The sequence below is a fragment of the Thunnus thynnus genome, chromosome 3 (genome assembly GCF_963924715.1).
Source record: "Thunnus thynnus chromosome 3, fThuThy2.1, whole genome shotgun sequence".
Lineage (NCBI taxonomy): Eukaryota > Metazoa > Chordata > Actinopteri > Scombriformes > Scombridae > Thunnus > Thunnus thynnus.
In genome coordinates this window covers 30,867,683-30,989,401 of record NC_089519.1, presented here as the reverse complement: position 1 = coordinate 30,989,401, position 121,719 = coordinate 30,867,683, and the positions used below count along the sequence as shown (strand labels likewise).

The following is a 121,719-nucleotide window of genomic DNA, read 5'->3' as shown; positions in this document are numbered from 1 at the left end:
TTAGACTGTATGTTTCTAATGCGAGACATATCAACAACTAATACAGGGATACAATATTTGGTGCAGTTAGAGCCCATAAAAAAGTCAGAGGCTGGAAATATAACCGACAAACGGTAGAATAAACAGATCTGAACGTTTCTTCCTCCTGTTAAAGTTAGTTGGGAAAGTTCCACACAGTGTAAAAAAGTGTTTTAATAAAGACTTAATCATAATGCTGCTATAAACGACCCAAAATGATGAGTTTAAGATCATCGCGCCATCGACAACATGCTTAAAAGAGGTACATAGTTATAAAAAAAACTATTTTAAACGGGGCACTGGATGCAAGATCATTATCAGTAACACGTGAATACGAGCTTAATCAATTGGTTTTAATTATATTTATTTTAAGATACGCCTAAATACACGGACTGTGGGACTTATTTAATGATAGTCTCATAAAACGTTTACAGTTGGGTGGGTGAAATTAAGGACAGAGGAGTTGAGGTGGGTGTGGTCAGAGTGGGCGTGAACTCCAGTACATTACATTCACTTCGACCGACAGTGAAACACGTGAAAGTCAAAACTCATTCACTCCTCCATAGCTGCCTGCAGCTTGTGTTTCATGTTTTAAAAGGATTACAAGTCATATATATTCCAGAAATAACTACATATTGTTTCCAAAGCAGCGATAGTAATTTTTTTACCTCAGAAAGTCACTATATAAGCTCAATAATACCTCACTGGAAACAAATCTAGTATTCCTGAATTCAGTTAACTCACGATGTTTATCATTTATATTGAAACAACTGAGCCAATGACTCAAAAGGGTGGCTTAATATTAAATATCAGAAGGATTGAAATGGACAGAATAATGTAGAGTAACATCAGGGTCTAATTCTGATCATTTGTTATTAATATTATGAAGATCAGTTCGTACAGATGGATAAAATAGAGAGATAGATTGGTCAGATTGGCTCTGAGGGTGATATGAAGCGCAGTGTCCTGGCTGTCTTTACAAGATGCATGAACCATTACGCACAGGTTACAGGTATGTTACAGTCATTTTAAACGTCTTTTTAGCAGCTGAGATTGCCATTAAGCTGTAGGAGTTTACGAACACTTTTTTTTTTTTTTTTTTTTTTTTTACTTATTCTTATCACAAATTCCTCCCACAGTGGACTGCACTCTCGATCATCTGCTTTAAAACACGTCGAATGACATCAACAATCCGTTATTTATGATAGCCTAATCAATGCAAGTGAAAACACATAAATAATACTCTTACATATTTCACAAAAACGATTTTTAATAACTAAAAGCAATAATTATAGGGATTTGATCAGAACATTTTCACGGTTTCAGGGAGTAAAAAAAGAGAAAAAAAAACCAAGCTACTATTCATGTAGACTAGCCTAATTGATAATTTAATGAAAGGCTTCTCTCATTTAAATGTAGAGTCTTCTACGTCTTATTCAGGGGAAAGCAGCAGCTTGTTGCGTGTATCTCCGTTATGTTATTAATTATTCATGACAATTTGGCAGAGCTCTGAAAGACACAATATATTCAGTGAAGCATTTTAGCTTTTAAGTTTCAAGTCAAGTCGAGTCTCGCAGCATACAGACAGCTCTCGTTTTTATCTTGTTCACATTACCTATTATTGTTATTGTCTTAACGGTTAATTTTCGGAACAAACGAGACAGGATTCGCGATTCGGGACAACTGCTCGTAATTCGGGACTGTCAAGACTTTTTCGGGATGTGTGGTCACCCTAAAGTTATAATATTTTTTTTTAACAAATGACAAAACATCTTGAAGTATGTATTACGTAATTTATGTTGTGGCCTATGCTGGTAATCATGTATTTTACTTTATCAGTCGTTGACATTTGTAAAAGACCCACAAATGCGTTTCCTTCTTCAATGTTTACGTTTTGCATTTGACCTACATTTGACGCACAGCGGAAGGCTTCATATGGATCTATTCTGTCAGCTGTATAGATAAACGCATGTAACCAATCACAAACAAGACGCGAGCGGAGTAATCAAGGCGGTACGCGTGTTTGTGTTATTATCACGCCCCGTTGGAAGGTTATTGCTTGTAAATCCACTCCCTGAAGGAGAGACTCCGCTCATCCGCGCTGCCAATGAGAATGATTCAAACGCCCTCGGGGAGTGACACAGCGGAGGAGCACAGTCAGCGGTGCCTCGGCTCTTTATATACTACGGTGACGGTACACACCGCGTTCTTCGCCCCCATAACAAGCAAACACAATATTGATACCTCGGTGAAAGCTCTCCCGCGCTAAAATGGCAGTTTGAAGGCGTGCGGCGGCTATCTTGCAGCGGCAACAACTCGGCAGTGCAACGGCTAAGTGCACTGGCTATTTCTGGCAAAATGGCGTAAGTATTCTTTTATGTACATTTTCCCCATCTCTTGATTGTCTCTAGCTTGGGGCGTCACAAAGACAACTCTAACGTTACCGATGTTGATAAAGTTAACAGACCTGTTGAGTTGATTACGGCTACACGCACTGAAAAACATTTATTACTAAAAAAAAAAATAAGTAAAAATTTACCTAAAGATTTAACGTTACATTTCCTGGTTGGAAGTTGTCAGTGTCAAATAACAGACTGTCAGTTGGGGTAATTTAGTTCCAGCTGGCGACAGCTTGTGTTACATTGAGGCGTGTTAACGGTTGTTTCGGTGGCCGGCGAAGACTTTTTAAACTCCTTATCGAAATGTCTCATTAATTTAACAGCGGCTCTTAAGTGTACCTCAACGTGGGCAGTGTTTGTGTATATTGGATACTGACAACGTGGCGTGTCCAAAATGGCGCGCACTATCTTTTTGCACTCAGCCTTCACTCAGATGTCTCTGTTGTGAAAATGGCGGTTGCCCTCCTCCCACATCTCCGCGCGGTGACTCACAGGGGGAGGGCGGGACTACTGGCCAAAGCATGACCAAATTAGGAAATGTTATCCCCCGGTTGAAGGCGGGGTGTTTACCCATCAATGCCGCTTTGACACTTCAATGGAACGGATTAGCCGAAATTAGCCTCCCCTCCCCCATCTGACAGACACTAGCGGTCTGAGCGACCGAGTGCAAACCAATACGAAAGTTGTGAAGTTGTAATGCTTGCTTCAAGATTGTTTTGATCGGGAAATGTGAAGTTGTTTCCAGGAAGTGCAGACACTATGGGTAATTTTTCAGATATGGTTATAAGGTTCACCCAAGCCTTGTCAGCCACGTGGCATAATATTTTAATAGAGTACTTGATTAATCCCAAAGAGAAATTAAAGTGTTACAGAAAAAAAAAAAATCAAAATACAGAAAACAATGAGGTAGGTAAAAGAAACAAATACATTCTAAGGGTAAATGATATACAATAACTAAATAGACTAATTCAAATATAAAAAAATATATAGAATAACTAAAAATAGAGTCAAGAGATAAAACTTCAATATAATACACTCAAGCACATGTTCATATGATTTGAATGCATTCGTCCCCCAACCCCTTCGCGCCCTTTTCTTACAAATAAACATGGCTCTTTCCTTTGGTCTTTTTAATGTTTTATGGTCTGGTGGTCTTGCCCATAATCACCATAATAAACCAAAACTTAAGACTATGTTTGCATCTCCTTTTTTCTCAGGTCTCTCTCGGCAATCACCCTCAGCTTTGCTGCCGTCGACAGCAGTACGGAACCCCTCGACTTGTTAACGTCACCAGACTCCCCTGTGTTTTCATTCACCCGTTCACGGCTACCACTGATCAGCAGCAGCCATGACACTCTCCCTTGCCTTGGAGGACGTGGAGGCCCTGTACTTAGGTTGGTATTGTAACAACAAACGATCCCAAAGCACAACCACAAACATTACTATCACTACAGCACACACTATTTGAATAGGGAGGTGATAAGGGTGGCATATTACAGAGTTATGTTTCCTGGGCGTTTACCTGACTTCCAGAATAAAAGAACATTTTGAGTATGGGTTCATGTAGTTCATTTAAAATAGATATTTATGTTTGTTTATTTTTGTGGTGTCACCCCAGAGTTCACCTAATAAATGCCTGATTGAGGCTTTTTATGTGTCTGGATTGTTTGATTGTGGTTTCAGTTGGCTAGTTTTTTGCTTATCAGTTGCTTATCAATTAATAATATTAATAAAAATAATAAAAATAAGTTACTTATTAGTGCAGAAAATGATACTCGATACTAATTGAGGAAGTCCTTGTTCACAGGGCCCTCGTTTCTGATGGCTGACCCGATGGGGCCCCTTCTGGACCAAGATGAAGAAGAAGCTCTTTCTCCCTCCTCCTCTCTAGAGGGGAAGGCGCCAGCTTCGCCCCCCCTCTCTTTCTCCTCCTATGCATCCTCTCTGTCTCCCTATCAGACTATGTCGTCCTCCCCGCTCTCCTCTACCTCCCCTCCTCCCTCTCCTTCTCCTCCAAACTATCCCTCCTCGTTCCTGGGAACCAAGACCGGAGCGGACTCGCTGTCCCTCCCCTGGCTGGCTGCCACCGACCTGCTCGAAGCCCACGTGAGAGCAGAAGATGGCAAAGGTGAGAGTGACTTAAAATTCCCATATGTTAAGAGTTTCAATACGTAATTCTTTAAAACGGTCTAAATGAGGAACAAGAGATTGGAAGCTCAGTTGGGTGTGATCACAAAAGCCCCGTGAAAATGTAAGGCCAGAAAATCAAGAACTAAAAATAAGCTGATGAACACAAGAAAATTACAGGCTTGAACAGTGAAAAGAACATTTCTTGAGTCACGCAATGTCACCGAGGGAAAAAATTAACAGCTGAAAATGTTTCCACCGCTATTGTTAGATGTGACTATGGGCAAGCTGTTTATTTTGTGTAGGTGGTTTTGGTGGAGTAAAAAACCCTGCAGGCAACGTGTTAAGTGACATTTTCCTTTCAAAGACACATTAATACCATAATCCTACAGTCTAACATGAAAACAATGTGGAAGTTAACTCAAAGTTGTTGAAACATGTAGGACTTAATGTGTTGATCAGTACTGGATGTAGTGTGAATGTGCTTTGCATGACACTGTACACCAAAATTAAAGGCAGAAAGCGTAATGAGTAGGTGTTGTAGGCAACAATATTCATTCATTCACTGGCAGGTGTGGCTTTAAGTGTGTAGTTGAGACCGGCTCAAACCAGTTTTGTTATTTCACAATGATGTGTATCCCTTTGTTGCAGGATCCTCATTTACTGGTATCAGGCCATTGTACTCTTGGCATCATTTTAGAAGTGAGAGTTTCCTGGTGTTTAGTCATAAAATGATAAAACAGGGCGGGAGCTGGAAAGATTATTTTGAGAATGAGGTCAAATACAATCACTAAAGAGCAGTGACTGAAGTAATTATTTGCTTGTGTCCTAGTTTCTATTCAGCCAATATTATTTAAGTACTAATAAATAAATCCTCTGTCAGCAGATGATGCTTTTGCGGGCATGGACTGGATGTCAGAGAAAATCGACCTGAGTGAATTTGATTTGGATTCCCTCATTGGCTCCTGCTCATCCGATGAGTCTCCCAGCTCCCCCGAGGATCTCCTGGCATCTCTCGACTCCCACATGGATCTGGATCTCGACTCATTCGACGCAGCCGTCCCCGCCCAGCATGACAGCCTGGACCTGAGTCTGTCGCTGCCCAGCATGCCCTTTGTCCCTCTGGAGCTCCCTCTTCCCGCGGCAGCTGAGACCAAGACAGAGGTGGCTCCCGATCAGGATGTCGTTCTGAAGTCTGAGCCTCCATCCCCAGCTCCCTCTCAGTCTCCCCCCTCTCCAGCTTACACATTGGAGCTGGGGAGTGAAGTTGATGTCCTGGATGCTGAGAAAACCGCCACATCCCTCACTGCCACCATCATCCCAGATCCCACTGGAAGCATTCAGACCACCAACCCCATTCTGCTCTCCCTTCCCACCTCTGCCCACTTCGTGGTGGTCCTCACCAACAAAGATGAGTCCTCAGTTGTATCTCTCCCTGACCAGTCCATTAAAGCCTCTACATCAAGCGATAGTGACAGCGACTCCGGCATTGAGTCCGTTGCCGATTCACCGCCTCACCTCCCTTCTCCTCCTGCCACCCCCTCTCCTGCAGCTGGTTCCTCCAGGACCAAACCCTACTCCAAATCGGAGCCCACTTCCGCTTCCTCCCCCTCAGCCAAGGCCCCCAGGGTCAAATCAGTGTCTGGCGCTCCCAAAGTGGTGGAGAAGAAACTAAAGAAGATGGAGCAGAACAAGACAGCAGCCACTCGCTACCGACAGAAGAAGAGGGTCGAACAGGAGCTCCTGAACGACGAGTGCACAGAGCTGGAGAAGAGGAACCGGGAGTTGGTGGAGAAGGCGGAGTCCATCAGCAGAGAGATCCAGTACCTTAAAGATCTGATGGAGGAAGTTCGTAAGCACCGCCGCAGCAAGACGAGCTCAGTGGCTTAGAAACCAGAGTGATGCGGCACAGTCCGCTGTTGCAGTGTAGGGACAGGGTCGTTTCTACTCCAACACTCACATGCCATCACAGAGAGATTAATTTTGGCATAAAGAAATATGTTTTGAAGAGATTAAAAACGAATGGCATGTGAGGGTGGATGTATGAAACTTGCCACTGAACAGAAAAGAGGGAATGGCTGGATGCGAAGTGGAAAGCCTCTGTAAGTTGATGAGATTAGTGTAGAGCAGGGGGCTGGGAGGTAGTCAGGTGAAGCATCTGTACATGCTTGTCTCTCAGTCCCCTGTTAGATCCCCATGTGTACTCTCTGCCTTACTAGTAGATGTGCAAACAGGCAGGGTGTATATTTGTCTTTGTAGACTAGGCATGCAAAACATGAGTCACCGTAGCTCCCGGTAGTGTTGTAGACTTGTTAACCCTCGATGAGATATTCCCTCAGAGTATGACCACACTCCCAGCATCATCAGTCATTAGCCAGACCTCAGCTCCGCGTCAATAAAATCACTCCCATGTCAGTAAAGTGAGACACCACTTCTACCTTGTTACCCACTCCTTTTTAACCCAGTGTCACCCCCATTCAGACCTTCCTCTAAACAGCTTCAAGTCCAGAAAGGGGCCTCAATCTATTTATCAATTCCTGGATGTAACACTGTCAACATGTTTCTTTTTCGTGTGTGTATATAGTTTTGTCTTTTTGCTTGCAGATCGTGGCTTTTATTTAATGCTGGATTTAAAAACCTGACCATGTCTTGACTAGATCAGAGTCTCTTAGCGCAGCTGTTTTGGCCTGTACAAATGCTTTGTTTCTCTTTTTCTAATAAATATGTCAGTACTCCAAGTGACGTGTGTGATGTGCTTTTTCTAATTTTAATAGGACTTCTTTAGAAAAACACCAGAAGAGCAGTGATTAGAGCCACAAGTAAAAGTAATTATATTCAATTAATCTGCTAATAATTGTCAGTAGGAAAAGCACAGGTGTAAATAATGAGATTGATAATGGCTTAATCATTTTTCTAGTGTTGGTACAGGCTCACTCATACAACACAACCTTTGTCAAACACTTTTTCTTTTCCTACTTTGACAAGTGATAAACTTTTTTTTAATGAGTCAAAGGTGACTTCAAATGTCCAAAACCCAGAAGTATTCAGTTTACAATATAAACCAGAAGAGAGGCTGCAGATCCTCACATTTAAACACTAGAACCAGTGAAAAATCACTATGACTAAATATCTAAACAGTTACAGATTAATATCCTGTTTATATTAAAATAAATTGTTTCAGCTCCCAACAAATAATGTTAATACTAAAAGGCAATAAAAAGTTAATTTCAACAAAGTTGCCCGCTCACCTGTTAAACAGGTCTATATTGTCAAATGTAATTCAAGATTCAAGAACCTTTATTGTCAGTCACATAATAACAATTTACATTTTGACACGGCTCAGTCAAAGACAAAAGTAGATAAACAAAACAATAACAAAGGAATACAAAAAGCAGCTCACATCTAATCTGAAAGTCAATCTGTTAATCTATGACTCAGCTATGGAAAAAGATTGCACCTTTAAAAAATGACATGTTAATGAGCTAAATGTGGGAAAATCATGCCGTGCTGTTTCCATGTACCTTACAAATATTAACATGTTCCATGTGTGAGTCATAAAGTTCCTGTTGCTAGGGCGTCATCTGGTATTTCAAAGTAATAAATAAAATATAATTTGCTGGCGGCAGGAGAGGCGTGTGAACGCTGAGGATTACACTCAGAAGAAAAAACAAAACAAAGCTGGTAAATGCAAAATATTTGAAATGGTGCAGCATTAAAACAGGATAAACAGGTCAGGCAGCAGCCACCAGTATAGGCAAATTTTCAGACAAATGATTCATGAGTATTCTTAAACGTCAGTCTTAAGCAGGGTTAAAAATTCACTAATAAAATGACTGATGGTGCGTGTGTACAAGTTCCCTAACCTGACCTGGCAAACAAGTTTGAGCTGGTCAACTTGCAGCTGCAAAAAGCTGAAGTAAATGTCACCGCCTGGAGCTAAAAGGGCAAGAGTCTATCAGGAAGTGAGCGACGAGGAGGAAGAAGAAAGCGAGAAACAGCTGGACAAATGTTCTATGGGAAGGTCCTTGTAATTGTGAAACCAGACGACACTGTTGTGCTTCACAGGTGGGTGTTCAAGAGAGAGGAGGGGGGGTGGAAGGAAATGAAGCCACAGACGTCCCTGTACAGTTATAGGTCCAGAACATGAGTGACACAGATGTGTATATCAAACCACCCTGTCTGTGTGTGTGGTGGCGTGTAGGCCAGATTTGGAGACGTATTTTAGACATCAAAGCGGTTATTTTTGAAGACGGCATGTCTAAGTGATGCCAGAAGTGTCTCCAATTTGGTTTCACTTATGTTAAAGTAGCTAAAATAATGTTTGGGTGAGTATTTCTTATGATTAACGATCACATGTCAGTGTTGTGTCCCAGAAAGTGATCCTAACGTGTGTGTGGTATAGAATTGACTCAATGTGCTGACTTCAGTCAAGCAGCTGTGTAAATTTAGTCTTGGCAGTAAAACCCCTTAAGCACACACACACACACACATACACACACACACACATATCAGATCATGGTTACATTTGGGGACATTACATAAACTAACATTAATTTCCTGGAGATTTACCCTAATCCTAACCCTTACCTTAACCTTATTCTAACCCTAACCTGGACAAGCTGTCCCCAATTAACTGGTCCTAAGTCTGAAATTTGTCCCCAAAAGTAGCCTATGACAGACCACACAAACACACACACACACACACGCACACACACACACACAGATGCACTCCTCCCTGACAGATTCCTGAGTAGTGAGGCCTTGCCCTCCTGAGAGGACACAGATAAGAAGAGACCAAGCTGTAAGCAGAGACAGAGAGAGAGAAAGTAAAGGCTGTTTTATTATGACGTTGATATGTTGGCAATAAATGAGAAGTTAATAAATCATTTGTGATCAATAGCATGCACAAATTGCTTTAATGACCATGTCGTGCGTAGCTTTTTTCATAAAGTACATCCTCGTCACATCTGTTTTCATCGAATTAAAAGATCTTCTGTCTTCTATCTTCTGTCATTGTGGGCATAAATAGGGCGTCGTGTGAAAGGGTAGACGTCTCAAAACTGCTGCTATATATATACATACATATATATATATATATATATATATATATTTATATATATTTGTATTTATATTTATACATATATTTATATTTATACATATATGCATATATGTATGTGTGTATGTATATATATAAAAGACAAACATTAAATCGTTTAATGTATCATGCTGCATATCTTTGTTTATTTTGTTGTCTTGGGTACTTTGCTGGAACAGGATGCTACACAGATGTTTGGATAAGAGTCTTATGTAAGTGTCAGTGGTGAAGTGCCACAGACTCCTCAATGTTGGATTTACTTTCAGAAGTCAAACTTCATTATTTTCATTACTTGTGTTGTTCCACAGCAGACCATTTTCACTTCGCAGGAAAATCTCAGTAACTAATCGAATTAACATTTAACATCATTTCATTTAAATGTCCCAGGAAGCCTGTATCCCAAATCCATACTACACACTGAGTCTTTATGTATAGTGTATTACATAATAATGTCGTAGTATACTGTTTTAGCAGTTAGTATACAAAAAATCCATTAACTGTTTTATACTACTAATACACTATAACCTCAAAACCAGCTCAGAATCAGTGTGGAATTGGGACACACCTAGTGTCTATTCATGCACATAAGCAGTGTTATAATGGTGCAACTACACGGGATGCAGCCATTATTAATGTTATTGTTTACATTTGTACATTTGACGATGTCTACCATGAAAAAGGTCTATTGGGATCAAAATACTTTGCAACCTGTAACAACGTCTTCACCTTTAAGTGTTTTTCACTAGTTGTAAAAGTGAAGTTAAGCAGATTTTCCTCCAGTTAACAAAGCAGTATATTGATTTATTTTTACTAGGATGATATGAAACACACTTATCTGTCATCATGGTTAAAATATCACAAAATGTTGTCTTCTCCGCTTCTTAAAGTATGAACTTTGTGACTCTTATAACAGATTCCTCTACCTGCTTGGCCAAAGATATGTAGTTGTGTGTGATTTATGTGTCTAACATGTAGGGAGAACATGCTTTAGAAATAAATTCTCACATGAGACATGACCTTAAGAATCCAGAGGTTAACATGCACGTGGAGTTTGGTTACTGTAAGAAAAGCCCCGAACATGCTTCACATTTAGACCTTACAGAGGCCGAAGTTAAAATGTAAAGCATAAAACATTCATTGAAAAGTCATCCAGCGTTTCTGAAGTACAGAGTATCCGTAAGTGTTCTGCTCTTCAGAAAGGTGACTGTTTGAAAGAGGGAATATTTTTCTCTCCGTACCTCATGAGCAGATCATGGGTGTGTTATAGCTCCAAGCAAAGAAGCGCAGATTATTCTGGTCTTGTCACATTCCTCTGCGGTCAATAGTAATCAGGATCACGACATTTTCATTCAGTCCTTTATTCACAACATAGTGACAATTATACAGAAACAGTGTCGGGCCGGAATCTGTGCATGCGTGTGTTTGTGTGCAATCATGTGTCTTAGTTCATGAGGTTTTCATGACTGAGTTGGTTTGAACTAAAGCCTTGTTTCACACGAAAACACACAACAGGCAGCTTTGTTGTCAGGAAACTTAAAAGCTTTGCTTTCTTGCCGAGAGTTAGATGAGAAGTTCAGCGCCACTCACGTGTTTGTACGGTAAATATGAAGCTACAACCAGCAGCTGGTTAGCTTATCTCAGCGGAAAGACAAACAAAATCTGCCTACCAGAATCTTTAAATCTCTCTTATTAAAGGTGAGGGTCACAATTTTTCAAATGTGTCTATGAGGCTTCAGCAGTCTGAGTTAGTCATATCAAGAGGATATCTGACACATTTATAGTCTTTTTAGCATCTAATTCCCTCTTTGTGTTTCCCTGTTGAGCTGTAGTGGAAGTATAGTGACAAAAAGGGGAACTTTGGCACTAAAAAGACTGTAGAGGTGAAAGATATCTACTTGATTTGACTAATCTGGACAGCTGAAGTTTCACATTAGCTTCAGATAAACTTTTAAATACATTTTTCAACAGGAGGACTGTGGATTTTGTCCCTCATCACTTACATTGTAAGTGCATTATGAAGGGATCTTCTAATGTCCAGTATGAACAGCAGGAATCATCACAGCATGAACAACCTGTTTCACTGTTCATTTGGGCTCCTGACTATTGATTTAAGACAGACTTGAAAAACTGTGAACCTGTCCTTTAACACATTATATCTCCTCGTGAGTCCACACAAAAGCTGAAGTGTAAAAACGAAACGGTAGTAACCCGCTACGAGTTCTCAGTCTGTTTCTTATAAAGTTGCACAGTAGTAGTGGATTTTTATATATATTTAGCCACAAGTCCTCATTGGGACTCATTGTAAAACCAGATCAGTTTAGACTCCGTGAAACCGGTTTAATGGGTGCACTAAATGCGGGGCGCCGTGAGAATCCTCAGCTTTATTTCAATTTACATTACATGACTTGATGGCATCTGCTGGAGCAAAATTGTGAAACCTAGTAAGGCTGTAAGGCTATTCATAGTTTGTCTACTGTAAGCCAGTGATAGATGAGCAACACATACTAATATTCAAATATACTTCAGGCTGTTCACACATCTATTCCTGGCTGGTAGTAACACGTGTACACCACGTGATGGACAGATTCTTGTATGAACCCCACCCGAGGATAGCGTCAAATTGGAAAAGAGAGCGAGATGACACTTCATGGTTATAATTTTGAGGTGTTCAAGTGTTTTTATTTATGAATGGAAAGTGAACCACTAACTAAATGGACTGCAGGATTTATCTTGCTGCTGGTTGTAAGATTATTTAACCTCTATTGTATATTTACATTTAGAAGTTTACTTTTATTGATAACCTTGATATTACTCATCGCAGATACACGGGACAGTCCATGATGTTTTAACCATTAATGCTCATTGTTTACATTATCTCAGATTTTCAGAAGAATGAATGAAGCGACTGATCAGTTGTAACGGGGATTTGATCTGCCCAAACATCAAAAGCATTTACTGCCCTGCAGCAAGAAGATACAGTTCATTACAATTTAAAGTCAATAAAGTCCTTTCTGGTGGTGAAGACAGTTCACAATATGCTTTGAGTGACTTTTGTAGATGACTGACCAAACGTATTCAAGACTAAAACAGCAAATCCAGCTGCCTTTAATGTGGAATTTGAAGATACTGTTTACACACCATTATCCATATGGTTTTGCTGTTACAGGTGAGTTTTAGCTAATAACTCATGAATGGTTTAGCAAAAACTGATACTGAATCAGAATAAAATAGGCAAATAGGTGAATACATTTCAGTATAAGAAAAAAAATAATAAAAAGACTGTTCCAGTAAAAGGAAGTAAAAAAACTTGTGAGAAATCAGAATAGTCTGATTAAAGAAAGTTTTAAGAAGACATTTAAAAGATGATACAGACTCAGTCAGCCTTGTTTCCATTGTTTTCCTCCTTTCCTCTGAATAGAAATACAGGAAAAATGCTGAATGCTCTTCATTTTTTCTCAGACTATTGTGTATTTGACCTTTTGAACCATTGTTCCTTGAAAAAAGTTTTGCACAGTTCCTTTAGATTTTCAACATTTCAGCATCTGCAACACAAATATGAGAAAGTGTTTGATTTGACTGTGATACTAACAAGAACTGAGGTAGAAATGTTATACTTTCACACCTTACAGAAATGTTTGGGATGGTCAACAAACGGTTTCTTAGCTCCTTTCTTTTTACTGTAAAGTTGGTTAAAAAGTATCCATACAGCTGACTCAGACTCCATCAAGGGTATAATTTGTCTGGTATGTAGTGGATGTTAGATCCTTTTGATGATCTAAATGATGACTCAGAGGCTTTCCAACTCATGACATCAGTAAAATCCTGGAGAAATCACTGAGTTCATGTTTGTTTTTTTCCCAGAAAATGGGCAGAGTTAAAGGAATATTGGCAGGAAACTATCATATAAAATATCAGCATCACTATGGGTATCAACCACATCAGCGCCACCAATTCGCATCAGCCAACAAGTTAAGATTTAACTGAAATTTTGCCTGTGAAATCAGGTGGCATCATAGAGTTCAGGTAGGGAAATGAAGGGATATAAAAACGGTGTGTGGGAAAGTTCCATCAGTTCTTGTTTGTGCTGTCTGTGACGGAGAATGGGTGAAGGAAAAACCAAGCCACGTCAGCAGGCTTGTACACATGACTCTTTATGACAGCTCCTGCCATTTGTCAACAGGACCCAGAACAGCTGCCAGACACTCTCATAAACCACATGTGTTGAATGCATTAAATCAAGTAAATATGCAAGTTTTATAACAAGTAAAGAGTTATGGTCAAACAGAGAGAGAGGGAGAGGAAAAGGCCACTTCTTCCTCATTTTTGACCGCTACATGACACCAGGAGCGGTCACGGGACATGACTAGTTTCAGTTTGATTCATATTAAAGACTCCTGTTTTGATGATTCTTTAATGAGTTATTGTGGGTTTCTTTATCAGTCTTTAGACATCTGCGAAATTTAGATTATGGCACAAGAGTTTCTTACACCACATCCTGTTCCAGTAAATGTTTTACCACTAGACACTAATGTGTTTCCTACTTCACACTTCTGTTCTTCACCAGTAAAATATACCAAAATTAAAAAAACCCTTTGACATCTATGCAACTGCTACTGAGTAGCTTTTTTTGTAACAGGGCTTTTTCGAAACATTTGCATAAGCAGACAGTTTCCTTTTCAGTTTCCTCTAATTTGTGAATCATGATCGACTCATGTTGCATCATAAACATACTTGTCTTTCATCCTTCCATCTCTATAATGCAGTTTGAAATCTCTCTATCTCTATAATTTTCTGATTCCTACTTTTATTCAGCTTTACATGAATGTAAAACTGAGTGTAGTCAGACAGCCTTCAACCATATGCACTTGTATTATTGGCAATTTCTCTGTTTACAGGGTTTTTGTTGCAATTTAAATTAGTTACTTGTTGCTCCCAAGCATATTTTTGCTGCAGAAACTTTACTTGTGCTTCAGTACAACCAAAGATATTTTGGTTCTGTTTGGTGCTCTTCTCCTGAATTTCACCCAGCGTGACCCTCTACCCCCTCTGTCGGAGTGAATCATTGTGCTGGTCTTTAGCTGATATCCTCCATGGAGGATCTCTGAGCAGCTGAGCTCATTACTGAGGTCATGGACCGCAGATTAGGAAGACAGATTTACTCCCAGAAAGTGGGACGACACGTTTGTTCACTGTACTTTACTGTGTTTCTTGTAAGATTACTTGTAAACCTTGTGATTTATTACACAAATACCGGAAATTATGCAAATTCCTAAAAAAAACACAACATATCTTCATCTGTCCTTCACCTTTTACAGTATATGCCAATGTACGATCATTTCTGTAAGAATGCCTCATAAATGCTGTGACCATACATCACATTTCTTTATATACTGTTTAAATGGTAACTAGACGGAAAATATACAGCTAACCAGCAGTTCTACAAAGTATGAGGACTTAGACTCTACTAAGGAAGTGAGACATGTTCCTTTTTTTCCTCTTCCTTTTATTTACCTCAAACCTATCCAAATAATTTTATCTGGACAAGTTCAAGTGTGCAAGGGCAGTGACAGCTTTTTGGCAACTTGGCACACATAGTAGTATCAGTGTATGTGCGTGATCCTGTATGTCTATCTTTGTGAGGACTCAAGTTTTAAACCTTAAACGTGACAACATTTTTGTCTGTCCCCACTTCTTCAAAAGGTCTGTTTGAGGGTTAAAACCCGGTTTTAGGATAAAGGTCAGAATTATGTTGAGGTTAAGGTTAGTAAGAGTTGGGGTTATGCAGTAGTTGTGATGGTTAAGGATAGGTAGGTTAGGGGCTAGTGAATGTATTATGTCAGTGAGGGTCCTGACAAGTATAGAAGAACGAGTTTATGTGTGTGTGTGTAGGGAGTCTTTTCAGGGCGCTGTAACTGGAGAAATGGGCGGAGGAGGCAGAGAAGCGTGTTTGCAAAAGTACTGTGTTGGGTTTTCATGTTGACATTCCACAGAAACAGGAAGTAAGTATATTAAGAGGAATTCACACTCCTGACGCATACATTTGATAAATAGGCGCAAATGTCTAACACATGATCATATATCAGACAAATATGTAAATAAATAAGTAATAAATAAATGAGTGAAAAGGTTTTACTGCGGCAATTTGTTTCTCAGACATTTGGATGCAGTTTTCTCCCATCGTCTGCAGCTCCTGGGCGCCCCCTGGTGTCATGAAGTCAAACTGCAATCAAAGATTTTCTTTTCCATGACTGATGATTTACTATAGATTTTTTGTAATAACACAGACTATGTTAAAAAAAAACCCACAAAAACCCCCCAAACAAACAGACAATTATTGCATGACTCATATTAAGAGGTCAGGGGGATCCCAAGCCAGATTCTCAGTTGGATGTCACTATTATCAACATTTGTTGCTGGACAGTCAAAGGAATCGGCCAAAAGTCGACATGAAAAACATATTGATTTTCACTGACTGATGTCATGACCTTGTGTCATAATGTTATGGCACATTTTGGGGAACCAGTATCAGTAGCAGGTCATATGACCACAAGCTGTGTTTACACATGTCAACATGACCCTGCATAAAGGGTTGGGCAGACCAAGTCTTGTTGATTCATTCAAAATGGGTCAGTCCCTCCACATCACTTATACTTTTCAGGTTAGCAGATTTTGCACATTTTAGTTCACTTTTTACAAATAATATATATTTTTTTAAAGCAAACCACATAATTTACATTGACACCCTCCACTAGTGGTTACCATTCATTTAACTGTGATGTGTGATGGACCACCTAAATCAAGCAGGTTTTAACACACTGGAGAGATATTATATCCCATCTGGACTGGGAATTCCTCTGGATCTCCCAAGAGGGGCTGGAACCAGCATGGTTGGATTAACATGCTAATGGGTCCCTGGGCAGAATGAGCTGATAGGCTCCCATGAACCCCTCTTTCTTCCCCTTCTCTTGTGCATTGTGAATTATCCTGGTATCGTGGTAATTTGACTAAACACAAATTTATTTAGGAGTATGTAAAATAACTGAGGTCATAAAGCTAGACTTTGACACAGGGCCCCCTTTACAAGAAACGGTCTCGAGATCAGGTCACTATCATACCATTTTGCTTTAGTCGTGCATATTCCCAAAGTTACAATTCATTAAATTACCAAAGATTTATTGTGAAAAAGGGAACTCAGCAGATAAATGTGATTATTATAATTTATGTCATGATATTTTTAGTTGCTGAGTAAGTTGTTGCGATTTCCTTTAAATGTTCTGTCGCATTTTATAGTTTGAGATGAGCTGTAATGACAAATAGCTAGACTGGAGAGTAAAAGTATTACTCAGATCCAAAACCATAACAATCAAACCTAAGCTGCAGCCATATGTCTCGTCATACTTGCAAAATTTACATATGTAGGTTTCGATTCTTTTTACCGCTCACACAAAAAGCTGCACAGCACACCACCACCCACCACATCCTCAATAATAAAGTAGAAGTATCACCTCTCTGACTGAAACTGAAAATGTATAAGTAGTTCTTATAAGTAGAAACTTACGGCAGAGGTGTTGTTTTGGATTGCATTAGATTGTGCAGGTTCCTAATAAAGTGCTCATATGGATTATGCACACTGTATCAGGATCCACTGAACATGTGCTGCCTGAATGTAGTTGTTATGGTGAACAAAGTGAACCAGTATTAGCACTAAAACAAAAACAAACAACACTACATTAGGAAATCTCATTGGGATGACATCATGAGAAATATAAGCCTGTGGTAGGCAAATAGCGGCCCGTGGGCCAAATCTGGCCCTCTGACAAAAATATTTGGCCCTCTAAAAAAAAGCTGAAGTTTCCCTTTCACATGACTCTTCATAAATAGTAATACAGTAGATAACAATATAAACACAAGACTCATGTAAATCCCAATAGATTTGACCTCATAACATCTTACATATTTACCAGATGAATAACAAAGCCTACATAACATAATTTGGCTGATCTGAGCAGAACAGATTTATGTCAATACCCGTGTTTTTGCTTCAACCACAAATGAAACAGGTCACTATTTATTGTGTTTGGATAAGTTATCAGTTACATTTCTAGTCTTGTAGTGTAACACAAAGGATATGTTCATGTTTATGGGTCAGTTTTTGAGTATTAACATAAGCTGCTATCACTCTATGAGCCCTCACTCACTGATAGGAATTATAAAATCTGCCCTCAGATGCAACCCTAAAACTTTTATGTGAATCAGTTTATTCTTGAATGAATTAAAGGAAATGAATGGAACATATTGGGCTTTGTTTTTACCGTAAGTGCTGATCCCTGCTATAGGCCATTAAAATACATTAGATCAGTCTAGACTCACATTCAGTCCAGCAGGTGGAGGTAAAGTATTCTTGAGTTGGTTTGCCAACCGCCCATAAATGCACAGAGGAGTTCCTGTTGTTGAATGACTAAAGACTATTGAGCCAATGGTTTATTTAATACAATGTTAGGTTAGCTTCGTTTCTGTCCGCATTGGCTGATGTGGAGAAGCGGAACCGCTGTCACCGTCTTTATCGCTGTTTCTGTTTATTACACGACTTTTCTCTACGAAGAAACAGAAACAGAAGACAGGTCGGTTTGAGTCCAACTTTCTACTTTATGCTGTTTACAAGGTCTTTTATCAGAAGGTAAGCTAGGACGGGTAAATTTATATGAATTACTAACTATGTAAAGTAAGGTCTGCTCCCGGCCAGGCTGTTATGCTGAACTCCATTCAAAAAGTAGATGTTTATGGCAGAGAGACACTCTATAAACTATAAAACCTGAAGATAAACCGTCAGTCTAACCTTTCTCTGAATCATCTGGATCCACATGTGCAATCGGCATGCATGTGATTAACTTAGCTGCTTGTATTTCTGTGCAACTTGACATTTGTTGAAGTTGATATCAGTAAAATTAACGAACATAAACGGCCATGATATTATCTTACTTTCGTTTTTACTCAGATTTATCTGAGCTGATAAAAAAGCGAGTGGCATGTAAATGTCCGGTTTAGATAAGGTCAGAAATAAAACGTGAAAGATAAATTCAATAGAAAACTTTTTGCGGCTTTAGCTCTCGCGCTCCAGCTGTTAACCAACAGTCACATGATAGTTGAGTCACACGTGATCAGTATTCTTACGTCAGCGACGATTGATTCAAAATCCATAATAAGATCACGATTCTCATCAGATGTACCTGAACAGTAGCATCGTAGGATGTTGCACAGGTGTCACTGCCGAACTACTGACAGATAGCTGGAGACCGTCTCAGAAGTGCAAGACGATGCAATTTTGATTTTATTTATTATCACATCTTTATTTTCTTTAACATCAACACGCAGCGTTAACATGAAATTAACTTAAATAAAACTATCTTATCATTTAGACTCAGTATTTCCTCTTTCTATCAAGGCAGAGTATTATTTCCCTCCTTCATTTAACCAAGCAAATGTTAAAAACGTGTAAACCTGAAGACTAAAAAAAAAAATGCAACCCTGGATGTTATTTATTTAAAAAAAACAAAAATGTTGGATTTTATGAGTTAAAGATTTAAAAAAAAGTTTTTCTCACACATTGAAAGTGAAAAAATAGTGAACCTTTTTGTTTTAGAGTACAACACAAGAAATTCCTTTTTTTATTTTGCATTTTATTCTCACTATAAACCTCTGCCACCAACACTGAGTGAATGGTTGTTCTTTAAAATATATGATAAGCTGTTTGAATGTACTGAAGGAGGGTTTTAGAACTATTAACATTGATTAAACTTAATAGTCAGACATTATAAAGATTATAAAAACAAACCCTTGTTTAAACTTGAAATAGTCACAGTGTTTTTGCTTTCTGGGCACTGCCAATCAGCTTTAAAAACTGAAATAACCATCTTTATTTTGTCCTTTTTGTTACATTCTTTTCGGCTGCTCATACAAAAAACAGTTTTGTAAAAACAGGTGTTTACACAGATACCAAAGCAAGCAAATTGTAACACTACCACATAACTTAATCTTAAATATTACAAAAAAAATACTCAGACCAATAGAACACAAAAATAACCTTACTTTAAAATTCTTCTCATTTGAGATTTTATGGGGATATTCAAAACGATATGGTTATTATTTGCCAAAATACTTATCTACTATATGACTGCTTCCCCCTTTTCTATCATTTTATTTAATTATATTGTCTTTTCAGTGGGTTAATAATTCCTTATAGACATTCAGAGTATAACTTAATGGAAATACCCTCAAATCTGTACCTTCTTTTTTTTTTTTTAATGGAAAAAAACTCATCTATGTCTCATCCATATCCTCCATCCTGTCCTCTTCCCTCGTGGCTCCTGGCTCTGCAGAATGTCCTCCACGCTTCCCCGTCATGTCATCTGGGAGTCAGAGGGGCTGGTGGCCTACCTTCATCCCCGGCCCTGGACCCCAGGCTCTGTTATCCTGGAGCGCAGCACTCCTGGCAGGCCGGGAGGCAGCATCTTCCACCTGGAGGAGCCCGAATACCTATCATGGCTGCTGGGGGCGAGAACCGTCGCAGAGCTGCTGTGCGACAGGCTCGGGGTTCGGAGGTGTGCTCTGGTCGCCAGACCTCACAGAGACAGACCTGCCCAGGTGAGTAATTCTATGACTGGTAGACTCGTTTACTGTACAGTGCAGCCAGTGGAAGGTTTTGGGGGGTTGAAAGTGATATTTTAGGATTTAAGCTATTTCTTGACAATTTAGCTTTGCTGGCATTGGAGTCTATACGTTTCTGATGCAGAGTGATCAAATATTACCCTAAAATTCTGCTCCTGTCATGGTGGAAAAACCTCTGAAACAACATTTTCTTGGTGGTACAAACAATGATCTCATCACCATTAGCAGTTACAGCTCTCATGGGGTAGAAGTGTAGTTGTTGATAATACTATTAGCCTAATCTTAAAGTATCAAATGAATTGTCTTGGGCCGACGATTAATTTCATAATCGATTATTCTATTTATTATTTTCTCGATTAACCTTTTTGTCAATAAAATGTCCTGTTATAATTTCCCAGAGTCAAAAGTGATGTCTTCAAATGTCTTGTTATATCCGACCAACAGCCCCAAACCCAAAGATAATCAGTTTATTATCATGTATGTCACAGGAAAGCATTAAATCTTCATATTTGAGAAATGTAAGCCTGCAAATGTTCAGCATCTTTACTTAGAAAATGATTAAAACAATAATTTGAGTATCTGAATAGTTGCAGAATAGTTCTCTGTTGATAGACTAATCAACTATTCGTTGTAGAACTATAATTATCCATTAATGAATGTTGATACAAAATTCATTTGAAGAGGAATTTTGTGAAAAATTACTTATTTTGTATGATCATTTTGCAGACTGATAAATATCAGTGTAATGCTTACGACTTCAATTTTCAAACTTTCTTTTAAATAGCAAAGTAGTAAATCAGAAACAGAAAACTTTTTACCATTTTCTAAGGGAAGTCAAAAATTAAATTTGCACAATGAAGTCAGCAAGCAGCTGATTGTTAAATTCCTGAAGGTACCAGCATAACTGAACCACTTTGTGTAAAGAAAAGCAAGTGTAATAACTTTCATTAACTGGTTGTAGTTGAATCACTTCTGTGTTCATATCAGTCTGTGTCACAGTTACTTTACGTACATTTACTTTGATCCTGGTTACCACAGATCAGTGTCCTCCCTCTGCATGGCCTGGATGCAGAGTGGCGCCCTCACCTGGCAGGAGATGAGGAGCACAACGCCCACGACCCAGGATTCTGCACCTCCAAGACCGCTCCCCGATGGAGTGACTCCAGCCTGACTGAAATCCAAACCAAGATTCGGGCCAAGCTCCCAGTCCCTGATGCCCCACACAATCTGACGTTCCTCGGGGACGATCCGACTCACCCTGGCCTGTTCTCACGCATTGTTCGCGGGGAGGAGCAACAGTGGCGGGTGTGGGACGACGAGGGTCACGTGGCCTTTCTCACTCCTTTCCCAAACTCCCCTGGCTTTACTGTGCTGGTCCCACGCCGACCATTGACCTCGGATATATTCAGACTAGAAAAGAAGGATTATGAGGGGTTGGTGCTGGCGACCCGGAAGGTGTCGCGGCTTCTGGAGGAGGGGTTGAGTGCCTGGGGGGTCGGGCTTATTTTTGAGGGTTTTGAGATTGACTACGCTCATGCCAAGTTGATCCCACTGCTCTCACCCTCATCTTCAGGGGGAGGAGATGACAAAACTAAACCACGACCTCCCCAATTCCACCCCACTTACCCTGGATATGTGACCTCAGAAGACGGGCCTGAAGCCAGCCTGGACAGTCTGAAGGAGGTACACACCAAAATTACTGTGTAAAACTGTTACTTATAGTTTGATTCCTACTCATGTGCTAAACTCACTCAAGTGTTAACATGATCAGTATAACAGCTTGAGTCCTTCTCAACCTTTAGGAATTAACAAGGGGTGTCAGAAATAACAGAAACACCTTGAAAATGTCCTGATGCAAACAGGAAGTCATGGTTCAGGGGTGTTGATTGGGCAGAAAATGACAAAAATAGCATATTCTTGCCAATTATGTATAATTAAATTATTTTGCTTTATTAATAGGCTGCAGGTGCATCCAAGATTGAGACAATGTTTACAAAACTCACATGAAAATGTCCCCCCAATTTAACATTAAATCACATTCCTCTAAGACTATTTTTATTTTGTCACTACACCATCATTTCTGTCAGAATCATTACTGCCCTGTAAACCTGTCTTATCTTTGGTTAATCATCACAGCACAAGGATGTGGCTTATACCCATCATACACTAGACGACTTGAAAAGACTTTGAAAACACTAGGGTATGACACCCTCTCACATCTTAAGACAGTTCTTAGTCACAGACTAATATTTCTTGATCTCTGTGGCTCCTACCAGCTTCAACATCTACCACAGACATCTCTCTTATAGATATTACAGCTGTTGCTCCGTCTCCGTTTGTTTAACTGCGGTTAATCTGGGTTTAAACCTAAAGTAACTAACCTGAGTGAACACAAACAAATGCTATTATGTTCTTTCTCTCGCTGTTCACTGTTAGTACATTTCTACAGATCTCTCAGCATTTAATTGTTAATGTTAATATTGATGTTGTTAATGTTAATTTGTTTAACTGTGTTTATAATCAAGGTTGAAATGTTATTATCATGGAGTCTGTTCTCTTCTCTCTATGTATTCCACACTATCAGGCTTTACACAAAATATAGAGAAACCTGCATTTATACACCATTCATTTACTGATCCAATATGTGCCTAATTTTATATTTTGCATATTTGTGTAACACATCACTTCACTGTAAAATAGTTATTTTCATTTTTTGGCTGCCGGTCCAGTGGAAATATACAAGGGACCAGTAAAACTGATCTACTGGTCAACTGAGCCAGTGGGGAAAAATTTTTACATTGAACCCTGAATAGTGCCCAACAAAGTGACTTGTTTCCACTAGAGATGTGAGATCTGATTAAATCGTGCGTGACTTACACTTCAGACCAGCTCTAATGAGCCTCTGTCAGTTACGAGGCTGCAAGATGCAAGTTGAGAAGTTATAAGAGGAATAAACTGATGATGTGTTACCTGTCAGGAGAACAGCTGATGTTTTGTTAGGAGACTTTTTCCTTTCTGTTTGTGAACAGAATGTATCGTCTAAAGTTATCATTTTCTAATAACACATCATCAAAAATAAGTGATTGTGTACACATTCTACATTTATTTTGACATTTAATATATACCAAATGAGACTCAATAGTTTTGTTTATTTTAAATATCAAGCAGTTTTTATTAATTGATAAAAGCGTCAATCAATCAATATGAGATGCAAAGACAAATCATTGCACATCACACTCTTTCACATACACTGTAAACTGACAATTTATAAACTTTTCAATCAATATAAACTTGTTTATATCAAATATCATTCCTCATATATGGATGTTTAAATATCAGATGTTGAAATTTAAAATGCTATAACTGTTCTGAAAAAAGAAAATGTCTTTGAGAAATATTTCTTAGAAACAGACTCAACCACAGACAAAAGTTACATTCATTTTTTGATAAAACTGGTTTCTGTCTTTTGCCATTTATTGTTTTGAGACTTTAAATCACATTTGTACAGTCATAACTCTTTGTATTGGTCTTCTTTAATAATTACAGTGGGTTATATTTAGTTTGTTAAACACTTACATAATCTGTGTGCTCACTCATTGCACTGCTGCTAATTGGTCCCACAGTGCGTTACTGATTACGAGGGTTAATTAATGACTGGCTAAGTGCTTAATCAGTGATGTGTAAACCAGCCATTGCCCCAGGCTGTCATTAAAGTGGACAAATAGTTTTACCTCTGCATCATCTACTTCTGTTGTTAATGACTTTCACTGTTTCCCACAACGCCTCGAAGAAGGTTCCATGAACCAGCTGGATTTCAGCTACTGGTTACAGGTTTTGGTGGAGAAAGCCTGCCTTGAAAGCCTCCATTCTGATGTACTGAAGCTACTTTTGGAGGAAAATCTTTTTATTTTTTAGCCTTTTCTTTTGATTGAAGAAGCTCTTTTGCTATGATTTTGATAGTTGGCACCAAAACTTCATCTTGACAGATTCTGTTAAGGTAGTTTCACTGAATTTTCTTATTTTAATGTCAGATTTTGTTACATTTGTCCTGTTATCTATTGTAAACATGTAAATATCCTTCATGAGAATATTACATGAAACAACAAAATGTGGTACATGCAGGGTTCTCTTCTAATCACACCTTGACATCATGTGGATTCTTAGCAAAACTCCGTCCGCAGCACCTGCCGTCCACGCGCTCCATCTTGGTGATGTAGAGGAGAGGCTCGATGCTGCAGCTCAGATCCATAATGGAGAACACGCTGATGCTGATCTGGCAGCGGAACTGCACAAACGTGTAGTAGGGCACAAAGGGCATGAGCGCCACGGGGGGCAGGTAGTTTGCCACGATGATGGCCAGGATGATCAGCACCATCTTGAAGGCCTTTTTCTTCACCGGGTGCATCTCCTCCTTTCCTGCCACAGAGCGGCGGAGGACCCAGATGACGGAGATGTTGCAGAAGACCATGACTGCAAAGGCAAAGAGGATAACACCGCTGAAGACCTCGTTGACGCTCATGACTCCCAGGATACTCTTGGTGAGGCCGTAAGCCAGGATGAGGCCCCAGACAACCACAGAGATGCCGATACGGATCTTGTTGTCTCGGATACCGGTGAACAGTACGGGGTGAACCACTGCTATGTACCGGTCGAGGCAGATACACACCTGCAGCAGCAGACCAGGGAGGGAAGATCAGGTTGGAGTATGCTTTGATACATTTTAGTGGTAGAAAATCTACTTGGATGTGTGTCTGGACAAAGTTTGATTGAAAATGAACCTTTTGTCATTTCAAAAACTCTCCAATGACTTGGATTAAACTTTCTCAAGACACTTGTACTCAAGAGTTTCAGCACTCTGATCTGTCTTATATGTGTTTATATAAGAAAATCGAAATGAACCAAGCTTGACTGTTATGCCTCTCCACCTGTACAACACATGGAAGTGAACTCCCTCACCCTGGCAGTGTGTTTGAACCCAGCAGGGAGCTCTTATAATGCCTTCATGGGATTTCTCTGAGTTTAAAATATGATTAGGACAACAACTAATCATTATTTCATCATTGATTAATCTACTGATTATTTTCTTGATTCATCAACTATTCATTTTGTCTGCAAAATGTCAAAAAATAGTGAAAAATGCCCATTACAGTTTCCCAGTGGCTAAAGTGACACATTTTAACTGTTCACTTTGTCTAACCAACAGCACAAAACCTAAAGACATTCAATTTACAGTGTTGCTCACATTTAAGAAGCTGATACCAGCAAACTTTTGTTATTTTAACTTGAGAAGTGGCTGAAATTATTAATCGATTATCAAAATAGTTAATTTTCTGTCAATCACATAATCGACTAGTCATTTTAGCTCTAAATATGCCAACTCATTAAAAAATGCAAACTCTAAAAATCATGGATATAAGTGAGGCTATGAGGTGATGATATATGATCTGATACTGTATATAAACCAAAGCTTATGTACTGTATATATGTAAATGGACAGGATTATGAGCAGTATTTCATCCAAAATAGAGCTGCAAAAGTTGCTGCCTTCATTTGCTTTTACCCAAGTTGAGCTGCATCTCTGACCTTTCTGCATTCACGTGCAAACCGTTATGACATTACCACAGGTAACAGGTCAAGAAAAGCCTGTTTTTACTGTCAATTTCACTCAAAGGTTCAAAGAAGTCCTCAACATGAAATACACTGTGGCAAAAACATTGTTCTATCTTTATGGAGGCAGAGAGCTATCACTCTATATCACTTTAATTAGTATAATATGAATTAAAGACACATCATTTCATACTCTGGTGTTATGTATTATGTACAAAAACTCACCAAGAAGAGTGGTGCTACATCCTTGAGACCATATGCGAACCTTTGGAAGTACCAGATGCGACTGTCACCCAGTATTAACCGGTTGACCATCTCTATGGGCGTCATCAGGCAGAAGTAGGCATCCAGGATGGCCAGATTGAAGATGAAGATGTCGGACGTGGCTGTGTCGCTCTTCTTGCTGGCGATCTGCCAGATGACCAGGACGTTGCAGGGTGTTCCCACCGCCAGGTTGAACACCTTGACCCCATAGTAGAAAATGAAGCCATAAGGGGCCACAGCGCACACTGCGAACTGGTACCACGGTGGACGTCCACTGGGGTCAGTGGGGGTGGTAGAGTTCATGTAGAGGTTGGTGGATGGGCTCAGAGTGACGTTGAACATTGTGGGGAAGAAGTGCTGATACTGGACAGAGAAAGGATGCATGAAAGGTTAAATCTGATTATCCACATTTAATTTTTGTTCATTTTGACCTCTAAAAAGTGCCTGTTATAACCAGTCACAGGGTTGTTACGTGTAAGAAATTATATCAATCAAATTATTATAAAGTCCATCATAGCAATGAAAATGTCCTTGTTCATGGTCTAAAAGTAATTTCTCAAATTTGAAGCACAAAAATGTGAACACCTCATTATTTATTCATATATATAATATTTAGTCTATACAAAAGCTCCATACTAACTACCTTACAGAGGTTATACAGTGGAACCAGACATCACATCAACCCATCTTACCTTAACGGAGTGTCCTGTAGTCCTCAGGTGTCTCCACTTACTGCAGAAACCAGAACTTTCCTGCATGTAGCAGCAGATCAATGGGACCAGAGGCATTAAAAACACCCCACCCCTCTTCCCCCCAACCCCTCCACAGGGACTAATGCCACTTTTGGATTGGGCCGGTTTGTGGGACAATGGCAGTTCAACGTCAACATAGTATCACTGATGCAAAATAGAGTTGCATAGAGGACTTCAGCAATTGGACGGTTTGGATACGTGCAAAGAGGCGTGTTTAGGTTGGGCTGGATGTGGTTGGCCATGTGTTCATGTGTTAGACGTAGAGCTAGTTGTACTGACGGTGGAACAACCTGCCTGCAGAACGTAGTGTTGCATAAATGTAGTGTGGTCAAGTTAAAGTTCCCAGTTGTTGCATTTTATTTTTTTCTCAGCCCTCTGTCTTAAAGATTCCCCAAGCTACTGGGCTGCTGTTGCTTTTTTCATGTTTCTCATTTATGGCTTTAGTTAGGGAACGAACAGTAAGCTGATCCCAGGTCTGTGCGTAAGGTTTCTTTTTTATCTCACTGATGCAACTGTACAGTGTTCAGTAAACAGGTGATGCAAGGTATGCATAAATGAGAAATCTAATGCAAGGTGTTACTAACGTGCCCAGACTGTGTAAAGTCTTTAGAAAAAATCTGTTGGGAATACAAGCTTGCAAATTCATGACAAACATCCACTTACATTAATAATGCTGCGTGTTATGTAACATTTTACATCACTCAGCCAGCTTAATGTAGAGGTTGATGTGGTTGCACTAACATGGTTACATAATGTGAACATGCATGAACAACAAAAGCAACTGGATATGTGATAAAACTTAAAATAAAAAAGCTGTTATTAACTTACAAGCTGGTGTTTTATTTGATCATGTTACCAGTTATACAAGATTTTTGTAAAAGCTGGAAAAAAGGCAAATAGAAAGGTACATTGTAGATCTGAAGCAGCAAACTGTACAAACCGCAACCTCAGCTCAAACACCGTGATGGAAATCTCCAAGGGCATCGAAACCACCAACCAGAACATCACAAGAAAGATACTTCTTACCCATAGTGGTGACGGTTCCTCCACTGGGCCTGCCGACCAACGCTCTGGTCGTACGCCACCTGCTAGGCAAATCACGAGACCTTGAAATCTTCACACTCAACATGGCGGCTGTTCTGCCTTTTGGTCCTCATTGAGTACTGCTAACTTCCTGGCTTGAGGTTTGAACCGAGCAGGAGGGCCGAGTCAAGTTGCGACTGTGGCTGTGCTTGGTGGTGAATGCTCTATAACTGCTGTTTGCTGTGGACTTGTGAAGTTCTCCCCACTGTTCAAGTGGAGTGTCATACTGGTGCTGTTGAGCACTAACATAATGATCATATTAACCTGCAACATCCTGATTCTCAGGTCCCTCCACCAGCTAGGTCGGGGCGCAGCAGGAAGGAGGTCAATCCAGTCAAAAAGTGAACATTTAAGATGCTGCTGACTACACTTGTGCTGGTCAACATCTACTACCTTCCCCTCAGTTCCTACTGAAGCAGTTTGGTCCCAATTATTTAAAGCCTTTCTCAGTTGTTGCCTGTGTGACCTACATAATTCTCTACATGGGTAGTTTCATTCAGTCTGTCTTATCTCATCCGGACCAAGCAGCTGCCTGAGATAAAATCTATCTGTGGTTCTTCTGCTGAGACAAAAACTGGCAAAAGTTTAGAGCAGTCTGTTCTTCCTGACACGGAGAGCCAAATAAGGCAAGAGCTGAATGGTGGGGTTGCAATACGTATTACATATCAAAGCTGCAACTAACGATTATTTTCATTATCGATTAATCTGTCGATTATTTTCTCCATTAATTGATTAGTTGTTTGGTCTATAGAAAATGGTTAAACATGTTTCTCATTGTTTCCTAAAGCCCAAGATAATGTCCTCAAATGTCTTGTTTTGTCCTGACCAACAATCCACAACCCGAAGATATTTAGTTTACTATCAGTGAAAAATGTAAAGGTTCAGGTTTTGTACCACATGTAAATGTTTGTATGCAAATCGACACTGATGAACCAACAAGTAACTTTAATATAAAGCATGCCACTCAAACACAGATGGGCCAATTTTATTACTTAGAAGTGTGGCTGAGCTCACAGTATATATCATCGTCATGTCTGTGAATACGCTCTGTAATTACAAAGTTATGGCCAAAAAATCATGCAATGACAAAAATATGTCACAATGTTTTGTTTATTTAATCAGACAGTGGTAGTCAAATACTCTGGAAAACGCCATGGGCAGTGGCCATGGGCGGTCATTACATTAAGTTGTCTTACAGGCAGAACGGCTGTACAGTCTGTTCAACAGCTTTCAAATATAAAAACAAGTATTTCATCTGTTTTACGTAACATGAGTGGATAAGATGGAAATATACTGTACTGCATATAGTAATACACATCCTCCTCATCTCAAAAGCATATCAGTTTGTAATCAATGCATTTATAAAAAATACTTCCACCAAGAGGAACAGATTTGTAATCAAGCTGCAAATCATAATAAATGCTTGTACATAACAAAGATGTTTAATGAATAAAGTAAAATTATAAATTAAAAATGATAAAAATGTACCAACATCATTGAATTAACTACAATCATTAGCTTAAATACAAAATGAAATGCACTCATTATAAATTCATGTAACCTGCACAAATTAGACAAAATATTTTATATCCACTTTTGGAAAAAAGTAAAAACTAAAATGAAGGATTTCATTATCACCAATGTATGTTTTATAAAGCAGATAATAAATACATTTTTTTCCCAGACTTAACTTTAATTTCATGCCAATACTCATTTTTTAAAATGCATGTAAATGATACTGTCATTTGTTTTAGATATAACAAAACTTTTGTTGAGAACTCAAACAGCAACTTTCTTTTCTCACAGAGGAGACACAAATATATTTCCTGTTGCAGTCCTCTTATTCAACAGGTCTGAAAACAAAGAAATCCTTCAGTCTCATTTGTCTCTTTTTCTACCTCTTCTTTAAAGGGGCCATATTATGAAAAACTCACTTTTTCAGTGCTTGTGCGTATGTATTTGGGTCTCTGATGTGCCTACTAACACACAATCTATGAAATAAGACCACGTGGTCAGTTTAGTGTGGGCTGATTTGCTCTGTACTCATGTGATTCAACAAGCCATTCAGATTTGATGCCCCTTCTTACATCACATGGGGCAAAGCTAGGCCAAGCTAAAATAAGCTAAGGGTGAAAAATTCGCCCTTGATGAGCCCCAGTGAACTCGGCAGGAGAGAGCCGGCAGAGAAGCAGAGCTAAAGAGTCTTACATCACTTACATTACTGTTTACCGGCGGGAGGAGTTTGTTTTTTAAACTTTTAGGATTAAGTGGATTTGTCTTAAATCTCACCTCTCAACTTAGCCGGAGCTAACACCGGAGTCACACTCTACCTCAGCTGCTGTCATCAATAATAAGCATCTTAAATGCCGGTGAGTTTATATGATTTTAATGTTACAGAGCATGTAGATATCTATGTGTATAAACAATAACGTTGCTGCCGTATGTATGCCTTTAGATTATGTTATTATGAGTGTGGATGAAGCAGCTACAATGTTAGCATAGCCCTGATTGATCTGAACTCTGAGCTCATTCAAAAAAACATGCATTTTCAAAGTTGTTTGTTTGTCGTCTTGCGGACAGACCTGGCAAGGGATGAATTCAGACTTTTTTACAATTTTACATCATGATTTGTTATTTCAGCATCCTTTTGATCTGTTTATTGCAATTAAATCGGAGCAAAATATAAGTTTATTTACACTCAAACCGGCCGTTCTGAACGAGGCTGTTTAGACAGGATGAGAAAGCTGCTGTGGTGTTTGATCCTTGTGGTATTTTGACCAAAGCATGTCAGAGACATTTTATTAAGACCCAAGGGAACTGCGTTAACTTGCGGAAAAGGTGTATAATATGGCCTCTTTAAGACTAGCATATACTATATTTAATAAAGGAAATCAGCGACAAATGATGGATTTTACCTGCATTCATCTCTAGTGCACTTCATGATAAGAAAAAAAATGTACTTAACAATAATGAATACAAACATTACACTTTCAGAGCGGCAGAGTTCTGTTTTGTGCTGTCCAAACAATAATTGTGAACTCAAAGGTCTTCTCTTAACATTAAAAGAAGAAAAGAAGACACTTATTTTTAGAAAACTTTTGAAAAAATGGAAGCAAACCAATTTTCCCGGTGTGTAACTTTAGTCCTCCAACTACCAAATATGAACACTCAAAGAGAACAAGTACTCTACATTTTAGAGATAGTAAATGGAAAACTTTGAATAATTTTGCATGTGTCTAGCATTTTGGAAAGTAATCAAAAAAATATTAGCAAGACAATCCTACAACACAGACATAACACATTAAGTCACTACATTAATATTCTCATTTTACCAAATAAATAACATCTTTCTTTCCTGACTTTGCATTTTATACAAAATTGAAGTGTTATGTACAAGGAAGTAGAAACACAAACGTCATGGAATCAACATGACGCTTTCCAAAGAGTTAGAAAAAAGAGTTTTTCAAGTATTCAAGTACCGGTCATAAACTCAAAGCTAACGACACTCTAAAAAGAAGAAACATAATACATGATACAAAGCTGCATATATTTCTTTTTATAGGAATATTAAATCAAATTTAACTTGTCATTAACAAACAACACTGATTAAAACATTCACTGCTGCCCTCTGTATAATTTCTACTTATTGTTCATAGGATTGGTACATCCTGTCCTGACTTGACAAACAAGATCTTTATATTATAAAGATATGAAATATTGGAATTCATTTTGTTGGATGTCAGAAATAAGCGTTTGAATTTTATTAATGACACTTTATATTAATGACACTCTAGATTTATATGTACAAGCTTGTAACAAATTGTCGCCACTCAAAACTCCTAAAACAATCTCGTAAATTAGGGTCGAAAAAGTGAATGAGAAACACTTTCCTTCCCTTCACTTATCAAAATACCCTCGAGTAAGGTGCCTAACATTCACCTGCTCCACCGCAGCTGCTCATTGGCAAAATGTAATGAAATGTTGTTTTACCGGGATTGTACGCCGTACAAATGTGAAGCAGGAAATACCTGATAAGTAGCAATAATAATTAACAAATAACAAAAGTTAAAAATTATTTTGTGGCACGCTCATGAAAGCATAAAGTTTCCAGAACCTTATGCTCCCAAATGATTTTAGGTATAGGTAGATTTTTGGTTTTTAGAAACAAATTCTACACTTCATTCTGTGTACACTTTAAACTGTGCACGAAAACCACTTATTAGTTTTGTCACTTCAACAATAAACAATTCAAAACACAGCAAAACCATGGAATTGATCCCATAAAAAGCTGACACACAGGAGTGACATTTGTCAACACCGAACATTTTCTTTCAGTAGCATTTGACCCTGAACTCACTAAACTGCATTTTACTTTAAAAAAAAAAACAAAAAAACAAAAAAAAAAACATTGCAAATGCACTTTCTGATATGTGGGAATGAGCTGTCACGTCACCGTCAGTGAATCTCATGTGGAGGCGATCACTCCGTGCACACGGAAGCGGTAAACACACGTATATTCCACGTGACCCCAGTTAGTGAGGACACGCAGCTCCACGAATCGATAAACCTCGTCACTGGGATTCTGCGAGAAGGAGGTAAGGAAGGAAAAGAAGAGAGAGGAAGAGAAGAACAGAAAGAGAGAGACAAACAGTTCAGAGTGCAGAGGAAAGCAGTGAAGGAGAGATCAAGATAGAAGAGACAGAAGAAATCAGACATCAGACTGTGTAAACATCATGACATTCAAGATGAAGGCAACAAGAGCAACGTTGCACTTTTTAAATAGGACAGGAAGTAATTAGTGTCACGCCCTGTTTTTTGGTTTTGTAAATATGTTTTTAAAGTTGTCAGTTTCAACTCACAGGAAGCTTAAACGTCTGTGTTGACTCTCCATCCTTATCGTAAGTGAATGTCCCCAGCAATGTTCCTTCTTCTACGTCATCTCTCATCCCCTGAGAAAGAAATTACAGTTACGTCAGAGTGGTGACTATTCAGAGTCAGAACGGGAAATATGCAGTTAGATGCACGTCAGTTTTTTGTCTGAGGTTTAATCTTACAACCAAGAAGCCTGGAGGATAACAAACAGATCTGCAGTTTCAAACCAGAATTATCATGACTGAAAGAAAAAAATTGCGAGGATTGCTTTTTAAAGCTGCTATTAGCTGATAACATCTGGCAGCTTGGATAGCAATATGTTTGTAAAATAATGCAATGTGAGAATTTTAACAGACTGTAGTTTGGGACCACTTACATAGACCTCAAAGTCCTTGGGTGCGGAGTCGATGCGGCCGGTAGGGGAGTTATAGCGCGGCAGGTGGTCCAGAGTCACATGAGTTATCCTGATGGGGTGAGACAGGGAGATTACAAGAGTCCCCTCGACACCATGAAACGCCCAACATTTCCCTGGAAGCAGCACCGGGTAACCCTGGAAGGAAGAGAGGAGAAGCTGTTGTCAGTAGAGCTAAAACTGTTAATAATCTTTACCAACAAAGTTGAAACGCAGAGAAGGAAAAGAGGAGAAGAAAGAGATGGAGGGACAGAGAGGAAAGATGACTTCAGAGAGAAGATACAAAGAAAATACAGAGAGAGGGAGATGATTATTGTACCTGAATGACAGTGCGTGGGCTTTCAGATGGGTACCACAGCGGGAATCCAAACAGGGTCACACACGCTGAACGGATACGATATGTCTCAGAACACCTGGTGCTGATCACGCTGGCACCTGCGAAACAAGATGATTATTAAGCTTTGTAAACAAAAACTATGACAAGATACGTGGCAGTCTTCATAAACAAATATGATAATTAGAAAAACAAACCAATGGACGAATAGATCAGTATCACTCTTTTTTCACAGCCACAAAAAAATGTCCAAATATTTCTGGTAAAACAGTAGACTGAGATCATAGATTTTTGCGAGGGTGGCCCCAGTGAGAATTAATTACCCAATACCGGGTAACTAAAGCCAAGTGGCGGTGACATGCAGATGTTCCCAACCTTGAGTCTCCAGGGCAAAGTCGGCCATTTTGTCAGCTATGGGGCGTCCACAGTCCGTGCAGCCTCCTCTTTCACCGAGCCTGATTATATCCTGCTCCTGATTCAAATTCACATACAGAACATACTGTGAGTACTGATGCAGGCACCAAGTCACGTGTCAACAATGAAATCAGATCATTAACCACATTTTCCAGATGTCTAATCCAAAACTAAAGGATGCTACAATATGACAGAGACTATAAACCTCACAGTAACAGACTTTTATGTGCTATGATTATGGTAATATAGGTTTTAAGGTCTTAGAGACTATCTGCAGTATCTATCTGTCTGCCTACCCTGATGTAGTCAGTGAGCCACTTCTCTATGGCCTGTTGGAGCTCTGGGGTGAGATGGTTGAGGACGGGGGCTGTGCTGGTATCAGGACAAGGGGCGGGAGGAGGCAACAGCTGGATGGACGACAACTCCTGAGACAGCTACAAAAAATAGGGAGCCACATTAAAATCATATAATGCATAGAAAACAGGTCAGGTTAGGAGATAAGACACAGGATTAATGAATGTCTCTGTCTTGCCTTAAGAAGTTGGGTACATCTGTATCAGCTCTGTTACCTTTGCATTTTGGGCCTCTAAAGCTTCTATCTTGAGAATGAGACTGCTGATAGCAGACTGGCTGTCTGTCTGGTAAGCCGCCATCTGCCTCTCCCGTCCGGCGACCTCCTCCTCCAGACGCAGCCGACTGTCCGATTCCACGGCCTCCAGCTTGGCTTTCATACCCTGCATGTCCAACTCTATTCCCTCCTTCATCTGAGAAAGGAAGAAATTGTAAGGTTAATTAGACTTATAGCGAGGTTACAGGGAAGAGTTTTGAGCAAAAAATGTATCAATATACAATTAATAACTAAATAAAACTCCATTGAGGTTACATTGTCAGTAATGTCTTTGGCTGTAACAGCAAGTTGGAGAACTGTTCATTGCTGGCAATGATTTACACTTCCTACATGCTTCTAGTTAAACCAGCCTCTGTGTTTTATCAACACCCCTCAAATGCTGTAATTGTAGAATATTTGGCAAATTATAAAGTTACACAGAACAAAATAATAAAGGAATGAAATGATGCAAACATCAGCCTGTGTTTTATTGTAGTTCACCATCACCACCACTAGGTGTTACTGTTGCACAGCTAATTTTTTGGTAGACTGTAATGTTCTTGCATCCATTCTGACTTCACTATGCAGAACCTCCCACCGCCCACAGAGGTGATTTGTTAACAAGGAATGGAAAGGACTGAGAGAAGGCAGAAACAACATCAGACAAAGAAAAATACAGAAAGTCTTTCACCTGGGAGAGAAGGTGTCCCTGCTTCAGCTGCATCTCCTCCTACAAAAAGACACATATTGTAGATAAAATATAAATGTAAAATATTTTATTTAGATCAACATGTTTTGTTCAAGCCAGTTACTTTCATCACTTCCTTCATTTTGTTATTATATTAAGCTGGTTTATTTTTGTAAAAGATAAAGTCTAAAACAACAGATGATCTGCCTCTTACCAGAATTCGCTGCGTCTTCGCTTCAACAGCAGCAAACACAAAGGCTGAATCCTGGAGGGACAAATAAGACAAAATGTTCATGTCAACAAACCCAAAGTAAATTGCTATTAGTCTGAAGGAAATGCTTCTGAGAAAATGTATTATTTTTTATTTCTGATTCAGAGCAGGCTTACATAACCTTTTGTAGAACTATCACCTATTGTAGTCTTCCATTTACAATCAGTCATTACGCTTACGGTATATATACTGTGTGGGCCTCATAATAGGGATATTAATAAATTTGTCATGTACTTGGGGCTCTCTAAAATCCTTCACATGACCTGCTGAAAGGGTGTCCACCTAGACTGAAACCTACTCCAAAATAAATGGATTCCCTGTACTTCCCTGTTCCCTGTACTGTATGCAGATTATGTGCAGTTGAGCCTTACCACCAAAGGTTTAGGAGGCACAGTGTCGGATCGAGGAGGAGGAGGAGCAGTGACGGGGGTAGCAGGTTGACTCTTTGGTTTTGTCTGTGACGCGCTCTTTGCGACAGTCATGCGAGAGATGAAAGAGTTCAACAATGGAAGGAGGAACCAAATACCTGGAGGAAAAGAGGAAGAATTGTGTTTCTGTTGTTTTGTCTGATATGAAAAAAAAGGAAAACAACAAGATTCTAACAATTTAAGGTGTAGCCTAACCATGAAATGATGAGGTCTTTCCAAAATGAAACATTTGCTAGAGGACATGCAAACTTGAATATGTTAAATGTTTATGTCACTTACAGAGAATTATGAGGAGGAGGAGGAGAAAAAGGCCACAAGCCCTCTTCACGAGCCTCCTGAATGACGCATTATTAGCTGCGGGAAAGAGAGGAAGAAAGTTGATTTGCAGGGATTTTGATAAGCCGAAGCCAAATCACATGCAACGACTGTGAAAACACAAACCAACTGGTATGTGAAAGCCAGTATGTACAGGCATGCGTGGGAGGGTGGACACATACTTAACAATGCTAGTAAAACAAGCACAAGCGTGTACGTGCTGTACATATATGTGCAAATTTTCATGCACACAAACTTAAACACATACATACCTAAAGCTGCCAGACTCATTATTTTTGACTGTGCTGCAGCGGCCATCAATGAGATTGAGCCTGCACAAAACACATGAAACATATGATTATTATATAGTCATACATAGACTCACACATATAAACACACATACCAGGGTTCCCACATCTTTCTAACATCAAATTCAAGGACTTTCCAGGCCCAATTCCCTCCTATTCAAGAACCCAACACGGCATAGTTTGAGACATGGATCAAGGTTAATTATTGTTACAACACAGACTTTTTATAATGTGAACTAGCAGCTTTATAGAAGCTCACGGACTACGTGGTCTCTTGCCTTCTCTAACACAGCACAGCAAAAAAATATTCTATTCTTGCACAAAATAGATCAATTCAAGCACTTTCAGTGATCCATGTCTATGTCTGCTTTCAAAAACTTTCAAAGTCTTGACTTTTTTTCTCAAATTAACAAACTTTAAAGGATTTCAGGGACCCGTGGGAACATACACTCCAGCACTCACCCATCAAATTAAAGAAGGCACTGCTGATTCTGCTTTTGTATCCATTACTGGGAGCCACACTGTTATTGCTGATTTTACTGGGAGTGCTGATGGGGGCTGCAGGCTTCCTGTAAGTGCCCTCAGAGGACGAGTACCCCGAGCTGTCTATGTTGCTCTGATTCAGCTCCTTGTGGTTGGGTCTGAGATGTAACCCTCCTAGCCTGCTGGAGCTGCAGAGCCCGGGACAGGAGTTTTTCTCTGGAGGTACCGACGGGCAGCGAGTGGGCGTCTGACCCCGGGTTGATGACGGGCACGATGGGGACGATGGGGATAATGGGGATGATGGGGTCAGGGCGGGCCGAGGGGTGGCCGTGGTAGCGACGTAGGGTACGGTCCTCATGGTCGGCTGCAACTGGATGGTCAAGGGAGAAGGACCCGGACCTGAGAGGCAGAAAAGTGAAGATGGATTATGGATTATTTGCATTATCAATGAATCCCTTAATATCTCTTTCCAATTGATTCTTGAGTCTCTGAAATATGAGAAAACTCCAACCCAGATATATTCAATTTACAACATAAAACAGAAAAAAACTGCAAATTCTCATATTTGAGAAGGTGGGAAAAGCATTTTTGCTTTATAAAAGACCTAAATTATTAACTGATTATAAAAAACAGTATCTTGAAATGACCCTGACGTAAGTGGCCGAGCACTGTTCCATTCATTCTATTATTATAACCTTTACACTTACAGGAAATTATGTCATGACCACTCATGCATTGACAGGATGTTGTATTGTTTTTTTTTTTTAGCATCATACCCACCTGGTGTGACAGGCGACTCGTTGCTGGGTGAACTAGCATTGCTATTGGCTCTACTGGAGGTACGGGAGCCGGCCTTACGGGTTCCCGCCTTCTTCTTGAAAACCCTAAAAAAAAAAAAAAAAAAAAAAAGAAAAAAGAAAGAGACAAACAGCGTGACAAAAAAAGGGAAAGGAGACAGAAAAAAGAGAATTAGAGTTATTGATTAAAATCCAAGTAAATGCAAATGAGACACAGACACACACAGATACATACTTGACAGGGTTTTCACGGTAGGATATGGTTGTCACAGTACTGGAGTCAGATTCTTCATCTGAGTTATAGTAGCCACCGGACACCAGGCGAGAACTCCTACGAGACATGACTGACGTAGAGAGAGAGAGAGAGAGAGAGAGAGAGAGAAAATTACACTGACATGATTTATCAGTATTCAAAGTAAAAAAGGAAACTTGCATAATCCCTCTGGCCAGTACATGTGAGCCAGAGGTGGTCAGTACACTGCAACATTAACACATTATGATTTCAGTTTTATGGGTTGAAGCCTTCAGGTCAAACTGACACATTATTTTTAAAATTGTGAAAACAATTCCTGTGGATAACATGTTGAACTGACAAAATGTGTCACACAATCCATCTTTCTAAAAATAAAAACCCAAAACAAACAGACAGAACGAAAGAACAAACCCACACAATAGGAAACTAAACACTGACTACATTTGACTAGTATTTATATCCTCAGGGCGACTGCACTGTGCAAACAAAGATTTAAACCACAAACTTTTTTTCTGATTTCTCTTGCCGTCGTTCCAGTGACTCTATTTCTGACCTAACAGTACAAGTTGTATGAACAACACACCATCACCAATAACAAGGAAGGCATACTTCAAGTTTAATAATGATCAGTAGTTGTATATTTTGTGTAGTTCAGGTTTCTTTCCCTGCACATACACACACACATGTGCACACATCTTAAAATATGCTTGTCTTTGCCTAAAAATGATGCCACTCAACCCTTCTTACTTAGTACAAGGAGCAGCTGTTTCAGCAGCCTTGCTAAAAGTAGCACAGTGGTTAGCGGTAGCAGTGGTCAGCAAGGTTGTAGCATCAGCAGCAGCAGTGGGAAGTTATGGTAATGATTAAAAGAGCAATAACCACTAGTGAATTTACTGGTTGGTCGATCGAAAGAAAGTCGGCAAGCATTTTGATAATCAATAGTCATTTTTTAAAGGAAAAATGCCAAACATTTGCTGGTTACAGCTTCTGAAATGTGTTATACATGATGGTATGTATAAATTTTGGATTTTGGAATATTGATGGGACACAACAAGACATTTGAAGGCATCACCTTGGGCTCTAAGAAATTATAACAGGCACTTTTCACTTTTTTCTGACATTTTATAGACAAAACGATTGATCAATTGATCGAGAAAATAACCAACAGGTTAATTAATAATGAAAATTATTATTAGTTAATGATAGTAATAGTAGCAGCAGGAGTAGGTAATGCAGTACCTGAGGTAGCTAGTGGTAGATAACGCTGCTAGTAGTACTATTAAAAGTTTACTTAAAGCTGCACAATCAGTTGCCAAAAAATAGCAGCAGTAACAGCTGCAGTAACAGATGAAGTAGTTAAAAGTCGTAGTATCTATAGTAGCAGTTCTTATAGTTCCAACAGGTAACAGTAGTCACAGCAGCAGTGGTAATAGGAGCAGATGCAGCAGTACTAGTAGTAATTTAGTAGATCAGCAGTAATAGCTGTGGTGGGAATTGATGTAGTGAAGGTAGTAATAATACAAGCGGTAGGCTAAATCTCTGACAGATGCTCTCTTAGTTAATCTCAGCCGTCTATAATCCAGCTAATCTGCTGAAACACTCACACGTTTACAGGGCTCGTGTGAAAAACAAAACAAAACAAACATGCAAACAGAAACGAAAGCATTAGAACAAATAAAGCTTAAAGAACTACTGTATGACAGACACTAAGTATACAGAGCAGGCACATTCATAGCATATACAGTACAACGATACTTCAGAGTGACAAAACGCTGCATACCTCAACTGACCCAGCATACGTAAAATGAAAAAAAATCTTGAGAAAGTATCAGCAAGTGATGAAGATGACAAGAACCTGAGAGAAGGACTCTTTAATGTGCACTACATTGTGGTCATTGTTCTTAGAAAGTATCCACCAAGTCCCTGCCATCACAACGATTATGTAACAGACGGTTTAAACTGAGACATCTCATTGGTTACCGATGTGTTCTTACAGTGCAGATGATTAGCATAAACCACAGCTCACGAGCTTTACTGCTTGCTGTGCCTGAACCTGTGGTGAGCAAACTTTCACCACTGAAATGAGTTAGAAGAAAATGCAGCAGACAAACATAACTAGTAAAGAGAAAAGCCAAAGATTTACTTATTATAGCTCCAAGATAACTATAAAACATGATACAGGCTATATTATTCTTTTGTTATTATTGTTGTGAGAGGTATTTTTCTTCCAATCACACATAGATTTCATATAAAGCCTGCAAAGAACTGCTGTGCCTACAATCACAGTGACTAGTGTCCTCTTGTATTGATATGACACCACTTTCAGTTCCAACAAAAATGCAGCAGATGTAAGTTTGAATTCAACAGATACTGTCAGAAAACTACACATCCTGAACTTATCCATGTTCATATTACTATTTCAAGACTGCTCTGAGCAGAGGGTGATTCATTCGACTATCTTTCCTGCTGAACGGCTCCAGAGATGCAGCTCTGAAGTTTTCCTTTATGTTTGACCTCCGTGTGGAGGAAACAGGTGAGTTTATTTTTCAGTTGAAACTGGCAGCAGTTTGATTTACGACTTAACGTTTTAGCCGGCTAGGGTGCATATCGTCACATTGAGAAATCAAGGAAAACACACACAGACTCGTCACCCCGAAGGATTAAAAACATTTTTGACATCTTTGAGTTTTTCTGCCTATGCAACATAACATGATAACACTATGATACACAAACAAGCTATTAAAAGTGAAAAAAAAAGTCTATCTGTTGCACTGGGTGTTGTTTGGCTCTATGACAACCACATCTGCTGTCTCGTCTGACTTCACGTCATCAGAAAAACCACCAACCTTTAGATTCTGCTCTGTGATCCAGTCTTCTAATTAAGTAGGTTCTGCAACCGACTGTGTGGGATCCCTCGTGAAAAGAGACTTTGGGTCTCAGAGGAACTAACCCGGCGAAAGTCAGAATAAGCCCTCTGATATCATTAGCCTGAGACGAAGCTACAGAGGAGCAGGAACTAGCTTGTGCGTCTGACAAGAGCTGCAGAAGATGACAGAAAGGGAAGCTGCTGCGGTGCGTACCCAACAGATAGAGACAGGAAGTCAGTGAGAAAACACCGCACGCACAGAAACCCCCAGTCTCAAAAAGGGCGTTGAGGCTTAATCTAACTCATCAGATCTTTTTTAAATATTATTTTTTTTAATTAGCAGACTATCACGCTCATGCACAACTCAGACGTTTTTTCCATTAAGGCCTTCCTGAGCACACATGTGAAACATTGCTAAATTAACTGTCTGATGTAAGTGAGAAAATTTGGCGACAGACTAAAATGAGAAAAAAAAGATGAAAATGTCACCGAGCTGTCTCGGTGACATAAACAAGCAATAACAGTAACATCACACATAGCTACGCCTAACAGCAGCCCATCGCTATGGTTGCCATTGAGATAGACTTTCACTGTTTGCAGTAAATAAGGAAAACACACCGTCAGACTGCAACTGATGTTTCTGCACCAGCTGCAAACCATCCATTAATGAGACACACCTCTGTAAATATTGCTGGAAACATGAAGATGCCTATTAGACCGCTTGTATCTTCAGTTTTCACAGATCAGACAGTTAATAAAGGCCGAACTGTAACACCGGGCCTGTTATAACAGAGTGTATTTATTATAACTCTTCCTCTAGTGTCTTTCCATCTGTGCTGTTTATGTAAATTAGTTCTTGCTTTTTTGTTTTGCATATTATCCTCTGACTCTCATATCCTGTGAGATTTTTAATACAGGAAACGGTAGGATTAGTTTATATTCCTCGATCACCAATATTGCTAGCAGCCAATATTAAAGAGGTAATTAACTACAGATATAACTTTTTAAAATTTTCCTTAGCTTGTTTGATTAAACAAGGATTAAAATAGGATGTGGCTACATAAATGTGGTGCATAACATATTTCCTGCTACCATCCGAGACAAACCTCACATCTCAAATATAGCATCTTAATAACTCACAACAAAATGTAGCTATTTTTGTAAAATTACAACAGTTTGCTGATCATATCATAACCATAAAACCAATAAACAGCAACAAGGGTCACAAATATTTTGACTCCACAGCAACGACGACGACAAATGCCGCTCTTTCACACGTTTCGCGCTTCTTTCGTCATCAAGTATCAAGAGGCTTTAGCTGAGAGTGCGGAGAAGTGAGCTGTTTGCACTGTAATTCCCTTGAATCCTCCCTTCCATTTTAAATGGCATCTCAGTTCAGCCTAGCTCAGCTCTTTTCCCCCCTCCTGAGCATACCAACCCCCTCCTTGACCGAGCAGAGGACACCCCTGCGCCAAGCTATTTCTCATCTTTTTTTCTTTCCTTGACAATCAATCCCACTGAAATACTGTAGAAATGTTTACTTGCATCCTACATTCTTCAGCCTACCCTCTTTGTTTCCTCCTAATCATCCTATGCACTTGCTCTCAAAGCAAATTACATTAAACCGTTGCTCATTCACACTTAGAGCCTTGTTTTTTCCTAGAACAGAATGCAAAATGAATGCAAGATTTCAATTTTAAGAGCCTTGTTCTTGCACTAAAGGGCTGCAGAGAAAGCATGTTTTACCTCAGTCCCTCCTGCATTACTCTACTCTATGTGTCCATGCGGTATGAAGCCTCCATGTGTAAATGTGTGGTCTGTAAAGCCATGAATAAGCAAATCTCAGCGAGAAGGGAACATCCCCCAGTATAAAGAGGGAAAACCTCTACATATTCCTGTGGGAATCACGTGCAGAGGGAGACAAAAGGTGCTGTTCATTCAGCGCAGGGAGCACTAACCCTCTAAAATCACATTTAAAGCATGTGACAGTACAGCTACACCTAAAATGATTCGCATGGAAGAATACACCTATCTTACCAGCCCTAATCATGAAGAGGGACAGCAGTAGAGAAGCACAGGAAGTGAATCAGAAGCAAAACTTGAGAGTGAAACTTACTCCTGAACATCAGTGAGTTGCCTCAGCTGTCCGTTTGGTATCTCACATCCCCTTACAGGATTTTTGGGTCATTTATCTACCTATAAACAGATACAAGTGATATATTTCATATCATATGAGCACCATTCAATGTAGGGTGGACCCACTCTGGTGATTGGATAAATCGGATCACTATCTAAGTGAGCGGAGATCTGGATATGATGGTGGTGTTTACCCAGGGCAGGGCGGGGCGGGGCGCTGATACCGGTCGAGTATCCTGACCACTGACTCTGGCAGGGAGTAAGGGAGGTAATGAGTGAAAAAAGGGAGAAAGAGCTAGAGCAGATTGGGACAAAAGCACCGGAAGGTTGGAGAGAAAGGTAGCCAGGGGGAGCACGACCGGGATGAAAGAAAGAATGGTGGACAAAAGGGATGAACTGACAAAAGGGGAGGACGGATGAAACAAGGGAATGTGCGTGTTTAGTCTTGTGGCTCTAAAAGCCAGAGAGGGAATTTAAGTTTCAGTTTCAGAACGCATGGAAAAACGATAAAAAAAAGAGGGAGAGAGAAAAAAGCGCAGGGGATGAATGGGCTGAGGGGGAAATAAAACATGAATGTAGTGGAAAGGAGTGGGGAAACGAAAGGAATGCAGAAAATTAGTCTTCATCAAACTAAAAATGACTGGCAAACGATACGGTGCTGCGGCTAACTTTAGGAAAGCGCCAGTGGAATGTGACTCAGTCATACAGAGCAGATGAGTCATCTGTGTGCACTGGTTTTAAACAAATAACCCTCAAGCTCTTTGTAAAGCAGGAGGGAAAACACTAACTACCATTTAGCTGAGCAGCTACCTAATAAGGTCTGTTTATATCAATGTGAACCAGATGCTTACATTGCTTTCTCTCAGTCACTCATTCTTTCCTCTACTGATGTACAGTACAGCGGTACATGTGAGGTATATCCTCAGGCAGGGAGTTTCACGGCTAAGAGGCCTGCTCTTCTGCTGCCTGGGCCCCTCAGGCTAACAAAAACTGTAAGTCACTGCCCTCTTTTATATCAGTCATCTAATCTCATTGTGCTAGTGGCATGTCTCTAGAGATCATGGCAATGTTGTTATCTTAGTCAGTCAGTCCACCACATTGGTCCAGAATGAAAAATCTCAACTATTGGATGGATTGCCATGAAATTCTTTACGGTGATTTACAGTCCCCGCAGGATGAATCCTACTGACTTTGGTGACTTTTCCTCTAGCACTGTCATCAGGTTATTAAATCATCATTGTTCAAGACTTTGTTCATGAACATGCTTGCAAAACTTATGACATTCTCATCAGCTTTTGTAACAAATGTTAGCATGCTAACATGCAGGGCTGCAACTAACTGGTCTATAAAAGGCCAATATAAAGTGAGAAATGTCAATCACTGATTCCCAAAGCCCAAGGAGACAGACTCAAATTTTGTTTTTTATTTTTACCAACCAACAGTTTACTATCATAGAGGACTAAAGAAACCAGGAAATATTCACATTTAAGAATCTAGAATCTTTAAAAATGACTTAAAACAGTGATTCAAATATAAGGCAATTAATTTTCTGTCAATCAAATAATCGATTTATGGACTTAATGTTGCAGCTCTACTAACATGCTAATCAAAGAACTGGTGAACATGGTAAAAATTACATTAGCTCAACCAATCCAAGCTAGTCATCACTACACCTGTGTACAACCTCACAGAGCTGTAGACTCAGTCTTGTTATCTCATGACCCCCCCCCCCCCCCCCACTGTAAATTTAATTAGTTTTTTTCAAGTTTTGATTATCGCTATTTTACAGATGATGATGATGATTTATAGGTATTTATTGTGCTGACTACATCCTGCATCTTTGTTGTCATTACTTCAAGGACCACAATGCAAGTCTCGGATTTTATTGTGTGATCCTTCACACACAGTTGTGTATTACTTTGACTATCACTGTTTGTTAAAGTTCTGATATCTTTTTGTTTATTTTAGTGTTTCATTCATATGATGGTTTTTACTAGTACGCTACATTGAATGTTGTCCAGTCCATCCTGTGCTCTAATCTCACCAATAAAGTTAACTCAATTCAACTCACCTCATTATATGGTTCACTTAAAAAGACAATAAACAACACTACTACACTATCACAAAGCCTTAGGCAGACTCAAACTTAAAATAACAAATTTTCATGCCACCAACTCCAAACACCCATTACATCTGACAGCTGGTACGATTTAGTCAAACATAAATACTGTTGTTGTTAAATATTAACTTTGCACAGAATGTGAGTGAAACAGAGGGGAGCCTGAAAATTTATGACTAAACAGTAAACCTCCTCCTCAGTTTAGCTTCACCCCATTTGTCAAGGAAGCCCCTCAATAACTCCAGGTGGTCCTTGGATACCATTTGGCATCCCCTAGCTGACCTAAATTGGCCTTTGTTTAGTGTAACCTATTTTAAGAAGTGACAACATATAACACGACTGCACAAGACAGTTGCATCTGATACTACAGCACGCTCCTCTTTTGAGAGACATAACTTGGTTAGCATTAGTGTTAGTGCAGTAAAAATACAGTAAAAATAAGAAATACTCCACCATAAACTTGTTGAATACTGTTCCGAATATGGATGTTCCGGTAATTCATGGCTGTTTCTTTTTCTTTTATACCTTACACACTTAAACAACTTAAGTATATCTTAATAAAATGTGTATAAAGTAGCCGTTACCTTAGCTAACCCAGCTTTGAAAATACACAAAATTATATACTTATACACTCAATACTCTGACTTTAATGCCTACATTAAGTTGATATAAGCAGTCTAACATATTTTTAGTAGAAGCACAATAACCATGTGTGTAAAATATTAATTTTAAATGTAATATAACTGTGAAATGTAGCTTCACGTTACGTTAACAGCTAGTTAAATAATTAACTTAACAGCTAACGGTGGTCCATCACCGCCCGAGACACAACTTGTTTTATATGTTTAACAGCTAAGTTACCAAACGCATACAACAAGGTGCATGAGTTGTTGTACTCTTGTGTCCTTAACTTACCTCTTTATACGTTGAGAGGTCTGTCGAAGCTGAAGAAAACAAAACAGCGCATCAACCAACAGCCAGCCGGGCGGTTAACTGTCAAATTCTGTCAGGGAATGATAGCAAATCCTCTACTCAGTCTTTACGACCACATCAAGCTTAAACAAACATCTCCGCTCTTTTCAACTCGGAACAAATTCACCTTCAAGTGACTTAATTTATATATTTCCCCACGAAGTAAAGTCTAGACGTGGGTTGCATCGCCGTGAGCTGTGAGGAAGCGAGACAGACCGACGCTTGTTGTGACAGCTCGGAGCTTTACGCCGCTACAAACGTTGACAGCAGCAGCAGCGTCAAGCTAGTGGTCAGAAAACACGTAAAGACTTCCGGTGTTGCACCGTATTTGGTGACTCATCAGATTCTGTGACCTGCAGCATTGGAATAAGTACTTACATCCTTTACTTAAGTAAAAGTATCTGATATATTAAAAAAAAAAAAAAAAACCCAAAGTACATAATTAATACTGATGAGTCAAAGCATAAGCAGCAATTTTCACTCACAACCCGATTTTCTGCACAATTAGTACTTTTACTGTAGTACTTAGTAAGTAAATTTAGCCGATAAAACTTCTGTACTTTTACTTAAGTATGATTTTGAATGCAGGATTTTTACGTGAAATTAAGTATTTTTACACTGTGGTATTAATACTTTTACTTTAGTAAAGGATGTGAGTACTTCTTCACACACTTCAGGTCATATAATCTGATGAGTCACCAAGTACGGTGTAACACCGGCAACAGTTTACAAAATAAGGTGGACATCACTGTGGACAGAAAATATCTTTATTTTATTTATTATTAATTCATTTTTATTTTTTGAAAATGGATTTAGGCAGTATTTCATTCTTATTCAATCTGACTCATCTTATTAATTCAATTTTTATTCATTGACGGTTATTCAATAAACATATTATTATGATTTTTATTTATTTTTATTTATTCCGATCTTTTTTGGCTCGAGGCTAATCTCTCAAGAGTCAATTTTAAAATCACAAGAACATTTTTAGAATGATTTTAGGTCAACAGCACACAGGCTACACACCATATACATGATTGTGATATACTGACTCACTCACAGACCCACTTTAACTTAATCACACATAAAATACAAAGCATGTGCACATACACACTTCAACTACACTAACACATCTGCATACATCTAAACTAAATAATATTGTTATTATTACCACTAGAAGACAATATAATGAGCTCTCTCACAAAGCTGATTGGTGTATGGTTTTCTTGTTCAAATGATTAAAGATTATTTATTAGGATTAACATTTTTCATTTTAACCAGGAAATAGTTTTGTTTTGGGTTTTTTTTCTATAGTACACGATCACAGAGATGATGTTGTACACTCAAACTGTTTCCGGTCTCGTTCTCTGACAATAAGAGGACACAGTGCGCCCCCGAGTGGTGAACAACTATACAGTATGCTGTTCCCCTCAGCTGCTGTTCAAGCCTGCTGACACACAGTGGAGCCACCTGGCCGTGAATAACTAGAAGCTGAACAACTGAAAAGGCCTTTTACACTGTATAAAATATCCTCAAGCACCATTTAGCCTACTGATAATTCAGTTTTTAGGGTGAAAGTAAAGTCATAAGTGTAAAAATACTACTCTATTTGCTGTGAACTTTTAAACTTAAAATTCTACTATTATTCAAATTACAGGATGAGAGGTGAATGAATGGATGACACACTTAAACCAAACTCCCAACCAAGTCAGTAAATCCTGCAGGACTGCCTTTTAAAGTAAAGCTGCTCAGACACCAAAGGATTTAAAATGATGTTACTTCCCAAAGATACAGCGGAGTTTTGTCACATCCGGAGTCTAAAACTGTCGGACATCACAGTATTGCTTCATTTCAGAAAGAAAAGCCTTCCGGGAGGGTGATGCCTGGAGATCAGAGAAATTGGGCTACTACCAGAAAAACAAACAGTTTGGCCAGGAAAAAAAACAAAGAAGAGCACAAACATAGATAAGAATAGGGGAATAGGTGATACAAACAATATGAATATAGCAGCTCAGCTCTTTCCTATTGTAGTATTGAGCATGTTAAATATCTAATGTCATAATTTCATGTGAAATAAAATATTAAGGCAGATGAGCATGAGGAGAAATAGACACATGGGTACAGGTTATTCATCATGGTCCATGACTGCCTTTTATATTAAACATCTACATTCTTACATCAGTGCACATTATTTACCTGTCTTGTCTAATATTTATAGCTATAGTCATACAGTAGCCATTATAAACTCAAGCAAGTAGCTACAAGTGTTGCTGTAAATGTCTGTGTCTGCTGGATATATGATTTTGGAAAATGTATTCTTTCAAAATTAACCAAATATACACATACATATACATACATAGGTAAAGCAACCAGTCAAGGTCAAAGCTCTCAGATAGAGAGGCCAGGTTTTCCCTCAGTCTGTTCACTGAGGGAACTGAAGGAGCCTGATGAGGGACCGGCCCCCCCAAAACACAACAAAATGCTTTTAAAGGAAACCCTCAAGACTCTTTGCAGGATTGCAAGCAGCCCAAAATAAACCCAATCTGACCTTATCACTGGGCAGACAAGGTCCAGGCAGGGAGAGGGAGGGAGAGGGATAATTCTTTATTCCAACGGGTCATTTTAGGAGAAAAAAAAGAGCTCAGAAATGCAGCTGGTATGTCCGGATTGTTCCATATTTGATAAATAATTTCAGAAGGTCTGGAGCCTATCAGCAGCACAGGCAGGACCCTTGACCCTTGAGCCTCACCGGCATAATGTGTGTGTATGTATTGTGCATGTATGTGTGTGTATTTACGCCTGTTGAACCCATTGTCTCCGAGTCTGTTATCATTATGCAGCAGTTTCCTCTGGCTGGGGTGACGGAGAAGGGGACAGAGAAATAGGAATACACTCAATCATCAGTTGCTCAACAATGAAGAGTCTATAAAGTTGACAAGCGCATCACTCCTGGGGCCAATTCCACTGACTTTCAACAGAAACATTTTTTTGCACTCTTTCATGTCTGGCATTTCCCTCTTCTCTTCATTTCAACACCCATAGCACACACACACACACACACACACACACACACACACACACACACACACACACACACACACACACACACTCACACACACACACACAAACACATACACACACACACACATGCAGACTCCCACCCTGCTTATCTACCAAGCTGGTGCCCCAGACACAACCACAGCACACAAACAAATACCTGACGTCATGGGCACACACACACACACACACACACACACACACATACAGGCTTTCCCATTTCTGGCCTGAAGTCACTGAGTTGGAATGTGATCAAAAATAGAGTGAGAGTGAAATGTGTGTACGTGGGGGGCTGTTTGTTATTCAGTCCAGCAGAGTGACAAAGGGAGGTTAGGAAAAGGGACACAGAGAAGGAGGAGGAGGAGGAGGAGGAGGAGAGGGGGAGGAAGATGGGGCAAGAGAGAGAGTGAAATCTTCAAACAGACATGGGTACCCACAGACGGTGACACACACTGCTTACACTCACAGACATACACACACAGAGACTCTCTTAGTCACCAGCTATTATCAAAGCCTAGCAGACAGCAGACAATAAATCCACCAGTAACATATCGTACGTACGCACTGTACTGCAGGTGTGTACATAGGTTTCACATTATGCAATGTCGATTTATTTACAGAACTTTTTCTTTTCTTTTTAAAAATACGAGACCAAGATTAATATGTTTTGTTCTTGAACGGAAACGTTCCTTCAACCAATTCATGTGGAACATTAAATAAAAAAGAAAAGCGAATACAGATTCAAGTTCGAGTTTGTTTGTCACTCAACCGCACATAAATTTACAGGATATATTTGAACAAAACATTGTCTCTACAGGATCCAGTGCAAGTCAAACATACATATAGGCAAAAATATGTGCAGAGCTCATTTTAGCAGCTAAGCTCTGATCTCATCATTCCCCATACCAATCTCACTACATCAGAGACTGGGGAGTGATGATTGATGATAGAACTGAAGCCCTTTCCCTATTCCATACTACATACTAATAGTATATACAATATATACTCATTGTCAAACTATATTATTTGCATACAAGAAATATTTATTTAACATTTATTTTATTATTTGTATAGGGACAAGTATATAGCATCGACTAATGCATTTATAGCCTAAACCTTGCAATGCCCACTTTGTACTACTGGGTAATGATGCAATATGTGCGCCAATGGATTTAAATGAAATCTTTTCTTTCCTTTGCTTTGATAAACCTCACAAAGAGAAAGAAAAATGCTTTTTCAGAAGTTTTAATACTTGTTTTCTGTTCCAAGACTTTCTTGGCTCTAACTTACTTTGAATGTTTTGCAGGAAGCTCCTCTGTTTCCTTTATACATTACACTGTGGGACAATCAACGGCATACTCAAAAATCAAGTGGACTTTAGTACTAACATTTTGAGTAACTTATTTGAAATGCCACTGATATTAATTTGGTGAACACACCACATACTCAAAACTTGTGTGTAGTGTAGAATGTATTGGAACAAGGACATAGTTTAAAGTTCAGAGCCTACAGGTGGACTGAAGGGTGAAGGTGGGAAATGCTTTGTGAGCACCAGCAGTGGTAGCAGTAAATATTCGCAGTAGTTTAGTAGCACAAAAGAGCAGAGCAATGACCACTTAAATTAGACAGACTTATTGCAAAAGGGTGCGTTGGATATGTTGCAGTGAATAGAGTATGTCATGTAAGTGAAGCACTCAAGCTCACTGTCTGCCTGATCTGGCTTCGCTCCATTTATTCTAGGTCACATTCACTAAATATTTTATGGTGCAAGTCTGGTGAGAAGCTTAAATTTAGATGGTTAAATCTGGGATAGGGTCCAGACATCTATGGTTACCACCTGAGTGTTTATGGTGTAACAATCATGCTGTCCTGCTTAAATGTTCTTGAACAAGAAGCTACAACTGCACCCACTCTCACTTTACAATTAATCTACCTGGGTAAGAGAGGAAGAGTGGAGAATGTGCAAACTGTAGTTTTTTTTTTGGTCATTTGACCTTTTAAAATTAAAAGAGGCAAACACAATCCCCCCCGTTACAGGATCCATCTGCAAAGTTGTGCAAAGATCAAGTCAAACAATAGTTTTCCCTTATTTCATTAATCATCAGAGATAGTTAAAAGGTTGTAAATTAATCAGTACTTTCACAAGAAAAATATAGCAAGGGTAAAAAAAGAAAAGGACATTACAATAAACTGATGTGACAGCAGTATTTTTTTCCTGTCCATCTTGTGCCTCCCTTCACATTCCCTATGTTGAGACCTCTTGTCACGCTATGATGGCCATGGAGCGTCATTGGGGTTTCCCTAATAAAGGAAATAAAGAAACTTCCAATTGATTGTTGATAAAGTTGCCATGGGATCAGAAGCCTTTGTTTTTTTCTAAAGAACAGTCCAGACTTTCATGAGAAAGCATAGGGGCATTTCCAGCCTCAAATCTGTTTTCCTGAAAGGAAGATGACAAAGTATGACCTTTGTAGTTTTTGGAATGTGCATAAACAGGATGGATTTTCCTTCCATAGCAGCCAACACGCATTTACAACAATACGGTGTATCTAAAAGGTTGGCTCACCCAAATTACAAAGACAAAACCATTTTCTCAATTATCCCCAATGACTATACATGTCACTGTTTTTAATGGAGCTACTCTCTGCTGAAGAAATAGTCCCCATTAACAGTGTTAACAACATTTTGTTCACTGTTTCTGGAAAGGGGCGCTGCTGTAACTGTATAAAAGTCTAATTTTTCAATGCAGTGTGCACCGTGAACATTTTCTTCATCCCAAATGTATTCATTGTATTCATATCAAAGATGTAAATTTTTCTGAAACATTTATTTTCACACTTTTGCTGCAAAGTAAAGGTAGGTAAAAAGCAAAGAAAGAAAGACAATACACAATATAGGTCATGAGCACAGCTCAACTTTATGACATCACCAACAGCACGGCACACATTTTAATCTGCTGAGCCACACACAGTGGCCCCGTGGGGTCAATCTTAAGCTACCCTGTGACCAGTGTGACAGCAGCATACCACAGGTTTAATCCTCTCTCAGTCCAGCAGGACACTGAGCTCACTGCGGTGATGTCATCAAGGTGAGTCAGAGATGTCTGTGACAGTCAGGGTTGAGGTTGTGAGGAGGAGTATTGTGGTACGAGATGTGCACCCGTGAGAGACTGTGTACTTGTGATATCATCCTGTGGGGTCATAAATGTGGTCAGTGACTCACCAGCTATTAGGGGTTAAAAAGATGGTCACCAAATAATCTCATAAAAAGACCAAAACCAACAATGACTTGATGGTAAATGGACTGTACTTGTGTAGCACCTTTCTAGTCTTCCGACCACTCAGCACTTTTTACACTACGAATCACATTAACATGCTGAATGGGTACAGAGGCTACCCTGCAAGGTCCCAACCTGCCCATCAGAGGAAGCTAACCATTCACACACATTCATACACTGATGGCACAGCCATCAGGAGCAATTTGGGGTTAAGTGTCTTGCCCAAGGACACATCGGCATGTGGACTGGAGGAGCCGGGAATCAAACCGCCGATCTTCCGATTAGTGGACAACCGGCTCTACCTCCTGAGCCACAGCCGCCTGATCTACTGACAAGTATTTTTCTGTGTAATCAAAGCATATAACTTATTCCTATGTGCCACTGACCAACATTATTGTCCAAAAACTATTGAAAACACGTCAGTGACCCGCACTGGTGTACTGTGTTCCTTCATTACCATGAACATAAGCACTATAGTTTATTTCAAATCAATCCCACATACATCATCCTGCTGTGGCAAATACAGGCTAGTGCAACAAATCTTGAAAATAGTCAAAAACACTTTTTATTCCTTAAGTAAGGTTCGCCAAAAACTACAATACCCAACAGTGTTAGGAAAACTTTAGTTCTTTTTTAAAAATGAAACTATAAATTTGTGGACCGTTTCTAAAGCTTAACGTCTTCGGGAGGAACCACTGGACTTGAGGCTTGTAGCCACAGACACGGTGAGAAAGTCAGAGAGTAATGACAGATAGACTTTATTGCACGTTATTGTTTTTGTCTTTTTGTGGATCTTGAATATCGAGAGCTTTATCATTTAAGTCTAGGTAAGGGTAAGGCTGCAGGGAATAGATTCAAGTGTATGTAACATTCTCCTAAGTGAGTGTATGTGTGTGCAGAGGGACAGACAGAGCCTGACATAAAATATGAGACATTACACACAGTTATGTGGTTTTATGTCTGTCTGTGTGTGAGTGTGAAACACACTGAAAGAAAGACTGATATACAAAATGAGACGGTGTGTGTATGTGCCTTTGTGTGTGGTACAGGGGTTAGTAAGTTGCTGTCACATATTGTCACTTATTAACCAAAGTCTTCCTGCAGTCTCGCCTGTGGAGAATTCCTTATCAGTGATATCACAGGTAGTGGACAGTTTCAGGCAGCAAGCGGAAAGACTCCTTAAAAGGAGATCTGTGTTGTTTTTCGTCTCGGTCCACCACCGTCAAACATCATCTCCACTTCCTCAAATTGTCTTAAGGATGAGTTGGTGGGTGTATGCAGGTTATTGCAATGTTATTCCAAAGTCATTGACTGTAAGAAGAATGAGCCACATGTAGATGAGTATTATTTTTTAATTGAGTGAGTGGGTGTCAAGGCTTTGTCCGTGTTTGACTTCTCTCACAAGCTTCCACATGCATTTATTGTCAAACTTCACTGTAGCACACCAGTATAGTACAGCTTAACCATTAAAATCATTTTTAGCATCAATGTCATATTGAATCAACATTTTACAACAATAGGTTTGAGGGCTTTTTTGGCGATCAATCTTTTTGTTACTAGATATAGTAATAGTAATAAAATCATTCATGTTTGTGTTTAAAGGATAGGTTCACAATGTTTCATGTCTGTCTTAAAACAATAGTCAGATGGCCATATGAACATTGAAACAAGGTTTGTTCACTGTAATCATTTCTCCTGTTCATACTGGCCATTAGAAGATCCCCTTCAAAGATCCCCACAAAATCCACAGTCCTTGTTTTGAGCAGAAATTTATTTAGAAGTTTATCTGAAGATAATATGAGGCGTCACCCATAAGTGGATCACTTCCACATTTACAGTTCAGCTGCAGCGGAGGTATAGTAACAAAAAGAGGGAATTTGGAACTGAAAAGACTTTGAAGGATATTGAATTGATTTCTCTAATTTGTACTGCTGAAGCCTCATATTAGCTTGAAATAAACTTTGAAATACACTTTTGTTACCCATTACTTACATTGAAAGTGCATTATGAGGGGATCTTCTAATGGCCAGTATGAACAGGACAAGTGATTACATTTGTCAATGTTTGTTTGTGCACCTGACTACTGTTTTACAATAGACTTTTGTGAACATATCCTTTAACTGACCAATAAGTCAAATTTTCTAATCTGATTTGAACTGAGGAGCTTTCTGATTATCTTGTTTTTCAACTGATGTGAACTCTAGTAGATCATTATATTAAGAAATATATGTGGGCTGTTTGAAGGTTGGATTATTATATCAATTTGGAAGGACTAATGGAATAATGGAAGAGTAACAGTGGAGTGAATGACTGGATCGCATGATGAGTGTTTACGAACGTTTGAATAATGGAGGTTTTGAGAGTGAGGACCACATGTTTCCTTTTGTTTTCCATACAAACTCCCTCGTAGCAATTAAAGCATTACAAAGCTTTTTCATGGTTATGTTTGGGCACTCAAAGCACTTGGTTAATCCTTGTAAACAGTAAAGGTGAAAGCCATATCTTACCACCTTTATACCTTTTTATCATTTCTATGGGGGAAGCTGTGTGAGTCATTGCAGATAATGACAGACTGTGTTCAGCTGTGGATGCATCATAATAAGACTATTATAGTCTATAAATAGTAAGAGGGCTGTATAGTGTGTTACGATGGATACAGACATGTCAATAGACGTACACACAGACAATGATTTAGACATATCAGGACTAGGAACAGCGAAGTTTAGACAATACGAAGGGAAAATCTGACATGATGTGTACTTCATTTAACTAGACAAGCTGACTAAGGGAAGATTCTTTTCTACAGTAATGACCTGAGGGAAAAGATAAATTACATTCTTGGAATCTGCCTGGTAAAACCACAGTCTTCTGCTGTCGGCCACTTGGCAGCTGGAGGATTTGGTGTCTTGCTAAATGGCAGCAGAGTCTTTAAGCCAGCGGAGGTCACTTTTCCCTCCACTTGTTTGAGCTTTCAAGGGATTTGACCCAGCATCCTTTCAGTTGCAAGTCTGCTTCTCAAACTATCACACGCTGTTCCTTTGTATGTGTGGGTTATTTGTGTGTAAGTATTTGTTTGTGGATGAATAGAAAATGTGCAAGTGCGTGCATGCATAAATGTGGGTGGGTGTGTTTCTTGAGCGTATGAGCACAGGTATGATGCTATAGACATTTACAAAACCGTGCATGCATTTGTATCCCCACCTGGGTACTGCAGACACCACAAATCTTCACCCCTCACCTCCTCACCACACCAAAGAGAGTCTCCCTCTGAGCTCATGTCTGGAGCTCTGCCCACCTCCTGTCTGAAACAGGATAATACAGCAACTTTGTCTTTATCTATGTGTAGACTGCCTCTCCTAAATAATAAACTCACTATAAAAAGTCATTAACTTTTAGTTTGTGAGCATTTAGCTGAGAGCAAACTTACCTATCTTTGGCTCCCAATGTCTTTTGGGAAAAAAGTATTAATAATCTCCTGATTATATAACTTAACATTATTCCAAAGAGTAATAACAGAAGTTTCTTGTACAGGTGTCAGTTTAGCCTAGCATTACGATTAACATCATCTCAGCTAAATGCCTAAAAAGGCCACATTAGGAGAGTGCAATTTATTAATTTATAATGACTGATTAATGATCACTTTTGTATCCGTGCATGATGTCATGTGCATGTGTGTATGTGGATTGTGGAAAGGGTCAGGATGTCTGAAGGAAGGCTGAACCCAGAAAGCAGGATCCACCCAGAGAGACTCACGCAAGCCTATCAATGGAGCCATTGATACATGAAAGGCCACGGATGGATGGAGGGAGTGTGTGAGAGTGAGTGTGTGTCTGAGAATATGAGAGGAAGAGATTTACGAGAACAAATCCTCCAGATGTAGAGTGTGAAGCAAGCTTCAGACATTCATGTTTGCCCGGGTCAAGACCTTTGAGAGAGTTTGATATTTCCATGACCTGCAGACATTAAACACATGTTTTCCTGCTGCTAAAACCACTCGACTGTCTTTCTTTTCTCTGATCCCTCTTTTATCTTTCATCCCTTTACTTGCAATTCATTTCTTATTCAAGTTACTCAATGGGCCAACCAACTTTTAAGTTCTTCATGTATTCATTGGCCTTCAACCAATGTCCCACTGAATACTGCGAAAACAGAGACTGACAGATTGTTGTGTTTTGATTCAGTGTTACACGCCAGAGGCTGACTGATACACACTGCAATGCATTAGAGGCTTTTTCAAAAGTTGCAAATACCTTGATTTGACAGAAATGCTAATTGTCCCTCACAGGTTTCTGGTTACAGAAAGAGTTTTATTGTCAATAGTGAGCAAGTTAGTTGATTAAGACTAGAGGTAAGCTCAAAAAAATGGCAAAGTTTCATATAACGAGGCTGAATAAAGCTATATGGTAGGATCGGCGGATTGATACCTTAAGTATTGATACTTAAGATAGGATAGGATCAATACCAAATAAATAAATAAATAAATAAATATCTCTCTCTTGTTAGATTGTGTTTTTTGATACCTGTGTGTGTGATGAAGAGCCAGTTTGGGCTCAAAACATTGTACTTTTTTTAAATCCAATTAAGTTTTTCAAAGGGAGCATTCAACAATGTTGTGAGTCCTTGGGAGGCAGAGATCATGTTTTGGGCACATGAACACTTGTTAGTGCATGTTCTCATTGTTTTCTGCTGCTTCTGTGCATATATGCTCATGCGTGATCATCTCGTGAGCTCAGAGACAACAGACAATGAACATTCATTTACTGTCTTGTGTTATAAGTACATAGAATTAAATCATTAACACAATGATTCATTAATCATTAAAAAGAAATTCTTAATGTTAACACCCGTCTTACTGCCAGCAAGATAAACACACTTCCTGTATACCAGCACAGACTACGCAGAGTCTGTGTCCGATTTTCCATCATTTTATTCAAGTGTCTGAGTTATAAATGTAAAAGCTATGCACTATATAATATCCTCAAAAATTAATAAACTGAATGACAAATGTAGTGTTCATAGCATTCATACCATGCTTTACATTTGGTAAATCTGTAAAGACAGTTACAGCATTAGTTTTAGTAATGGTGCAAAATGATGATAGCTCAGTAAAGAGTAAATAGTGATTTCAACACATAACTGTGAGTAATTACACCCACATATTCATCCGTGCAAAACATATAAAACTGGAAGGAAACTAAAAAGTTAGCCACAATATTGCTACAGGTGGCAAGTGCCTGTGTTTACCTTCTTTGTCCGACACTTATAATAACAATCTGAGTCTGTCATTGGCAAAAACAAGCTTTTAGTGGACATACTTTGATGGATTCAGTTGCCCCCAACGATAACATTGCAGCCTGTTTTGCGGATGCTGGCTGAAGCGCTCTCGCTCAATGCTGGACCGGTTTCAAAAATTGTTGTCTCCATTAGTCACTTAGACCTAAAATGATGGGAAAATAGGAGCCAGGTGGAAAAACACCAAAGCTTCCCTTCCCTTCTCTAAGTGTTTTTAAATAACATAATGATGATGGTGATTTTTGAACGTTGAGTGTTTGCAGCTAATTTACTGTACTTTTAGCGTTTATGACATGTATCAGCTGGGCTGAATGGATATGGGTTGAATCATTATCCCACCATTATATCAATCAGAGACAGACAGTAATGAGAAAGACATTTATTTTTGTGGAAACATGTTGATATATCACACTAAAGACCATTGTTGCTTTACTTCCACCACAATTATGTATATTCATAACCAAATTTGAAAATTCAGGATTAGAGTAACTATGTACTCTGTCTCTCCTTTTCACTCTCTTGCCCTGCCCTGTCTGTCACCTTTTCATATCTGCCTCATCTGTGTTCCTTTTCACTTTGTATTTGTCTGTGCTAACTCTTCCACAGTAAACTATCCAGTCTGTGTGTGGGACCAGCTGTCAGTGTTTTGATTTTCACTTGTTGCTCAGTGTTTCATTGCTACCTGAACTGTGGCTGACACTCGATTTTCATCCGGAACACCTCTGCACAAAGACACACACACACACACACACACACACACACACAAACATCACTGACATGCCACATGAAAGAAAAGACAAAATGATATGTGTCAGCTGAGATTTCTCTGCATATGTCTGAGCACGTGTGTGTGTGTTTTATCCACTCTTAATCTAGAAATACAGTTAATGGCAAAAGCACTCAAGGAAATTTCTGTATTGTGCAGATGTGTTCATGCAAACTGTGCTCATAGAAATGCAGTTATTTGCAGTTAGTTGTACTAGAGATGTTTATTTCCCCTAATTGGCTTAGAAATTTTTCAGTGTATATCATAATTTTCTGGAAAGAATTTCTAAAATCATTGTTTAACTTGAGCATATTATCTGATTATTACAGTAACTTGTTAGTAAAGGGTAGCCAGCGATGCAAAAGTTAAAAAGTTGAAAGTTAAAAGTTAAAAGTACACATTTTCCTGCTCATTTAATCCCTTGAAAAAGTGACCATTCAAGCATCTCCATCAGTTGAACAGATATGAAACTCACCTGGATGACTCGTCAGAAAAAAACACACAAACTCCTTTAAAAAAAGGGTTTTTTTTATTAAAAAGGTACAAGACAGTGTATATAAAAAATATGGGGATAGAAGTAAATTACGCCTTTCAGTGAGCAGCAGATAGTATTAAGAAACATCCAATGATTCCACTGAGCTTAAAATTCAGTTGCACCCTCTGCTAATGATGCTAAAGCTGGAGTTCAGAGTAGAACTGTCAATTTTTTAATAATTTAGTAAAACGTGTGTGATGTTTTTGTCCCTGAATGCACCAACATAGCATTTTGAATTCTGAGTTCAGCTACTGAGGCTCAAGAGCTGGAGCATGAGCCAAATAATGCACCAATTTTCCAGGAGATGCCATGTCAAACATTCAGTGAAGTAATCATTGAACAGGCCTCACCATTTTAGCATGCTTACATCTGCTAATTTGCACTAAACACGGAGTGCAGATGAAGCCGATAGGAATGTCATTAGTTTTACAGGTATTTGGTCCAAAGTATTGGACAAGTTACAATTTTGACCTGATGATGACGCTTGAGAAGAAATTAAGAGATCATCAATTCATCCTGAGGGGGACATGAATGTGTGTACCACATTTCTTGGCAAACCATCCTATAGTATTTGAGACATTTGACTCAAAACCACAAATGAGAATCACATGGTGGTGCTAGAGGAAAAGTCAAGGGGTCATCAAAGTCATTAGGATTCATCCTCTAGGCATTATGGATATCTTTGCAAATTTTAATGACACTCCATCCAATCGCTGTTGTGGTGGACTGGCCAACCAGCTGACAGACAACATTACCAACCATGAAAAACTAAGAAAAACTTTCAAATGTGACGTCACTGTTGGTAGAAATACATCACACACAGCTCCCTGCCCACTTCATCAGTTGGTAGAGACAATAAGAGAAAGAGAGAAGAACACACAAACGGCCTTGTAGGTGGGAGGAAGCAGGTGGGGAGGAAGGAGTAAAACCTTGATTTAAGGGATATGGTCCACTTCTATGTGTGTGTGTGTGTGTGTGTCACAGATCACACTGTTCCTACAGCCCCAGGAATGAATAGCATGCGGATATTACTTTTATGCCCATATCTGTGTTTGTGTGAGGAATGATAATGAGATTCTTGCCTACATCAAATAGAGTAGACTTTTGCCACCACATAAAACTACATAAACTTCTTTAAAGCCTTTACTCATGGCATTAGGAGGTAAGATGAAACTTTAATGATCCCCTCAAGGGAATTAGACTGTTGCAACAGCAAACAGAATCATACTACATCAAAGTGTATTAGAATATTATGATAAGATGTAAGACCACAGCAAGAGAAGGTAATTTCAACATATACCAGTTACACTATTACAACAGATTAAAGACGGTATCCTGATCCTCTTCTTTCGTTCTTTTTTTCTTTCTTTTTTTCTTTCTTTCCTTCCTTCCTCCCTTCTTTCTTCTCACTCTCCCCAGCACTCCCATTTCTTGTAAATTAATTATTATTAATAATGTGGATTATCCTTAAGTAACTGTGTTGTAAAGGTCAATGGTCATAATAAATCATATGTAGATGTGATTTTTGGAGACAGTAAATTCAACAAGATTTCTCTCAAAATCAATGTTCGGCATTAACCATGGCCCGCGGCTACAAAAAGTTACTCTGTGGTCACCAAGTTTTATCTGCATACTGCAAGCTTTTGCCAACGCAACGTTACAGTTCCAGAAACATCCCGATTCCTTTGCACCTTTTAGTTCAACATTCTATGAAAACAGCGAACAGCTGCTACCGATATGCCATTGTGGCATGGGTATGGTGTCTATCACCTATCCGGGTGGAAAGGTGTGGAGAAAATCCCAACACTTACAGTTTGACAATATTCTCAACAACAGTTGCCCTCTTGCTTTAATAAATGGGGGAGAGTGGCCCTCCATAAGGGCTTGTAGGCAGATAGAGCAGGAAAAGGTGACACCAAGTGACAACCTCCGGGGCTGAAAAAAGAAGCCAATGTGGAAATGCCAAAAACTGCAGTTCCTCAAAGGGACACTTGAGGCTTGCTCAAGCCTCAAGCTTGCTCACCTCCATGTTAAAATGCCCAACTTTACAGCAGAAATAAACATGTTTACAGCCTGGTACAAAAAACGGTTTTGGTCTCTAGCTAATTTCCCCATTCATGACAACTGTACAGGGATTAACTCTTTTTATAACTCACTTGTTTAATTTTTATTAAGCTGTAAGGTTGTGCATAATTAAGGATGTGGCCACTTTGAGTGACAGGTCTGTAGCCACTAGGTGGCTTGTTTGAGCAACCAGGCTTCATTTGGCCCACCTCAGCTCCACCTCTTTGCCCATTTTGGATTAGCTGGGTTAGATGTGTCATCACGGTGGCTATGTCCATATTCTTTACAGTCTATGGGTGACACCTAGCTCCTCCTACTGGTGGCACTGTGGCACTGGCAGAGATTTATCATGCAAAAGCTTCAAGTCTCAGTCTAAAAAGTAAAATATCTTCTGTAGCAGCTCAGTGCTGATATAGAGTATAACAGCACTGGGACTTTTAATTACACATGATCACTCCGCTTTACAGGTGTTCTAATAACTGTTAATTACAATAACAAAAATATAAACAACGACATTCAGTCTGTTAAGAAAACCAAGCTGAAAACAGTCTTGGAGCAGTTTTATGGATCCATCCGGACAACTAAAGGGGAGCTTTACAACATCAGCAGCAACCTTGGGCTTTGGGCTGTTTTAAATCATTATGTCGACAAACCTCCAGTTAGCTGTTCATGGAATTTAAAGAGGAGTTATTATGCTCATTTCAGCTCTAAATTTTGATTTTTGGACTTCACTAGAGTAGCTCTGCATGATTCAAAGTTCAAAAAACTCCTTATTTATCTCACACTGGCCCTTCATGCAGCCCCTTAATATACACAGTTTCTCTTACACTCCGTTTTAGCTCCTGTCTCTTTAAGGCCCCCCTCCGGATGAGCCCACTCTGACCTGATTGGCCAGCTTTACGTATCAGAGTTGTGTAACTTTTACCGTCATTGCACACCAAACATTTCCTGCTTTACTGCTTCAAATTAAAAGATTTTAAATGAGAAGACTTTTATTGTGAAGAATTTACAGGAAGTAAAAACATGTTCCTCACTGAATTAGCAGAGCTTTGTTAGCGGCACTAAAAATGGTCGAAACAACAACATATGGAGCTATTTGGAGCTATGTGTTTAGCGGATCAGTTAGAAATAATGCAGGGAGGAATAGTACAAGCAGAAAGAGCCACAGTGAGATGTTTTATGTAAAGCTGCAGACAACCAGCACACCTCCAACAGGTAAACTACTTGTTTTACTTTGCTGTGCTGTGTAATAGCGTTGTGGCTTGATGTAACTAATCCCAGAGCGGAGCAGCGAACTCGCGTGCTGTGGACATAGCAGATGTCAATATAAGGAAATCCGTTACGAACTGACGTCAGCTCGGGCTGAAAGTAGAAAAAATCGTTGGAAATCGAGCGTTCAGAGCAGTCTGAAGCCAGGGCTTTCTGCTCACAGGGATTACTGCTACATACGTTTACCTCATTATTTGATACATTGGGCACTTTTAACAAGAACATCTGACATTGTGACATTATATATATGTCTGAAAATAAGGAAAAGCATAATGCATCCTCTTTAACGGACCAAGAATTCATATCAGCTAATGTTTTCAAAGGTGTTGTAAAAGAGATTAGAAGGGCAGGGAAAGACAAAACAACATACCACCCCACGATTTCACCTGAAGTCCACCGCATCTGAAAATATTCTGCAACACTAAGTCCAGACAATCCAAAACGTTTACTGAACAAGGTCTGGTACAATATTCAGTTGCACTTAAGATGTAGGAGGGGAATTGGGATCTCAAACCTGACTCATTCATCCTAAAGTGTGACGAGAATGGAGCATTTTACCATGGCGCTGAGCGAAAAAACGAAAAATCATAATGACCCACTGGAGAGAGACAGAGAAAATCGGAGGGGCGCTATGTTTGAGGAACAAGGAAATCCCCTCTGCCCGATAGCATTTCTTGAAAAATTCCTGAGCAAAATTTTGCCTGGTGCAAAAGCCCTCAATCTGCAGTCCAGCAGGGTAACAGCTGCGACAGACAGCTTCTAGTGTACTGACATTCCCCTGGGAATAAACCAGCTGTCACAGATGTTACTCAGGATGTGCAAAGAGGCAGGGACACACATGTCTTACACCAACCACAGCCTGAGAGCCACTGTCATACAGAAACTGTCTGATCGAGGTGAGGGAGATCATGGCAGTGAGTGGGCATAGGTGAGATGCTTTAAATAAACATACAGAGACTACGATGTAAATTGTGATTTATAAGTTGCGAAACATAAAAATATAAACAAAAAACTTGTTTGTCTTGCAGTTCTGAAAGCTTGTTAAAAAATTATTGGAGACCCTCCATGGAGAGCAGGAAACAACAGTTCTGTCTGATCAAGCTGTTAAGTCATCGGAATCACACATGCCACCAAAGTGACTGGTTGCACAATAAATTGAAACATCAGATAAATGTATGTGATACAAATTAGCTGACCTCCTGTAATTTGTAGCTTTACACAAAGTAGCACGCTAGTGTGCAGGAAAATGTTTATGTATTGCTTGGAAACAGTCCAGGCCCAGTCCAGTTGCAGAACTATTTGTGTTGGTGGAGCCAAATAAATGATTAAAAAAACAAACAAATCATAATCTGTTTTCGCTTATTACTGTTAACTAATAAATGGCTCTTGTAGAACGCAATATCACTCTTGAGGTCGTACTGTTATACCGAATATCAGCACGGCTGTGATTATCTTCGGCACTTGGCCTGCAGCTTTGTTCCTATGACTGAACCACAGCTGTGCTGATGATATTCAGGATAACAAGCACTCCTTCTTGTGTGATATTGATATTGTGTGTGATTGCGTTACATTGCCTTTTTGTATTGTTTTACATAAGTTTACATTTGGGCCGCCAAAAATGTACTTTGGCCACTAAATTTAAGGGCTTGTTGGCCCATGAAGCCAATGCTTAAAAATATTCGCGTCTATCCCTGAAAATGCATGATTTGTTCAGCCAGATGCCCAAACTGTTTGAGCATAATTAGTTTCACATATGTATGTATGTCTTGTCTCAAATCATCTTTTATTTCTTCCTATTCTTTCTGAATGACAAAGATCATACCAAAATTTTCAGTTAAACTAAAAACATATAGAAATCTGTTATTGCAAATAAAAATACATTAAAACACATACAAGGCCTCACCTAAGATCCTGGTGACACTAGGTGTTGGATCGACATTGTCCTCCCAAGAAAAACGGCACAATAGGTCGTAATGTCAGTTGCCCAAAACAACATATAGTTATATTTGAGTGACAGATGCCATCTAGTGGCTGTAGTAATTATGACCCAGAGCAGTGGCGCAGTTGAGATGACGTCCATACAAGTTGACAAATGTCCTCATCCTGGGGGCGAGTGGGGTGGACGCGGAATATAACCTGCAGTTGACTTTGCCACATTTCCAACTGCTAGTCGAGACAGTTTTTTAAAAACCATAACTACGATCGTTCCATAACCTTAACCCTGTAGTTATTATTGTAGCCATGACAATGAAGGTTGTCCAACTTTAAGCAGTAGTAACTTTAACCCACACCACATTTCTCTAATCTTAACAAAGTGCTCATTTTAACCCAAACCATGATCTTTCCCTAAACCTTCCCTAAAGGCCAAATGAATAGTATTTGTCGGTTCCAGTTTATAAACACAACATTGAAAGTTTGCCCCTCCTCCCCGGTTCAATGTCACCAGAAGTGGTGCAGCGCTATGTCACTATGTCTTTATACAGTCCCGACCTCACACCCTTTGTACTGATACAGATACAGACACAGACACCGTCACACACTTCTAGTAGGTCATAAGTGTTGATTGTGAGGGATTATTTTTGTAAATAGAATAGTAAATGGACCACACTTACATAGCACCTTTCTAGTCTTCCGACCATTTAAAGCCCCCGTTTACACTAGCAGTCACATTCACACACACTGATGGCAGCAAGTTACCACACAGGGTGCTGGTGCAGTCATTGGGAGGAAATTGGAGTTCATTATCCAAGGACACTTCAACATGAGGACTAGAGGACCCAGGAACCGAACTGTCAATATTCCGATTAGTGGACAACCCGAGCTACCTCCTTAACCACAGCCGCCCCTTGTAAGAGTCTATACTAGGGGTGCGCTTGAATATGAATACATTATTCCACAAAGCACAAATAGTGTTTTTTTTTTAACAAATATTTGTTTCATACAAATATTTTAAAAATTATTTGTTTTTGGGAAGGAGGTAACCATGTTGCCCACATGGAAAAGGGAAGTAAACACTCCTGCTGACATTTTAGTTACTGTCTGAATTATCAGTTAAATCATCAAATAAAAAAAGGTTCTGTGATTAATTTTTTTCAGACCCTTTATGACAGGTGTGCAAAAGGGGGTATAGCTCAGTGGTAGAGCATTTGACTGCAGATCAAGAGGTCCCCAGTTCAAATCTGGATGCCCCCTGTATTCCAAAGGCACCCATGTGTCATGTAGAAGAGGAGAAAATCCTCCTGCTGACATTTTAGTTACTGTCTGAATTATCAGTTAAATTCGTAAAGAAAAACGTTCTATGACAAATTTTTTGTGACCCTTTATGACAGTTGTGCGAAAGGGGTTATAGCTCAGTGGTAGAGCGTTTAGTTACTGTGTTAATCATCAGTTAAAGAAAAAGGTTCTGTGATGAATTTGTTGTGACCCTTTATGACAGGTGCATGAAAGGGGGTATAGCTCAGTGGTAGAGCATTTGACTGCAGATCAAGAGGTCCCCAGTTCAAATCTGGGTGCCCCCTGTACTCTAAAGGCAGCCATGGTTGCCCACATGGGGAAGAGGAGGACGTCCTCCTGCTGACATTTTAGTCACTGTCTTAATGATCAACTTAATTAGTAAAGAAAAAGGTTCTGTGATGAATTTGTTGTGACCCTTTATGACAGGTGCATGAAAGGGGGTATAGCTCAGTGGTAGAGCATTTGACTGCAGATCAAGAGGTCCCCAGTTCAACTCTGGGTGCCCCCTGTACTCTAAAGGCAGCCATGGTTGCCCACATGGGGAAGAGGAGGACGTCCTCCTGCTGACATTTTAGTCACTGTCTTAATGATCAGCTTAATTAGTAAAGAAAAAGGTTCTGTGATGAATTTGTTGTGACCCTTTATGACAGGTGCATGAAAGGGGGTATAGCTCAGTGGTAGAGCATTTGACTGCAGATCAAGAGGTCCCCAGTTCAACTCTGGGTGCCCCCTGCCCTACAAAGGTAGCCATGTTTGTCCACATGGAGAAGAGGAGAAAAACTTCATCCTGACATTTTAGTTACTGTCTGAATCATGAGTTAAATTATCAAATAAAAGGTTCTGTGATGATTTTTTTTCTGACCCTTTGTAGTAGGTCTTTCAAAGGGGGTATAGCTCAGTGGTAGAGCATTTGACTGCAGATCAAGAGGTCCTCAGTTCAAATCTGGGTGCCCCCTGTACTCTAAAGGCAGCCATGGTTGCCCACATGGGGAAGAGGAGGAGATCCTCCTGCTGACATTTTAGTTACTGTCTTAATGATCAGCTTAATTAGTAAAGAAAGAGGTTCTGTGATGAATTTGTTGTGACCCTTTATGACAGTTGCATGACAGGGGGTATAGCTCAGTGGTAGAGCATTTGACTGCAGATCAAGAGGTCCCCAGTTCAAATCTGGGTGCCCCCTGTACCCCAAAGGTAGCCATGGTTGCCCACATGAAAAAAGGAGAAAAACCTCCTCCTGACATTTTAGTTACTGTCTGAATCATCAGTTAAATTATCCAATAAAAAAAGGTTCTGTGATGAATTTTTTTCGGACCCTTTATAACAATTGTATGAAAGGGGGTATAGCTCAGTGGTAGAGCATTTGACTGCAGATCAAGAGGTCCCCAGTTCAAATCTGGGTGCCCCCTTTCCTACAAAGGTAGCCATGGTTGCCCATATGGAGAAGACAAGAAAGCTCTCCTGCTGACATTTTAGTTACTGTCTTAATCATAATTTAAAGAAAAAGGTTCTGTGATGAATTTGTTGTGACCCTTTATGACAGGTGCATGAAAGGGGGTATAGCTCAGTGGTAGAGCATTTGACTGCAGATCAAGAGGTCCCCAGTTCAAATCTGGGTGCCCCCTGTACTCTAAAGGCAGCCATGTGTGCCCACATGGGGAAGAGGAGGACGTCCTCCTGCTGACATTTTAGTCACTGTCTTAATGATCAGCTTAATTAGTAAAGAAAAAGGTTCTGTGATGAATTTGTTGTGACCCTTTGTAGTAGGTCTTTGAAAGGGGGTATAGCTCAGTGGTAGAGCATTTGACTGCAGATCAAGAGGTCCTCAGTTCAAATCTGGGTGCCCCCTGTACTCTAAAGGCAGCCATGGTTGCCCACATGGGGAAGAGGAGGAGATCCTCCTGCTGACATTTTAGTTACTGTCTTAATGATCAGCTTAATTAGTAAAGAAAGAGGTTCTGTGATGAATTTGTTGTGACCCTTTATGACAGTTGCATGACAGGGGGTATAGCTCAGTGGTAGAGCATTTGACTGCAGATCAAGAGGTCCCCAGTTCAAATCTGGGTGCCCCCTGTACCCCAAAGGTAGCCATGGTTGCCCACATGAAAAAAGGAGAAAAACCTCCTCCTGACATTTTAGTTACTGTCTGAATCATCAGTTAAATTATCCAATAAAAAAAGGTTCTGTGATGAATTTTTTTCGGACCCTTTATAACAATTGTATGAAAGGGGGTATAGCTCAGTGGTAGAGCATTTGACTGCAGATCAAGAGGTCCCCAGTTCAAATCTGGGTGCCCCCTTTCCTACAAAGGTAGCCATGGTTGCCCATATGGAGAAGACAAGAAAGCTCTCCTGCTGACATTTTAGTTACTGTCTTAATCATAATTTAAAGAAAAAGGTTCTGTGATGAATTTGTTGTGACCCTTTATGACAGGTGCCTGAAAGGGGGTATAGCTCAGTGGTAGAGCATTTGACTGCAGATCAAGAGGTCCCTAGTTCAAATCTGGGTGCCCCCTGTACTCTAAAGGCAGCCATGGTTGCCCACATGGGGAAGAGGAGGACGTCCTCCTGCTGACATTTTAGTCACTGTCTTAATGATCAGCTTAATTAGTAAAGAAAAAGGTTCTGTGATGAATTTGTTGTGACCCTTTATGACAGGTGCATGAAAGGGGGTATAGCTCAGTGGTAGAGCATTTGACTGCAGATCAAGAGGTCCCCAGTTCAACTCTGGGTGCCCCCTGCCCTACAAAGGTAGCCATGTTTGCCCACATGGAGAAGAGGAGAAAATCCTCCTCCTGACATTTTAGTTACTGTTTGAATTATCAGTTAAATTAGTAAGAAAAAGGTTCTATGACAAATTTTTTGTGACCCTTTATGATAGATGTGTCAGAGGGGGTATAGCTCAGTGGTAGAGCATTTGACTGCAGATCAAGAGGTCCCTAGTTCAAATCTGGGTGCCCCCTGTACTCCAAAGGCAGCCATGTGTGCCCACATGGAGAAGAGGAGAAAATCCCCCTGCTGACATTTTAGTTACTGTCTGAATTATCAGTTAAATTAGTAACTTTTTACTTTTAACTAGTTAATTCATATTTGAATACAAATACAAATAATTTAGCTGCCTCATCAAACAATGATACAAATACAAATACTGGGCCCTCTGCACTTCCCTAGTCTACACATTGATCAAAGAGAGCCAAGACGTTTGGCCAATTACTGCTGATAGAGGCACCAGATTAAAAACATCCTATACATCATTCTGGAGTGCACATGGTCAAACTATATTTGGTATTTGGTTGTTTAATTTGGAGGACTTTGTGCTTGGATCAGAATTTCTTTGCTGTCAAGCTAATTAACAAGCTGCCAAGCTAGCAACATTAGCTAGCTCTAAGAAGTCTGCTGTGTTGCTAACTATTAAGACAAAGCACATTAAAGAACACAGATACACCAACATAGGCTGTGACAAGACTGCCTGATATCCAAATCATAGGATTTCTGCATTCATTTCACTAGAGGTAGAATTGTATATGAAACAGCTCACATTGTCCAAGAGGCCACTCACAGTACTGCAACAAAAAAAATCCCCTGAGGACCAAACAGCATTTTCCCCATAGACCACCGTTATTAGAGACGTCTGTAAAACTGTTGATAGAATGCCTCAGAGTGGAAACAAGGTCTATAATTTTTCTTTGTATTATGATTTTTTAATTCATGAAGGTTTTATATCTGTAAAACTTTCAAAGAGCCAAGTAAAGTGATTCATCCTAATGTAAAGTAAATGTGCCGAATGGAAGCAACACAGAAACTCGGAAACTTTTGGGCTTATGCGCCTGGCAAGCAATTTTCACTCAAGTGAATAGGTGCCATCTATGAGTCCACTATCTAGTTCCTATCACACATCCATGATTCACCCCCTTAGAGGTCAACACTGTTACTGTAAAACATTTTGTCATTGGTAAAACCATAGTAACCATAGTGAACCACACATGAAAGATTAGCTCGAATTTAAGCCTACCTCCATGAGCAATTGGTGAAAAAATGGTCGTGTGAGTTAAGAGAGGCCCACCCTTAACCTAAAATTCAACTTCATCAGAAAACATGTAGGTGAGGACAGATTTAAAACATTAAAACATTACAAAATCCTTTTTTATCATAATTCACATCAAAACCAAACAGCTCAGTGATGGCAAGAGAAATGGGAATTTTCCAAGAAGTGTCGGATTAGTTACTCTGTGCTGGGTAAGCATGGGAATGGAGAGCTGGATGCATGGATGGAGTAATGTAAGTAGAGGTCAGGGATTAGGTAAGCAGCAGAGTGAAGGATTTCCAGACGGGAGAGTAATCTAGACGTGTCGATATTCATCCTCTGGGGAAAAAAAAAACGGGCAAGGAGATTATCTTGATAATGATTGCGTAATCTCAGTGTGTGTGTGTGCGTGTATGTGTGTGTTATGGCGAGCAGACGGCACAATTAGTCATTCACTCAGTCATGCCCTCAGGCTGCGACTAGACACATACACACACGTCACATCAGGCATGCAGCTACAAAGCTACATACACACTTTTACACACACCAAACCATTGATGAAAGACCTGCGGTGTTACTTTCTCAACTGTGGTTTAATGGATTGGATTTTCCCCTTTTCTCTCCCTCCCTCTGTCTTTGCCCCCATTTTTCCTCTTTTTCTCTGTTTTTCTTCTTTCCTTTCCTTTCACTAGTGTTTCTCCCCACTTCCCTCTTTACTTCTTTCCTTCCTTTCCATCCTCAATCTTCCTCACTGCTCTCTCCTTACTTTCTGCATTCCTCCCCTCATCCAATTGCCCTGTTGTCTGTCATCATTTCTTTCCTTCCTTTCCTTCCTTTCCTTATTCCTTCTTGCTTCCATCCCTTCAGTTCTTCTTTTCCTCCTTTGATCCTCATTACATTCTTTGCCATTTCTTTCCTTCAATCCTTTGCACACCACCTGCCCTCTGTTCTTCCTTTTCATCAATTGCTTCTTCTTTCTTCCCATCCTTTGTTCCCCTTGTCACCTTGCTCCTTCTCTCCTTTTTATCATCACATCTTCCCTCTCCTCTCTCTTGTCCTGTCATACTTTCTTCCTTCTACCCTCCTGTCCTACCTTTGTCCTCCCTTTCCCACTTTTTATCCTCAGTCAATCCATTTCTACCTTCCTCCTCCTCTTTTCTTCTCTCCTCAGTTCTTCCCTCTATCCAACGTCTTTCCATAATTCCACAACTAGTCATGTTTGTTCTAGAAACCTAAACCACTATAATCCAATTAAAGGAATTATCAAATTATCTGGCTAGACTTACGGTGTCACTCCTTTTCACCATCTCTTTCCCAGCATTCGTCTTATCCTAGTCCTTCCCTCCTTCTTTTACACGTTCATACACTTCTCAGGGGTTTAATCAATGATATCACTGCATTTGAATTTCCCCTTTTCTTCCATTGTCTGAGTGCTGTAAATTCCCCCCCATTTGTTATGTTGGAATAGTCTTTTCCATAACTTACAATGGCCCATTAAACACTTGTGTCTATATATGTATGAGTGTGTCTATTTGGGAACATTTGCCTCATCCTTCTACTGAAAAGAAACTATTTTAAGATGAACGTGTGTCAGAGAGACACAGTGTGTTCGTGTGAGTCTACAATAAGGTCAGACATTAATTGTCTTGCGGGGAAATATGTCCTTGTAACTCTGTTACTGTATATGCCATTGACATTGGAAATTATATGGAGAAATGCTTCTGACAATTAACAGAAGCTGTTTTTCACCTTGCCTTTGTTTTTTCAATTATTTCCACTGAGGCATGAAATATTCAAATGAAAATGCAACTATGAAAATGCAATGTCCTCTAAGGCTACCATAATTTGTAAGAACTCTGTTGTTTCCATGAAGATCCAAGGGTGAAAAAACTGAGCTATGTGAGTTTGAATATTTGATCAGAAAACAATGCTATCACGAAGCCTTAAAGGTAAATTATGATTTCATATAACCTTGGTCTTTTTTTAAGTTTTGGTAATCAGTAATAATGGCATTGTGCGCACCTAAGTTAATTGTTGAGAATTGGGAACATAGCGAAATCATTAAAAACAGCTGAATGAGGAAAAAAATTTGCAATAAAATATGCAGATTTTAAACAAGACCCAATATTAACTTATTTAAAAGAAAAAAAATACTACTTAAACTGTGCATTGTAACAACCCAACCTTCACCGGACAAGGACATCAATATTGCACAAATCTGAAAAACCTGTAATGCATGCAATGCCACTGTGTCATGATAATGTAACACTCCACAGATCAATGAAATCACTCTGCCAAAGGTTGACAGGGATTGGTTGGGGTTTAACATAAACCTCATGTCTCTGGTGTCTCTGGTTATAGTAAGAACTCAACATGGTGTCAGAAATGGGATCAATTCTGATTCTATGAGAGAGATGTTGCTGAGAGAAGTAGGCATCTCTCTGGAAAAAGCCATAATCATTTCTCAAGCATCGGAAATGACCGAGGCACAACTGAAACAGATGCGTGAGGAAGATAAGCACGCATAAGAGCGCAAATATGTGGATGTAATAAAAGAAAAACACAAAGCACAAAAATAGAATCAAACAATAGTATTACACCCTGTACTTCATAATTGTACAGTAAGTTTCCTGGTCATAACTTACAATATTTCAATTGCACTTTCTGTTTTACCTCCAAATAAAGTAATGTTTTAGTTGTCTCAGTAAACTTGAGTCCGGACTTCGAAACGTATTGAGTACTTCAAGTTTTCCAGTACCGGATGTTGCACTCTTGTACATGAACAAATATGGCAAGCCCCTGAGCCTCAGGCGGTGCTTGGTACTCTTCGGCATACGGGCAGTAGATCAGCATGTACGGGATATGTTGAGGGCAGAGAGTCTGTACAAGAGTTGGTATCAGTATCAGCAGTTGAGTCGAGTCTAGTAAACAGGTTCTTGGTATACTGAACGCTCTCAGCACAGCAGCGAGGCGAGTGCGTACAGTTACGGTTATACTGTTGTACGGTTGTACTGTTATAACGTGTGTCAGTCAGTCACTACCTGCACTGCTTAAAGCAGCTAAATGTTGTCACACAGTACTCAAGTAAGTTTAAAACACAGCTTAAGGCTGTAAGGCTTCTATCTGGTGACATATAAGACAAAGTACGCAGCAGAAAGCAATGGCTTTTGTTAGTGTCGGACATCATAGTGCGAGTAAATGACTCCTTCCTGGAGGCAGTGCATACCAATGCAGACCCGCCTAATGAACCTACAAATGAATCAGCACTTTAGATTCATTTGTTCATTTAATGCTAGCACTATTACAGACTGTTGAATTGTTTACTGCCTGTTAGGCGTTGTTGTGCCGTTTTCCCATGGTGTCAGCAATAGGTGAGAAATACCAATAGGGTAATTTGGAAAAGTGTAAAAATAAGACAATGAAGTTATGTTAAAACAAAAAGCAAAGCAAAACAGCAAAAGTACCAACTGTACATTAGCTTTAAGCTATACTGACAACAGACGCACCAACCGTCTCTGTGGGAGTGTGACTGTGTGTTTGTATTTAGCTCAATAACTAAATGAATTCAGAACTATTATTTCCCTCCAGTCTCTTCCCTTTTTCCCCTTATCTTTGTATATTTATGAAGCGGATCATGAAGCAGCAAGATTTATGCAATTTGTTTGCTCAAGTTGAAACATTGTGAAAGATTCTCACCAACTTGGGCGAATTTGCATCAAATCACATCTTTCAATTGACTTGTAATAAACAGGAATCTTTGTACTTTGTACTGTAGAAAATAGTTAAAGCATCACAAATCACAAACCACTGGTTAGACAAAAAATAATAATAACAGTGTCATTAAAAATCAATAGTCAAGAAAAAGGAAGATGGACTGGTTGGAGGAGAAGGGAAGAGGACGCCGTCACCTCCAACAAAAGCTTGCCGCCAAGTATGAGGGAAATAATAACATCTTTATAGTACAAATGACTATTTAATTACCAATACTCTGCAAATATGTTTTAGCTCAATTAAGGGAACATAATAGTACTAAATTAGCCAACAATTAAATGACAATGGGGGAAAAGCCTCAAATCTCTTACTGGACTAAATGGTGCAGATATCATTTATGTACAGTATGTCATTGATGTGTGTGTATGTTTGTGTACAGGTGTGTACCTGTCTGTTAACACACCATACAGCTGCTCCATTGATCTATGTGGATGTCGTATGAAGATCAGGATTGCCCTTATTATCGGATTTAGAAGATTAACACACACCTGCATGGCAGGACTTTAGAGAGCTCTTAGAATGGCGTGTGTGTGTGTGTGTGTGTGTGTGTGTGTGTGTGTGTGTGGGTGTGTGTATTTATGTGTATCATACACTAAACCATCTTGAAAGGGAGAGAGATGAAAGAAAATTTGGCCATTTGAGCTGCTTCAACTTTCAACTTCCTGCTATTACTTCCCACCATTGATCAATTCCTTCAAAAGGACAATCTACTGCACCCCTGGTGCTGTTTATGGATTTATCAGGACAGAGCGAGAGAAGACCGGTCTGTGGCTGTTTGGTGTCTCACCGAAGTTCAGAGGAAGTCGTATCATGTAAACAGGAAACAGTGAGGACAGTGGATGTGACAGCTACGGTGGGGAATGGAAGTCAATCCAACATCCAACATCAAAAACACACTCAAACACATGTACATCAAAATGGAAAACACTGCAGTGCTGCTTTCTTACACGTCTCTCCTTCTTCTAGTTTTTATTTTCATGTTAAAACAAAAATATCAATCATAACATTATATACAAAAAGAATGAACAGCATTTCAAATAAATTGTGCACTGAACTGCAGAAAACAGAAATAAATGCTCAATTACATTCATAGAAATACATATACACACACGCACACACAGACACACCCTACTGCAGGATTACATTTATAAGGTGTATATGGTTTCTGGCACGAGTACACACACATGAAGCAGCACGCACTGTGAAGTATTAATATCAAAGAATGAAGGTAGCAGGGAGGGGAGAGAGAGCAGGAAGTTCCCTAAATCAGATAGTGTTTGTGGAGAAAGAGAAGTGGAAACCCAATGCCCCCTATTACCTTATCATATACTGTAGAAATGGGTTCGGTTGTGTGTGTATGTGTGTGTGTGTGTGTGTGTGTGTGTGTGTGTGTGTGTGTGTGTGTGTGTGTGTGTGTGTGTGTGTGTGTTGCCTGGTTAGACTTTAAGAGAAGGTGCATTCCAGAAATATTTCTACCTCACAGTCATTTTCTCCTTCAGTCTATCTTTCTCTCTTTCTTTCTCTCCTTCCTTCCTCCATCCCTCCATCTCTTTTCTTACCTCTTGCATTATAACCCTCTCACCTGCCCAGTTTTGACCCATTTTTCTCTCTCCTCCATTTCCTTCCAGGAATTGTAAGAGTTCTCAAAGTTTGGCGATATAAAAGTTTTACTGCCACTTTGATTAATAAAACTCTTACAAAACTTTTTTTACAAAAGGATTTTCTTAAAAATACATTGTAAGTTTTGAAGATACATGCATATTGTGCTAGGCAATATGGTTGTACGGGTATATATCCAATAACGAAGCGTATCATGAAATAGCAAATCCCATATAAAATAAGCAAACTGCAATGCAATGAACTGTGATTCACTGTTACAAACTACACACAAAACAAACAAGACTAAGTGGTTTGTGAGGCTTTACTAGTGCTTTAAGCTAAATTCTAACATGCTCACAATGACAATGCTAACATGCTGATATTTAGCAAGTTAGCATGCTAACATTTTGCTAAAAAAGCACTATACACAAAGTAAAGCTGACACTGATGGGAATGTTGTTACTTTTGCAGGTAACCTGTCATAAACCAAAGTATTTAACAAAATAATAAAGACAGGGGAACACCAAAGTTATTGGGATTCATCCTCTGGGGAACATGAATTTGTGCACTAAAATTTGTGCCAATACATCGGGTGCAAACTCTAGGGATCACTAAAACATAAAGTCTATTTCATTTACTATATACCAACATCAGTAGGATTCATCCTCTGGGGAGTGTGGAGCCATTTATTCAAGTCATGTCTTCAGGGAATCAAGTCTCAGATTTTTCAGTGTGTTTTTGATGACCTACTTTACCAGCTTTTTAGAATTCACCTGTTTTCTGAGTATATATTCAAAACATTAAGACAATGACCTTGACTATACAGTGGTACACACCCTGACACACACACACACTTAATATGGTCTGTGAGTGAATGGATGAGTTTGTCCTAAGAGGTTAGTATTCCTCCCCTGCTGACGCATTTCCTCTGCACACATCTCCCTTCAGACTTTTCTTAGCAGCTCTGTAAAACCCACAACTGTGCAAATTTACACAGAAAAACCACCAAAACTTCCCTGAATGGTAAGTTTAGGGAAGTTGCTTTCCTTCAAGCTTGTGTGATATGTGTATTTGCGTCTGGCGTACGTGCCTTTTGAGCAGCTGACGTGTGCACGCGTGTGCTCATCATTCACACCAGCTTGCTTTTTTTGTGACACTTCTGACGCTTTGTTCCAAAAATTGAGAACCTGAATCCGTGTTCGTTTTTGTCTGTTTGCCCTCGTGTCAGGAAAATAACCCTGGTTGGAAAGAGCTGTGGTTGTGCCTCACTGAAAGTCGTTCATCTCAAAAGGTTAACTGCTGGAGTCAGAGAGATGGGAAACACAGGTGCAGGAAAGTTCTGAGTTATTTCAGATCTCTGAGCCTGCAGTCTTTTTTTCTTTCAATTTTATACTGTTTTTTTTCTGTGAAGAATGAGGAGAGGAAATGAACTTAACTGCAATTAGCAGCCATTTTCAAGGAATGCAAATCCATTTGCACTTTAGAAATGACGTTTATGATCTTACAGTGAGACAGCAGATAAACGCATGTCTTTATCAGGACAGTTTGGCTATGGCTGCTGCAGAGATTGCACCTGCGACATTTCAGTTACACAACAGTCTCTTTAACCACAACCCTGTCACCTTATCTTAACCCTCAGCCTTGCTCTGGAAGTGTTTGGTGAGATGTTCAACAGGATATCAATTTAATCAAAATATGAGGGTTGAATTTCCCAAATGCCTCCTTGCACAATTACTGTCTTTGTTCTTATGAACTTTTATCTAATTAACTTGAAAAGAGGGAAGCTAGTGCAGCTGGAGTGTGCAAAATATTTGAAAGGGGCTTTATTTCCCTACAATCTAATTTGTTGTTTGCCTTTGCATCATCCAATCCCCGTTTTGTTGGGCAGAAAGTCTAGAATGAGAGCAAAAATATTCTAACTTTCCCCCCGAGGGAAGGAGAGACGTGGAGGCCTTGGAGGAAGGAGGTGCTTCCCCATTTCAAGGCCATCATTTGTTTTTACAACGGAAAATTCTGTCAAAGCTTCACTACGCTAATTTGCAGACAAGGTAGACCTAAGCAGTTCCCCATCTTGCTCCCTTTCAATGACACCTCAGTTATTAATTCTTTCTTTTTTCTTCTTTCTTCTTCATTTTTTTTGCAGATCACTTGAAAGATGGAGGAGACAGACAAGGACCCTCATTCACACTTGGCAGCTCTCCTTATTTCTATAAGCTCTTGTCGTCAACACAGTGAACATGTTATGAAAGTGCATGCAGGATGTGTTTGATGTATGACAGCAAGACCTTATAGGAGACCTATGGAAAACACTTGGTGGCCTGGTTGTGATGGGATCACAGGGCGACGAACAACGGGAAGATTGAGTGTGGCTGGGAAGAAGAGGAGAACATAGAGGAGGAGGAGATGAGGAAGAAAGGGAGCAGGGAAGAGGAGGGGGAGTGTGCAAGGCTTCCAACCCCAAAGGGCAACCCTCATGAAGCTTCAGAAGAGTTGGAGGAAGAAGAAATAGATGATTTTTTTTTCTTTTTGGAAGGTAGAGGAAGGGGACCCTCCTACAGCAATACAAGGGGAAATTCCCACCAATTGAACACCACTCATCAGATCAAAGTGTGTGTGTGTGCGCATGTGTGTGTGTGTGTGAAGGCAGCCACCCGCACCTTAAGAGGTGAGGAGGAGAAGAAGAAGAGTTTAAAGGTGAGGGAGGAATGCAGGCATTAAAAAACTGCTTGGAAATATGACACTAACCTGTTGCAGCATAACCTAACAGACCTGAACAGAGTTTGTTTTCAAAGTAATAACACACATGCTGACACATTGTATACACCTGTTACAGCAGTCTGTAATTCACTGCTAAAGCACGTCTGCATCTGTGCAGAAACTGTCATTCTGACTATTTTTGTGCTGTGTTTTAAATCAAACTCTAATGTAAATATCAGATCTCAATCTGTAGTGTAGCTCTGTGCAATATTATCATATCATAGTATTTCACTAAATCGTATTGCATCACATTGTATATGACTTTATCATATTATATTATATTGTCTTATATTTCTTGGTTTCAAGCATAGGTCTTGACTGTAAGAAAATTCCTCCACTTAAAACGACAAACCTGAGATTGTAATTAGTGGGCCTAAAAAAATATTCACCCTATTTGTCAAATACCGCTGTCAGCCTTGATTCAATATTATTATTCCAAAGTCAACAGTAACAACTTTAGGCGTCACCTTTGACTCTTCTCTTACATTCAAGAAACACAAAGCAGCCTTCTTCTATTTTTGCCATATTGCCAGAGTTCGCCCACTTGTTACACAGTCAGATACAGAAATTCTCATTCATGCATTCATCTCATCTAAGAATTGACTATTAACATGTGGCGACACGCTCTCCTCAGGCTTTATACTCTGTAGCATTAAAAAACTCCACCTGTAAAATGCAGTCAGAAGAATTCCTCCTAGAATCAAAACATGTGAATACAACAGACTCTGTCCTCACGTCACTGGCTTCATGTTTCATCCAGGTCAGACTACAAATTGCTACTCTCTCTATGAATTAGCACCGTCATACTTGGCAGAACTCCCCCACATACACGCTGATTAACAAGCAGTCTCTTGGTGGCAGAGCATTTTCTTACTGTGCTCTGCTGTGGAATACTTAACCTCACCCGATCAGAGAGGCAAACACCACTGAGGTTTTTTAATTGAGTCTAAAAACCAACTTTTTCCCTCTCTTACAATGGAATTGTAAAATTGCTACCTAGTTATGGTATTCATTCCTCATTTACAGCCTCTGTTAATAAGGAATCTTCATGTCTGATTATACCTCTCACATTCAGTAACTCTCACTCTCTTTCATGCTCTAACTCTTTATAACAACAGAGTATCCACCTTCACCTCATTAACCAGACTCATGAGCATTAACACCACGCTGTCACTCCCACACTCGCCCCGTAAGCAGTTTAACACAACATAGTTTGTCAGCGCCATGTGCTTTCCCTGAAGATCTTAATGCATTGCACTCTGTATGTGTGTTCAAATATCAGGTATGGGAGTGAGAGAAATACTGGCACTGTGTCTGTTTTAGTACACGCACTTGTTACTGGTAATTTTTTTGTGCATTGTTGTATGTGGGTGTGTTTGCATATGTGGTGGTTGTGGGAGTTGCTGACTTCCTACTGTGTGTCAGGTCTTTTTTCCCTCTTTCGTGCCAGGCACTAAATGAGGTCAAAAGTCAAATGTCTCTCTCTCACACATATTGTTGTCAGTCTTTCTTTTCTCTTCCAATAGTGCAGCCATGAAACAGTCAGAAGTCCTAAATTGATGTTGATCAAGGAGCATTGCATTGAGCTTCCTAATAGGGGGTATAGCTCAGTGGTAGAGCATTTGACTGCAGATCAAGAGGTCCCCAGTTCAAATCTGGGTGCCCCCTCAATTGGTGTTGTGTCTGTAAACAGTGTTGCCTCAACTGAAGTTGACATGGCTGCTGTATAAACAAGGTTTTTTTGTGACTGAACCAGATGTGATATGCTGACACTTTGATATGGGGAGGTAAACTTTCTCTCCTCATTTGAAATGATCATCAATGCAACCTGTTCACAACTTTGTCAAAACTACAAATGCTGCCACCTTGCAGACCTGAATCAGGTGTGGAAAGGGCCATTAATTGTAGGTTAAATTAACAGCCAACTACTTATCATTTGGCGCTATCATTGGTGTTATGCTGATCAATAACGGTGAAAGTAGTTGAAATGGAGGGGGTGTAGCTCAGTGGTAGAGCATTTGACTGCAGATCAAGAGGTCCCCAGTTCAATTCTGGGTGCCCCCTACCGACACATGGAATTGTGGCCATCTCATAGAATGTAAAAAGTAATGGACGTAGCCACTGTGATGTCACTGGTTTGTTTGTGGACTCCACTTTTGAAGCCTTGAGTTTTCATTTTGACTGCTGCCATCTTGGATTTTTAAAGCCAGAAGTGACTATGTTTGGAGGAGAGGCTGGAGCTGACCCTAATGCTAGCTGCTAGCTTGGTTAGCATGGTGCATTTACAGTCTATGGTTAACTGTGATAATGCTATAGAGACCAAAACCATTTTTTGTACCTGGCTATAAACATTATTTCTACTGTAAAGTTGGGCATTTTAACACGGGGGTCTATGGGGCTTTTGGAGCCATCCTGAAGTGACCATTTGAGGAACTGCAGTTTTTAGCACTTTTGCACTGGGTTCATTTTTCAGCCCCGGAGGTTGCCACTTGGGCTGTCTTCTCTATAGTCTGTGTGTTACTAAACATATGGATGAACAGAGTAAACATTAACGTGATTACTTAAACTTAACTTTATTTCCACAGATAACTGTAATGGAATTAATTGTACCCAGCATGAATTCAAGGGATCTAACAACAACACCCAACAACTGTACCCACATTACTCATTTATTTCAAATTAGACAAATTACATAGTTTATGTTTGAACAATAAAAGGTGTTTATATTTTGTTCAAACATAAACTATGTGGGGACCAAAGCTCCTTAGCCCCCTTATCACCAAATAAGATGTGATCAGACCCCTGGATTGTAATCATTTGCTGATGCTTTTGCCAGAAAAGATGTCTGCTTTGATAAATTAATTTCTGGTAAAATGAGTAGTGAATCATTTCGCGAAGGTCAGTGATCAATACCTTCATGTCATGGACAAGGGGGTATAGCTCAGTGGTAGAGCATTTGACTGCAGATCAAGAGGTCCCCAGTTCAAATCTGGGTGCCCCCTCAATTAGTCTTTATAAACCATGTTGCCTCAACCGAAGTTGACATGACTTAATCAGATGTGATATGCTGATATTTCACTTCAGATTAAAAGGCCCCTTTTAAAATTCTGGGTGCCTCTTAAATATGTGATGTGTTAGTAAACTCTCTCTCCTCATTTGAAATTGTCAGGAGTGCAACCTGACCATAACTTCTGTCAAAACTACAAAATGCAGCCACCCTGCAGACCGAAATCAGATGTGGAAAAGGCCCTTAAAGGGAAACTTTGGTATTTTTCAACTTGGATCCCATTTTCCCCATCATTTTGTGCCTGAGTCACTATTTGGGACAGCAACTTCATAACAGGCTGTAATGTAATCCAATGGGCAATAGTGCTCTGTTAATGTACGTCCACTAAAAGTGTTTGTTTTTGCCACTGACAGGCCCAGATTGTTATTGTAAGTGTCTGACAATATAATGGAAAGGACAATACAGAGAGATAAAACGTTAATCTCTAACTTTCTTGATCCTGTCTGGTTATTTTGTCTAACCAAGGCTTGCTCAAGGAGAAGTCTTGCTCTGAAATCTCACGAGAGTTCAGAAAAAATCAGCTTAATATGCAGCCATGACAGGGTTGGAGAGAGGAGCGCCGGGAGGAGTTTGTTGTGTTGGAGTACAGAAAACGTAGCTTAGTATTATGTAAAAGATTTTCAAAGCCATGGCTGAATATTTAGCTGCACTTGGCTGTAGATCAGGAGGAGCTCAAAACTGGGTGCTCCCTGAGTTAATGTTATACTATTAAACTTTGAGAAGTTGTTGTGATCTTTTTATTTTCCTTGCTAGAACTGTGTATTGGAATTCATTGTGGCCTAAGAGGCGTATCCACATTTCTAATTCAGTGAGTTTTGTGTTAGGCCAGCCAGAGTTTGTTAGAAAGAATGTTTATTGTCCGAGCTGGGGCATATACTGAGCTAAATGCTGAATGTGCATTTGTTCGTCTGGCTTTTTGTGCTGTATGCCTTTGTCCTTTTGTTACATTTGGCTATACTAGTTTTCTTTCTCTGTGGTGTACTCAGGTCTCTCTCACAAAAGAGAGCTTGAGCTCAATGAGATGATTTAATAAAGACTCATAAAAACTCATTTGCCCCTTTTTGACAGATGGCAGTTGAATCACTTCTGGTCAGAGCTCTCTTTTGACACATTTATCGCTGGTTAAATGAGTTGTGAAACAGTTTTTCAAGCTCAATGATCAATGCGTCACTGATCGATAAGTATAATGATTTTTCTATATGAGGGGTTCAGTGGGAGATCGTTTGACTGCAGCTCAAGAGGTCCCCAGTTCAAATCTAGGTGCCCATTGAACTTTCTCTACTGAAGGGAAAGTGCCATGAATTCAAACTAAACTAAACTAAACTGCTCTGAGGAATTGAACAACAGATGATTTACAGCAAACCTGCGGAAAAAGACAAACCTGTAGAAAAAGACAAATAAACACAAACTGCCTAGCTGTTTTGACATAATTGCACCCTCAGACTGGAAGAATTTGCCAAACTCTGTCAGATCCATTACTTGTTTTATTGACTTCAAGACTTCCGCACACACACATTCACACAAACACACTCACACACACGATTTTAACCTTTATTTGATAGACAGAAATTGTACTATTGACAAATTTATTTAGTCCAGCAGTTGACCATTTCTTGTTAGTCTTGTGCAGATTATTTCTTTTGAATTTGTTTCTTTAAAGTTTTTTTTGTTTCGGAGGACCTCCTTGAAAATGAGATGGTGCATCTCAAGGGACTTACCTTCAAATGAAAATTTCAAATAAATAATTCAGCCCCCCCTCTACTGCATGTTTGTGATAGAGCCTGCATTGGCGTTATGTCTAACTGTCTCTCTGTATGTTATCAAGCACCACCTTGACCTAGACTGATTGGATAGTGCATGAATAGTGAGTCACAATCTGTTTTTCGAGCAATATTTTGGGGAAACTATGACATGAACACGCTTCTCATACAGATAAAAAGCAGAGAAGTGACTCATGCTTTAAGAGTGCTTTGGTTTTAATCACAAGGTAGATACTTTTGTATACATAGGTCAGGTTACTATGTTACTGTGGTTATTGCTGGTTAAATGAGTTGTGAAACAGTTTGTTAGGCCTATGCTCATGCGTAACAAAGGGGTATGGCTCAATGGTAGATCATTTGACTGCAGATCAAGAGGTCCCCGTTTCAAATCTGGGTGCCACCTCTACTCCAAAGGTAGCCATGTTTGCCCACATGGAAAGAAGAAGAAAGCTCTCGTGCTGACGTTTCAGTTACCATCTTAATTATCAGTTAAATTAGTAAAGAAAAAGGTTCTGTGATGAATTTGTTGTGACCCTTTATAACAGGTGTGTGAAAGGGGGTATAGCTCAGTGGTAGAGCATTTGACTGCAGATCAAGAGGTCCCCAGATTTCAAATCTGGGTGCCCCCTGTACTCCAAAGGCAGTCATGTATTTTAATCACATAGTGGGTGTTGTTGCCCAGACAGAAAAAAGGAAAAATATTTTTTGTTACTGTTACCGCAATAGACATCTGTTTAATGAGTCTGTTAAATCTACAAATACAGCCACCTTGCTGACTAGAATCACATGTGGAAGGGTCCATTAATCATGGGTTAAATAAGAGGCGGAACTGAGAGGTAGAGCATTTGACTGCAGATCAAAAGGTCCCTAATTCAAATCTGGGCGCCTCCTATCTGGGTTGTTTTTTTTTTTAGACTTTCTCAATTTATAGTAAGGGACCATCCTTGATCCCTACAGTCATAAATCAGTTTGATTTAACTCTTTGTCAACAAATAGTCAGCGTTAAAATTGTTTTCTGTAAATTAACTCTGACAGTTTTATCATGATGACATTTAACTATCAATGGAATCCATTGTAACAGCCATGAATTCCAGCTGCCAACAGCTGTTGTTTTTATCAAAGGACAAGCAGACAAACCTATAAAGCCACCTTTCAAGTCGAGGTCACTTCAACTAGTTGCAGAGAAGTGGGTGTGAACTAGAAAATTCTGTGTATTCAGTTGTGTTTTTGTGAAATCCACAGAGCAGGAGGCCCATGTACACAGCTGGGCAAGTCAGCCCAATTCAAAATGCATGCTTGAATATTGGGATCAAAGCTGACATTTCCTGACCAACAGAAAAGCAAGTCAACCACACAAGTAGCCTAGGGGGCACTCAGAGTTGAATTGAGGACCTCTTGAACTGCAGTCAAGTAAGTTATACCCAGTCACTGGTGTGACATTGTTTTAATCAATAGGCAAAGCATTGATGACAGACTCAGACTGACTACATTTACAGTATGCTGTTTTTTTCTGTTCTCTAAGCAAAAACATCCATCGCATTCTTACAATAGAGGGCTTTGAGCTGTTGTGGTGCCATGAACATGTTCCAGACAATCACACCATATTGTTATTTTGCCTTCCACTCAAATCAGTTTAAGAGTCATCCTTGAGCTATACCCCCTCATATAGGTGTGTCATAAGGGATTATAAGTGGATTGATATTTACAAGATAATGATATATGGGGATATTGCCTAATAATAGGACCAGTGTAAGAGCCATCCTTGTACATATGGATAGAGCTACCTTTGTCTGATAAGGAAATTCTATCAAAAAAAAAAAATACTTACATGAAGCACCCACATTTGATCTGGAGTTAAATGCTCTACCCCTGGGCTATACCCTCTTTCTTATATCTTTACGAATTTAACTGATAATTGAGTCAGTAACTAAAATGTCATTTGGAGTATTTTCCTCTCCTCTCCATGTGGACAAACATGGCTACATTTGTAGGTCTCTACCCCCTTTCATATAAATACCATCAAGAGTCAGCAAAATATTTACCAGAGAGTTTTTTCTTTACTAATTTAACTGATAATTAAAAGGTCATGACAAGGATACAAATATTCATAAAAAACCCACTACTTGTGCTTTGCCAAATAACCTATTTGTATTTGGGCACACCCCTAATATCATAAAGGGTCAGCGAACTGATAATTAAGACAGTAACTAAAATGTCAGCAGGAGGATTTTCTCCTCTTCTCCATGTGAGCAAACAGGGCTACCTTTGTAGGACAGGGGGCACCCAGATTTGAACTGGGGACATCTTGATCTGCAGTCAAATGCTCTACCACTGAGCTATACCCCCTTTCACACACCCGTTAGAAAGGGTCAGGAAAAAAATCATCACAGAGTCTTTTTCTTTATTAATCTAACTGATAATTAAGACAGTAACTAAAACGTCAGCAGGAGGTTTTTCACCTCTTCACCATGTGGGCAAACATGGCTACTTTTGTGGAACAGGGGGAATACAGATTTGAACTGGGGACCACTTGATCTGCAGTCAAATGCTCTACCACTGAGCTATACAGCCTTTGACAATCACTGGGCCTCAACCATGGGGTCAGACAAAGGCAGGCCTACATGTAAACTCTGAGGCCTGGCCACGGGGCCGCCTTTTTCCTTTGTTTCCTGAAACAAATGAACAGCGCTGAAATGCTGCTCACAGACTCCATTTTCCATGATGCCTTGCAAGTTCACGCCTAAGTGTGAACTCAGCAGGAATCCTTAGGCTATCGTCTCTGATTGGCAGAGACGCATCAACATCACAGGGAGCCATGGCAACACAGCTCTGACATCACTGCTCCTTTAAGTACTGGCTAGAGATGGCCATTGTTGCTTTCCATTGCAATTAAGCTAACAGAAGATCCGCTTTCTCTGATAGCCATCTGATACCCAGATACTAATTTAACTGATAATTAAAACAGTAACTGAAATATTACTTGGAGGATTTTCTCCCCTTCTCCATGTGGGCAAACATGGCTACCCTTGGAGTACAAGGGGCACCCAGATATGAACTGGGGACCTCTTGATCTGCAGTCAAATGCTCTACCACTGAGCTATACCCCCTTTCACACACGTGTTACAAAGTGTCAAAAAAAATTCATCACAGAACCTTTTTCTTTACTAATTTAACTAATGATTCAGACAGTAACTAAAATGTCAGCAGTAGGATGTCCTCCTCCTCTCCATGTGGGCAAACATGGCTACCTTTGGGGTACAGGGGGCACCCAGATTTGAACTGGGGACCTCTTGATCTGCAGTCAAATGCTCTACCACTGAGCTATACCCCCTTTCACACATGTGGTACAATGGGTCAAAAAAAAATTCATCACAGAACCATTTTCTTTACTAATTTAACTAATGATTCAGACAGTAACTAAAATGTCAGCAGGACAGCTTTCTTCTCTTCATGTGGGCAAACATGGCTACCTTTGGGGTACAGGGGGCACCCAGATTTGTACTGGGGACCTCTTGATCTGCAGTCAAATGCTCTACCACTGAGCTATACCCCCTTTCACACATGTGGTACAATGGGTCAGAAAAAAATTCATCACAGAACCTGATTTAACTGATGATTAAGATAGTAACTAAAATGACAGGAGGAGGTTTTTCTCCTTTTCGCCATGTGGGCAACCACGGCAACCTTTGGGATACAGGGGGCACCCAGATTTGAACTGGGGACCTTAGTCAAATGCTCTACCACTGAGCTATACCCCCTTTCACACATGCATCACAAAGGGTGAGAAAAAAATTCATCACATAACCTTTTTCCTTACTAATTTAACTGCTAATTCAAACAGTAACTAAAATGTCAGCAGGACAGCTTTCTTCTCTTCATGTGGGTAACCATGGCTACCTTTGGGGTACAGGGGGCACCCAGATTTGAACTGGGGACCTCTTGATCTGCAGTCAAATGCTCTACCACTGAGCTATACCCCCTTTCACACACTTGTTTCAAAGGGTCAGAAAAAAATTCATCACAGAACCTTTTTTTTAAAAAAAATCAATTAACTGATGATTAAGATAGTAACTAAAATGGCAGCAGGAGGTTTTTCTCCTTTTCGCCATGTGGGCAACCACGGCAACCTTTGGGATACAGGGGGCACCCAGATTTGAACTGGGGACCTCTTGATCTGCAGTCAAATGCTCTACCACTGAGCTATACCCCCTTTCATGCACCTGTCATAAAGGGTCACAACAAATTCATCACAGAACCTTTTTCTTTACTAATTAAGCTGATCATTAAGACAGTGACTAAAATGTCAGCAGGAGGACGTCCTCCTCTTCCCCATGTGGGCAACCATGGCTGCCTTTAGAGTACAGGGGGCACCCAGATGGCTACCTTTGGGGTAAAGGGGGCACCCAGATTTGAACTGGGGACCTCTTGATCTGCAGTCAAATGCTCTACCACTGAGCTATACCCCCCTTCACACATGCGTCACAAAGGGTGAGAAAAAAATTCATCACATAACCTTTTTCTTTACTAATTTAACTGCTAATTGAAACAGTAACTAAAATGTCAGCAGGACAGCTTTCTTCTCTTCATGTGGGCAAACATGGCTACCTTTGTAGAAGAGGGGGCATCCAGATTTGAACTGGGGACCTCTTGATCTGCAGTCAAATGCTCTACCACTGAGCTATACCCCCTTTCACAAACTTGCTACAAAGGGTCAGAAAAAAATTCATCACAGAACCTTTTTCTTTACCAATTTAACTGATGATTAAGATAGTAACTAAAATGTTAGCAAGAGGATGTCCTCCTTTTCTCCATGTGGGCAAACATGGCTACCTTTGGGATACAGGGGGCACCCAGATTTGAACTGGGGACCTCTTGATCTGCAGTCAAATGCTCTACCACTGAGCTATACCCCCTTTCACACACTTGTTACAAAGGGTCAGAAAAAAATTCATTAACTGATGATTAAGATAGTAACTAAAATGGCAGCAGGAGGTTTTTCTCCTTTTCGCCATGTGGGCAACCACGGCAACCTTTGGGATACAGGGGGCACCCAGATTTGAACTGGGGACCTCTTGATCTGCAGTCAAATGCTCTACCACTGAGCTATACCCCCTTTCATGCACCTGTCATAAAGGGTCACAACAAATTCATCACAGAACCTTTTTCTTTACTAATTAAGCTGATCATTAAGACAGTGACTAAAATGTCTAGCAAGAGGATGTCCTCCTTTTCTCCATGTGGGCAAACATGGCTACCTTTGGGATACAGGGGGCACCCAGATTTGAACTGGGGACCTCTTGATCTGCAGTCAAATGCTCTACCACTGAGCTATACCCCCTTTCACACACTTGTTACAAAGGGTCAGAAAAAAATTCATTAACTGATGATTAAGATAGTAACTAAAATGGCAGCAGGAGGTTTTTCTCCTTTTCACCATGTGGGCAACCACGGCAACCTTTGGGATACAGGGGGCACCCAGATTTGAACTGGGGACCTCTTGATCTGCAGTCAAATGCTCTACCACTGAGCTATACCCCCTTTCATGCACCTGTCATAAAGGGTCACAACAAATTCATCACAGAACCTTGTTAGCAAGAGGATGTCCTCCTTTTCTCCATGTGGGCAAACATGGCTACCTTTGGGATACAGGGGGCACCCAGATTTGAACTGGGGACCTCTTGATCTGCAGTCAAATGCTCTACCACTGAGCTATACCCCCTTTCACACACTTGTTACAAAGGGTCAGAAAAAAATTCATCACAGAACCTTTTTTTTTAAAAATCAATTAACTGATGATTAAGATAGTAACTAAAATGGCAGGAGGAGGTTTTTCTCCTTTTCGCCATGTGGGCAACCACGGCAACCTTTGGGATACAGGGGGCACCCAGATTTGAACTGGGGACCTCTTGATCTGCAGTCAAATGCTCTACCACTGAGCTATACCCCCTTTCATGCACCTGTCATAAAGGGTCACAACAAATTCATCACAGAACCTTTTTCTTTACTAATTAAGCTGATCATTAAGACAGTGACTAAAATGTCAGCAGGAGGACGTCCTCCTCTTCCCCATGTGGGCAACCATGGCTGCCTTTAGAGTACAGGGGGCACCCAGATTTGGAATGGGGACCTCTTGATCTGCAGTCAAATGCTCTACCACTGAGCTATACCCCCTTTCACACATGCGTCACAAAGGGTGAGAAAAAATTCATCACAGAACCTTTTTCTTTACTAATTTAACTGCTAATTCAAACAGTAACTAAAATGTCAGCAGGACAGCTTTCTTCTCTCCATGTGGGCAAACATGGCTACCTTTGGGATACAGGGGGCACCCAGATTTGAACTGGGGACCTCTTGATCTGCAGTCAAATGCTCTACCACTGAGCTATACCCCCTTTCACAAACTTGCTACAAAGGGTCAGAAAAAAATTCATCACAGAACCTTTTTCTTTACCAATTTAACTGATGATTAAGATAGTAACTAAAATGGCAGGAGGAGGTTTTTCTCCTTTTCGCCATGTGGGCAACCATGGCTACCTTTGGGGTAAAGGGGGCACCCAGATTTGAACTGGGGACCTCTTGATCTGCAGTCAAATGCTCTACCACTGAGCTATACCCCCTTTCACACCTGTGATACAATGGGTCAGAAAAAAATTCATCACAGAACCTTTTTTTTTAATCAGTTTAACTGATGATTAAGATAGTAACTAAAGTCTCAGCAGGATGATGTCCTCCTTTTCTCCATGTGGGCAAACATGGCTACCTTTGGGATACAGGGGGCACCCAGATTTGAACTGGGGACCTCTTGATCTGCAGTCAAATGCTCTACCACTGAGCTATACCCCCTTTCACACCTGTGATACAATGGGGCAGAAAAAAAATCATCACAGAACCTTTTTTTTTTTTTTTTTTTTTACCAATTTAACTGATGATTAAGATAGTAACTAAAATGGCAGCAGGAGGTTTTTCTCTTTTTCTCCATGTGGGCAACCATGGCTACCTTTGGGGTACAGGGGGCACCCAGATTTGAACTGGGGACCTCTTGATCTGCAGTCAAATGCTCTACCACTGAGCTATACCCCCTTTCACACCTGCGGTACAATGGGTCAGAAAAAAAATCATCACAGAACCTTTTTTTTTAATCAGTTTAACTGATGATTAAGATAGTAACTAAAGTTTCAGCAGGATGATGTCCTCCTTTTCTCCATGTGGGCAAACATGGCTACCTTTGGGATACAGGGGGCACCCAGATTTGAACTGGGGACCTCTTGATCTGCAGTCAAATGCTCTACCACTGAGCTATACCCCCTTTCACACCTGTGGTACAATGGGTCAGAAAAAAAATCATCACAGAACCTTTTTTTTTAATCAGTTTAACTGATGATTAAGATAGTAACTAAAGTTTCAGCAGGATGATGTCCTCCTTTTCTCCATGTGGGCAAACATGGCTACCTTTGGGATACAGGGGGCACCCAGATTTGAACTGGGGACCTCTTGATCTGCAGTCAAATGCTCTACCACTGAGCTATACCCCCTTTCACAAACTTGTTACAAAGGGTCAGAAAAAAATTCATCACAGAACCTTTTTTTTTTAAATCAATTTAACTGATGATTAAGATAGTAACTAAAATGTCAGCAGGAGGATGTCCTCCTTTTCTCCATGTGGGCAAACATGGCTACCTTTGGGATACAGGGGGCACCCAGAGTTGAACTGGGGACCTCTTGATCTGCAGTCAAATGCTCTACCACTGAGCTATACCCCCTTTCACACACTTTTTACAAAGGGTCAGAAAAAAATTCATCACAGAACCTTTTTCTTTACCAATTTAACTGATGATTAAGATAGTAACTAAAATGGCAGGAGGAGGTTTTTCTCCTTTTCGCCATGTGGGCAACCATGGCTACCTTTGGGGTAAAGGGGGCACCCAGATTTGAACTGGGGACCTCTTGATCTGCAGTCAAATGCTCTACCACTGAGCTATACCCCCTTTCACACATGCGTCACAAAGGGTGAGAAAAAAATTCATCACATAACCTTTTTCTTTACTAATTTAACTGCTAATTCAAACAGTAACTAAAATGTCAGCAGGACAGCTTTCTTCTCTTCATGTGGGCAAACATGGCTACCTTCGTAGAAGAGGGGGCACCCAGATTTGAACTGGGGACCTCTTGATCTGCAGTCAAATGCTCTACCACTGAGCTATACCCCCTTTCACACCTGTGGTACAATGGGTCAGAAAAAAAATCATCACAGAACCTTTTTTTTTTATCAATTTAACTGATGATTAAGATAGTAACTAAAATGTCAGCAGGACAGCTTTCTTCTCTTCATGTGGGCAAACATGACTAACTTTGTAGAACAGGGGGCACCCCGATTTGAACTGGGGACCTCTTGATTTGCAGTCAAATGCTCTACCACTGAGCTCAACAGTTGGAATAGCCCAAACATGTATATTAGATCTTCAAATTCTATTGACATAATAACTTTGCGCAAGGCCCTTTGACCTTCTAGTGGAAGTGACATAGGAAGTAATGAAATCTGAACAGAACTGCTCAGCTGGACACCTTGGAAATGAATGATATACACAGGTGTAAATGGCGGTATGTCTTGGTTGTCCACTTGTGTTCAGATTTTAAAACCAAGTGTAAACAGCCTCACAGAAACAGGGCGAGGTGACTTATGTCAAAATGTGTTTTTTTCTCTTCTTACTCACTGTACAAAACCATCCACCAATGATTAAAATCTGAGACCCAGTTCAGACGTTAACCCATCCAATCATATGGCACAACAGACATCCCTGTTTAATCCAGACAGTTAAGGGTCCACACATGAACACAGGGATCAAAGATGGCACAACATCAGACAAGAGGGAACCCATATTTGTATAGGGGGCCTCCTAATCTGTAGTCAAATGCTCTTCCACTGAACTATATGCCCTCACTTATCATACTCCTTAATCAATAAAGGGTTGATCATATAATCTGACAAACTGTTTAAACTGTTTGACTGCTCATTCACATTGCATAATACATTAACATTGTGGTCACAGAATGAGCTGTTTTATGTCAAAACAGGTGTTTTTTTTTAATCTCTCAAGATCCATCATGTGATTTAAACTCCTGCAGCATAAGCTACCTCTCTTATGCCTCATTCTTGTATAGATCCAGGTTGACTTAAATAAATATAATTTAAACTCAAATGCAATGAACAGGGTATTGAGATTTGAATACTTGTTAATCTGCAGTAAGCAATTATAATTACACCAAGTTATAACTGCATGTACAAATTCTGTCTTAATGAAATCAGCTCAGCTAAAGACCCATGCTTCAATGTTGGGATCAAAACGAGCCTTTTTTGTAAAGACAACCAAAGGTTAACCTGCAGTATCAATGTAGGAGCCACCAAGAGTTGAACTGGGGACCTTTTCATTCGCAGTCAAATGCCCTCTCATTTACAAATACCATTACTGTAAAGCAAATAGAGCTTGGCATATTTCATCTTTAATTTATCAAGCACTAAACAATCGAGAGTGAGCTGTTGTTATTGACAATGTTCTTTATTTGTTGTTTCTTGTTTGGCGGTTTTTCACTGAACACCATGTCTAAACTGAAAGCATTTCAGTTGTGTTTTTCAGTCATATGTCTCACTCTCCTTCTAACTGTGTAGTTGGCTTTTGGACAAAACATGTTGCACAATGTCGGAATGAGCGAAACACCTTTAATAGTAAAATCTTAAGAAAAGATAGCATTGAAAGTCAACTGTTTATGCGTACAGAATGTACTTTGAATTTAGGATTATTTGAGTTGACACTGCTAAAGGCTCACCCTCTTTTTTGTCATAGCCTGAAAGACAGATTATGGTCAGACAAAGTAAATATGATTATGCAAACAGGCACAACTGTTGTGTGAGGCTTAGCACAATAGCTCATTAGCCCAGCACAGTGGAAACATCAGCAGAGTGCAAATTAAGTGACCACTGGTATCCACTGATCATCCTGCTGTGAGCAATTTGGTCAGCAGGCGGGCTGTGCAGCTTTGTTATAGAAACAGCATGTTTTGGCTTTCATAAGGAGCAGGGAGAGAGGAAAGGATAGCACATTTGATAAGTTATCACCATAGGGCGTCATCTCATGGTTGTTTTTGATTCAGCCTCATATGATTCCATACACAACATTAGGTTGTAACACTGATAAAAGGCTTCAGAAAGGAAACTGAGTTGGAATATGTGTAATCTGGGTAAATGGGAAAATGATAGTAGGAATAATAATAGTTTTAATATGCTGCTGACAATGTCAACATGTTGAGTAGACTATTAAAGAGGGAAGATAGGGAAGAAATTGCTATGAGCATCAAAAGAATATATCTTATGTGCAGATGTTAAGGGAAAAAGTCACTGTTCAGTTATCTGAAGTCTTTTAGTCATAAATATTGATACTTCAGTACTTTTCTCCCATCACTCCGCTTTTTCTAAATCAGTGTTGTCATTCAATATATGTCCATTATTGCTGTCATCCTGTCCTGCTTTGTTTCTGTTCAGTGGTTTTAAGAGAATATGGCAGATAAGGAGGAGGAAGAGGAGGGGGAGCAAGAAGCAAGTGGTGCAGAAGAGGAAGTGGAGGAGAGAGATTTGGATGGAGAGAAAGAGTTAGAGTGAACAGGGCCATGGCCAGATTTTTAGAAATACTGAGGTCATAAGTAATCGAACACACCTTTCACTACGCACCAAAAATTTTGAAGAAACTAGAAACCAATAAGAAGATCATATAACTCTTTATTACAGTTTTTTAGAATGTTGTTAGAATCACAAATTTAAAATTTAGAAAGGGGGACGTAACCTCAGTGTCATGGATTGTGGCTTTATGGCCCTGGGGGTGAAGTAGAATTAAGATTTAAAAAAAAAACCTGGATGACGATAATGGTGATGATGATGCTGATGGTGAATTGGACATAAACTCTCAGCCTCCTGTGCTGGAAACTGTAAGTACTCATGCTGCAGTCAGGTGCTCTGGAAAAAAGCATCCCTTAAATGGCAAATATAAGTCAATACAAAAGATGATGATGCTGTCCAGTCATGCTATCATGTGTTTATCACTAATTGAGTCATGCAGCAGGACCATATAAAGTCATAACAACTGCATCCGCTATTGCCAGGGTAATGAGGAAAAAACGTCTGCTACATTTCTTCCTGTTTTTCCCCATGGCCAAGAGGTCCAATTCCCACATGACCTGAATAGGGGGAAACCGGACACACGCACACACACACAAACACACACACACATAACATACAGTACTAGGTAATGTCACATGTACTATACATGAAGTCTAGACGTCTCCAGCTGTCATAGGGTGCAAAGCATCCTTTCTCTTCGTCACATCGAGTAGAACAAGTGTATCTATAAAAACGTGTCCCATATGTCCCTGAAAACCATGTGTGTCTTTGTGATTTTTTTCACATGAAATGTCTAAAACAAAACATATACTTATCTGTGAAACTATCACATACACATGATATTCTACGTTAGTTTTTCACATGTAATATCACAGTGACATTCTGAAGCTCTCTGAATGTATCTGAATCATGAACAGAATGAAAATGTGCCAAACAGGAAGACAAACTGAGAATCTGTTATTGTACTCACTTTAAAATTAGTTCAAGGTTAATAGGCTTTTGATTTTAAAATTGTTTTGTGTTTGTTTGTATTGTACCTCATCTCATAAGAACATTGCACAGAAAACTTTTGAAATAGGTGGTGCTGGAAGTGTGGCGAGCTAACCACTAATATGCTAGCACTACCCAGCCACAAAAGCCCAGCAAGCTAGGTGGCTATTAGACCAGATCAGCCAGCTTAGGTCACCTGGACTCATCAGCTCTCTGTTCCTTCACAATTTATGTGTTGAACTCTATGCTTTAAACACTTTGCTTGAGTGAATCAACAGATCGTGGTGATGTCAGTGTACAATTTTTGTTTTTTTGGTTCAATTTCAAGAACCATATTGGTCTTTTTGTATTCCTCTTGCAGCCAGAGCTGCAATGATTAATCGACTGGTTGACTGACAGAAAATTAATCGCAAGCGATTTTTATAATTGATTAATCATTTTGAGTCATTTTGTAAGAAAAAAAATACAAAAATTCTCTCATTCCAGCTTCTTAAAAGTTAATATTTTGTTTTTTTAGTCCTCTACAAACCAAATATCTTCGGGTTATGGACTGTTAATTGAGACAAAACAAGACATTTGAAGTTGTATATTGATGTTTTGGAAACGGATTGAAATTTTTCAGCATTTTCTGACATTTTATAGCCCAAACAACTAATCAATCAATGTGAAAATAATCAGCAGATTAATTGATAATTAAAATAATCATTAGTAACAGCCCTATCTTTAGCAGATGTTTCATGAATGTTGTATCTCAGTTCTAGACAAGGAAGATATTTTTGTACCACACAATCATAATGGAGTTTTTCCTAACAATAAATAAAACATATGGTCACTCAGATGGAGGATAATAGATCATGTGTGTATATTTTAGGGATGTATTAAGTGCCTTATACTGTATGTGACAGTGTGAATGCTGGCTGTTGTTTAAGGTTGTTTGTAATATTATTTTATTCTTTTTTCTACTGTTTTAATGTCCTAAATAAACCGAAACTTAAAGTGTTTAGTTGATTTGAGTTTCACTTTGTGACAAGTAAGTTATTGGGATTTTTGAGCGTGTTGATTTTTATAGTGTACTGAAATTAATTGAAACCAATGGCTGCTTGACAGGTAAGCTAAAAGCTGAACAGTAGACAGTAATGTATTTGACTCTTATGCTATGGGCTATATCACGTAAAGCTGTTAGTATGTTCTTCCTCACCTGCACACTGCGCTTGTACACTATGAACCTCAGAGGTGTAAATATATGAGCCTGTGTTGACTGTCTGGATGTGGGGGTGTATCTGAGAGGCAGCGTGCACACACAGTCAGCTCTTCCTGCATGAATAAAAAAGGGCCCTCGGTGTTTCACACTCCTGATCCTGGTGACAGCCATGTTCCACAGCTGCTCCACGCTCGCTGCCTCATTGTGCTGTTTGTATATTTAGCCGTTCCACTTCCTCTGCTGTTGATGCTGGGAAAACACACAACAATACAGCCGTGATTCTGCACCCCTCCCTCTGCCTTTCCTCTCCTCTCAGCATCCTCCCCCTCCTCCCCTTTTCCTCCCTCACGCCTTCCCTTGACTCAGTGCTCCCTTATTCGCTCTCCGTTTCATCAAAGGTTTCGTTGAGAAAGAAACCGTGTGGTGACTCACACTCAGCCACAACAATGCCAAGGGGCAGCCATGTTTTTCCGGATCACACATTTGGTTAGCACCAGTTCAAATACAATATGAAAGCCCAAAAATGGAATATGAGCCTGTAAAATCTAAATAAAGACCTGGGAGGAAAAACACTGCAAGAAATTTAAGTTTTTTGCTTGTACTTTACTATTCTTGGTTCCATTGTTTACCTCAGGGTCCAGTACAACTATTTTTTCCTTTGGTCATATTACTGGCAGAGCTTAGTGCTCACTTATCTTTTAAAAAGTTCATACTTGTTGATACACACGTTAAAATCACTGATTGATGTCGGATCAGTGAGTTTCGGGGACCTCTCAACATCACACACCCTCTCCAGGATGGTTCATATGTGACTGATCAGAGGCCTGCCAGGGATGTAGAGGAAGTAAAAGATGTTTGATCTAAGTTTACCCAACTTACAAAACTTTATGACATAAATTCATGGGAAACGTTATTAATAGATGGATATATTATTATTGATGTCTTACTTTAAATAAATCAAATAGTCATGAGTGTCGTCTTTGCTGCTATGATGATGATAAAGTTCCTCTCCAACAGTCCAGACAGATTTATTTCTTTTCTTTGCTCAGCTCATTCATAATGAAATTATGTTTTTCTCATGAATTTATTAACCTTTCACTGTAAAGGCAACTGGATCTCAGACACTGGTTATTCAGTGTTTGTGTCTCAACCTGCGTTGGTGTTTGCATTTTGCAGCTGTTACCCATCAAAGAATTTCATTAGTCTGGGTTTCAGTTGAGAGTGTGTACAGTATTGTCCCAATGCTGGTTCACATTCCCTACAAGGATGAAGTAGTTTTAATGAAAATGGTTCAATTAAAAGATTGAATTTTTGGTCCAAAACTCATCTACAGTACATATTATAGCAGTCTAAACGTATTAGTAGTTGCAGCCTTCAAAGACATAAACTAAAATGACATGACAAGTGTCAAAGTAACACAATATAAATACAGTACAATGGATTTGTCTCGTCACACTTAATTTGGACCATCCACTGCTTATACTCTTACTATATACCATGACTACAAGTTTAAGATGAGTGTAAAAGGTAGTCCGCACATATTCAGTGCAACACCTTTTCTACACTGGCCACAAATCAAAAGCAGCACTTCAGCAGCGACTTCAGTCTTCTTCGGTCAGTTTCGACACTACAATGGATGCAGTTATCCACAGTACTGCTGTGCTTTCAGATGTATTTTGACAGCACTCACATCCCAGTACACAATCACTTAATTACACATGCAAGTGAGAGGAAAATAGACTTGAAGTATGAAAAGACACTTCAGGTTGTAGTTACATGCCTGAGGAGCAAGCTGTTTATGGGGCCTGCAGCTATATTGACTGAAGTGCAACCGAGGTAGACAACCTGTATGAGTTAATCTAATGGAAGGATTCAGGATTATGAAGACACGTAAAAATGTGGTCAAGGTTATAGAGCTGGAGTAGGTTTACTAGAGTTGTAGACGTTTTTTAAAAAGACTGGTCAAAAATCTTTACTTTTTTTTTAGCAGATTTCTCAATACATGATTGTAGTTCAGGAGGGAGAGAAGGTAATCACAAAAATGGTGGTTTGATTACTGGCTTTTCATGTCAAAATGACCTCAAGAACAACACTGAACCCCAAATTGTTCCAAAAATGGAAACATTTTGGACCAAAGCGTTTTCCAAATGAATGCAGTGACATCAGAATTTCAATTAAGTTCTCATCTACCATAAAGTCTTAATGACAGGTGCGTCTCACCAAAATTCAGTTAAGTGGGAAGATTGATTAATTTTACCTGATAAAGATCTGACTGAAATATCATCAGTAAATTAAGTGGTTCCTTCTCAGTTAACAGATGATCAAAAATTTCAAATAAAGCCAAACATTTATGATTCTTTCGGTAACAGCATCAGCCCTCCTCTGGCATTAATACATTATTACACAACATTACAATCATTTGGCTGATGTGTTTGTCTTAAGTAGCTTACAGTGACTGAATTCACCTTCACTGGAACAAGATAGATACCATAAATGATCATAAATGATTTCATAATGTTCGAAAATTTTAAAATAAAGTGTTGTTGACTTTTTTTTGCTTTTTGAAAATATAATTGAGATGGTTGTTTGTATCATATTTCTACATTTCCCCATGTTTTTATATACCATGACACTATTGGCCTAAAAATATGTTTAAAAAAATGTTACACAATACTTGCCAGTGTAAACTAAGTCGATTTTAAAAACTGTTTTCCTGCCAAAGTGGTTTGCGGAGTGTAAAAAAAAAACAAACCTCGCAGCCAAAGCCGAAGCTTCTCTGCTATTGATCCTGTGGGATTTATCAGGGATTATCTTTGCTAGAAGATTCACTACAGATCTAATATGCCCTGATACAGACAGACTGGCGAGACACCAGCAGAAATGAGCTGCGGAGGTCATGTGTTGACTCTGTGACCTGAGTTTGAACTCTGGTGGTGGGAGTACAGCGGCTGTTTGCCTCATCCTGCAACCGGCTGCGGTGACAGAGGAAGTTGGCAAGAGGAGAGGAGGAAAGAAATTTACTCCATTAATTAGATCAGGATATTGGACTAGAAGTTAATTAACACTCTCACACAGACACACGGGCACAGCGAGGTTTAAAAAAGGAAATAGAAGAGAAGAGAAGAAAAGGAAAGGAAGAGAAAGAGGACATGGGTGAACACTGAACCAAATGAGTGGAATGAAAATAATTGTCACGCCTCTCACGCCCTTCAACGGATCTGAGCCAGACAGTGAGATAGTCCGAATTGAACTAACCCAATGCAAGCTGCTCCTTTTTTAACTGAACGTGACTGCCTAAAACCTCCTTTCATTACTTTTCTATTGGGTGTCTGGTCAGGGGCGAACAGTTTGTCTTTGTCGTTCTAAACTCATTATAGTTTCTGAAATGAGATGAGTCTGGAACACATTAAAACTATTATCTTTGTCCCATGTTAACGTACTCACAAAGTCTGTAAGTGTATTCAAACACACACATTGGGTGATATATTCAAACGTACAAAGAGCGGTAGAGAGAGAGAGACACTCATGCAAACACTTTCAGACACACACACACATGGAAACACACACCTTGACTTCTAGTTATTTAGTAATCTAAGTGATGGGGACAAAATCCACAGCCCAGTTTATTTAAACGCTGATATGAGGCTTTAGCCATCCAAATTAGTCAAATCAAGTCAATATCTTTCAAAGTTCAAATCTTTTAGTGCCTTTTTTGTTATGATTATTCCATTGCAGCTGAACGGTAAAAACACTGTCCATCGAGACGCAAGGAGGCAAATCTTTACTCAAAAGACTGTAATTGTGAAATATATCTACTTTATATGACTAAGTCAAACAGCTGAAGCTTCATATTATCTTCAAATAAACCTTTAAATACATTTTTGCTCAAAACGAGGACTGTAGATTTCATCCCCCCTCACTTACATTGTACATTTAGGGGGGATTTTCTAATCGTCAGTATGAACAGAAGGAATGCTTACAGCTTGAAAAACCTGTGTTCCTATGCACACCTAAATATTGTTTTAAGACTGACTTGAAAAATTGACCTATCCTTTATGATTCTGGACATTTTTTACCCTTACTTGAAGGGCTATGTGTTAAGGGTTAATATCAAAATGAGAACTAGGTTATAGGTTAAAGAGGAATGCCAATGATTTTCAGTTGCGCAATACATACCATAGTAGCATTCTCTTCCCTCTAAGACAGTGGTTACCGATATTTTCTTCTTGTAATCCCCTTTATATGAAGTATCTACTTGCAACAGCACAAAACAGGGTTCCTCAAATCTCTACCAAACAAACATGGATAATAGTTTTTGTATGGCAGTGGTGTTCTATGGCAAGATAAGCTATATCAGGCTGTAGTTACTCAGACAAAACTGTTTAATTCAATAAATTAATTGATGGTTTTGGATTAGCTGATGAAACTAACAAGTTAGAACTAAGCTAGCCTTCTCCTTTAGACATAGCAACATAAGAAAATATTCACACAAGTAATTTGTAGAAACTATTGGCCATCTACAGAAGATATATCTCCGTTCTGCTGACACTTGTTGCAACTTGTTTACTTATTTCTTTGTTCTATTGAGTTTGTAATGGAAAGGTCATTAATTAAGACCGATGAAAATGGCTGCAGCTGTGTTGCCTCTGCGCTACCGCTAACTCCGCAATGACACAAAAATAGAGATTTCACGTGTAGTGATATCACACACCTGTGACTTCCAGCGTCACAGACAGCTGTGCAAGCTGCGGATATGTTTGACATTATTTCACCTGCTCAAACACTCATTCACACACAGTACATCTCCTTCCTGTCTGACATAGCTTACTGGGAATTCCATGGTGAACGTCAAGGAGCAAGCAACACCGTCAATCTGATACCCGTTCAAGTTGTCACACACACACACACACACACACATACTGTACATGTACACTGCACAGTGACAGCAGTGTGTCCCCTCAGTGTGTCAGTCACCCTGTACACGGTGTATGAAGGTGAAAGGTTAGCATTTACACTCGTAGATATGCGCATGTATGCGTGTGTGCGGGTGTGCATGTGGTCCAGGAATAGCCACACAGGGATGCCTGCTTCCTCTGTCTTCCTTCTGCAGGGAGGAAGAATCTACCGTGACCCCTGACTTCCATGCCGACCCATCCAGCCATGACCCCAAAATGAAACACTGAGCTTCCTGGAAAACAGTCACAGGCTACTTTGGAAATGAAAGCAGGTTTGTCTTTTCGTTAGTGTTTACTTGTGTGGTATGTTTCACTTTTACGATACAGACCGATGTACCGTAAGTGCAGTTAGTCACTCAAGAGAAGGATATGTCCAGATTCCATAGCTATCATTGTTTGAAATATGTTTTTTTAAGATGTTGTACATAAAATATTCTACCAGAAAATCTAATAATACTATCAAAGTGCTTTCAAAGTGTTTGCGTGTTATCCGGTCATCTCAGCACGATGAGTGTACTCTGTTTCCAATACCGGCCATTCCCTTTGCAATCCAAATCGCTTCAGAGCACTGACATGAAACAGAAACAGCTTGACGTGGTGTTTGTGTTAGTTATCATGTTAAGAGTCCAGCAGCGATGGTGTTGGTTGCAACGTGAGGCATCCTTATTTGCATATTAATACATTCTGAAATTCTCCGTGAAGCAGGAGATCTGCTTTTGAACTTTGCCGTTTGTTGAACACTGAAAACTCATATTGGACAAAATATTATTCATTCCAGAGTATTGTTGCATGTCTTAAATGATAAGACTGGTGATTTTCTATATTTTTCTTATGGTCAACAAATCTCATGTGTAGAGCCAAGCAAACAATGAATTGATCCTACTGATGAGTATCCAAAACCTGATATGTCTTATTCCTGTGTGCTAGTTTGTTATGCTACATATCACAACCTCTTGACTTTGTACTAAAGTTCATTGAGAAATGTACAGTTTAGTACAAAGTCAAGAGGTTGTGATATGTAGCATGACAAGCTAGCAAAGCTCGGTAAATGATTAAATTATTCATCTTTGGAGCCGTTTCTACACAAAATACCATGACTGTAGTCTTCGTGGTGAAGGAACATGTCACCCAGTGCAACTGTGTGGCTCATTGACGTGTTTTTAATCATTTTTGAAGACTACAGCACAGGGAAATAAAATATATCAGGCTTTGAATACACACACAATACTTGTAAGTTTCATTGTTGGTTTGGCTCCACACATGAGATTTGTTGACATTAAGAAATATAGAGAAAATAGCCATCCATATCCTTTAAATGTGTCTGTTCTAGGATAATTATTTTTAAAGCAAATTTTGGTTTCTCATTTAACATTATCCTGAACTCTTTGGATGTTGCTTATGTATGGTTTCCTAATGTTTTTGAAGTCTGATAGTCAAATAATTTTTTGTTTGAGCTTGTGACGTGTGGAGTGCATCTTGTTGGACTGAAGCAGCTGAATGGACGTTCAGTATAGAAAAGTGATTTTGAAATACATTCCAGGGATTGATCAAACTTCCTGGTCCTCTTTGTTTTGCCCTGTTTAACAAACCCTGCCTGTCAATCCAAACAATAATCCAAGCAGATTACAACAAACGCTCCAGATCTGACCCATGACTTAAAAATAAAAACCTAGTGGGAATTTACTGATGATGATGTAATGCACTTTCTGATTTTTACATTAGAGGGAGAGAAACAGACAAATGTACCCATCTGATATCCATCATGCCCTGAAAGTTCTTAGTCCTTGTAGTTTTTTATCTAATAAAGGTTTCTAGTGTGTTTGTGTATCATGTATGGTGATGTCATTATAATTTACATGTGCAGTCCTTAATCCAAATATAAACAAAAGAGTAGCCTACAACCTGAAATCAACCAGAGTGGAACCTTTTACTTTCAGAATAAAACATTTAAAAACGTCATCCTCATCCATCCTTGTTTTTTTAAAAAAAATAACTGTATTTTATCTCCTCAAGCCTCTTAAAGTTGTTAAAATAAAAACAAATTAAGTCCTCTTTCATTACAATCCGATGTGTGATGAGGGGTCCCAGGTAGACTGTGGTTGGGAACGACTGTTCTAATATAATGGCATCAATCTTCCCCTTTAAGAGCAGTCATGGGCACTCAGGTCTGCTTGCTCCTAATAAGGTGGTAAACCCAGCCTTCATGAGGTGAGGAAAGGGCCCCTGAAGCAAACTTGAGGACCAGAGTAAAGTTATACACATATGAATCTAGACTTCCGGTCACGAATTTTCAAAGTAAAACTCCATAATCGCTTGGATTGTCAATGTCATTACTGAAACACATATTCAAATATCTGAGGAGCAGTAGGTGATGAAATGAAGTATCATTATTGCCCTTTCACACATACAACAGTATTTTCACAATTTGTATTCAGAGCTATTTTTACAGCACTTTTTTCTCTTATGTAAAGATTTAAATTATGTCCATCTAGTATAATTATTGTTCGTATCATCATCAGTAGTCTTTATTTATCATACATATCTATTTTCTTGCCACAAGTTACACTTTTACTAGTCTATTACATTATTTTATTTTGAAAGCGAATCGCCACGTTTCCGATGTGGTTGTGTTTGCTTCTGTCTGACTTGACGCACTAAACTTCAGGAGGGAGGCCCTGCTGCTATTTGGAAAAGCTGCTCACCGCTCGAGACGCAGCCAGAGAGGAGAAGCGCGTGAAGCGAGAACAACCTGATCCAGCGGGACTGAGAACGGAGAAACACCAAGAGAGGGAACAGAGAGGCCGATAGACTGTGACAAATATACAGGGAGGCGCAATAAAAGAGAGACACGCTTAGATAAGATCCATATTTGCAGTCAAGTGAATCGCGCTGTAGTGAGAATAATCTGACTTTTGCAGCGGAGCGTTCAGAGAATTACGCGTTCGAAGGTGAACCAACTTTTACGCACGGATCTTTGGAGATGAGGGGTGTCACTTATGAGGAGACTGCTGCATTATTGAACAATTTAAAAGCGATTTTAAGACGGGAGCTCGGAGTCTGATCATCTTTGAGCTTTGACTGGAGAGTGGACGCATCGAGCACTTTGGCACATGTCATTTTTTTTTTATACATTTGGAGACATTTTTTGGATTCGCAGCTGGAGCTTATTGGTACTGTCTCTTACACAGCAGACTGATATAATAGGAACTGAGCGGCTGTAGCTTTCGTGTATCATAACACCCTGCATTACGCACCTGTCCTAGAGTACCCTTGACGTCTCCCTTTGAGAGTTTTCAAAACACGGGTATGGATAGAGTCAGACGTCTAGCCTGCGTGTGAGTCAGCGTGAGCAAACATTTGGACAAGCGGCGCTCATAGGCAGTGACACATTTGGGATATATAACAGTGCGTGCTTTACACAGGCGGGCGGCTCACAACACCGGGACGAGGCTCGGTGCAGCCGGGGGATTGGACACCGAGGTGCTAAATGCCCAGCCGGTCGCTTGCGGCTCCTCAGGCTGGGCGGCAACATGAGGTCCTGGGTCCTGCTGCAGCTGCTGGCTGCGCTCTCAGCGGCCCGTCTGCGGCTCGGCAGCGCTGAGGTAAGACCGGTGATGTACCGGTGGGCATATTTTGACCTCCATTGGGGAGGGGGGATAAACTAACCAAACTAACATGGATTGCTATCATACACAAATGCAGAGTTGTAGGCCTACTCAGTGACAGATTTTAGGCTAAAATAATTAATTATGTTGTGGTAAATAGAGATGTGGTAATCACTATGAGACCCCCAAAATATATAGTTAAGTATCAGCAATACATTTTTACGCTCTTGAAAGGTAACTTTTGACAATTTTGATTCATAGCCAGGAATTTAAACAGACGTATATCTGTGTCAACTCCATTTGGCTTTTAATAAGGGTGGTTACATCTTTGGTACAGCCTTATTTTTAAGGGGGACTCACACAGGAAGATCATTATATGGGGCCATTAAGTTACCACCCAAATGCTCTTGATGGAGAGGTTGTTGATCTCTCCTTGTTGTATTTCTTTGCCTGGATCCTTGCTTTTATCTTTTCACTAACCTGAAAATGAGTAGCTCTGTAATGACTGATATCTAACAAACTGAACAGGACAAAAGGTTGTGAGTTCATGTTCTGACTGGATACATAGACACTGACAATCATATGGCATGATGAGCATTTAACATACATCATCATCTTCAGTGGTGATTCCATAAACCGTGGGGTGAATGTTTTCTGTAACAGTTTAACTGTAGTGTAAAAAAGAGAAACAATGCATTGTTGTGTGTGTGTGTGTGTGAAAGCCTGTACATCAATCTATCCAGTTCCTGCAGCTTGTGCTGTATATGGTACTTGTTTCTCTCTGCGGTTTCTTTTTCATGTGTGATTCTGCCAGTGTTGCATGGAAGAGTCACAGACATAGAGAGAGAGGGAGAGAGAGAGAGGGTGAGGCAGGGCCTTGGCTGGCAGCCCAGCAGCAGGAGATAACCTACAGTATGAAGCTTGAGCCAAAATCCATCCGTCAGCCCAGCTGCTGTTGTCACTGTCACACGAAAAAACCAAGGTCCTGTTGTCACTTTACTGCTGAAATCATTTTCTCTTTCATGCATTCCTCAAGTGCTGCTTGAGTAGTTACCTTATTCAGACACCTGTTTCTTTAGCTAGCAGCCACTAAACAGACAGCCAAATAAACATTACAGTAGACAAGAAAAAGTCTGCACATTACCCCTATGACAGTCTTTTATGTGGCAAAAAACTGGTGGTTTTGTGTATCAATGGATGTGCAAGTACTGGGGTTTTGCTCATTGCTGGTGATACTTGAGCACATCATCTTCACATGTATATTTAACATTTAACATATTTACCTTTTCAAATGCTAAAATATATAACTTTTTCCTGAGCTCTCCACAACACTTGTCTGTCATGTGGATGAGCTGTCAGTTGACCTAAAACCTAGTAGTGATATGTTGTTGCATAGCGAGCTGTCCACATCTACAGTAAGGGTGTGCCTGAATAAAAATATGTTATTTGGCAAAGCACAAATAGTGTATTTTTTATGAATATTTGTTTTATACAAATATTTTGAAAATTATTTGTTTTCGGGAAGAAAAAAAAATGCTTAAATAAGTTTGGTTACATCGCTGTCTTAGTGTCTCTCCTCTGCTCCGCTGTTGCATCTATCAGCAGGTCTCAACGAGTGGAGTCACATCCATCTGCTACATAATGCACATTTCCTAATATGGACATAAAGCTGAGCTACTGACACATGTGGAGCTCTCCCAAGTAACTCTCCATAACCTGTTGTTCTCTTTCTCCTTTCCATAAAGTTGGGTTGTAAAAAACAGGCAATAAATGATAAGTGCAAAGCAATAATCACCTTTAAAGTTCTTCGGTGTGCTGTCTCTGTGTTATGGGTGTATAAATAGGTAGAGGTCTGTCTGCAATGAGGCGAAGTTTTAGCTCAGTAGTCAGCGCCGTTGTCCATAATCTGGGAGACTCCAGTTCAAGACCCGGTGTGGGGACCTCCTTCATAAGTTAGTTTATTCATGAACACTTATTGTAACACTTTAATTTTCTAAAATTAAAAGTGTAATAAAAACAAAAACAGGATTTTTAATTCTCTTTCCACTTTTATTCAAATACAAATACAAATAATTTTGCTGCCTCAACAAATACAGATACAAATACAGATACTGGTCCCTCTGCACATCCCTAATCTACAGTCATCTATGCTTCCAAAACCGACTTATATGGCATTTTCTGATGTGACACCTCTATGTTGACGGTCTGGATGCGATCTGTGGTCTGTAGTGTTTCACACTTTTTAAACCCAACCATCCACTCCAACCTACTTCTGCTTTTGCTGATTTGTTGTTTTAATGTTTGAACATTTGAGTGTCTTGATAAACGTCTCTTTCTGTCCCATTGATGTGATGCCAATTTGCAAAAGCAGAACCAGTTGACCTTTGTTTTTGGACACATGTTGTCTGATGCACATTTAGCTTTTTCTGCTTTTGTTAATTACCGCTTTATACCACGTTAATAATGCAGGATTCTCACAGTATCTCTTCATCAAAGACGTAGCATCCTGACATCTTATGGAGCCGATAATTGGCGCTCCCCTTGCAATTCAGAATATTATAATTCAGATCGTATAAGATGCAGAAACTCCACAGTTTCCAGTGAGCTTTATTGGAAAAAGGCTCCATGCCTTGCAGAAGGGTACTTTGGTGATTGGGTGGAAACTGTCTGTCGTTGGAGTTAAACCTATTACTCTTTAATAGGAGGATAATCACTGAAACTATTAGCATGCTCCATATCATGTGCATGATGAGTGCAGCTTACGGTAGCACTGACATCTTTGTGGGCATCTCACATCTTTTTATGTTTAAATGATCTCTGAGCTGCCTTGTGACCTGAGTGTAAGACGGCATCAGGTTGACACGTGTGTCCAACTCAGACTCTGTGACACTTTAATCCTCATCTTGTCACAACATTTAGTCCAGCGATGGAAAAAATGGAGACATCTTTGACGTCTTAGGTCTGCCACATCTGTCTGTGGAAAATACTTCAGTTTGCACTGTCACACAGTCACACACACACACACAGTCACACAGTCACACACACACGGATTATTCAGCAAAGTCACTACAGGTTCACTAAGGTTGAGATGATAAGTACCTGCAAAAAAATATTATCATTATTTACGTGGAAAAGATCATTTTCCATTTACTGGGATGTTTCTGTTTCTATGAACAATCCAATCAAACCTGGCTGCTTATACAATATGTTGTCAAACACACACACAAGCATGAACACACACACACAAATACACACACAGTTGTTACAGTTCATTTTTAAATCCATTTAGATAGGACTGGACTCAGATGTAAACACACATACACACTCACACACACCAGGTCATACCTTAATTCTTTTATCATCTGCTGTTCAAATCACAACTGTTACATCAACACACACTCACAACGACACAAACAAACACACAGCTGATTGGTGGCTTTTGAACAGGTTGTTAGCTGACTATTGTCTCTGCGGGCGAGCTTGGATGATTTGCTGCTGCCTGGCTTGATCCATTTTACATAAGAACAACAACTAATCTGCCAGGGATTTCACAGACTTTGTGTGCCGTGTAGCAGTGTGTGTATTTGTGTGTGTGTGTGTATACATCTGGGTGCGTGATTGGTTGTAGCTGCACATGTGTTAGTGGACATATGTGCTTGTGTTTTTGTGTGTGTTTGTATTTGGGGGGTTGTGCCTCTGTGCGTGCATGTGTGTCAGATAGAAAAAGCGCAGTGGCACATAAGAGTATTTGTTTGTAAGCCCTGAGTGATGCAGTATTACAGTATTATAAGATAGTTGGATGATAGCACAGTTACAAAATGTTTTAAAAAAATAAATAAGAAAAGGTCAAAGATATAAAAAATGATGTTAGAATCAATATGTAGAAGAGGAGAAAGTATGCAATTTGTGTCAAACTTTTTAGACATTGCATTGAAGACATGAGATAGGATAAATCATTGTGTACATTTGACTGTGCACTTGTACATGCTGCAAATAGACCCCAAAGTAAACTTTCTTTAATGCTAACTCTCAGTAACAATAACAACTGCAAATATATAGTAAATTTAGACAAACTTTAAAAGTGCAGTGAGTAAGATTTAGTGGCATCTAGCGGAACGGACTCAGCAGAAATGGAATAAAATACTCATAAGTATGTTTTAATTAGTGTATAATCACCTGAAAATGAGAATTGTTATGTTTTCTTTGCCTTTGAAGGAGCCCTTTATATCTTCATAGGGAGCTGGTCCTCTGCCACGGAGCCGGCCATGTTGCACCGCCATGTTTCTACAGTAGCCCAGAACGGACAAACCAAAAACCAAACGCTCTAGAGGGGGCCTTTTGTGTTTTTCGTGAGTTTCACGGCCACCGTAGGTTCTCCTACCTGCTTGGAAAGGGAGGGGTATTTAGTTGGTTGCAATCTGCAACCTCACCGCTAGATGCTACTAAATCACACACTGGTCCTTTAATCAAGCAGTGAGACAGCACTCCAAGCTAACTCAGCTGCAGCTGCTTCAAAGTTAAAGCACTCATTTCATCTTGCAGCTGGGAGGCTTTTACTTTGAAGCAGCTGCAAGCACGCAGCTAACAGTGTTATAGGGGGGCGCTCGGCTGTGATTGCCTGACACAGGCATGCAGCACGCTCTCATGCACACCCTGAATGACAGGCACACAGAAAGGGCCGGCAAATATGGATATGTTTTGACGGTACGATAGCCAGTACACCACTGGCCGTAACCCACCGTTGCGGCTGGAAAAAGGGTGGATAAATCGTTTTGAGCATCACACAACCCTTCTCATTTCACTATCAGAATTTAGTCCATTTGGTGCAATAACATTTGTGAAGTCTAGAAAAGCCGCATGATTAACGGCCGAACAGAATATCGCCCCCGACATGAGATTTAAAAACTCTGTATACTGTGAAATACAGAGAGATTTATCTGGCAGTGATAGGCTTTATCAGCACTGTGTGAACTCGTTTGGCAAGGACGTTCATTTATATGTAAAAGTTCCGCACTGCTGGTTTAAAGCCCAGCGTGATCCCATCTAATTTGTTTTGTTTGAACAACAAACCAAAGATGTTCAGTTTACTGTCAGAAGACAAAGAAAAGCAGAAAAATCCTCACAACTTAGAAGCTGTAATTAGAGAATCTTGTCATTTTTGCTTGAAGTGACATAAATTTATGCTGAAAGACTAATCGATGAATCATTTCAGCTCTAGTGTTGCGTTTACTGTGAGTGCAGATCGTTATCGATACACCTGTAGAAGAACTCTTTTGGGTTTTTAGAGCATTGCTGAGGGTTCGCCGCTTTGCTCGAGGATACTAATATAAGATCTGTAGTAACTTGCTAATGTGATGATCAAATATATGCGGTTGTAGTAACAGTTTATCCGGCCCTCAAACTGCTATTTATTATATATTTTCTCCTCTCCTCTTTCTTCTGCTCCCCTTCTCTGTCGTCTATCCATCCATCATCTGTACCCTCATGTCTGCAGCCGAGGGGGGGGGGGGGGGGGGGGGGGGGGGGGGGTCTTTCTGCTGATCTGTGTGTGTGTGTGTGTGAGAGAGAGAGAGAGAGAGAGAGAGAGAGTATCCACCGAGTCCTGTGTGCCTATCGAGTTTATGTGACAGTAGGTTGGCCATTTGCCATATCTCTGTTAAAGGAAGGCATGTGGTGTGACAGCAATTGATTATAAGTCACTCATCATACACTTTTTGATTCAGTGATTTTGTGTGTGTGTGTGTGTGTGTGTGTTTACTTTTTCAAGCTTGTTTGATTGCATCTTGTGTGTATGTATGTGTGTGTGTGTTTGCGTGTGTGTGTGTGTGTGTGTGTGTGCGTGCGCAGTTAGCCGGCCCCATAATTACATTCCATTACACCTCACCTTTCTCCTCAAACATTCCATACAATCCCTTTGCCTTCCAGGCTTCCTCCGAGGCCCCGTGCAGTGTGTGTTGTGTTTTTGTTGAGTGACTGTACAACCTGCTTGTAGATCATACCATCCTTCCAGACAATCCTCTTGACCCAGGAGCTCAGCCGCACGCTCACGCAGCAGTTTACGATATGAAAAATGACAAGAAAAGGCATGCACAGGCCTCATAGAAACTGAAAAACAAACGAGATGGTCCTATTTTTGTGCGTATGCGTGCCTGCCTGTGTGTGTGGCAAATAAGGAACTTTGAGTCAGATCCACACTGGTTAATTTAGCTCCATTGCTAAAACTATTATTAGCTTGTTGTCCAGTGTTTGGCCTTTTTTTAACCAGTGGTTTGTTGTTTGTCCATGAAGAGCTATTTCCTGTCTTGTGTGTTCCACTCTCTAATCTGTATGTGTGTGTGTTTGAGCATGTATGTTTGCGATTAACACTGTCATTGTAATGATAGCTTATCACTTAGAGTGAAAACTGCCTGCGCCTGTGTTTGTGCGTGTGTGTGTGTGTTTGTGTGTGTGTGAGAGAGAGAGAGAGAGAGAAAGAGTGTGTGTGCATGTGTAAGTGTGTGAGAGAGTGTGTGAGGTTCACTGGACAAATTGGGTGGACAGTTAAGTGGTTAAGCATCTGTATGTGAACTGGAAAAGAGGGGGCAAGTGTGTGTGTGTGTGTGTGTGCCTGTGTTTGTTTAACTAGGTCAGCCAGTGGCTCGTGAAAGTCATCCAGGTGTCCTGAGCCGCCGCCGCCCACAAAGCAGACAGAGAGAGGGGAAAAGAGAGAGAGATGGCTGGATGGAGAATGAACTGAACTGGAGGAAAAAGATAATAAAAGACATCAGTCAAATCACACTAGATCTGATGGAGCCAGCAATGCAGTATAAGTCAGTTGGACATTAGGAAAACATCCAATATATGAACAAATAAATCTCATTATTTTTATAATTGTCCTCCATTAAGGACTTCATGTACTGTCTGTTCCATAGTCTTTACTACCAGGGTTTAATTTATCTAGAGGCCTGAACATTGATGTTTTTTAAATATAATATGGCTAAAATCTTCTCTCACACTATATGTATTGTGATGTAGTACATTTTCTATATAATATATATATAGATGGATAGATAGATAGATAGATAGATAGATAGATAGATAGATGGAATAGCAAATTCAGACGGGTGTTTTTGACAGAATTATCATCATTATCATCATTTCATCGGCCAGTGCAATCAGATATATTACAGGCATAGTTACTTGAGTATAAACAGTTTGGTGAAACCCCTAAAATTTGAGAAATTTACATTACTACTGTGGTATTTTTGTTACTTTCATGGCAAAAAATGTAGCTGTATCAGTGTTTCTCACAGAATAGTAGCGTTTGTAGCGTGTAAAATCTTTTGCAACATTAGTAACAACATAAGACATTGAAACTGTCCTTTAAATATTATACCAAAGATGTTTCTTTTCTTATTGTAGATCGTCGAGCGGCTCTCCAAGGCTGTTAAATACAGGATTCAATGCAGGTGTTATAGAGCATCTGTTTAATATCATCCTCACCCCCATCGTGTCATCACACTCTGCTTTATACCTCGATTTTACTTCTCAGAGATTAAAGTCAGAATAAAAACCTGGTCTGAATTGAGTTCAGCTGAGGTCAACCTGCAGCACAGCCCACACAGGATAAACAGTAACTACGGTTTGTTTTATCACATCAGGGTGAGTTCCTGAAGCAGAAACCTGGGTTGAATGTTAGAGAAAAGGAGGCTAGAGTTTGGTTTGGGTTCGACTTTAATGAATGTAGAAGCAATGCAAAGAAGAAGAACGCAAGAAGAATGCAAAATCATGTCAACAATAGAGTGCAACATTTCAATGTTATGTAATTCCTCTGAGCAGCCATGTTTATAAGGTCTAAGACCCGTTTTATTCCCATATGTCAGGAGTATGCCCTGTACATCATTAGAGGAGGCACTGTGTTTACTTGTAGATAGTATAAACATGGTATATCCACAATCATACATTTTGTATCGTTACAAAACCAGCTAATGATGGAAGCCAGAAGATGAGTATCTTTACATTTTCTCTCCTGACATCTCATGGAGTTATCTAAAATATTTTCTTCTCATATTCTTAACACTCCCTAATTTGTTTTGGCATCTTTCTGGCATGTGATTGTATCAAATGTTGTTCCAACTGCTCTGAGATAGTATCAACTTACAGCCAACCAAAGCAAAATGTGACACAGAACACTGAGTAATCAGTCTTTCATCTTGATAAAGAAACCACGGGAGTCTTTCCTTAAAAACAGCCACATTGAATCCATAATGGCTTCCTGGAATGGCATTCATTAAAATTTCATTAAATATCGCATTCATCTTCTTGTCTTCAGTGATAATTAGATTACATACATAACATCGTGAGGAATATTTTACATGTTTCGGTGTTATTTGAACATGTAGATGATTTCTAAATAACTATTGCGCAACTTTCTTTGAAATTTAAGAACAATCTTGACCAATTCTGGGATTTACTTTTTCTTGATGCTGTGATGCTAAAGCTTAGAGAAAATGAATGTCTATGAGAGAGAGAGAGAGAGAGAGGGAGAGAGGAAAAGAGAGAGGGGGGCTAATTTCCTTTGTTACACCAGGAGCAACAACAGTGTTTGTGGGTAAACAGACAGGGAGAGAGTGACAACAAGTAGCAACAAACACCAATCACAACCATCATTTCCTCTCCAGGAGGAAGTGAAACTGGATCAAGTGTCGACTGTAGATGAAGGAATGAGATATTATACATTAGCCTGTTTCTCTTTTTCTATACCTCTTTCTGTTTGTCTAGATTATGTCTCCTTTCTCTCACTCTCACTTTCTCCAGGGATCCTTGAAACTCGTGAACGGATGACCTTTCAAGTCTTGCAATAACTGGTTATTTTTGGTTATTGGTTATGTTGAGATTCAGGCAGAAGATGGCTGCATTTCATGGCTGTTATGACCTATTCGGTGTAGAAATGTGGATTTCTGAGAGCCTAACTCGTGCATTTAAAACAAACTAACATCCGAATTTCAGTTGGCATACCTCGCGACAACAATTGTTTCTAAGAACGCATTACAACTGTTGTTTTGTGTGTCTTTACAGGGCGATCCTCTCCCAACGTCGCTGGTCGACCTGGTGAGGAATTCTCCCATCTCTTCTGTAGATGACCTGAAGCTTCTGCTGCAGCAGGAGACCAATGCAATAGGTACTAATGACCACCACACACACACACACACACACACACATACATAAACACACCAATAACACAGACATGGAGGAGGTAAGCGTGTGGGTGTGTCTACAGGGGCCTGAAGACACAGGAATGCAGTAAAAGAGAGACAGAGAGAGTATCAGTGTTCATGCCAAGCACCTCGCTAAGGCAATATTTACTCGAGACAGCAGCAAAACTGATGAACCAGCTTGATGAGAGAGAGAGAGAGAGAGAGAGGGAGAGAGAGCAGCTGTGACCTTGCTTGGTGTGTGTTGGACAAACTGAGACAAACACAGACAGAGAGAGAGAGAGAGAGAGAGAGAGAGAAACTTACAGCACAAGGTCACTGCATTGTTCTCCTTCACTGGATTCCTGCAGGTTTTGAAATATGAATCTGTGTATTTGTGTGACAGAAACAGACCTACCCCCCTCCACCCTTCCCATGCCTCCACCATCCAAACAAACTCGTACACACAGTCAGACACATGCGCATGCAGCTCGGTGGGTGAAAAATTAATTAAATCTTATCCTTCGGAGAAACCAAGTCACACATACATATATTAATAGACAATCCTTTGATCATACCATAATGCATAAATAAAACGGTGACATAACAGCGACCACAGAGAGGAACCAAGAGAGGGAAGGATGCTCAGAAACAGGGCACGAGGAAGTGACTCAAAGTGCATGTTTTTATCTGGAATTAACTTTTCTTTTTACTGAAGCCTGTGAGATTTTAGAGTTTTGGGAAGTTTAGCAAACGCCTGAGTTGCATGTTTCATGCATCTCATGTTTGGTTTTTTAGTTCCGATTTTGTTCCTCCAAATGTCAATTTTTGTGTTTTTGCTTTCTTTTTTGCTTTTTTCTTTCTTCAATTTGAAGTTTTTATCCATTTGAGTTCCATTTTTTTGATCTCCCCTGCAATAATGTTTTTTTTTGTTTGTTTTTTTAACATGTATTTCACTTTCATTCATAGCATTTTTTTTATCACCGTGCAACTAAGACAGACAGAAGCAGTATGATGATTCTGATTGGCCCCCTGGTTTTAACAGTATTAAATGGGTCACATGTTTGCACATGAAAGAGGAAGAAAGAAATCAGTCTTACAAAACATTTACGCACAGATAATTTCACAGATAAATTTAGAAAGCAGCTTCTCAGAAAAAATAAGAAACTGTTCTCTTTCTCCACCAGGCAGTTAATTACGGTTACTGGCAACCAAATAACACACACACACACACACACACACACACACACACACACACACACACACACACACACACTGTGACCAAAAGCAATCTACACCAGGGATATAATTAGGACTAAGGGGCTACAGTCTGAAATGACAACATATGTGAGAGTGCAAACACACACACTCACACATCTACACATGAGCTATATTTATCAACTCATATCTCTCTTCAACAGTATTCTTGACAGCGGCGAGACAAATTGCGGCAGAAAATAGCCTAATTGTTTTAGGGGAGGAGAAAAAATGGTTTCCTTTGTGCATTGAACAATGAGCTTGGCTAAAAACTGCCTTAACAGCCTCACATGTTTTACAGATTTCTGTCATCGCTCGAAAAGTGCTGGCTCAATGGTGCCCGGGTTTAATATAAAAGTTTGAAAATATTAAGTCGGCTTTTATCAACTCACTGTTTGTGTTTTGTCTCCTTCTCTCCCTTTATATCTCACCCTTCCTATCTTCCCTCCTTCCTCCTCTTTTTCTGCAGAAGAGGAAGAAGACGAGCATGATATTCTCACAAACCACACCCATGGCCGATACACTAGAAGTCTTGGTAGGTTTCCACATCTATTTGTGTCTCTTCCTGTCTGTATTTTGTGTCTTTTTCTATCCGTCTGTTTCTACCATCTGCCTCTTATCACTTTTTATGCTATTCTTATCAAAAAATCCCCTTCTCATTTTCTTTTTTCTCCCCCCACCTCTCCTACCAGTGGAGGCGCCACAAGCCCAGCAGGCGGCGTGTAAAGTTCGGACAGAGGTGATGGAGGTGACGAGGTCCATGCTGGACCGCCGTAATGCCAACTTCTTGCTGTGGCCACTCTGCGTGGAGGTGCAGCGATGTTCTGGCTGCTGCAACAGCAGGCTGCTGCAGTGCGTCCCCACTGTCACCTCGAGCAGATACCTACAGGTACACAGTGCATACAGCGACCACAAAAAAATGATTCCATGGTTTCGAAATGACTGTGGGGAAATTAGCAATGTAGTGTGCAAAATATAAATGCTCCCCTTTGGAGACTTTATCTAGAGTCGTCCACCATGCTTATTTTCAGATGTGTCCTGTTTATTTGCAGTATTTGACATTTTGCTTACAGATAGACTGATACCACTCTAATATCTGTATGGTAAATATGTAGCTTGAGCCAGCTTAGCGTATAGGACAAAGACTGGAAACAAACAAACAAACAACTAACCTGACTGTCCAAAGCTTTCAATCTCATTTGTTAATGCTGCTGGGCAAGAAAAAGTCAGGCACTTTAAAGCCTTGTAAAAAAAAAAAAAAGTGTTAATTAGTGAGCTTTAGGGGTGCTGGTAGGCAAAGTTTATTAACTTTGGGCAGACCCAGGCTAGATGTTTCCCCTTCTTTTCAGTCTTTATGCTGAGGTAAGCTCCAGCTTTATATTTACATCATTTACATATCAAGGTGAGTTAATGATTAATGAGTTGTGTCTGATACAAGCTGTAACAAAGTCAATTGCTTTCAGTATCAGTTTATAATGTCATATTTATTTTAGCATCTATTTATCATATTATGATATACTGTATATTGATACCAGCAAAATATACTTATTAAAATATCAATATTTCAGACATATTGGACTGTCAGGTCAGAGGAACACAAAGACTCCAAAAAGCTCTTTGTTGTAGTTTTCATTTTATTGCATCAAGTGATGAATTGCAGAAGGTTGTAGGTCGACATGCAGAACCTGAATCGATGCACGATATCACTTTGAACTTTGAACAGGTAGGCAGGCATATCTATCTTTAGGAAATTACACAGCAGTGATAAGTCTTGGCATGAAGCCACCAAATTTCATAGGAGTTATTAGCTTGGATGGAAATGTTTCCAACCAATCTGGTAGCTTTGCTATGTGTTGCATAAAACGCCTCACTGCAAATAAACAGCTATTATAAGTTCATATGTCAAACAAAACAGTTTGTTGGAGTTTCTTGTTTGCATGTGTTTAACAATTTCACGGTTTGTATCTGCTTCTTTTCCAGGTATATAAGATCCAGTACATAAACAGGAAAGTCCACTACGACAAAGCCATCATCTCAGTGGAAGACCATGTCAGTTGCAGGTGTCAATCTTCCTCATCGTCTTCCTCTTCTTCTTCATCTTCTTCCTCCTCGTCTGTTTCCATCCCTCACACCTCCGTTCAGAGCAACCCCAACCCCCCTCCGCCTCCACCGCAGCAGCCTCCCCCGTCCTCCCACCTCCCACGCACTGTCCACCCTGCTCCACCCAAGACTCAGGCCTCCAAGGCTGACCTCCATCGCCACGACGACCTGAAGCACAACCAGCACCACTACCGTGCCGAGGAGCGCGAGCCGGTGGCGAGGCAGTGGCAGCAGGGGAGCTACACCCAGCTGGTTCACTGGACGCAGCCTAGGGTGCACCAGTCACCCACACACGTGCAGCAGCCAATTGGTGGACCACTCAGGCCGGTCAGCAGCTGGCCATCTGAGGCGAGGGGGGAGCACAGCATCATGGGAAGTACTCAGCAGGTCGGGCACGGGAGCGGACTTGACGGGAGCAAGGAGGAAGGCAGTGTGAGCGTAGCAAACAGCGGCAGTGAAGTGCATCATTCTGATCATGCGCAGAGGCAGCAACAGTTGTTACAGCATCAGCAGAAATATCAGCATCATCACCAACAGCACCATCAGCAGCCGTCGTCACAGCCATATAACCACGGAGGATCGGAGGACCCAGAGCTGAGGACGCATTATCGCTTCAATACTCCCCAATCAGACAGCGCCTCCCCACCTAGCAGCCCGACCCAGTCGCCCAAATCAGAACAAAACTCCACCCCTCCTGAACCCACCAAACAGAAAGACTCAGTGACCAGCCAAAAAATTACAGAGGTCACAAATCAAAAACAGACAGAGACTGAAACAACTACTCATAAAGAAGGGAACGAGAGAGAGGAAAGTGGTTCAACCAATAGCGGGGACTCGGCCGGGGCAGAGCTGGCCAATCAGGGAAAGAAAAAAGACTCTAAAGTGACCAGTGGGGATGGTCATTTAACAGAAGAAGAGAGGAGTCTGAAACTTCTGGAGATCGTACAGAGGGAACCGGACCCACAGACTCATCTTCATCCGCATCATCCTCAGCAAAGACCAAAGCCAACCACATTTAAAACAGGTATTGCGAGGGTGTGTGTGACAGTGTGTCTGTGTTAGTGTGGATGAAAGTTGGTTTTAAAGTTGGTTTTAAAGGTCTTTGGTGACTTTCTCGCTGCAAGTATATCTATAAATTTAATGGTCAGTAAATTACAGATTGGGCCTTTAAGCTGTTAAAGGGGCACTCAGTTGATTCAGCATCGGGCTGTACTTTGGTGTTGTTTTGTTTTGGAGTCTAACAAGTGACAGATTTTTAAAAAAGAACACTCAAATTGAAGCAGCAGAGGCTGAAATATTCAGACTTTTAGTCACTAGTACGGATCAAGCTCAAAGAACACTGTATCCTACATTTCCCATAATGCAACTGAATACCATCTTTTGTTAGAACCTGCCTGACTTGGAAATACCCATATCGTAAGTTTGTAACAAATACCTTCGGTTAAAACATTTGAGGTCTCCAAGCCCAATCCAAGATAACCCTGATGACATCACTATGACATCACTATGACGTCATCAGGGTCATTTTCTTAGACTTTAGAAAGCTTCCCTCAGAGCCACAGAACAGAAAAACATGCAAGTGCACTACTGTAGCTCCAAGCTAAGAGGAAATGTTTGTGCAGCAATGACTGCAGGTGACATCGATGAAGGGTTGATGACGAGGGTTGCTGTCAGATATAATGCAGGACAGATATAAGGAGGGGTAACTACGACTACGCTTCAGTATCTCTGTCCAGTGTCTGTGTGTTAGGGCTCACATTGTAATTGCCGTTTCTAATGTAGGAGAGAATCAGTGTGAGAGTTTCCAAGTCAGGAAGCAGCTCACTGTACATGTATGACTAAACAACATGCCCACATGTGTCCTGCTATTCTTCCTGGACCCCCTGAGAGCTCTGCATTTCAGAGAACTGGACTTCCCACTGCTTCATGTTTGACTGAAACCTGCAGGCTTTGTTACACAGGCTTCAAGGTTATCAGGTGCCCTTCAGAGTACAGTCAGAGCCACAACAGGCGCTCCACACCCTGTGTTTTATTCTTCACCAGTGCTATATACAGAAGACAGCATGATGAAATTGTCGTTCAGGTTATTCATTTGTTTTATTTGGTCTTTTGTTTGGTTTTCTTTGTCTTTGTTCTTTGTCCTTTGGCCTTAATATGATTATAGCAAGTCCTCATACCTAAAAAACAAAGTAGGTAGTCTCTACATGTACTCCAAAACAATCCACACCAGGTCCACCATTTGTAAATGATTTGCACCAGCAATTTGTTTTTTAGACAACTAAAAGTACTTTGGACTGTCGCTATTAGACGAGACACAAGCCCCAGTCGCTGGTGTTAAAGTAAAATGCTTTGTTTGGCCCTCCATCCACCCTCTGTAAGACTTTACATGGCAGTATAATAATGTTGCAGTCCTACTGAACATTAACATGGTTCAAGCTGTTTAAACAAATGATCAGTGCTGTCGTTTCTTAATCTTGTACAGCACTGATTGGATTTTTAATAAACATATAGGAATGATGTGAGATGTGTTGCAAGATTGTCAAAATGTGATTCACACGAACAGTATCAGGATCCGAACAGGTGATATGTTAATTACTGATTGGCATTCATTGGGGCTAACATGTTTAGTCTTGTCTCGTTTGGTGTTTACTTTTGTATTCACTGTGTCCCCTTCTCTGTGTCTCTCCCAGCCCTCTCTACTGTGGCTCCCATGACACTCTCAGTCCGTCAGTCCCCGTTCCGACCGGCTTTGCCTCGCCGCAGGAGGAAACACCGCAAACGCATCAGCAAAGCAGCCATCAGGGCAATGATCATGTAGAGCTGCAGGTGAGAGGAGGGAGGGATGAAAATTTTGGTAACCTTAGGCAGCATAATTAGAGGGGAGGGAGTTTACTTTAATCTCAAGGATGATGGTTAAAATCAGTCCTGCTAAGGCATCTTTAATGCTTTGAATTTCTACTAGCTGCAGGGGAACTGGTATGTAGCTGAATAGCTGAGCCTCAAACCTTCCTGGAAGTCAAGATATGATTTTTAAAATTTTTATCACAAGTGAGATGAAACTAAGAAAAAAATTCACCAACCCCTGAATGATTTTACTGTTGTCTACAGTATTTACCTGGGCAATGAAATAATAAACTGAGTCTAAGATCAGGTTGGACAGCAGGATGAAACAAAAAGGTTTTCATCAAACTGAGGCTGAATGCAAAGAAATATGGGAATCTGGTCATCAACCATATACATTTATTTTTCTTTCTGTGAATTTTCTGTTTCTGTGAAGTTTCTTACAAAGTGGCTATCCTCTATTTAAAACAAAAAATGCACACACACATTCTTGTGTGCATAAAAGTATGAAGGTGAAATGAAAAATCTATTTACAGTAGTTGTCAAGAAGTCATTCAATCTGGGGTTTTTAATAAGACATTACAGGTAATGCACCAAGACAGGGAAAATAATGAAATTTGGTAGAAGTACAGGAATTAGAGACTGAGGAAAGATGTAAGAGGCTATAGAATTTATTCATTTGTTAATGTCAAATTGAACAATAACATATTAATGAATCTCTCTTTCTCTTATAGGAAGCTGTAAAGCTAACCAAAAGCTTTAGGCCAGACAACCTGCTCCAAAGGGATATGCAGATACTGGAAATATGGGATTCTTGAATGTGGGAAGACTGACTCTGTGGACGGAAGCTGGAAAAAAAAACGACACACCTGGTGGACACTGCCGCTGTTTTCAACAGACAGCTACATAGAAAATCACCTTTTCTGCTCCGCTCATGAGGACGTCATGTTGTTTGGCTGTCGCCGAGTGTCCAGCTTCATGGATATAATAAAAGTGTAATCTTATGAACTCCATGGACTGGAGGATATTTGCCACACTAAACACTGGAATTCATCTATATGAACCACAAATCCCATTACTGTGGATCGATGGAAGTTAATCAGATGCCCAAAGCTAGACTGGGGGTGTCTTTGGCGGCCATTGATTGGCTGCTTGAACTCTTTTGACTTCCACCTCAACTACTGATTGGTGAACATGATTATGACTTGGACTTGAAAGTCATAATTAGGGGCTGAATGTGGAGATCAAGTTGACTTGAGAATGAAACTGGAGACGTGGAGAACTAGATTTCTACACTGGGACGATAACTGGAAACTGAAGGGTGCAGCTCAGACCTTAATGCCAAACATTATTGTTATTCTGCAAATCTGAATCTAACTGTATCTAACACTGGAGTAGCCATTCACTGATCATACTACATTGACTGTAGAAATGTGCTCTACTGTGTACTGTAGCTTAATGTACTGGAAAATATTGATAACCTACTCATTTTGTTTTACTGCCAGATCAAATGGAATAACAACCAAATGCCTGCCTAGATAACATGCTATGAATATCCACATTAAAACAAGTCTTAAAGACCTGGCTTTTAGAGATCGCCGCTGTGAGTCAGTTATAGCCAACACTGTATGTATAAATGCTTTTAGAGAATGATTTCTGGGGGAAAAAAAAACAAAACTTTATTTCTTAACTTATTTAAAAGGACAATATGAAGTCCTCCAGTTCTCAAGTGTAATTATTGTTGCAGATTATAATTATTGGTTGTACACTGTTACTGTAATTAATGTTATTTTTAATATAAAATAAAAATGTTCAACAAATACAAATTGTTTACAGTCATCTGCCTGTTATTCAGTCTCTTTTATAGATTCTATATGTGTTTGAGTGTGCATGCTCGTGTATATATATATCATGCATCATGTCATTTTACATTAATGGGCATGTAGATACATGCATATGCGTGCATGTGCATATACAGTGCGTGTGCATGTGTATTTAGCTGTGTACATGCACTTAAACAGTAGACTTGTCTGCTAATCTTTGCCCTATGACTGCACGTCCTGCAGCTCTGTCACGCAAGGCAAGGCAGGGGTCAGCAGAAATGTCTGGTTGCTATAGCAACTAGTCGACGGACACGTCAACAGAGAAGTATCGTATGGTGAAAGAGAGACGAGGGAG

General features: G+C 39.9%; 5 protein-coding genes and 42 non-coding genes across 51 annotated transcripts; 21 read left to right on the top strand and 26 right to left on the bottom strand.

Annotated features, from left to right (window-relative positions):
* Nucleotides 1-2,216: 2,216 nt before the first annotated feature.
* atf4a (activating transcription factor 4a) lies at nt 2,217-7,282 on the top strand. 2 transcript variants are annotated; one of them, XM_067585365.1, is made up of 4 exons: nt 2,217-2,381; nt 3,635-3,811; nt 4,225-4,545; nt 5,428-7,282. In XM_067585365.1, exons 2-4 carry the CDS (start codon nt 3,766-3,768, stop codon nt 6,432-6,434), a joined length of 1,374 nt encoding a protein of 457 aa, XP_067441466.1. In that variant the 5' UTR covers nt 2,217-2,381; nt 3,635-3,765; the 3' UTR covers nt 6,435-7,282. The 2 variants fall into 2 exon arrangements, with proteins under 2 accessions (XP_067441466.1, XP_067441467.1); XM_067585366.1 differs by having other exon boundaries at nt 2,218-2,381; nt 5,431-7,282.
* Nucleotides 7,283-18,055: 10,773 nt separating this feature from the next.
* On the top strand, nt 18,056-24,034 carry LOC137180122 (uncharacterized). Of its 2 annotated transcripts, none has more exons than XM_067585361.1 (3): nt 18,056-18,260; nt 20,016-20,280; nt 21,343-24,034. In XM_067585361.1, exons 1-3 carry the CDS (start codon nt 18,169-18,171, stop codon nt 22,009-22,011), a joined length of 1,026 nt encoding a protein of 341 aa, XP_067441462.1. In that variant the 5' UTR covers nt 18,056-18,168; the 3' UTR covers nt 22,012-24,034. The 2 variants fall into 2 exon arrangements, with proteins under 2 accessions (XP_067441462.1, XP_067441463.1); XM_067585362.1 differs by having other exon boundaries at nt 18,082-18,316.
* A 400-nt stretch (nt 24,035-24,434) lies between these two features.
* LOC137180123 (G-protein coupled receptor 4-like) lies at nt 24,435-26,646 on the bottom strand. Its single transcript, XM_067585363.1, has 2 exons — nt 26,137-26,646; nt 24,435-24,970 (listed from the first exon to the last, which is right to left on the bottom strand). The coding sequence occupies exons 1-2, from the start codon at nt 26,557-26,559 to the stop codon at nt 24,440-24,442; spliced, it is 954 nt and encodes a 317-aa protein (XP_067441464.1). The 5' UTR covers nt 26,560-26,646; the 3' UTR covers nt 24,435-24,439.
* A 2,458-nt stretch (nt 26,647-29,104) lies between these two features.
* Nucleotides 29,105-46,564, bottom strand: sun2 (Sad1 and UNC84 domain containing 2). 3 transcript variants are annotated; one of them, XM_067585359.1, is made up of 16 exons: nt 46,229-46,564; nt 38,175-38,283; nt 37,923-38,026; nt 37,122-37,541; nt 36,624-36,683; nt 36,316-36,390; nt 35,980-36,134; nt 35,552-35,602; nt 35,341-35,379; nt 34,612-34,806; nt 34,339-34,476; nt 34,004-34,100; nt 33,614-33,729; nt 33,259-33,432; nt 32,870-32,959; nt 29,105-32,592 (listed from the first exon to the last, which is right to left on the bottom strand). In XM_067585359.1, the coding sequence occupies exons 2-16, from the start codon at nt 38,279-38,281 to the stop codon at nt 32,476-32,478; spliced, it is 1,938 nt and encodes a 645-aa protein (XP_067441460.1). In that variant the 5' UTR covers nt 38,282-38,283; nt 46,229-46,564; the 3' UTR covers nt 29,105-32,475. The 3 variants fall into 3 exon arrangements, with proteins under 3 accessions (XP_067441460.1, XP_067441459.1, XP_067441461.1); XM_067585358.1 differs by lacking the exon at nt 46,229-46,564 and adding an exon at nt 45,767-45,843; XM_067585360.1 differs by lacking the exon at nt 46,229-46,564 and adding an exon at nt 41,039-41,241.
* Nucleotides 46,565-65,665: 19,101 nt separating this feature from the next.
* On the top strand, nt 65,666-65,737 carry trnac-gca (transfer RNA cysteine (anticodon GCA)). The gene has a single exon. It is a non-coding gene; the product is annotated as a tRNA-Cys (tRNA).
* Nucleotides 65,738-65,991: 254 nt separating this feature from the next.
* On the top strand, nt 65,992-66,063 carry trnac-gca (transfer RNA cysteine (anticodon GCA)). Its single transcript has one exon. It is a non-coding gene; the product is annotated as a tRNA-Cys (tRNA).
* Nucleotides 66,064-66,215: 152 nt separating this feature from the next.
* Nucleotides 66,216-66,287, top strand: trnac-gca (transfer RNA cysteine (anticodon GCA)). Its single transcript has one exon. It is a non-coding gene; the product is annotated as a tRNA-Cys (tRNA).
* A 152-nt stretch (nt 66,288-66,439) lies between these two features.
* On the top strand, nt 66,440-66,511 carry trnac-gca (transfer RNA cysteine (anticodon GCA)). The gene has a single exon. It is a non-coding gene; the product is annotated as a tRNA-Cys (tRNA).
* Nucleotides 66,512-66,663: 152 nt separating this feature from the next.
* Nucleotides 66,664-66,735, top strand: trnac-gca (transfer RNA cysteine (anticodon GCA)). The gene has a single exon. It is a non-coding gene; the product is annotated as a tRNA-Cys (tRNA).
* Nucleotides 66,736-66,887: 152 nt separating this feature from the next.
* Nucleotides 66,888-66,959, top strand: trnac-gca (transfer RNA cysteine (anticodon GCA)). Its single transcript has one exon. It is a non-coding gene; the product is annotated as a tRNA-Cys (tRNA).
* A 154-nt stretch (nt 66,960-67,113) lies between these two features.
* Nucleotides 67,114-67,185, top strand: trnac-gca (transfer RNA cysteine (anticodon GCA)). Its single transcript has one exon. It is a non-coding gene; the product is annotated as a tRNA-Cys (tRNA).
* Nucleotides 67,186-67,329: 144 nt separating this feature from the next.
* trnac-gca (transfer RNA cysteine (anticodon GCA)) lies at nt 67,330-67,401 on the top strand. Its single transcript has one exon. It is a non-coding gene; the product is annotated as a tRNA-Cys (tRNA).
* Nucleotides 67,402-67,553: 152 nt separating this feature from the next.
* On the top strand, nt 67,554-67,625 carry trnac-gca (transfer RNA cysteine (anticodon GCA)). The gene has a single exon. It is a non-coding gene; the product is annotated as a tRNA-Cys (tRNA).
* A 152-nt stretch (nt 67,626-67,777) lies between these two features.
* trnac-gca (transfer RNA cysteine (anticodon GCA)) lies at nt 67,778-67,849 on the top strand. The gene has a single exon. It is a non-coding gene; the product is annotated as a tRNA-Cys (tRNA).
* Nucleotides 67,850-68,003: 154 nt separating this feature from the next.
* Nucleotides 68,004-68,075, top strand: trnac-gca (transfer RNA cysteine (anticodon GCA)). Its single transcript has one exon. It is a non-coding gene; the product is annotated as a tRNA-Cys (tRNA).
* Nucleotides 68,076-68,219: 144 nt separating this feature from the next.
* trnac-gca (transfer RNA cysteine (anticodon GCA)) lies at nt 68,220-68,291 on the top strand. The gene has a single exon. It is a non-coding gene; the product is annotated as a tRNA-Cys (tRNA).
* Nucleotides 68,292-68,443: 152 nt separating this feature from the next.
* On the top strand, nt 68,444-68,515 carry trnac-gca (transfer RNA cysteine (anticodon GCA)). The gene has a single exon. It is a non-coding gene; the product is annotated as a tRNA-Cys (tRNA).
* A 151-nt stretch (nt 68,516-68,666) lies between these two features.
* On the top strand, nt 68,667-68,738 carry trnac-gca (transfer RNA cysteine (anticodon GCA)). The gene has a single exon. It is a non-coding gene; the product is annotated as a tRNA-Cys (tRNA).
* Nucleotides 68,739-79,522: 10,784 nt separating this feature from the next.
* Nucleotides 79,523-79,594, top strand: trnac-gca (transfer RNA cysteine (anticodon GCA)). The gene has a single exon. It is a non-coding gene; the product is annotated as a tRNA-Cys (tRNA).
* A 324-nt stretch (nt 79,595-79,918) lies between these two features.
* trnac-gca (transfer RNA cysteine (anticodon GCA)) lies at nt 79,919-79,990 on the top strand. Its single transcript has one exon. It is a non-coding gene; the product is annotated as a tRNA-Cys (tRNA).
* An 866-nt stretch (nt 79,991-80,856) lies between these two features.
* Nucleotides 80,857-80,928, top strand: trnac-gca (transfer RNA cysteine (anticodon GCA)). Its single transcript has one exon. It is a non-coding gene; the product is annotated as a tRNA-Cys (tRNA).
* A 2,380-nt stretch (nt 80,929-83,308) lies between these two features.
* trnac-gca (transfer RNA cysteine (anticodon GCA)) lies at nt 83,309-83,382 on the top strand. Its single transcript has one exon. It is a non-coding gene; the product is annotated as a tRNA-Cys (tRNA).
* Nucleotides 83,383-85,027: 1,645 nt separating this feature from the next.
* trnac-gca (transfer RNA cysteine (anticodon GCA)) lies at nt 85,028-85,099 on the bottom strand. Its single transcript has one exon. It is a non-coding gene; the product is annotated as a tRNA-Cys (tRNA).
* Nucleotides 85,100-85,788: 689 nt separating this feature from the next.
* trnac-gca (transfer RNA cysteine (anticodon GCA)) lies at nt 85,789-85,860 on the bottom strand. The gene has a single exon. It is a non-coding gene; the product is annotated as a tRNA-Cys (tRNA).
* Nucleotides 85,861-86,012: 152 nt separating this feature from the next.
* trnac-gca (transfer RNA cysteine (anticodon GCA)) lies at nt 86,013-86,084 on the bottom strand. The gene has a single exon. It is a non-coding gene; the product is annotated as a tRNA-Cys (tRNA).
* Nucleotides 86,085-86,234: 150 nt separating this feature from the next.
* On the bottom strand, nt 86,235-86,306 carry trnac-gca (transfer RNA cysteine (anticodon GCA)). The gene has a single exon. It is a non-coding gene; the product is annotated as a tRNA-Cys (tRNA).
* A 355-nt stretch (nt 86,307-86,661) lies between these two features.
* Nucleotides 86,662-86,733, bottom strand: trnac-gca (transfer RNA cysteine (anticodon GCA)). Its single transcript has one exon. It is a non-coding gene; the product is annotated as a tRNA-Cys (tRNA).
* Nucleotides 86,734-86,891: 158 nt separating this feature from the next.
* Nucleotides 86,892-86,963, bottom strand: trnac-gca (transfer RNA cysteine (anticodon GCA)). The gene has a single exon. It is a non-coding gene; the product is annotated as a tRNA-Cys (tRNA).
* A 184-nt stretch (nt 86,964-87,147) lies between these two features.
* Nucleotides 87,148-87,219, bottom strand: trnac-gca (transfer RNA cysteine (anticodon GCA)). The gene has a single exon. It is a non-coding gene; the product is annotated as a tRNA-Cys (tRNA).
* A 150-nt stretch (nt 87,220-87,369) lies between these two features.
* trnac-gca (transfer RNA cysteine (anticodon GCA)) lies at nt 87,370-87,441 on the bottom strand. Its single transcript has one exon. It is a non-coding gene; the product is annotated as a tRNA-Cys (tRNA).
* Nucleotides 87,442-87,594: 153 nt separating this feature from the next.
* trnac-gca (transfer RNA cysteine (anticodon GCA)) lies at nt 87,595-87,666 on the bottom strand. The gene has a single exon. It is a non-coding gene; the product is annotated as a tRNA-Cys (tRNA).
* Nucleotides 87,667-87,794: 128 nt separating this feature from the next.
* trnac-gca (transfer RNA cysteine (anticodon GCA)) lies at nt 87,795-87,866 on the bottom strand. Its single transcript has one exon. It is a non-coding gene; the product is annotated as a tRNA-Cys (tRNA).
* A 153-nt stretch (nt 87,867-88,019) lies between these two features.
* On the bottom strand, nt 88,020-88,091 carry trnac-gca (transfer RNA cysteine (anticodon GCA)). Its single transcript has one exon. It is a non-coding gene; the product is annotated as a tRNA-Cys (tRNA).
* A 128-nt stretch (nt 88,092-88,219) lies between these two features.
* On the bottom strand, nt 88,220-88,291 carry trnac-gca (transfer RNA cysteine (anticodon GCA)). Its single transcript has one exon. It is a non-coding gene; the product is annotated as a tRNA-Cys (tRNA).
* A 109-nt stretch (nt 88,292-88,400) lies between these two features.
* trnac-gca (transfer RNA cysteine (anticodon GCA)) lies at nt 88,401-88,472 on the bottom strand. Its single transcript has one exon. It is a non-coding gene; the product is annotated as a tRNA-Cys (tRNA).
* A 156-nt stretch (nt 88,473-88,628) lies between these two features.
* trnac-gca (transfer RNA cysteine (anticodon GCA)) lies at nt 88,629-88,700 on the bottom strand. Its single transcript has one exon. It is a non-coding gene; the product is annotated as a tRNA-Cys (tRNA).
* A 152-nt stretch (nt 88,701-88,852) lies between these two features.
* Nucleotides 88,853-88,924, bottom strand: trnac-gca (transfer RNA cysteine (anticodon GCA)). Its single transcript has one exon. It is a non-coding gene; the product is annotated as a tRNA-Cys (tRNA).
* A 149-nt stretch (nt 88,925-89,073) lies between these two features.
* On the bottom strand, nt 89,074-89,145 carry trnac-gca (transfer RNA cysteine (anticodon GCA)). Its single transcript has one exon. It is a non-coding gene; the product is annotated as a tRNA-Cys (tRNA).
* Nucleotides 89,146-89,298: 153 nt separating this feature from the next.
* trnac-gca (transfer RNA cysteine (anticodon GCA)) lies at nt 89,299-89,370 on the bottom strand. The gene has a single exon. It is a non-coding gene; the product is annotated as a tRNA-Cys (tRNA).
* Nucleotides 89,371-89,524: 154 nt separating this feature from the next.
* Nucleotides 89,525-89,596, bottom strand: trnac-gca (transfer RNA cysteine (anticodon GCA)). The gene has a single exon. It is a non-coding gene; the product is annotated as a tRNA-Cys (tRNA).
* Nucleotides 89,597-89,761: 165 nt separating this feature from the next.
* On the bottom strand, nt 89,762-89,833 carry trnac-gca (transfer RNA cysteine (anticodon GCA)). The gene has a single exon. It is a non-coding gene; the product is annotated as a tRNA-Cys (tRNA).
* Nucleotides 89,834-89,987: 154 nt separating this feature from the next.
* Nucleotides 89,988-90,059, bottom strand: trnac-gca (transfer RNA cysteine (anticodon GCA)). Its single transcript has one exon. It is a non-coding gene; the product is annotated as a tRNA-Cys (tRNA).
* Nucleotides 90,060-90,213: 154 nt separating this feature from the next.
* trnac-gca (transfer RNA cysteine (anticodon GCA)) lies at nt 90,214-90,285 on the bottom strand. The gene has a single exon. It is a non-coding gene; the product is annotated as a tRNA-Cys (tRNA).
* A 156-nt stretch (nt 90,286-90,441) lies between these two features.
* Nucleotides 90,442-90,513, bottom strand: trnac-gca (transfer RNA cysteine (anticodon GCA)). Its single transcript has one exon. It is a non-coding gene; the product is annotated as a tRNA-Cys (tRNA).
* Nucleotides 90,514-90,666: 153 nt separating this feature from the next.
* trnac-gca (transfer RNA cysteine (anticodon GCA)) lies at nt 90,667-90,738 on the bottom strand. The gene has a single exon. It is a non-coding gene; the product is annotated as a tRNA-Cys (tRNA).
* Nucleotides 90,739-90,888: 150 nt separating this feature from the next.
* Nucleotides 90,889-90,960, bottom strand: trnac-gca (transfer RNA cysteine (anticodon GCA)). Its single transcript has one exon. It is a non-coding gene; the product is annotated as a tRNA-Cys (tRNA).
* Nucleotides 90,961-103,268: 12,308 nt separating this feature from the next.
* On the top strand, nt 103,269-120,985 carry pdgfba (platelet-derived growth factor beta polypeptide a). Its single transcript, XM_067585357.1, has 7 exons — nt 103,269-104,167; nt 113,228-113,330; nt 115,070-115,135; nt 115,293-115,489; nt 116,581-117,724; nt 119,391-119,526; nt 120,276-120,985. The coding sequence occupies exons 1-6, from the start codon at nt 104,096-104,098 to the stop codon at nt 119,516-119,518; spliced, it is 1,710 nt and encodes a 569-aa protein (XP_067441458.1). The 5' UTR covers nt 103,269-104,095; the 3' UTR covers nt 119,519-119,526; nt 120,276-120,985.
* The last annotated feature ends 734 nt before the right edge of the window (nt 120,986-121,719 follow it).

Coding starts and splice junctions, on each gene's coding strand:
- atf4a (XM_067585365.1), top strand. CDS start 3,766: ATGACACTCTCCCTTGCCTTGGAGGACGTGGAGGCCCTGTACTTAG. Junction 3,812..4,224: donor CGTGGAGGCCCTGTACTTAG/GTTGGTATTGTA, acceptor CCTTGTTCACAG/GGCCCTCGTTTCTGATGGCT. Junction 4,546..5,427: donor GAGAGCAGAAGATGGCAAAG/GTGAGAGTGACT, acceptor ATCCTCTGTCAG/CAGATGATGCTTTTGCGGGC.
- LOC137180122 (XM_067585361.1), top strand. CDS start 18,169: ATGTGGAGAAGCGGAACCGCTGTCACCGTCTTTATCGCTGTTTCTGTT. Junction 18,261..20,015: donor GAAACAGAAACAGAAGACAG/GTCGGTTTGAGT, acceptor CTGGCTCTGCAG/AATGTCCTCCACGCTTCCCC. Junction 20,281..21,342: donor ACAGAGACAGACCTGCCCAG/GTGAGTAATTCT, acceptor TGGTTACCACAG/ATCAGTGTCCTCCCTCTGCA.
- LOC137180123 (XM_067585363.1), bottom strand. CDS start 26,559: ATGCATCCTTTCTCTGTCCAGTATCAGCACTTCTTCCCCACAATGTTC. Junction 24,971..26,136: donor ATGTAGCACCACTCTTCTTG/GTGAGTTTTTGT, acceptor CTGCTGCTGCAG/GTGTGTATCTGCCTCGACCG.
- sun2 (XM_067585358.1), bottom strand. CDS start 45,815: ATGAATTACCGGAACATCCATATTCGGAACAGTATTCAACAAGTTTAT. Junction 36,135..36,315: donor CCTCCTCCTCATAATTCTCT/GTAAGTGACATA, acceptor CTTTTCCTCCAG/GTATTTGGTTCCTCCTTCCA. Junction 35,380..35,551: donor CGAAGACGCAGCGAATTCTG/GTAAGAGGCAGA, acceptor GTCTTTTTGTAG/GAGGAGATGCAGCTGAAGCA.
- pdgfba (XM_067585357.1), top strand. CDS start 104,096: ATGAGGTCCTGGGTCCTGCTGCAGCTGCTGGCTGCGCTCTCAGCGGCC. Junction 115,136..115,292: donor CCGATACACTAGAAGTCTTG/GTAGGTTTCCAC, acceptor CTCTCCTACCAG/TGGAGGCGCCACAAGCCCAG. Junction 117,725..119,390: donor GCCAACCACATTTAAAACAG/GTATTGCGAGGG, acceptor TGTCTCTCCCAG/CCCTCTCTACTGTGGCTCCC.